Here is a 142,573-nt window from a genome sequence, read left to right on the forward strand (position 1 = left end):
GGCTTTTAGATGTGAAAAGATGCCCAACTTTCTTTCTTTCTATTTATTTATTTATTTATTTATTTATTGAGATGGAGTCTCACTCTTGTCGCCCAGGCTGGAGTGCAATGGAGACATCTCGGCTCACTGCAACCTCCGTCTCCTGGGTTCAAGCAATTCTCCTGCCTCAGCCTCCCGAGTAGCTGGGACTATAGGCAAGCGCCACAACACCAGGGTAATTTTTGTACTTTTTAGTAGAGACGGGGTTTCACCATGTTGGCAGGATGGTCTCGATCTCTTGACCTCGTGATCTGCCCGCCTCAGCCTCCCAAAGTGCTGGGATTACAGGCGTGAACCACTGTGCCCGGCCCCAACCTTTCTAATAGGAAAAATATATATACAAGTTTAAACCGGTATAAAACCATATTTTAATCTATTCAATTGTCAAAAATCCAAAAGTTTGAAAATGTTCTAGCGACTCCCCATTTCTTTCAGGGTTAAGCCAAGCTCCTTGTCCTGGCCTACAAGGCACTAAGGGTCTGGTGGTCCCCTGTCTAACTCTGCCTTCATTTGCTACTCTCTCCTTTCTCACCCTACCCTAGTCATACTTGTGATTCCTTTTGGCTACCTTTTTTTCCTTTAATTTGGAAAAATGCAAACTCAGTTTTTTATGTAGTTGTAACCCCAATGTTTAAAAAAAAGTAAAGCATTTCATCCAAATTACTAACTAAAAGATAATAGCTAAGAATACCTGAACCAGATATCAAAGAATTGGGGGAAATGGGGGCCGGGCATGGTGGCTCATGCCTGTAATCCCAGCACTTTGTGATCTGAGGTGGACAGATCACTTGAGGCCAGGAGTTCGAGGCCAGCCTGGCCAAAATGGCAAAACCCCATCTCTACTAAAAATACAAAAATTAGTTGGGCGTGATGATGCTCACCTGTAGTCCCAGCTACTTGGGAGGCTGAGGCAGGAGGAGAATCGCTTGAACCGGGGAGGCAGAGGCTGCAGTAAGCCAAGATTGCGCCACTGTACTCCAGCCTGGGCAACGGAGCAAGACTGTCTCAAAAAAAAAAAAAAAAAACACAAAAAACTTAATGCAATTAACCATTAGATATTTCCATTCTTCACCTGCCAGTTGTTCCATTTCCTTTCTTTTTTCCCATATCACCTCCAAGATGTCCCTCCATTGCCCTAGATAGCTCAGCTCTGGCTCTCTGTGTATATTCTTCAACCAAACAAGAGCCTGAGAATCAGATTGATGGTGACTATTTCTAATTAGTCCAGTATGCCTCTTGGGGGCCTCCCACAATTCCACACGCAACTTATAAAAGTGGTCACCCAACACAAACTAATCTCTTTTCCCAGAAAATTTCTGCTTATAAGAAATTTTTCTCCATTTATGCTTAAAGCAGACAGTGGGTACTCAACAAATAATAGTTCCTATCCTAGAGCCATTTGAAGATCTGACATCAGTTATAGGAGAGGGAATCATGAAAATGGAAAAAAAGGAGAAGGAGTGGAAAACTTGGATATTTTGGGATAGATTTACCATTACACAAATTCAGAAGTTTTTTTCTTGCTTGGAAGTTTTTTTTTTTTTTTTTTTTTCAGACGGAGTCTCGCACTGTTGCCCAGGCTGGAGTGCAGTGGTGTGATCTCGGGTCACTGCAACCTCTGCCTCCTGGGTTCAAGTGATTATTCTGTCTCAGCCTCCTGAGTAGGTGAGACTACAGGCACATGACACCATGCCTGGGTATTTGCATTTTTAGTAGAGACAGGGTTTCACTATATTGGTCAGGTTGGTCTCAAACTCCTGACCTCATGATCTGCCTGCCTCAGCCTCTCAAAGTGTTGGGATTATAGGCATGAGCCATGCACCTGGCTGCTTGGAGGTTTTTAAGGGAAAGGAAAAGGAAGAAGACAGGGCCATAAAGGATTTCACAAAAATACATCATTAAATATGAAACTATAAGAATGGATTTTTGGCCAGGCATGGTAGCTCACGTCTGCAATCCCAGCACTTGGGAGGCCAAAGTGGGCAGATTACTTAAACTCAGGAGTTTGAGACTATCCTCGGCAACATGGCAAAACCCCATCTCTACCAAAAATACAAAAAATTAGCCGGGCATGGTGGCGCACACCTGTAGTCCCAGCTACTTGGGAGGCTCAGTGGGGAGGATCACTTAAGCCCAGGAGGCCGAGGTTGCAGTGAGCCATCATCGTGCCACTGCACTCCAGCCTGGGTGAATGAGTGAGACCCTATCTCAAAAAAAAAAAAAGTTATTTTATTCTTAATAGTGTTGGCAATTAAGCAGACATACTAACATTGTAACATTAACATTTATTTAGAATCTCTTTTGAAGCTGTCCTTGACCTGTTTCTCAAGACTGGAATTCTGCTGGGTGTGGTGGTACATGCTTATAATCCCAGCACTTTGGGAGGCTGACACAGGAGGATGACTTGAGGCCGTGAGTTCAAGACTAGCTTGCCGCACAACATAGCAAGATTCTGTCTCTACAAAAAAAAAAAAAAAAAATTAGCTTATTCATCTCTAGCTGTCAGTCCCTGGTGTGAGTCCAGTACAAGGGGGAGGAAGGGGAATTAACAATCACTAAATATGTACTCTGTGCTCAATCTGTGTAATACCTCTTACATACACTCTTTCATTTACTCCTTCCAACAAGCCTTTAGTTAGAAAACGCTATCTCTATTTTTTACATGAACCTACAGATGAGAAATTAATTATTTTTTTAATGTTTCCAGAAAGTCAGCTATAATGCTGGCATTTGATCCCAGACGTGCACACTCCAAACTTCATAATATTTCCACTGTATTATTTTGCCTATTCCAAATATAGCTCTATTTACAGAGTGAATAATTGTGCTGTATTTGGTGAGATAACATGTGCAATATAAAATCCAGTTTATGATTTAAATGGAGGCAGAAGATGTAGATATAGGCAAATCCTAACATCACCTATGTTAGGTTTTGTTTCTGTTTTGCCTTTCCCATTTGACAAAGAACTGTTTGTAGCAGTTAAGGGCTATCTTATTTTCTGAGATGGAGAGAACAGCATGAAGGGCATACCATTAGCAGGTATGGTTGTGTGTACCTGTAGTTCCAGCTACTTAGTAGGCTGAGGCAGGAGGCCAGGACTTCGAGGTTAGTGAGTTATGATCATGCCACTGCACTCGAACCTGGGTGACAAAGGGAGACCCTATCTCTAAAAGAAATAAAACAAACAAACAAAAAAGATGTGAACCTTTTTTTTTTTTTTTTTTTTTTTGAGACAGAGTCTTACTCTGTTGCCCAGGCTGGAATGCAGTGGCGCGACCTTGGCTCATTGCAACCTCTGCCTCCCAGGTTCAAGCAATTCTCCTGCCTCAGCCTCCCAAGTACCTGGGATTACAGATGCCTGCCACCATGCCTGGCTAATTTTTGTATTTTAAGTAGAGACGGGGTTTCATCATGTTGGCCAGGCTGGTCTTGAACTCCTGACCTCAAGTGATCTGCCTGCCTCGGCGCCCCAAAATGCTGGGATTATAGGCGTGAGGCACCATGCCTGGCCAAAAACTCTGTAGATTTTTAAATTATATCTGCAATTTTAAACTAAGAACTGCCCTCCTCTATATCTTCTCTAAGGTTTTGAAAGCAAAAGACATGTTGGAGGTAATTAAATGGGTAGAGGTGGCTTCATGCTGGCATTGTTTTAAGTCTGAAAAAAGGGGGGCTGGCATCAGTGGCTTCTGTGGTTTCTGAAAGGATTGGTTTTTACCTGATGTTGCTTGCCTTGTGTTTCTAGGCAGAGGACCTGCCCATGAGCTTCTGCAACCAGTTCACTCTCTGCTTAGGTTTTGGTTTGGCCCTCGCCATCTGGACTAGTAACAGAGTCTGGGAAGCGATGATGCACAGCGAGGGCTCAGGGTCACACAGCAGGTCTCTCAGATCTAGCGGTAGGCAAACACAGGTTGGAGGTAAAAGCCCCTGAGATCTATGGAAATGAATGAAGGTCTAGATAGCAAAAAGCTTACGTGCCCCTAGCAGCTTAGATTACAGGTCCAACTGCCTAAAAGTTTATATATCAGTGAATTGATTCCAATTTTGATCTACAAAACCTACTGGTTTCTGAGTTGCCAAACATGTCACTCCTCTGCAATAATCACATTCCAAGTAGTCTTTCTAAAGTCAAATGATCTGGACCTCCCAAGCCATGTCTAATGTTAATATCTAAGTTCCTGTGTTGGTCCTAGAAGTAACTCTTACATCATTATCCTCTTTTAATTAAAAAAAAAAAACTTTCAGTTTTTCATGTTTTCTTTCTTTTCTTTTTCTTTCTTTTGTTTTTTTTTTTTGAGATGAAGTCTCCTGTCGCCCAGGCTGGAGTGCAGTGATGCGATCTCGGCTCACTGCAACCTCCGCCTCCCAGGTTCAAGTGATTCTCCTGCCTCAGCCTTCGGAGTCGCTGGGATTAAAGGTGCCCACCACCATGCTCGGCTAATTTTTGTATTTTTAATAGAAATGGAGTGTCACCATGTTGGCCAGGCTGGTCTCAAACTCCTGACCTCAAGTGATCCACCCACCTTGGCCTCCCAAAGTGCTGGGATTACAGGTGTGAGTCACTGTGCCTAGCAGTTTTTATGTTTTCTTATTGCAAAAGAAATACATGTTCAGTGTGCAGAAAATTTAGACATTACATGTAAGCACAAGAAGAAAAGTCACCCATAATCCTACCATCTAGTGATAACTACTGTTATTTTCTTTTCTTTTTTTTTCTTTTTGAGACGGAGTCTCGCTCTTTCGCCCAGGCTGGAGTGCAGTGGCGCTATCTCGGCTCACTGCAAGCTCCGCCTCCTGGGTTCACACCATTCTCCTGCCTCAGCCTCCCGAGTAGCTGAGACTACAGGCCCCCGCCACTGCGCCCGGCTAATTTTTTGTATTTTTAGTAGAGACGGGGTTTCACCGTGTTAGCCAGGATGGTCTTGATCTCCTGACCTCGTGATCCGCCTGCCTCAGCCTCCCAAAGTGCTGGGATTACAGGCGTGAGCCACCGCGCCCAGCCTGTTATTTTCAATATATATCTTTCTGGTCTTTTTTCCATACATTTATATTTACATATATATGCTTTTACTTTTTGTCCAAATGGAACCATATGACCGAGGAATTGCAAATGCTGGTTTTATTTAATGATACCACATCATCATTTATCTAAGTCATTTAAAAATTATTCTAGGCCAGGCGCAGTAGCTCATGCCTGTAGTTGCAGCACTTTGGGAAGCCTAGGGAGGTGGGTCACTTGAGCCTAGGAGTTCAAAACCAGCCTGGGCAACATGGCAAAACCCTATGCCTACAAAATATCAAAAAATAAAACATTAGCCAGGCGTGGTGGCTTATGCCTGTAGTCCCAGCTACTTGGGAGACTGAGGTGGGAGGATCTCTTCAGCCTAGAAGGTGGAGGTTGCAATGAACTGAGATCGTGCCACTGCATTCCAGCCTGGGCAACAGAGTGAGATCCTGTTTCAAAATAAATAAATAAAATAAAAATTATTCTATAATATGTTTCATGGCTATTCAGGTTGAGGATCCCGTATCCAAAATGTTTGGGAGCAGAAGTGTTTTGGAAATTAGACCGTTTTGGATTTTGGAAGACTTGCATATACATAATGAGATATTTGGGGGATGGGACTGAAGTCTAAACACAAAATTCATTTATGTTTCATATATACCTTGTACATATAGCCTGAAGGTAATTTTATACAATATTTTAAATAGTTTTGTGCATGAAACAAAGTTTTGACTGTGTGTGTGTGTGTGTGTGTGTGTGTGTGTGCGCGTGTTTTAAACATAGTCTCATTCTGTCACCCAGAGTGACAGATCTTGGCTCACTGCAACTCTGTCTCCCGGGTTCAAGCGATTCTCCTGCCTCAGGCCCCTGAGTAGCTGGGATTACAGGTGCATGCCACTACGCCTGGCTAATTTTTGTATTTTTAGTAGAGACAGGGCTTCACCATGTTGGCCAGGCTGGTCTTGAATTCCTGACCTCAGGTGATCCGCCTGCCTTGGCCTCCCAAAGTGCTAGTATTACAGGCGTGAGCCACCACAACTGTCTTGATTGTGTTTTGTCTTATGAGGTAGGTCAGGTATGGAACTTTCCCATTGTGGTGTCACGTTAACACTCAAGAAGTTTTGGGTTGGAGAACGTTTCAGATTTTGGATTTTTTGATTAGGGATGCTCAACCTGTATATAATTCTCAATATGAATATGCTATAATTTCTTTAATTATCTATTGTTTCCAATCTAGATTATTTCCCACTTTTGTTATTCTAAATAACAATAAATGGACATTCCTGTAACTATTTCTGCTTATTTTCATAGATTAAATACCTAAATAAGAATTGATAAGTCATGCTGGGCACGGTGGCTTACGCCTGTAATCCCAGGACTTTGGGAGGCCGAGGCGGGCAGATCACAAGGTCAGGAGTTCAAGACCAGCTTGACCAACACGGTGAAACCCCGCCTCTACTAAAAATACAAAAAATAGCTGGACATGGTGCCTGTAATCCCAGCTACTCAGGAGGCGGAGGCAGGAGAATTTCTTTTTTTTTTTTCTTTTTGAGACGAAGTCTCACTCTGTCACCCAGCCAGGCTGGAGTGCAGTGGCACAATCTCGGCTCACTGCAACCTCTGCCTCCTGCATTCAAGCAATTCTCCTTGAATCATACCTGGCTAATTTTTGTATTTTTAGTAGAGACGGGGTTTCACCATGTTGGCCAGGTTGGTCTCAAACTCCTGACCTCAGGTAATCCACCCACCTTGGCCTCCCAAACTGCTGGGATTACAGGCATAAGCCATTGTGCCCAGCCCAAAGTTTATTAATTGGTAATCTTTGCCATGTCGACAGAAAAACGCATACTGTCATCTCATCATGATTTATTTTGCAAAACTCTGATTACTAGTAATATCAAATATCTTTCATCTATTTATTGGCCATTTGTAATTATTCTATGAACTGCTTATTCATATTGTTTGCCACTTTTCTTTTGAGGATTTCTAATTTGATTTAAGGGTATTAACCCTTTATCATGTTGAAAATATTTCCCTTCATATTATTGTTTGCATTTCACTTTTAACTATTTCTCTCTTTTTCAAGGTTGGTTTTTAAAATTTTTATGTAGACAAATCTACCATTCTTTTATTTTATGGATATGCCTTTGGTATCGTACTTAGAAAAGGTTCTCTTTTTTATTTTATTTTATTAATTAATTTATTTTTTTGAGACAGAGTCTTGCTCTGTTGCTCAGGCTGGAGTGTAGTGTCACGTTCTTGGCTCACTGCAACCTCTGCCTCCTGGGTTCAAGCAATTCTCATGTCTCAGCCTCCTGAGTAGCTGGCATTACAGGTGCGTGCCAATATGCCCAGCTAATATTTGTATTTTTAGTAGATACAGGGTTTCGCCATGTTAGCCAGGCTGGTCTTGAACTCCTGGTCTCAGGTGATCTACCCTCTCAGCCTCCCAAAGTGCTGGGAGTACAGACATGAGCCACTGTGCCAGGCCAGGTTCTCTTTTTAATGTATAATTCTCCAAGGTCTCAAAAACACTCAAGAACTCTTCATAATTTGGAGCTTTATATTTATTAAGCAGTGTTTTGCCTTTAAATTCATCTTGTTTGCTTCCAAAATGTAACACTTCACTAGTTTGTAGTTTCTTTCACTTCTTGCATTGAGGTCTGTCTACATGTTCCACAGAATATTTATTTATTTATTTATTTATTTATTACTTTTTGAGATGAAGGCTCGCCCTGTCGCATCTCTGCTCACTGCAACCTCCGCCTCCCAGGTTCATGTGATTCTCCTGCTTCTGCCTCCCAAGTAGCTGGGACTACAGGCATGCACCATCACACCTGGCTAATTTTGTATTTTTAGTAGAGACAGAATTTCACCATGTTAGCCAGGCTGGCCTTGAACTTCTGACCTAAGGTGATCCACCTGCCTCTGCCTCCCAAAGTGCTGGGATTACAGGCGTGAGCCACCGCACCCGGCCATGTTCCACAGAACATGAAATGTCAGTCACATATGGTTCATTCTAATCTATATGCACATAATTATATATATTTTCTAGATCTTTCATATAGATAACTTTTGAATGGAAAAGGAAGTTTCGTCCCCCATTTAGATTAGAAAATAATTCCCTTTTATTTGAACAGAATCAGCCATGTAGAATCCTATCCCTTGGAATAATCTACATGGCTTCTTTCTTACTTTCTTTTCTTTTCTTCTTTCCTTCTTTCCTTCCTTCCTTTTCTTTTCTTTTTTTTTTTTTGATGGAGTCTTACTCTGTCACCCAGGCTGGAGTGCAGTGGTGCAACCTCGGCTCACTGAAGCCTTGACCTCCTGGGCTCAAACGATGTTCCCACCTTGGCCTCCTGAGTAGCTGGAACCACAGGCGCACACCACCATACCGACTAATTTTTTTTTTTTTTAATAGAGGCCAGGTGCGGTGGCTCATGCCTGTAATCCTGGCACTTTGGGAGGCTGAGGCGGGCAGATCACCTGAGGTAAGGAGTTCGAGAACAGCCTGGCCAGCATGGTGACACCCATCTCTACTAAAAATACAAAAATTAGCCAGGCGTGGTGGCGGGCACCTGTAATCCCAGCTACTTGGGAGACCGAGGCATGAGAATCGCTTGAAACCAGGAGGCGGAGGCTGCAGTGAGCTGAGATCGCACCACTGCATTCCAGCCTGGGCGACAGAGCAAGACTCCATCTCAAAAAAAAAAAATATATATATATATATATATACACACACACATATATATGGAGAGACGATGTCTCTCACTGTGTTGCCCAAGCTGGTCTTGAATTCCCAGGCTCAAGTAATCCTCCCACCTCGGCCTCCCTAAGTGCAGGAATTACAGGTGTGAGCCATTGCACCCAGCCTCCTTTCTTTTGCTTCTGATATCTGTGAGGAAGTGGGAGACCTTAGAGAAAAGTGGCATGATCTTTCTTAAATAAGCTTTAGCTCCTAGCTGTTTCACCAGTTATGTTTTTATTTTATAAGTAATGAATTACTAGGATTTTGATTAGATTCTGCAAGTAACAATTTTGGACTGTAAGACAGCATCATATGGCATTTTCTAATGGTAGGACTACTTCTTAGTGGGAATAAAGAATGCCTATTTTGGCCGGGCATGGTGGCTCATGCCTGTAATCCCAGCACTTTGGGAGGCCGAGGTGGGTGGATCACCTGAGGCCAAGAGTTCGAGACCAGCCTGACCAATATGGTGAAACCCTGTCTCTACTAAAAATACAAAAATTAGCAGGGCGTGGTGGTGCATGCCTGTAATCCCAGATACTCGGGAGGCTGAGGCAGGAGAATCACTTGAACCCGGGAGGTGGAGGTTGCAGTGACCCGATATCAGGCCACTGCACTCCAGACTGTGCGACAGAGCAAGACTCCATCTCGAAAGAAAAAAAAAAAAAAAGAATGCCTGTTTCTCAGAATAGGAGATTTGAAAGAAAAACATTAACGAAAAAAAATTAAAGAAAAATGTGACTATAAAACATCTCTATTACCAAGTCCTACCTAAGTTACAGGACAACGGCTTATAGAAAATAGTACTGCAGTCATCTCTGTGGTACTTGTGAGTAATCATCATAATTTACTAAGATAGTATTTCTAGGTAATGTCTTATTTGCTGACAGACAAGGCTCAGGAACTGTCTCCGAGACTCATCAAAGCTAGTTTCCAGACAAATAGGGTCATGTCCTTTCCTAAAGGGGAAACTGGACTGGGATGGGACTGTCATTCAGCTGAAATCACCAACAGGATTCCTGCTACAAAAACCAGGTTTTCTAGAGCTCAGGGTCTCAGCTCTGCTATAAAGCCTTCCCACAGTGGCTGCCTCAGATACCTTCCAAAATATGGGTACACCCCAAATTCAAGGACTGTTATCACTTACCATCCTCTATCCAGTCAGTACCCATCCTCCTGAGCTCATTGTGATCCACGTACTTCGATAAAAGGCCTAAAGGCAGGATAAAGTCAGTGAGTCTGTGATCTGGCTTTTGCTCTTGGAAATGAATATCTAAAAGTTTTTTATCATTAAGACATCTAAGCAGCTGGCAGAATCGGCCTTCTGATAATTAGGCAGATTCCAAAAACTGGGCTTCCAGGTGCCTGGTAGTTACCTATAGGTAACAGAGCCCCTTTTTCCAAGGTCATCTTCATAAAGAATGGGGATACTTGGCCGGGTGCAGTGACTCACAGCCGGGTACGGTGACTAATGCCTGTAATCCCAGCACTTTGGGAGGCTGAGGCAGTAAGACTGCTTGAGCCCAGGAGTTTAAGACCAGCCTGGGCAACGTAGCAAGACCTTGTCTCTTAAAAAAAAAAAAAAATTAGCTGGGCATGGTGGCACATGCCTATAGTCGCAGCTACTCAAGAGGCAGAGGGAGGTAGGAGGATCGCTTGAGCCCAGGATGTTGAGGCTGCAGCAAGCCATGATGGTGCCACTGTGCTTCAACTTGGGCAACAAAGTGAGACCTTGTCTCAAACCACCACCCCCGTCCACACACATAAAACCCCCACACCATACATACATAAAAATGGGGATACTGACTGGGCGCGGTGGCTTATGCTTGTAATCCCAGCACTTTTGGAGGCTGAGGCGGGTGGATCATCTGAGGTCAGGAGTTCAAGACTAGCCTGGCCGACATGGTGAAACCCCATCATTACTAAAAATACAAAAATTAGGCCGGGCGCGGTGGCTCATGCCTGTAATCCCAGCACTTTGGGAGGCCAAGGCGGGCGGATCACCTGAGGTCAGGAGTTCAAGACCACCCTGGCCAACATGGTGAAACCCCATCTCTACCAAAAAATACAAAAATTAGCAGGGCGTGGTGGCAGGCGACTTAATCCCAGCTACTTGGTAGGCAGAGGCAGGAGATTCTGAACCCGGGAGGCAGAGGTTGCAGTGAGCTGAGATCAAGCCATTGCATTCAAACCTGGGGGACAAGAGCGAGACTTCTCTCAATAAAAAAAAAAAAAAAAGAAAGAAAGAAAAATTAGCCAGGTGTGGTGGCAGGCGCCTGTAATCCCAGCAACTCAGGAGGCTGAGGCAGGACAATCACTTGAACCCAGAAGGTGGAGGCGGCAGTGAGCCGAGATCGTGCCACTGCACTCCAGCCTGGGCAGCAAGAGTGAAACTCGGTTTCAAAAAAAAAAAAAAAAAAAGACAGAGGGCCAGGCACCATGGCTCACGCCTGTAATCCCAGCACTTTGGGAGGCCGAGGCGGGCAGATCACGAGGTCAGGAGATCGAGACCATCCTGGCTAACACGGTGAAACCCTGTCTCTACTAAAAATACAAAAAAATTTAGCCGGGTGTGATGGCGAGCACCTGTAGTCCCAGCTACTCGGGAGGCTGAGGCAGGAAAATGGCATGAACCCGGGAGGCGGAGCTTGCAGTGAGCCGAGATGGCGCCACTGTACTCCAGCCTGGGTGACAGAGCGAGACTCCGTCTCAAAAAAGAAAAAAAGAAGGGATGCTTGACAACACAATTTGGGAAAGTACAGGACAAAAGTGACTGTAGGAATGAAAGGACTTTCTTTGTACCTACAAACAAGACTGCTGATCTTCTGATGGGAAGTTTTGGGTTCTTGGAGTACATCAGTGTTTGTTCTAGGATGTTAATTTTCCCCTTGCACTTTTTTTCCTAAGTGGGGAAAAAAGTAAGTGTAAAGCAGTGAAGCAACAGCACTCTTTTGATCAGCCTTACCATAGTTTCTGGGGTCAGAGACTCTATCAGAGAGAGTACAGCAGTGTTTGAAATAACTACAGTTGCTGAATGAGTATTATACCAGAATAACAAGCCCCTAGACCAAGTTATTCTAAATCCTGTGAATGCCCCTTGCTTGCACCCACTCATGCTATATATTGTGCCTGTAATGTTTCTAAAGCCATCTTGGCTTCTCTGTATCTTAGAGTCTTTGTTCTTTAAGCTCCACCTTGAGTTCTGCCTCCCTATGAGCTTGTCCCTGACTGCTTGCCTGCCTGACCTAACCCTGCTCTGAGCATTTCGCAGGTACTCCTCTCCTGGCACGCACTTTTTTACATCGAGGTTTTATCTCCTTTGCTAGCTTGCAGGCTCCCCTCAGGAAGTTTGTTTTTGTTTTTGTTTTTTCAGAAGGAGCCTTGCTCTGTCGCCCAGGCTGGAGAGCAGTGGTGCGGTCTTGGCTTACCACAACCCTCACCTCCTGGGTTCAAGCAATTCTCCTGCCTCAGCCTCCCAAGTAGCTGGGACTGTAGGTTCCTGCCCCCAAGCCCGGCTAATTTTTTTTTGTGTTTTTGGTAGAGACTGGGTTTCACCATATTGGCTAGGCTGGTCTCGAACTCCTGACCTTGTGATCCACCCGCCTCGGCCTCCCAAAGTGCTAGGATTACAGGTGTGAGCCACCACGCCCAGCCCCCTCAGGAAGTTTTAATCCTTGGGTTCTCTATGGTCTGTTATGGCTTTTGGGTGAAGGAAGGCACCTCTCAGTGGATCTTTTATAAGGACAGGCACCTCAAGAATAGGACGGGGAGGCTGGGCGTGGTGGCTCATGCTTGTAATCCCAACACTTTGGGAGGTTGAGCTGAGTGGATCACCTGAGGTCAGGAGTTCCAGACCAGCCTGACCAACATGGCAAAACCCCAGCTCTGCTAAAAAATACAAAACTTAGCCAGACATGGTGGTGTGAGCCTGTAATCCCAGCTACTTGGGAGGCCGAGGCCTGGGCAACTGAGACTTTGTCTCAAAAAAAAAAAAAAAAAAAAATAGGAGGGGGAAAATAGGAATTTATTTTGATAGAACTTATGGCTTAATTAACATGGACAACTTGTAGTTGACAGCACCAAATTTCCTTCTGTAAATACTGTCATCAGTGTATCAGCTATAGATTTGGGTGCAGATCAGACAGATAATCCCTAATGGAAACCCCGACACAAGGGCACTGCAAGGCTGATCACAGAAAGCTTCTGTGGGTCCTAAAGAGGTGATACATATGGAAGACTCCTGGGAACAGTCAGTCCTATGGTCTGCTAGGGGGTTCTAGGGTCAGCTTCTAGAAAACCATGGATGGGCTTCCTGAGGCAGCCCAGGCTCAAGCTTGACCCTGAGATCAACCACAGTAGCCTCTGTGGAGTCTGTGAAGAGAAATGACACCATCTGGGTCCTGGCAGAACCAGTGGCATGCTGCCATCATGCTGCATGGCCACACAGCATGGCAGCCCTTGCTTGGGACTCCCTGGAAATGCTCTGATGGACAGTAAAATAATCCGTTCTAGTCAAGGAAAGGATTCAAGATAGTTATAAAAGCAATATATAACTCCATTTCAATTCAGTCCATAAGTGACTTTTTCAGCATCAACCTGACCTTGTAGCCTCTGACCCATGTTAGAAGGGCTCCTAAGAGTCCACCAGTCTTTTCATGACTAAGAGTGGCAATCGAAACTAAATTTGTGACTCAGCTGGGAGGGAACTATAGAAACATAAATCCACAATAAAAAACAGGTCATAGATATCAACTGCTGATGTGAAAAGAAATGGGAAATGTTTCTTGTATGCCATGTTCTGTCATTAAATAGTGTGTCAGAAGAAAATAGGTCTCTCAGTATGTTAAAGAGTTAACAAAGCCATTATTGCTCACATACAAAGAATCTGCAGATTGTTCCTGCTTCAGTAGGTTTGATGTGCCAGGGATCTTTGGAGTACACTTCTTGGGGCAGCTTCCACTTCAGGAACTGGGCACATATAGTTAGGACTCGCCTGCTCTCCTGTGAAAAAGATGATTATAGATCAGCATTTTCAAACATTTTTATTTTTTTTGAGATGGAATCTCACGCTGTCGCTCAGGCTGGACTACAGCGGTGCCATCTTGGCTCACTGCGACCTCCACCTCCCGGGTTCAAGCAATTCTCTTCCCTCAGCCTCCTGAGTAGCTGGGATTACAGGCGCCCACCACCACGCCCAGTTAATTTTTGTATTTTTAGTAGAGACAGGGTTTTGCCATGTTGGCCGGGCTGGTCTTGAACTCCTGGCTTCGGGTGATCCACCCACCCTGGCCTCCCAAAGTGCTGGGATTGCAGGCGTGAACCACCGTGCCCAGCCTCATTTTTAAACAGAGGTAATCTTTCTTCAATAAAACTAGTACTAAAGTGCAATATGAAAAACTGATAGAGCAGAAGAGCGGAAAGGAACTAGAATCCTGCCCTCCTCCTCCAACTTCTCCAAGTAGTCCTTACGTGGAATCCACAAAAACCCTAGGGTTCTGGGGAGGATGTAGAAACCACTGGTGTTGGGCAAAAGTGACAGCTTGCAGATGTAATCCCTAGACCAGAGGTTTGGGCAGGAATTCCCATTACCCTGTGCCCTAGAGATGACGCTCCCACCTCCACTTACTGTTCCTATGCCATTTTTCTGTCCCTCTACAAAGGAAGTGTAGCCCCTGACTTCTGTCCTTGTGGCATCTCTGGGTTGGAAAGAAGGAACTCTAGAGGACTGATCTCTTCCTGATCCACATCCTTCAGCAAAATTTAGCAAGTGAGTCTCTTTTCTAGTTCATTGTTCTCAGAATGCCACCCATACACCATGCAACACCTCTGATGAATCTCCAAGCCAGTATTTTATCTCAGCTCCACTAGATGTTTGGGCCATAAGAATTCCTTTGGCTACTGATGGGCATATAAATTACTTCAGCCACTATGTTTAGTGATTTATAAATATCTAATAAAAAGTTAGAGATACCTAGATATTCCACTTCAGGGTTTATGCCCTCAAGAAACTCTCATATGCGTGCACAAGGAAATAGGTAAAATAATTGCAGCACTGTAATCATGAAAAATTGAAATGTCAGTCCAGGCACGGTGGCTCATGCCTGTAATCCCAGCTCTTTGGGAGGCCGAGCAGGTGGATCACTTGAGGTTAGGAGTTCGAGACCAGCCTGGCCAACATGGCGAAACCCCATCTCTACTAAAAACACAAAAATTAGCCAGACATGGTAGTGGGCAGCTGTAATCCCAGCTACTCGGGAGGCTGAGGCAGAAGAACTGCTTGAACCCAGGAGGTGGAGGTTGCAGTGAGCTGAGATCGCATCACTGCACTCCAGCCTGGGCGACAGAGACCCTGTCTCAAAAATATATATGTATATCTATCTATCTGTCTGTCTGTGTCTGTCTGTCTGTCTGTCTCTCTATCTATCTATCTATCTATCTATCTATCTATCTATCTATCTATCTATCTATATGAGTATATGAATGCTTCTTTTCTTTGCAGAGTTGGCTCTGGATTTGAAGTTTGAGGGATGAGAGATGCCGACAGTAGGCCTTACCTCAGCTACTGCATCATTTTCATCCTGAGAATACAGAAGTAGTGGGACCAAGCTGTCCAGGACTTGGTTCTCTATACTCTTCTTATCTGGGTTTTTTACAGACTTTATGGCGGCTCCAAAGAGAGTCACGGAGAAACGATGAACATCAGATCTCACCTAGGAAGGGAGTAGCCAAAGGGAAGCAATTCACTGAACGTGTGCATGCTTAGCTTGTAAGAACTTGGGACGGGTTGAAAAGCCAGTCCTGACAATGAGGCTATTTAGCTGTATGTAGCTGAGGGTAAGAAATAAAATATACGTGGACACAGGCCAGGTGCAGTGGCTCATGCCTGTAATCCCAGCACTTTGGGAGGCTGAGGCAGGCAGATCACTTGAGGTCAGGAGTTCAAGACCAGCCTGGCCAATATGGGGAAACCCCATCTCCACTAAAAATACAAAAATTAGCCGGGTGTGGTGGCGCATGCATGTAGTCCCAGCTACTCAGGAGGCTGAGGCAGGAGAATCACTTGAACCCGGGAGGTGGAGGTTGCAGTGGGCCAAGATCACTCCACTGCACTCCAGCTTGGGTGACAGAGCAAGACTCTGTCTCCCTCCCCCTCTCTCTATATATATGGACACAGTAAGACTTGCTGCTTTGGCACTACTTGTTTTCTTACTCTACAAGTGAGAGATGCACATAGTCTCACCTGTAGTCGGCAAACCTCGTGCCTGGTACAGGCAGGAACCATTCACACAGGCTGCTTTGCTGAAATTCGAAATCCCAGCCTTGGTATGTTTTACTCTTCCAAGGATGCTGGTCATTGTACTCCATGCATTTCCTCTTGAGAAATATATGGGATTTGGGACAGGGACATAAGTAGCATCCACCATCTTGACCCAGTTCTGATAGTTCTTGAAGGGAAAGACAATGTTTTCCCCTTCCCCATCACAAAACAGGGTAGTATCTTAGCAAGTTTCTATGTTCAGTTTTTTTTTTGTTTTTTTGTTTTTTTTTTTTGGTGAAACCTGAAATACAATAACATCTGCCCTATCAACATCACAGGTTACCTAGAAGGGTCTTAAGAGACGAGGTTTGAAATGCTCTGAAAGTAAAAGTCCTATACCAAGTAGAGTGTATTTATTACTATACCAACTTCTGTTTGCTGTTATGTCCATTACCCTCCTCCTAGGAAAGTCTTTCCTCTCTGATTGTCTTACATCACCAAATAAGGAGAACAGGGTCCTCATCATGGCAGCCAGGGTAGTGAAATCCATTGTTCTAACAAGTTGCAGGAGTATCTGGATGGCTGACAGAACGATCTTCTCATCGGTTTCACGCAAGCTGTCTACAATGTTTGGCAACAGGCTCTTGATGTCTTCTCTCTGCGTGGCCAAAGGGAGCACATCACCTTTTCTCCAAATTGCATGTCACCTGGTACCAAAGGGAGTGCTCCCCATCTTTACTCAGTACCTAGTGCTCACTGATTTTTGATAGGGCTGGCAGATCCAGAAGGGAGAAGAAGGGGATATGATGGCCCTCTCTCAGTACTGGCAGGTCTGATACATAGAAGAGGGGCAGAGCTGCTTTGAGTTGCCTCAAGGGCAAAAGTGGGACCAGGCAGGGAAGGTCTAGGGCTATGGGCTTGGGCTCACTGTAAGGAAGAGCTCTGCTAACAAGGGAAAGTGGAACAGGTAGCTCAGGTCATGGTGAGCTCCCAAACACACAAGATATCCAAACAGAGGCTCAAAGATCCTGATATGGTTTGGCTCTGTGTCCCCACCTAAATCTCATCTCGAACTGTAATTCCCACTTGTAGAGGGAGAGACTTGGTGGGAAGTGATTGGATCATGAGGGTGGTTTCCCCCATGTTGTTCTCATGATAGTGAGGGAGTTCTCAGGAGATCTGATGGTTTCAAAATGGCAGTTTTGGCTGGGTGTTGTGGCTCATGCCTGTAATCCCAGCACTTTGGGAGGCTGAGGCAGGTGAATCACTCGAGGTCAGGAGTTCGAGATCAGCCTGGCCAATATGGCGAAACCCCACCTCTACTAAAAATACAAAAATTAGGCTGGGCACAGTGGCTCACGCCTGTAATCCCAGCACTTTGGGAGGGCGAGGTGGGCGGATCACCTGCGGTCAGGAGTTCGAGCCCACCCTGGCCAACATGGCAAAACCCTGTCTCTACTAAAAATACAAAAATTAGCCAGGCATGGTGGCACATACCTGTAATCCCAGCTACCTGGGAGGCTGAGGCAGGAGACTCGCTTGAACCAGGGAGGCGGAGGTTGCAGTGAGCCGAGATCGCACCATTGTACTCCAGCCTGGGTAACAAGAGCAAAACTCTGTCTCGAAAAAAAAAAAAAAAAAAAGCCTGGCGTGATGGTGCCTGCCTGTAGTCCCAGCTACTCAGGAGGCTGAGGCAGGAGAATTGCTATAGCTTGAACTCAGATGGCCGAGGTTGCAGTGAGCTGAGATCACACCACTGCACCCCACCCTAGGTGACACAGCGAGACTCAATCTCAAAAAAAAAAAAAAATAAAATAAAATAAAAGTGGCAGTTTCCCCTGCTTTCTGTCTCTCTCCTGCTCTGCCATTGTGAAGATGTACCTGCTTCCCCTTTGCCTTCCACCATGATTGTAAGTTTCCTGAGGCCTCCCTAGCCATGCAGAATTGTGAGTCTAGTAAACCTCCTTTGTTTATAAATTACCCAGGCTCAGGGAGTATCTTTATAGCAGTGTGAAAATGGATCCCCTGGCAGGAATTCAAGCAGAATTTGACCGAGGACTTAAGGGTTGTTCTCATTCTGAATGGGGATTCTGCTCTTCTGAAACTGCTGAAAGGAAGCAGTCTCAGGGTTGTAAAGTTTAAACATACACATGAAAAAGTAAGTAGAATATAAACACAAGTTAGGAAGCCAGTTTTAAAAAAAAGAAAAAGTAAGTAGAATAAAGCAATAAATATTAATGTATCCAATCAACCGGAATTAACATACACTGACATTTGTCATTTTTGCTTCAGAAACACTTTTTTTTCTTTTTTTGAGACAGTATGTCACTCTGTCATTCAGGCTGGAGTGCAGTGGCGCAATCTCAGCTCACTACAACCTCTGCCTCACGGGTTTAAGCAATTCTCCTGCCTCAGCCTCCCAAGTAGCTGGGACTACAAGCACATGCCACCATGGCTAATTTTTGCATTTTTAGTAGAGATGGGGTTTCACTACGTTGGCCAGGTTGGTCTCAAACTCCTGACTTCATGTGATCTGCTCGCCTTGGCCTCCTGAAGTGCTGGGGTTACAGGCACGAGCCACTGTGCCTGGCCCCAAATATTTTTAAATAAAATATTTGGTGAAGTGGCTCACGCCTGTAATCCCAGCTACTCTGCAGGCTGAGGTAAGAGGACTGCTTAAGGCCAGGAGTTCAAGGCTGCAGTGAGCCATGATCATGCCACTGTTCTGTAGCCTGGGCAACAGAGCAAGACCCTGTCTCTAAAACAATTTAAAAAGTAAAAATAGGCTGGGTGTGGTGGCTCACACCTGTAATCCCAGCACTTTGGGAGGCCGAGGCGGGTGGATCATGAGGTCAGGAGATCGAGACCATCCTGGCTAACACATGAAACCCCGTCTCTACTAAAAATACAAAAAATTAGGCAGGGGAATGGCATGAACCCGGGAGGCGGAGCTTGCAGTGAGCTGAGATTGTGCCACTGCACTTCAGCCTGGGTGACAGAGCAAGACTCTGTCTCAGAAAAAAAAAAAAAAGTAAAAATAAATAAATAAATAAAATAGAACTCCAGGCCACCTGTGGTGGCTCACACCTGCAATCCCAGCATTTTGGAAGGGTGAGGCAGGCAGATCGCTTGAGGTCAGGAGTTTGAGACCAGCCTGGCCAATGTGGTGAAACACTGTCCCTACTAAAACATACAAAAATTAGCCAGGTGTAGTGGCAGATGCCTGTAGTCCCAGGTATTTGGAAAGCTGGGACTTGGAGACTTGGAGAATCACTTGAAGTCAGGAGGCAGAGGTTGCGGTGAGCCGAGATTGTGCCACTGCACTCTAGCCTGGGTGACAAAGAGAGTCCCTGTCTCAAAAAAAAAAAAAAAAAAAAGAATGGAACTCCAGTGACAAAACTGAAGTTTCAGAAATTCCTCATGTCTTCTGGCTTAGGCTTAGTTTTCTCACCAAGCCTATGGAAGATGAGCTTTCGTCCAACGTGAATGTCAGTGATCTTTTTTTAGATGACAAGCATCTTGGGAGCATATCAATGGTCTTTTCAATCTACTCCATGGGGCAATATGGTACAAGGCATAAAACAATACCTAAATGCTGTCCAGGTCGTGATAATGAGTATATCTCCCCTGCAAATTGCAGCTATCAACTATTATGAATATATATAATTTGGACTTTTTATTTATTTCATTTAATTCCATTAACTTTTTTTTCTTTTTTTTTGTGAGACAGAGTTTTGCTCTTGTTGCCCAGGTTGGAGTGCAATAGTGCGATCTTGGCTCACTGCAACCTCCGCTTCCCGGGTTCAGACGATTCTCCTGCCTCAGCCTCCTGAGTAGCTGGGATTACAGGCATGTGCCACCACGCCTGGCTATTTTTTTTGTATTTTTAGTAGAGACAGGGTTTCTCCATGTTGGTTAGGCTGGTCTCGAACTCTCGACCTCAGGTGATTCACCCGCCTCGGCTCCCAAAGTGCTGGGATTATAAGCGTGAGATACCGTGCCTAGCCTAACTTTTTTTTTTATTTTTTATTTTCCCGAGACGGAGTCTTGCTCTGTTGCCCAGGCTAGAGTGCAGTGGTGCCATCTTGGCTCACTGCAACCTCTGCCTCCCGGGTTCATGCAATTCTCCTGCCTCAGCCTACTGAGTAGCTGGGATTACAGGCATGTGCCATCATGCCCGGCTAATTTTTGTATTTTTAGTAGAGGCGGGGTTTCACCATGTTGGTCCAGCTGGTCTCAAACTCCTGACCTCGTGATCCACTCGCCTCGGCCTCCCAAAGTGCTGTGATTACAGGTGTGAGCCATCACGCCTGGCCAATTTCATTAATTTTTAAATAGTCAGTACTTGCCTATTTCTTAGGCATAAAACTTTAAATGATACAAAAGGATGTACAGGAAAAAAGACCCCCTCCCACCTACTCCTGTCCCCAGGCTACCCAATTGTCCTCAGCTGTTTTCAGTTTCTTAGGTATCGTTTTGGGGTGATTAATTTGTGTCTTAGGAATCAGTGGTCTGGGCCAGGCGCTGTGGCTCACACCTGTAATCCCAGTATTTTGGGAGGCCGAGGTGGACAGATCACCTGAGCCCAGGAGTTCGAGAGCAGCCCTGGCAACACAGTGAGACTCTGTCTCTACAAAAATTTTAAAAATCAGCTGGGCACAGTGGCATGCGCCTGTGGTCCCTGCTACTCAGGAGGCTGAGGTGGGATCACTCAAGCCCAGGAGGTTGAAGCTGCAGCGCACAGTGATGGTGTCACTGAACTCCAGCCTGGGTAACAAAGCAAGACCCTATCTTAAAAAGAAAAAAAAAAGAAGAAAAGAAAGAAAGAAGGAAGGAAGGAGAGAAAAGAAAGAAAAGAAAGAGAAGGAAAGGAAGAAAGGAAGGAAAGAAAGCAAAAGGAAAGAAAGAAGGGAAAGAAAGGAAGGAAGAGAAAGAAAGAAAGAAAGAGAAAGAAAAGAAAAGAAAAGAAAAGAAAAGAAAAGAATCCATGGTCTGGGGGCCCCTCCTACCATCTCCTGGTGTCCAACAAGATTGTACAGTCCCCTCAGGCCGAGAATTCTAAAGAGATGATTTCCATCTTGTAGCCAGTCTTTAAAGCGGGCAACAGAGTATATGCTGGGCAGTCTCTTGGCCACTGGACTCCGGAGAAGCTGAAAGAACCCAGAGATCAGCCAAAAAAATGACCTTTAAACCCTTTTTCATGTGGGGAACTACCTTCCCACCAATGCTAAAGTACATATTTTCCTTTTAAATCGCTGTAATACAGAACATACAGGATGATGTTTATTTACCCTGTAGGTACACAAGGAATACTGAATTATGCATGTGTGGAAAGAAGATTTTCGAGAGGCTTGAATCTGAAAATTCTTTCTTTTTTGTGTGTTTGTTTTGTTTTGTTTTGTTTTTTTGAGATGGAGTCTCACTCTGTTGCCCAGGCTGGAGTGCAGTGGTGCGATCTTGGCTCACTGCAACCTCTGCCTCCCGGGTTCAAGCGATTATCATGCCTCATCTCGAGTAGCTGAGATTACAGGCGCCCGCCACCATGCCCAGCTAATTATTTTGTATTTTTAGTAGAGACGGGGTTTCACCATGTTGGCCAGGCTAGTTTTGAACTCCTGAACTCAGGTGATCCGCCCGCTTCAACCTCCCAAAGTGCTGGGATTACAGGTGTGAGCCACTGCGCCCGGCCTTGAATCTGAAAATTATTTCTATCTCACTCTTGAAACAGATCCCAACATGCCACTAACTTGATGTAGCCTAGGAAGGCAGGGATTGCTGCTTCATAGGCTTCCTGAATCCAGCTTCTAAAGAATGAGTCTTACCTCCACAAAAAAGCCTGCAGATGTGAGTTTATGTTTATCATTCCCTCGGTTAAGAAGAGGGACTAATAAGTACATGACCTTCTGTGCAAGGAGCCGATTTCTTTCCAGCAATGCGCTGCAAAACACAACACCAACAGAATGACTCTCAGGAATGCTCCCATCCAGGGGGCATTGTCTCAGGGCTGGGGACCCTCTAGAAGTTCTTGCCCAGCTACAGGATAGTATATGGTAGGGCCAGGACCTCTGAAAAATTTGCCTAGCATTATGGATATTTGCCCACTCTCTTATAAGGAGGTTATTCAACCTTAGTTGCTGTGATAACTAGAAGGGAAATAAATACCCAAAACAATGCCGATTTAGAACAAGTGGGTGTATGCATGACAAGGAAGCCTTACTTGGCAAGGAGAAATACTCCCTGAAGATGGTGATCTTTCCCTCCCAGGAGAGCCCATCCTTTATTCTTTTCCATGATGTTGAATTCCTGCAAGCAGCATGTTCTGAGAAGGAGAGTCTTTGTAGCCTGCATGGCAAAGCTAAATCAAACGAAAACAGTGTGGGTGATTTGAACAGGTCCCTCCAACTTACCAGCACACAATCACCCTATTCTCACTGAGGAGGGTCATGCATTGACAACTGCTGGACTGTAATTCTCTCCTTTCCAGATTGCCCAAAAGACTCTTCTCTTTTTTCTTTTACTTTCTTCTTCCTTTTTTTTTTTTTTTTTTTTTGAGATGGAGGCTTGCTCTGTCGCCCAGGCCAGAGTGCAGTGGTGAGATCTTGGCTCGCTGCAACCTCCGCCTCCCTGGTTCAAGCGATTCTCCTGCCTCAGCTTCCTGAGTAGCTGGGATTACAGGGGCATGCCACCACACCTGGCTAATTTTTCTATTTTTAGTAGAGACTGGGTTTCACCATGTTGGTCAGGCTGGTCTCAAACTCCTGACCTCAGATGATATGCCTGTCTCAGCCTCCCAAAGTGTTGGAATTACAGGCGTGAACTACCATGCCCGGCCTACTTTCAAGACTAGTCAAGTGCAGTAGTGAGACCAGAAGAGTCTTAATGCTCTAATAACTTGTAAGGCCCTTTACACAAGATCTCAGCATAAAGAAATCTAACTAGGTCTCATTTCCCCAGGAGTTTAGAAGGAAATCTATGATAAAAGAAATGATCTGGGATGCTAAACAGACACACACTGCTTTTTTTAAAGCCTTACTGAGATACAGTTTACCCCACATGATTTATCTCCACTGCTTTTATTATTTATTTATTTATTGAGACAGGGTCTTGTTCTGTCACCCAAGCTGGAGGGCAAGGGTGCCATCATGGCTTACTGCAGCCTTGAGCTCCTGGGCTCAAGTGATCCTCCTGCCTCAGCATCCAGAGCAGCTGGGATTACAGGCATGTGCCATCAGGCTCTGATAATTTAAGAAAAAAAAATTTTTTTTTGAGATAGGGTCTGGCTCTGTCTCCTAGGCTGGAGCGCGGTGGCGCGATTTCTGCTCACTGCAGTCTCAATCTCCTAGGCTCAAGCAATCTTCCCACCTCAGCCTCCCGAGTAGTTGGGACCACAAGTGCGTGCCAACACACCTGGCTAATTTTTACAGAGACAGGGTTTCACCATTTTGCCCAGGCTGGTCTTGAACTCCTGAGCTCAAGTAGTCCTCCTGCCTCGGCCTCCGAAAGTGTTGGCATTACACATGTGGGCCACTGCACCCAGCCTAAAAATTTTTTGTAGAGACAGGATCTTGCCCTGTTGCCTAGGCTGTTCTTCAACTCCTAGCTTCAAATGATCCTCCTGCCTTGGCCTCCCAAAGTGCTGGAATTACAGGAATGAGCCATTGTGCCTGGCCCTCCACTGCCTTTAAAAGCTACTTACTGAACTGTTATCCTGGACCTAGCATCAGAGAATCTTAAAGCTGGAAGGAGCCTGAGCAACACAGTGAGACCCCCTCTCTACAAAAAATAAAAATAATTAGCTGGGCATGGTGGCAGGCAACTGTGGTTCAGCTACGCAGGAGGCTGAGGTGGGAGGATCACGTGAGCCCAGGATGTTGAGGCTGCAGTGAGCCATGATCATGCCACTGCACTCCAGCCTGGGTGACAGATGGAGACCCTGTCTCAAAAAACAAAACAAAATAATAAATAAAGCTGGAACGGTCCTTTGAGATCACCTTGCCTGACCTTTTCATTTATAGATAAGGAAACTGAGGCACAGAACAATAGATTTGCCCAGGGTATAGAACTAGTTGAATGGATGAATGAGAACTGCACTAGAACTCAGGTCTACTGACTTAGTCTGGTGTTCTTAAATATGTCACATTATAGTACTTTCTCTGAAAGAAATCCATGTACCATAGCAACACTAAGAAACGTCTTTATTATTATTATTACTTTTTGAGACAGAGTCTCGCTCTGTTGCCCAGGCTGGAGTGCAACCGCAGGATCTCGGCTCACTGCAATCTCTGCCTCCCGGGTTCAAGTGATTCTCGTGACTCAGCCTCCTGAGTAGCTGGAATTATAGGCAAGTGCCACTACGCCCAGCTAATTTTTGTATTTTTAGTAGAGACAGGGTTTCACCATGTTGGCTAGGCTGGTCTCAAACTCTTGACCTTAGGTGATCCACCTGCCTCGGCCTCCCAAAGTGCTGGGACTACAGGCATGAGCCACCGTGCCCGACCAACAACACTAAGAAATTTCTACTGAGACTCTAATGGGACTTAAAAATATCTCTCCATGCAATAAAACAGAAAGCAGAAATCACTGCATGGTGGATCAGTACAGTTTTGGAGGTAGGTTTAGGCTGTTTGGTTTCCGTCTCTACTTGATTTATTAGGAAAGGGCTAACACGACATCACATTTGGCTAACTCAGATATAATCCAGATAGCCAAATTTACCTTGTTACTAATAAAACCAAAGATAACCAATGAAAGCTCAGAATGATTCCTGGGCATTTCATCTTGATGGCTCATGAAGGTTGAAGGTTGTAAGCTCCCCTCCAGTTGGGACTACATCTTGGCTATCCCTGTGTTCACCACAGTGCCCAGTGCTTAGTACGTGTTACTTAATGTCAATGAAATAATGATGGGCAGTACCACAAAGGGGTGACCTCTGAAGGCACTTCCTGTTCTGTGTACAGGCCACTTGGGATGTTGACATCAGACATGGTGAGGCCGATGCTGTGATGAATCTGGATAAGCAGTGTCATGAGAAGCTGAGGAAAGAGTCGGAACGTAGCTGCTCGAAGCCTGTTTCCCAAAAACACCTCATAAAGGGCATCTGTTGCCTGTGGTGGAAAAGACACAGAGAGGAACTAAGCACCTGCCATTTTGAAATACGGAAGTCATGAAGGAAACTATTAACATATTTGACTACATACAAATATAAAGCCAGGGCAACATTTATCATAAAGTTAGATGACAACAGGCCAGGTGCAGTGGCTCATGTCTGCAATCCCAGCACTTTGGGAGGCCAAGGCGGGTGGATCACCTTAGGTCAGGAGTTTGAGACCAGCTTGGTCAACAGAGTGAAACCCCATCCCTACTAAAAATACAAAAAAATTAGCCAGGTGTGGTGGCTCACGCCTGTAATCCCAGCTACTTGGAAGGCAGAGGCAGGAGAATCGCTTGAACCTGAGAGGTGGAGGTTGCAGTGAGCCAAGATCGTGCCATCGCACTCCAGCTTGAGTGACAGAGCGAGACTCCATCTCAAAAAAAAGAGTTAGATGACAACAACCTGGAGAAGTATTTGTATCAATATATTGTTCTTACTATATAAAATGCTCTTACGTAGCAGTAAAAAAAGTACTCGAAGGGTAGGCCACACACCAGTGGCATTGTCATCACCTGGGAGCTGGTTAAACAGGGAGAATTTCAAGCCCCATCCCAGACCTTCCATATCAGAACCTGCATTTTATTATTATTTTTTATTTTTTTGTTTTTGAGACAGAGTCTCGCCCTGTCACCCAGGCTGGAGTGCAGTGGCGAAATCTCTGCTCACTGGAAGCTCCGCCTCCTGGGTTCACGCCATTCTACCGCCTCAGCCTCTGAGTAGCTGGGACTACAGGTGCCCGCCACCACGCCCAGCTAATTTTTCGTATTTTTAGTAGAGATCGGGTTTCACCGTGTTAGCCAAGATGGTCTCGATCTCCTGACCTTGTGATCCACCCGCCTTGGCCTCCCAAAGTGCTGGGATTACAGGCGTGAGCCACTGCGCCCAGCCGAGAACCTGCATTTTAATAATATCCCCAAGTGATTGTGGTTTGTGTGCATATTAAATCTGAGAAGGACTAGTGTACAGGACATGAACAAACAAGTCATAAAAGAAATATAAACGGCCAATTAAAAACATATACAAGGCTGGGTGTGGTGGCTCACGTCTGTAATCTCAGCATTTTGGGAGGCTAAGGCGGGAGGATTGTTTGAGCCCAGGAGTTCGAGACCAGACTGGGCAACATGGGGAATCCCCGTCTCTACTAAAAAATACAAAAATTAGCCAGGCATGGTGGCACTCTCCTGTATTCCCAGCTACTCAGGAGGCTGATGTGGGAGGATCGCTTCAGCCCAGGAGGAAGAGGTTGCAGTGAGCTGAGATCATGCCACTGCAGTCCAGCCTGGGCAATAGAGTGAGACTCTGTCTCAAAAAGAAAAATCACAATAATTTAGACCACAGAAAGCTGAACCATAAACTGGCAGGGGAGAAAATAAAGTAAAAAGTAAATGTTGATAGTAGGGCAGGCTGTGTGTGTGTGGAGGCAGGTTTATGGGAACGCTGTACTTTCTGTTCAATTTTTCTGTGAACTTAAAACTGCTCTAAAAAATAAAGTATTTAAAAGGAAAAAATGAAAAAAGTACACCAAATAGATACACCAAAAGTTTATATATGTATAAAGACTTCTGGAAAATTCATTTTTAGGGAGATTGTTACAGACATGAGCTAAGAATGGTTTTTACATTCTTAAATAAAAGGATTGTTTAAAAAAAATCCAAAATCCAAACATTGTTTAAAAAAAATCCAAAGAATATGTGACAGAGACTATATATTTACCATCTGGTCTTTTATAGAAAGTTGGCCAACCTCTGCTTAGGGAGATCTGCACTTTCTTTTTTTTTTTTTGAGACAGAGTCTTGCTCTGTCACCCAGGCTGGAGTGCAGTGGCGTGATCTCGGCTCACTGCAACCTCTGCCTCCCTGGTTTAAGTAATTCTCCTGCCTTAGCCTCCTGAGTAGCTGGGATTACAGGCGGCCGCCACCATGCCTGGCTAATTTTTGTATTTTAAGTAGAGACGGGGTTGCATCATGTTGGCTAGGCTGGTCTCAAACTCCTGACCTCAAGTGATTGGCCTGCCTCGGCCTCCCAAAGTGCTGGAATTACAGGCGAGAGCCACCGTGCCTGGCCTTTTTTTTTTTTTTTTTTTTTCTGAGATGGAGTCTCACTCTGTTGCCCAGGCTGGAGTGCAGTAGCATGATCTCGGCTCACTGCAACCTCTGCCTCCCGGGTTCAAGCAAGTCTCCTGCCTCAGCCTCTTGAGTAGCTGGGATTACAGGTGGGCGCCACTACACCTGGCTAATTTTTGTATTTTAGTAGAGATGGGGTTTCACCATATTGGCCAGGCTGGTCTTGAACTCCTGACCTCAAGTGATTGGCCTGCCTCGGCCTCCCAAAGTGCTGGAATTACAGGTGAGAGCTACCGTGCTTGGCCTTTTTTTTTTTTTTTTTTTGAGATGGAGTCTCACTCTGTTGCCCAGGCTGGAGTGCAGCAGCGTGATCTCGGCTCACTGCAACCCCTGCCTCCTGGGTTCAAGCAAGTCTCCTGCCTCAGCCTCTTGAGTAGCTGGGATTACAGGTGGGCGCCACTACACCTGGCTAATTTTTGTATTTTAGTAGAGACGGGGTTTCACCATATTGGCCAGGCTGGTCTTGAACTCCTGACTTCAGGTGATCTACCCGCCTTGGCCTCCCAAAGTGCTGGGATTACAGGCGTGAGCCACCGCATCTAGTCTGCACTTTGTTTTATACAGTTCTACGATATTTGAGGTTTTTTTCCCACAAGTTTGCATTTCTCTTTAACTATGATGATACATATTTTTTAGAGGATGAGGGAAGGAATGTTTTAAACATATTAAACCAGGGATGTTTCCAAGGGACAGAAGACAGTCATGGGTTCTTGGTTTCTGTTTCTGGTTGGGCCAATAAAGCCCCTTCCTCATCCCTCTTTTCCGCTTATCACTAGAGACAGAAACTAAACACCATGGCTTCAGGCTGCTAAAAGCCTAAAACAAGACAGAACAGAACAACAAAAACAAAAAAAGGCAGGTTGGATGAGTTTGTATTAAAGCATTCTGACTCCTTCACTCTCCCCAGCTCCCTCCACGTCAATCCCTTGGCAGAAACACTGTAGACTTATAAATGGATGACAGATGCAGGCTTTGAGAGGGACCAAAAGGAACACTCTCCAATGGGGTGTGGGGTCAGTCATCCTGGGAGGGGCTGACATTAGAGGGGCAGAGCTCAAGGGCTTACAGCCACAGCCACATATGCCATCTTCTCCTGTGCGGGCTCATTATGGCATTTCTGCAGCTTCCTCAGGAGCCTCCACAGAATCCAGGTTGTGCTGGGAAGCTCCACCGCCAGCATTCTCCACACCTCAGCCAGGTGCCTGGAAATCCCAAAGAGCAAGAGGGTTCAGGAGAATGGCTGATTCCAATGCAATCTACAAGAGGTTCTCCTCTCTACTCAGTTCTTCAGGGTGTCAAAAGACTGACTTTGATTTCATAACAGTAACTCCCCGGGTTTTTTTTTTCCTTCTTGTGAGATCTCGTCTCAAAAAAAAAAAAAAAAAATAAGTGGTTGTATCCATTTATTTGTCAACAAGCAGAGTAGGATTCCTATTGCGCCATATTTTCTTTTATTTACTTATTTTTTAAATTTTATTATTATTATTATTATTTTGACATGGTGTCTTGCTCTGTCACTCAGGCTGGAGTCAGTGGCACGATCTTGGCTCATTGCAACCTCTGTCTCCTGGGTTCAATCAATTCCCTTGCTTCAGTCTCCCGAGTAGCTGGGATTACAGGTGCCCGCCATCACGCCCGGCTAATTTTTGTATTTTTAGTAGAGCCGGGGTGTCACCATGTTGGCCAGGCTGGTCTCAAACTCCTGACCTCAAGTGATCTGCCCGCCCTGGCCTCACAAAGTGCTGGGATTACAGGCGTGAGCCATTGCACCCAGCCGATTTTTAAAATTTTACTTTAAGTTCCGGGATACATGTGCAGAATGTGCAGGCTTGTTACATAGGTATCCATGTGCCATGGTGGTTTGTTGCACCTCTCAACCCGTCATCTAGGTTTTAAGCCCACACACATTAGGTATTTGTCCTGTTGGTCTCCTTCCCCTTGTCCCCCACCCCCGAAGTCCCCAGGTTTTATTGAATCAACTTCCCATTGCCTCAGCATGGACTTCAAGGCTATTCATAACCTGGTCCTGACTTAACTTTTCAGCCTCATCACTTCCCCATCACACACTCTGTGCTCAAACCATCCAGACCATTCAGACCATTCACCTTTACCTAATAAAACACAGACTTTGAAAACCCTATACCTTTGCTTATGTCACTGTCCTTTTTTTTAGACAGGGTCTCACTCCGTCACCCAGGCTGGAGTGCAGTGGTGCCATACACAGCTCACTGCAGCCTTGAACTCCTGAGCTCAAGCAATCCTCCTGCCTCAGCCACCCGAATAGCTGGGACCACAAGCATGTGCCACCACATCTGGCTAATTTTTAAATTTGTTTTTGTAGAGATGTGGTCTCGCCATGTTGCCCAGGCTGGTCTTGAACTCCTGGGCTCAAGCGATCCACCCACCTCGGCCTCCCAAAGTGCTAGGATTACAGGCATGAGCCACTGTACCCGACCCTTATGTCACTTTCTTAAACTGGAAGGCCCTTTCCAAAACTCTTCTCTGCCCATCAAAATCCTTCAAGGTCCAGCTCCAGTGTCATGTCTCCTAGGAAGCCTTGGTTGCTTCTTCACCATGTCTTTCATAAGAGTTCTCATAGCACTTAAAAAATTTCTTCTTCTTAGAGGTCGCTTCAATCTTACATGTGCTATCATCAGTTCTTTATGTGTGTATCTGTTCCCTCTGAAGGAAAGGATTCTTTCTGGCTCTTCTTCTAGGAATTCCTCAGGGGCTTGCACAATGCCAAGTTCATAGAAGGCTAAATTATAGACACATGTATTCGATCTGGTCTGTGGTCCTCAAATTTTGGCTAAAGTTAATCCTTGAAATAAAGCTTTGATCCTGCCTAGAAGAGATACCTTCTAAAGAAAAATAATATGTAATAACTTCTCTGTCATTGATTCAAATGTAGGGCCTGAGAGTTACATAAACATTGTGGAAGAACATTACAGTGGGAAGAAAATTGGGAGTTACTCGTGCTTTTAATCCATTCTTTTATTTTCAGAATCTATTTAGGCATCTTGGTATGCTAGAGTAAGTTTTTAAAGTGTGATCTTCCAGGCCAGATGTGGTGGCCTATAATCCTGTAATCCCAGCACTTTGTAATCCTAACACTTTGTAATTCCAGCACCTGCAATCCCAGTAGCTTGTAATCCTAGCGCCTGTAATCCCAGCACTTTGGGAGGCTGAGATGGGAGGACTGCTTGAGCCCAGGAGTTCAAGACCAGCCTGGGAAACATGGCGAAACCCTGTCTCTACAAAAACGCAAAATTAGCCAGGTGTGGTGGTGTGTGCTTGTAGTCCCAGCTACTCAGGAGGCTGAGGTGGAAGGATCATTTGAACCGAGAAGGCAGAGACTGAGGTGAGCCAAAATCATACCACTGTACTCCAGCCTGGGTGGCAGGGTGAGACTGTCTCGGGGGGGAAAAAACGAAAAAAGAAAAGAAAAAGAAAGAAAAAAAGTGCGGTCTTTCAACTGTGAGAATCATCCTAAAACTTGAGAGGCTTAAAGACTATCCCAACATTTCACTCCTCACCTCAGTGATTCTAATTTGTGAATAAAACAAAGTAAGAAGGTCCTAAAGAACTCCTAAAGAAAAGGCCAGAAAGGCAATATAGGATGCTGAAAAAACTCACAGCTGCAGAATGATGAGACGGCAGAATACAAACATTCATCTGGGATGACATAAAGAAATTCTCATATTTACTTACCCTTGGTTATTTTCTTTGAATTCCTGAGGGAGTAAAGGAAGTACTTTGAGAAGCTGTTTATTGTGAGAGAAGTGTTGCAAAATGCTTTTGGTTTGCCGCACATTTTAAGTGTGCTGAAAATGCATGTGAATTTAGAAAGCGCACAGCCTTTAAGCCAATGGTTCACGAATTTCAGTGTGAGAAACATCTGGAGAGTTTGTTTAAAATATGGAAAAAATCTTCCCACCTCCAGTGATTCTGATTCTGTAGTTGGACATGGGTTTTGTTTGCCCATCATCCCTTTGGGAAACCACCTTTTCAAGATCCTTAATAATCCTGTTTGGTTCGTGTAGTTTGGTGGGAGCTGACTCCAAGCCAGGCTAATCAGAGTCCTGCCCAGGACTAAAAAGCTAAAAAGGAAATGACACACCCTTTCCACTGCTGTTTTGAGCTGATGGTAACCACCTTTGCCACCTTTAGTGCAAGTCCATCTGAGAGATGAACTCTGGAGCCCTGATGAAATAAACTGAGTCTCGGGATTCAATCCTGATGACAGACCCTTGGACTTTGCTGTAATATAAGCCTATACAATTTCTTAAGGTAGCGTGAGCTCAGTTTCTGCTACTTCCAACCAAGAGTCCTGACTAATATAGTAGGTGTGACGTAGGGTCTTGGAAAATGCTTTTTTTCTTTGAGACAGGGTTTTAGTCTGATGCTCAGGCTGGAGTGCAGTGGTGTGATCACAGCTCACTGCAGTCTCAATTTCCTGGGCTCAGGTAATTCTCCCACCTCAGCCTCCTGAGTATTTGGAACTATAGGCATGTGCCACCACAACTGGCAAATTTTGCACTTTCTGTAGAGACAGAGTTTCACCATATTGCTCAGGCTGGTCTTGAACTATTGGGCTCAAGCCATCCACCCATCTCAACCTCCTAAAGTGCTAGGATTACAGGTATGAGCCACCACACCTCGCCAGAAGATGCATTTTTTTTTTTTAAACAAGCTTCATAGGGGATTCTGTGTTTCAGACACTTTAACAAACACTGCGCTAGGAGACTGAAGAAGCCTACATCTTTAAGAACAAATATCTTGCTGTAGCATCCTTACAGAATAGAAAGGGAAACAGCCTCTTGTCTTTTCTGGTGGAGGACTGGGACAGAGCACCGCACCAGGGTAGTATGAGGGACACATGTCACATATGTACTCTATGACTTCTTTGTTTGGTCCTGCATTAGTGAACTGAGTTTCTTAAAGTATTTCATGTCCCATAGAGAAACAGTCAGTGGTGAGAATGTAGTGTAATTCCTGTGTCAGTAAATGATATCACCATTAACTTGGCCTCCAAAGCCAAAAACTGAGGAATGGGGAGTTAGCCTGAATGCCTTCTTCCTCCCTGCCGTTCTTTTCCAATTCAATCAAGGTCTGGCTACAGATGCTCCTATTTCTTTTTTTCTTTTTCTTTTTCTTTTTTTGAAATGGAGTTTCACTCTGTTGCCCAGGCTGGAGTGAAGTGGTGCAATCTTGGCTCACTGTTCAAGCCAATTCTCCTGCCTCCCAGGTTCGAGCAATTCTCCTGCCTCAGCCTGCAGAGTGGCTGGGATTATAGGCATATGCCACCAAGCCCGGCTAATTTTTGTATTTTTAGTAGAGATGGGGTTCGCCATGTTAGCCAGAATGGTCTTGAACTCCTGACCTCAGGTGATCCACCTGCCTTGGCCTCCCAAAGTCCTAGGATTACAGGCGTGAGCCACCGTGTCTGGCCAAGGCTCCTGTTTCTTTACTCCCTCCTCCTCTCCATCTCTGAAGCCACTGCCCTAATCAGGGCATCATCATCTTTTGCCTGAAAAGGTGCAACTGCTTAACTGCCTGTCCTTCTTCCTGTCTGGCAGAACAGCCTCTAATCCATCTCCATCAGAGTCACACTAAAAATCCGCATCTGATTATGTAAGTCCCTTAACTAAGGTTGTTCGATGGCTTCCCAACTCCCATAGTATAAAGTCCACTATCCTAGTTCTTAGTTGGTCCCAATCCATCGCCGCTAACTTCTGACCACTTTTTAAAAGCAGCTTTAGTGGCTAGGCATGGTAGCTCATGCCTGAAATCCCAGCACTTTGGGAGGCCAAAGCGGGCAGATCATGAGGTCAGGAGATTGAGACCATCCTGGCCAACATGCTTCAGCTCTAGCCATCAGATCACTTTCCAGGTGGCAGGAAGAAGAAAGATGATGAGCCTACTCTCTCCCTTTAAGATTATTTGTCATAGGTTGCATGTACTACTTCAATTTGCATCCAGAATTTAGACAAATAGTCGCACCTATATGCAAAAAGTCTGGGAAATGAGTATTTCAAATAACCAACTGAAGTTCAGGGATTCTATTACTATAGAAAATGAAAAAATAATTAGTGAATACTGTCTTAAGTATACAACTCACTGACTTTTAGTAAATTTACAAAGTTGTGCAACCATGACGACGATCCAATTTTAGAACATTTCCATTACTGCAAAAAGATCCCTGGTATCTGAGCCCTTCTTACCATCTACTTTCCTCTCCAGCCACTTTGATCTGCATCTGGCTCTTAGCATTCATCAGCTTGGAGGCAGCTCTGCTTTCAGAAATCACTTCCTGACCCTTCATTTAATTAAGCCTCGACCTAGGTAGGGGCCTTCCACGAACTCCCTACTTAGCTTTAGAATACTTATGCATCTATGGGGCTACCAGACTGTGCTGCTTAAGGGCGGGGTGCATGTCCTGTCCATTACTTATAGGGCCTAATAGCACCTTGCACATAGTTGATGCTTTAGGCAGCCTCCTAAGAACAACTACCCCAATCTATATGTAAACCCACTAACGTGTGGAGTCCTAAGTAGGGAAAGGAAGCCAGGCTGGCGAGAGCAAGGGAAAGCAGAAAGAAAAAGCAGATAAGCTGTAAGTCCGCCTTTCTTCATGGTCCAGGACACGGCCCTTCTGTGCAATTAACTCACCATCTTCCTACGCCCAACTATCACCAGACACCTGCAAATTAGCTCATTGCAACTTGGCATTATCTATACTGCACAAGGCCCTCTTCAACATGCAGCACGAACACTATGCTGTAAAATCTCCAGCAAGCCTTTGTCTCCTGGCAGTCGGCTTCTCTTTTGCAGGCTGTCTGTTGTCTCTCTGGCACCATTATTTTCCTACTTTCTCTAATAAATCTGCCTTCCTCTACCCATAACTGTCTTGGTAAATTCTTTTACCCCAGCACCACCGGCCCAGTCACTGCTCCCCTGTGACATAGTGAACTTCAGGTAAATGACAAAAATATAATCAGAATAACATTTCCTGGCCGGGCGCGGTGGCTCATGCCTGTAATCCCAGCACTTTGGGAAGCCGAGGTGGGCGGATCACGAGGTCAGGAGATCGAGACCATGGTGAAACCCTGTCTCTACTAAAAATACTGTAATCTCAGCACTCTGGGAGGCCGAAGTGGGCGGATCACGAGGTCAGGAGATCGAGACCACGGTGAAACCCCATCTCTACTAAAAATACAAAAAATTAGCCAGGCGGTGGCGGGTGCCTGTAGTCCCAGCTACTTGGGAGGCTAAGCCAGGAGAATGGCGTGAACCCGGGAGGCAGAGCTTGCAGTGAGCCGAGTTCGTGCCACTGCACTCCAGCCTGGGTGACAGAGCAAGACTCTGTCTCAAAAAAAAAAAAAAAATAATAATAATAATAATAACATTTCCTGAATAAGTCAGTTAAATTTCTAAAAGATTCCATAGTTTGCATATGATCTACAGCAGTTCTCAAAGTCCTCCCAGAGGTAGAACAAATACAAACAAGAGAATAATGCTAAAAGCATACTTAAAATAATTAAATAGGGCAGCACACGGTGGCTCATGTCTGTCATCCTAGCACTTTGGGAAGCTGAGGCAGGTAGATCACTTGAGCCCAGAAGTTCGAGACCAGCCTGGGTAACACTGAGAAACCACAAAAAATAAAAAATTTAGCTGGGCCAGGTGGTGTGGGCCTGTAGTCCCAGTTGCTCCAGTGGCTGAGGTGGGAAGATTGCTTGAGCCTGGAAGGTCCAGGCTGCAGTGAACTATGACTGTGTCACTACACTGCAGCCAGGGTGACAGAGAAAGACCCTGTCTTAAAAAACCCCACAAAAAATAAAACTAAATATATTTAATATTTTGTACTTAGATTTATTTATTTTGAGACAGAGTCTTGCTTTGTCTCCCAGGCTGGAGTGCAGTGGCGTGATCTCGGCTCACTGCAACCTCTGCCTCCCGGGTTCAAGAGATTCTCCTGCCTCAGCCTCCCAAGTAGCTGTGATTACAGGTGCGCACCACCACGCCAGGCTAATTTTCGTATTTTTTTAGTAGAGATGGGGTTTCACCATGTTGGCCAGGCTGGTCTGGAACTCCTGACCTTGGGTGATCCACCCCCTTCGGCCTCTGAAAGATTTATTTTTATATAAGAGTTGAGTACAGATAAGCTGTAGCAAGTACCAAACATTTAAGAACAATTTGTTAGAGAAATATGCAAAAGCAAGCTCAAAAAATTTTTTAAAATTTAAAAAGCTTGAGTGTGGTGGTACACACCTGTAGTCTCAGCTACTCAGGCAGCTGAGGTGGGAAGATCACTTGAGCCCAGGAGTTCAAGGCTGCAGTGAGCCATGATTGAGATACTGTCTTTAAAAAAAAAAAAAGTAAGACTGTTACTCCAGGCTGGAGTGCAGTGACTATTCACAAGTCCAATCATCATATACTATAGCCCCAAACTCCTGGGTTCGAGTGATTCTCCTGCCTCAGCCTCCTGAGTAGCTGGGACTACAGGCGTGTGCCACCATACCCAGCTTTAAAAAAAATCCGCATTCTTTTTTTTCTCTGAATGGGTAAAAGTCTTCCATTATTTGATTTAGTTCAGTTTAGAGAACATAATAAGCACTACACCAAGATATTATGTGAGAGCCATTCACTTAAAATAATATTTTCAAATAGTTTAAAGCAGGGAAATCTCTTCTTAAATAAAATAGTTGCCCAGAATCACAATAGAGAAAGCAGATAAAAAGAAGCGCTGCTCTGGTTAAAGTGGGGTGGGGGCATGGAACTTTATTCTGAAGCCTTCCTGCCCCATCCATAGGCATCTTTGTGGAACTTTCCAGGGTGCCTCCAAATGTGAAAAACACTAATCGAAAAAACCATCTTTACACCTACTATGTACCCACAAAAATAAACAAAAAACCCATCCTGTTTGATCCTCTCTCTGATTCCATTCTTCTTCATGTATGCGTATTTACTTTTTAAATGTATATATTTATTGCCTTATTTTTAGGCAAAATCATTCTCAAGTGAGTTGCAGACATTATGACACTTTACCTCTAAATAACTTTAGTATCTTATCTCTTAAGAATAAGGACATCCTTCTGCACAACCACAGTATTTCACACCTAAGAAAATTACACTAATTTTTTTTGTTTGTTTGTCTGAGACAAAGTCTCACTCTGTCGCCCAGGCTGGAGTGCAGTGGTGTGATCTTGGCTCATTGTAACCTCCTCCTCCTGGGTTCAAGAGATTCTCCTGCCTTAGCCTCCCAAGTAGCTGGGATTAGAGGTATCTGCCACCATGCCCGGGTAAATTTTGTATTTTTAGTAGAGACGAGGTTTCACCATGTTGGCCAGGCTGGTTTTGAACTCCTGGCCTTAAGTGATCTGCCCACTTCTGCCTCCCAAAGTGCTGGGATTACAGGCGTCAGGCACTGTGCCTGGCCAGAAAATTACACCAATTTAATATTCTAGTATAGAGTCCACATTTAAATTTTCTCCAAGCTTTCTTTTATAGCTTTTGTTTTTGAACCAGGATCCAATCAAGGTCACGCAGTGCATTTGGGTATGTTTTTGAATATCTTTTTATCTAGGACAGTTCCCTCACCACCAGTTTTACTTCCATGATGTTAACTTTTTTGAAGAGTCCAGTTCAATTATCTTACAGAATGTTTTTCATTTGGGGTTTGTGGGATTCTTTTCTGATGATTATGCATTATGTTCTGATTTATATCACCAGCTTTATGTATACCGTGTTTTCTCCACAAGACAATCATTAGATTTTTGAGGGCAACCATGTTTCACAATACCCAGAGCTGTGTCACATATTCCAATTTAATCCAGAGGCTGTACGGGGTTCTGTTACCTGTTATATGGCACTGGATGACACAGAAGGAAGCTGAGCACTATATCTGTGTACTTGGGTCTCGATATAAATAAACTCACGGTATTTATGATTTGTTGGCGGACTCTAGGCTGGCTGATTATGGATAACTGGGCACAGATAACTCCCATAATTTCTGGCACCTGAAGAGGAAAAAGAAATTACTAAGACTGTAATCCTATAGGACACTGATGGTTACTGAGGATATTGTGGCCATTTCTGAAAGGTCCTGGGGGGGTGACTTTTTTTTAAAGACAGGGTCTTGCTCTGTTGCCCAGGCTGGAATGCAGCGGTGCAAACACAGCTCACTGCAGCCTTGAACCCCTGGCCTCAAGTGATCCTCCCACCTCAGCCTCCCGAGTAGCTGGGACTACAGGCACACACCACCACACCCAGGTCATTGTTGTATTTTTTTGTAGAGACAAGATCTCTCTATGTTGCTCAGGCTGGTCTTGAATTCCTGGGCTCAAGCGATCCTCCTGCCTTGGCCTCCCAAACTGCTGGAATTACAGGTATGAGCCACTGCGCCTGACCCCTAGGGGTGACTTTTAAACAAACTGTTTATTATTTTTTAAAGTTTATGATTAAAACTACTTAAAATATATCTGTATGTGTGTATACACATATGAAGGATTTGGAAAGATCTATAATCAAAGCTGTCAATACTGTGTTTTTGAGGGATAGAATATTAGATTTTTTTGCTTCTATATTTTTTCTAATTTTTCCTCAATAATTGATGTATTGATTTTATAACAAGACAAACTAATAAAAGCGTTGCAAGGAAGCTGGGCTTTTTTCCACTGTGACTCCGAGAATGGCAGTGGAGTCCTTACCTATCTTCTTCCCAGAGATGTCCATCAGGCTCAGGTAAGGGAAACAGGAGCCACTGGGCTTTGGTCCATTTCTCTGCTTGGACCACTCTTCCCACCCACAGACGCATGGGCTCCTGTCTCTGTGGAAATGTCAACTTCTCAGAGAGGCACACCTCAACCACTTAATATAAAATGGTCATCATCAGCACCAGTAGGCTGGGCATGGTGGCTCATGGCAGTAATCCCAGCACTTTGGGAGGCTGCGGCAGGTGGATCACTTGAGGTCAGGAGTTCAAGACCGGCCTTGCCAACACGGTGAAACCCCATCTCTGCTAAAAATACAAAAAATTAGCTGGGCGTCATGGCAGGTGCCTCTAATCCCAGCTACTTGGGAGGCTGAGGTGGAAGAATCACAGCAACCTGGGAAGCGGAGGTTGCAGGGAGCCGAGACTGCACCACTACTGCACTCAAGCCTGAGCAACAGAGCAAAATGCTGTCTCCAAAAATAAATAAATAAATAATAATAATAATAATAATAATAATAATAATAATTCTGGCTAACAAACACAAGGGTAAATTTACTGGGGTTTTGGGGAAAGATTTTCTTCCCTGAATAAAGACATACAAAGGAAGGCAACATCTTTCTTCTTCTTGGACATAGTCTACTCTGCTCAGAAAGTCCAAAATTGTTCTGACTACCTTATGACCACATGAACAGACAAGGCAGAAGGATGAAGAAACCCCTGGGTCTTTGGTAACACCATTGAATCACTGAATCGATCTTGGAAAATACTCTATGTCCAGACTTGTTATTATGTGAGAGAATAAATCCTTTGGTTAAACTTCTACCTGCTGGGCTTTTTTTGCTGCTAAAAGCACCCAGCTGATACAAATGCCCATCTCACCATGCTCTTATCATGTTATTCTTTTTGCATCTTTGTTATTTTAATAGGTTAAAAAAAAGGGTGCTCATTTGTTGTTGTTTTTTTTAATTTGTTTTATTTGTTGCTGTTTTTTGAGACAAGATCTCCCTCTGTCGCCCAGGCTGGAATGTAAAGGCATGATCATGGCTCCCTGCAGCCTTGTCTTACTGGGCTCAAGCAATTCTCCTGCCTTAGCTTCCCAAGTAGCTGGGAACACAGATATGTGCCACTATGCCTGGCTAATTAAAAAAAATTTTTTTGTAGAGATGGGGTCTCACTATGTTGCCCAGGCTGGTCTTGAACTCCTGGGCCCAAGCAATTTGCCTGCCGCGACCTCCCAAAGTGCTGGGATTATAAGTGTGAGCCACCATACCCGGCCAGTTCTCATCATTCTTAAATTATTTTTTATTTGTACCTAAGTACAATATGCACATAATTTAAAATGTCCAGTGGTATTTCAAGCTTCTTTCCTCCCTATTCCCCAGGTCTGTTCTCCAGAGAGAACTACTTTTATCCCTTTTGTCTCCTCCAGCATGTCCTTCTCTATTTCTAAATAACATAACTATATAGTTATTTCTTGATGTATTAATTTTAGATACATTTAGATAAATTCTCTTAATTTTGATTTCTAAGTCTGCCTCCTTCTAGGGTCACTTATGGCTTTTTATTTACTTTTATTTATTTATTTATTTTGAGGCAGGGTCTCACTCTGTCGCCCAAGCTGGAGGGCAGTGGTGCGATCTCAGCTCACTGCAGCCTCCGCCTCCTGGGTTCACGCAATTCTCCTGCCTCAGCCATCCAAATAGCTGGCAATGCAGGTGTGCACCACCATGCCTGGCTAATTTTTGTATTTTAAGTAGAGACAGGGTTTTGCTATGTTGCCGAGGCTGGTCTCGAACTCTTGAGCTCAAGCCATCTACCTGCCTCGGCCTCCCAAAGTGTTGGGATTACAGGCGTGAGCCACTACGCCTGACCACTTACAGCTTTTTAAATCTTGATACCTTTAACCCATCGGGATGAGTATCTAAATTAAAGTTATTCTCATATGTGTTAGTTATATCTCCCCAAAAAAACTCTACTCTTCTAGAAAATATGGACCGCATCTTTTTTTTTTTTTTTTGAGATGGGGTCTCGCTCTGTCGCCCAGGCTGGAGTGCAGTGGTGCGATCTTGGCTCACTGCAACCTCCACCTCCCGGGTTCAAGCGATTCTCCTCCCTCAGCCTCCCGAGTAGCTAGGACTACAGGCACGTGCCACCACGCCCAGCTAATTTTTGCATTTTTAGTAGAAACGGGGTTTCATCATGTTGGCTAGGATGGTCTTGATTTCTTGACCTCATGATCCACCCACCTCAGCCTGCCAAAGTGCTGGGATTACAGGCGTGAGCCACTGCGCCCGGCCATGGACCACATCTTAGATTAAAAAAAAATCTCCCTCCCTAGTTACATACACAGTGGTTGTTTGGTGTATGTTTACAGAATGGATATTTGTGACTAAATAGACTAAGGCTTTGACCCTGTACTCATGAGTAGTCATCCTCAGCTGAACAGGACAAGCAGAGACTTCAGTACCTGCAGGGATGAAGAGGTTCTACTGGCTTTTTGAACCCAGGAAACGGCCAGTGAAAGTTTACCTTCTCAAATTTGGACTCTGCATTTTTCGCCAAAGTTAGCAGTAATTCTCCTGCTGATCGCTGGATGCAGGGATGTTTCAGGTTTTTCAGGGTATCAAATGTAGTCATTATAAACTGGCAGAGCTCATCTGAATCGAGAAAACCTTCAAAGACCTGAAATGATGTAGGAAAATGAACTTCCAAGAAATAGGGAAATATGGTATGATAGAAAGTGCCCTGAACAAGGACTTGAGTCTAAGTTAACAATCAGAGAATTGGACAAAGATGTACAAGGCTGTTTTATTTGAGTCTTGTGGTTTTGTTTCGTTTTTGGAGATAGCATCTTACTCTGTCACCCAGGCAAGGGCACAATCATGGCTTACTGTAGCCTCAACCTCTTGGGCTCAAGTGATCCTCCTGCCTCAGCCTTCTGAGTAGCTGAGGCTACAGGCACCTGCTACCACACTCTGATAATTTTTAAATTTTTTTGTAAAGACAGGGGTCTCACTATGTTGCCCAGGCTGGCCATGAACTCTTGGCTCAAGCGATCCTCCCACCTCAGCCTCCCAAAGTGTCGGGATTATAGGTGTGAGCCATGCACCCAGCCCAGTCTTGTTTACCATGGTAAAAAGGTAGAAGCAATCCAAATGTCCACTGCTAGCATCTGTGCATGGCCTTTTGCTGCTCTGACACTGAGGCTGGAGTGCAGTGGTGCAATCACAGCTCACTGCAGCCTGGACCTCCCAGGCTGAAGTCATCCTCCCACTTCAGCTTCCTGAGTAGCTAGGACTACAGGCGTGCACCACCACACCCAGCTAATCTTTTTATTTGTAGAGATGAGGTCTCATTATGTTGCCCAGGATGATCTCGAATCCTGGGCTCAAGTGATCTTTCCGCCTTGGCCTCCCAAAGTGCTGGAATGACAAGGGTGAGCCACCGCATCCAGCCTGCTGCTGACATTTAGAAAGAAGCTTTATTGACCAGGTGCAGTGGCTCATGCCTGTAATCCCAGTTGTTTGGGACCCTAAAGCGGGAGAAACACTTGAGCCCATGACTTGAGACTAGCCACTTGGCCAACATGGAAAAACCTTGTCTCTAATAAAAATACAAAAATTAGCCAGGCGTGGTGGTGCATGCCTGTAATCCCAGCTACTTGGGAGGCTGAAGGAGGAGAATCACTTGAATCTGGGAGGCGGAGGTTGCTGTGAGATGAGATCGTGCCACTGCACTCCAGCCTGGGCGACAGAGCAAGACTCCGTCTCAAAAAAAAAAAAAAAAAAAAAAAAAAAAAAAAAAAGCCTGGCATGGTGGCTCACGTCTGTAATCCCACCACTTTGGGAGGCCAAGGCAGGCAGATCACCTGAGGTCAGAGTTCAAAATCAGCCTGACCAACATGGAGAAACCCCATCTCTACTAAAGATACAAAATTAGCCGGGTGTGATGGCACATGCCTATAATCCCAGCTACTCAAGAGGCTGAGGCAGGAGAATCGCTTGAACCCAGGAGGCGGAGGTTACAGTGAGCCAAGATTGCGCCATTGCACTCCAGCCTGGGCAACAAGAGCGAAACTCTGTCTCAAAGAAACAGCCCCCCACCAACAAAACAAAACAAAACAAAAAGAAAAGAACAGAAAAAGAAAGAAACTTTATTATGAGATCTTCAGAAAGAGTCATACTTTTATAGGACAGGACTTAAAAAAAAAGGCCCTAATGTTACACAGCTAACAGGTTTCCAGGCATAATTAAAATGCCTTGTTAGGAGACAACATACTAAAAGAGTGTGTCATTCTGTTTCTCATTGCATTTGGTAGTAGATAAAGTCCTTCACATGATTATAATAGGTACAATCTACTGGGCACTTACTATGTGACAAGCATTTAGCAAAGCATTTTCCATACGATATCTCATTTAACAACGACTGAATTGTAAACAGTGTAAATTGTAAAAAAGAAATTATAAAAACTGTCCCAATTTTTACAGATCTCCATCGCACAGATGAGAAAACTGATGTGCAGAGAGATGAAATTACTTGGTACCTTTCACCCCACATGAGTAAGATCTGTGGGTTTTCTTTATTTTCCCCTATCCCCTAGCATACCTGGTACCTGGCAGATGTATAAGTATTTATTGAATAATGAATAACTACATTAATTTAAAAATGTCTGGCTTGTTGGATCAACCATACTCTCTTGCAGCTCCTTTTTGTGACCAGCATTTACGTCTGCAAGAGACTGGCAATTATTAATAGTAGGAGCAGAGCTGGTATGAAGTGAAATCCAGGGATACTGGCCTCAATGGCAGGTTGACCTTAACCCCCAAACTAAGAAGGCAAGGTGTATATGGGCCAGGAAGATGGTGCCTTGTCTCCAAACTACGGAACGTTTAGAGACCACATTCCCTGGGCAATTGTGTATGGTTTTGTTTTATAAGAAACGACCAGAACTTTTTCCAAAGTGGTTTTTACTATTTTACGTTTCCATGAATAAATGCAGGAGACTTCTGGTTGTTCCCCACCCTTGCCAACACTTCTGGCTGTGGTTATAATTTTAGCCATTCTTATTACCTGGGCAATTCTGAAGGGACAGCTGTAGAAGCATTTAGCGGCAGAGCTGTAGAGCTCCAGGAATTCTCGACATTTTGTCAATGCTCTTTTCAAGCTTTGCTGATTTTTCTTGTCATGAGTGATATCTGAAAAGAAAATATAAAATATTAATACTTTCTGGCTTCTTTTTTTTTTCTTGATTTTACAGGTCTGGTTGATATTCAGTTTAAAGTGGATCCCAAGAGCTCACTCTTCTTTTTCACTTGAACAAAAATGCCTGGGGGAGGGAGTGTGTGTTCATCTGAAGGCTGATTTATTTCTCTTTTCTTCTAGAACAATACATAAAAAGAGCCAAAACAGAAAACAAAGAGGAGGTCGAGGCAGATGGATCACTTTAAGTCAAGAGTTCGAGACAACCCTGGCCAACATGGTGAAACCTTGACTCTACCAAAAAATAAAAAAATTAGCCAAGCATGGTGGCGCTCTCCTGTAGTCCCAACTACATGGGAGGCTGAGGTGGGAGGTTCACTTGAACCCAAGAGGTGGAGCTTGCAGTGAAATGAGATCACACCACTACACTCCAGCCTGGGTGACAGAGTTAAGACCCTGTCTTTTTTTTTTTTTTTTTGAGGCAGAGTTTCACTCTTATCGCCCAGGCTGGAGTGCAATGGCGCGATCTCAGCTCACTGCAACCTCTGCCTCCTGGAGGTGATTCTCCTGCCTCAGCCTCCTGAGTAGCTGGGATTACAGGCATGCGCCACCACACCCAGCTAATTTTGTATTTTTAGTAGAGACGGGATTTCTCCATTTTGGTTCAGACTGGTCTCGAACTCCTGACCTCAGGTGATCCACCCACCTCAGCCTCCCCAAGTGCTGGGATTACAGGCATGAGCCACCATGCCCAGCCAACCCTGTCTTTAAAAAGAAGAAGAAAAAAAAAAAGCAAAAGCAAAGAGCTTTTTGTAAGACCAGAGCATTTGAGTGATTTGTGAGTACAACCAAAGCATGCTACCTTATTTCCCCACTGGTGAGGAATTGTGAGGGGTCTCCCTACGAAGCTTAGGTTCCCAGAAAAAATTGCCCAACTTTATACTGTGTATGATAATTCTGATATCAGAACTCTTCATCATGTGTCAAGTATGCCAATGCTCCTTGTGGTGTCTTGTTTTTCTCATGTTTTATTGTGACCTAATATTTGCTGGAAATTCGTAGATGGAAAATTTATCTTTGAGCCCTTGGCTGAGGATACTTTCTCTCCAACCAGAAAATAAGTTCCCTGGGGGAAGGTATCTTGTTTGTCTTGTTTACTGATGCATCACTAGAACAATAAATGCTTCATAACTATTTGCTGAATCAATAATCAACTGTATTTCTTTGGCTGTATACCTGGTAGAGATTGCTCATACTCAGAGGTGCCCAACGACAGGACAGTTGCTTTGGGAAGCATGGAGCTTCCTCATCCATGTGAAGCGCAGACCGAGGCAGAGGAACTACGGTTGTGTGTAGCTTAACAACAGGGATACGTTTTGAGAAATGCACTGTTAGGCTATTGCGTCACTGCATGAACATCACACAGACTATACTTTTTTTTTTTAAGACAGAGTCTCTCACTCTGTCACCCAGGCTGGAGTGCAGTGGTGCGATCTCGGCTCACTGCAACCTCCACCTCCCACGGTTAAGCGATTCTCCTGCCTCAGCCTCCTGAGTAGCTGGGACTATAAGCCCGCACCACCACGCCAGGCTAATTTTTGTATTTTTAGTAGAGATGGGGTTTTGCCCTGTTGGCCAGGCTGGTCTTGAATTCCTGACCTCAGGTGATGGACCCTCCTCGGCCTCCCAAAGTGCTGGGATTATAGGCATGAGCCACTGCGCCTGGCCTAATTTTTTTTTTTTTTTTTTTTTACATTCTAAAGTGTTTTTGTTAAAAACTAAGACAAAAACACATGCTAGCCTAGGCCTACACAAGATCAGGATAATCAATACCACTGTCTTCCATCTCCACATCCTGCCCCACTGGAAGGTATTCAGGGCAATAACACGCATGGAACTGTCATCTCCTATGATAACAATGCCTTCTTCAGGAATACCTCTGAAGGGCCTGCCTGGGGATGTTTCACAGCTAACTGTTTTTTTAATAAGTAGAAGGAGTCATGCTAAAATAATGATAAACTGTATAGTAAATAAATGAACCAGTAACATAGTTATTATCATTACCAAGGATATATACTGTACCTAATTGTAGGTGCTATACTTTTATATGACTGGCAGTGCAGTAGGTTTGTTTACACCAGTATCACCACAAACTTGAGTAATGCATTGTACTGTAATGTTATGATGGCTACAATGTCACTAGATGATAGAAAACTTTCAGCTCAGCTGGGTACGGTGGTGGACACCTGTAGTCCCTGCACTTTAGGAGGCTGAGGTAGGAGGACTGCTTGAGCTCAGGAGTTGGAGACCAGCCTGGGCAACATAGTGAGACTTTGTTTCTTTTTATTCTTTTTTCTTTCTTTTTTTTTTCTTTTTGAGATGGAGTCTTGTTCTGTCACCAGGCTGGAGTACAGTGGTGTGATCTTGGCTCACTGCAACCTCCACCTCCCAGGTTCAAGCGATTCTCCTGCCTCAGCCTCCCAAGTAGCTGGGACTACAGGCTTGTCGCCACGCTCAGCTAATTTTTGTATTTTTAGTAGAGACGGGGTTTCACCAGGTTGGCCAGGATGGTCTCGATCTCTTGACCTCGTGATCCACCCGCCTTGGCCTCCCAAAGTGCTGGGATTACAGGTGTGAGCCACCGTGCCAAGTCGAGACTCCCTTGTGGGGTGGGGGGAGGGGGGAGGGATAGCATTGGGAGATATACCTAATGCTAGATGACGAGTTAGTGGGTGCAGCGCACCAGCATGGCACATGTATACACATGTAACTAACCTGCACATTGCGCACATGTACCATAAAACCTAAAGTATAATAATTAAAAAAAACACACACACACACACACACAAAATAATAATAATAAGGCTGGGTGTGGTGGTTCACACCTGTAATCCTAGCATTTTGGGATGCTGAGGCGGGCAGATCACTTGAGATCAGGAGTTCGAGACCAGCCTGGCCAACATTAAGTAACATTTAGTAGAGATGGTGAAACCCCGTCTCTACTAAAAATACAAAAATTGGCTGGGTGTGGTGGCGGCTGCCTGTAATCCCAGCTACTCGGGAGACTGAGGCATGAGAACTGCTTGAACCTGGGAGGTGGAGGTTGCAGTGAGCTGACATCACACCACTTCACTCCAGCCTGGGCGACAGAGTGAGACTCCATCTCAAAATAAAATCAAATAAAATAAAAAGAAAAATGTCAGCTCCATTCTAATCTTCCGTGACCCATACATGATCAGTTGTTGACTGAAATGTCATTATATGGTGCATGACTGTACTTGGTAGGGATGGAGTAGACTGAGATTCAAACACTGGGGGAATGCTGGGTTAGATATCCTCTAAAGTCCCTTCTAACCATGGAAGTCAGTGATTCATTCCTTGACCACACTGGCCCTCTCTCTTTTTTTCAAACTCCTCAAGCTCCTGCCTACCCAGGTTCCTTTCCTTAGCCATTCCTTCTGCCTAATACACTCTTCTTACCTCTTCAGGTGGCAAACTGCTCTTTATTCTCTGGATTACTTTTCCTGAACCCAGCAACTAGATTTGATTCTTACTCATGGCCCCTGTAATTTCCCTACATAAGGACATTAATTTTCCTGCAGCCTTGACCTCCTGGGCTCAAGCGATTCTCCCACCTTCGCCTCCTGAGTAGTTGAGATTATAGGCATATTCCACCATGTCAGCTAATTTTTAAAATCTTCTATAGAGAAGGGGTTTTCCATGTTGCCCAGGCTGGTCTTGAACTCCTGGGCCCACGCAGTCCTCCCGGCTTCGCCTGGCAAAATGCTATGAATATAGGAGTGAGCCACTGCGCCCAGCCTCACTCCTACTTCTGACCAAACTAATCACTCTAGTTTGTCCACAGGGCCACATGTTAGCCACTCCCTGGCTATGCAGATGGATGACAATGATGGGTCTGATCTAGTGTTAGGATTCTAATTATTAAGTTAGTGTTGCTTCATCTCTGCCTACGGACCATGTATCTTTCTCTTTATGAACTACTGTAAAAGGCCTTTCCAGAACATGGGGACTGAATGCGTAAGGAGGGCTGGTGCTTATGTTGTGCTGGAGACTTCACTCAGGACCTCGCGGCCTTCAGCAGTGCCTTACACTTCAGCCTCAGGGTGATATGCAGCAGGGAGTGAATGCCCTCTGCAGCCTCCTCGGCCACCTTTTCCTGTGGGTCCCCACAGAGTAGTGCCATCAGAGCCACTAGGTGTCCAAGTCTTTGGAATCGCAGTGGAAGCTTGAGAAAGAAAAAGAAAAATGACATCAGAATACACGTGCATTTAGTGCCTTCGATTTGAGTTGTTGAGAAGTAATCCCAATTCTACTCTCAACTCAAGGGAAGTGTAAGGGTCACAATCAGCCTGTAGATCTCTGCAGGGTTCATATTTAACACAGGTAGACACGGTATAGCCAGTAGATGGTGTTATTAAGAAATAGGGAAATTCTAACCTAAGTAAACAATCTGAAAAATGAAAAAGCTTTGTGCATAAAGATGTTAATTCCAGCACTGTTTTTATTTTTATTTTTTAATTTTAATTTTTGGGAGTACATAGTAGGTCTATATATTTGTGGGATATACAGATGTTTTGATACAGGCATGCAACGCATAGTAATCACATCATGTAAAATGGAGTATCCACCCCCTCAAGCATTTATCCTTTGTGTTATAAACAGTCTAATTATATTCTTTTAGTTATTTTAATAAATTTTTTTTTTTTGAAACAGAGTTTTGCCCTTTTCACTCAGGCTGGAGTGCAATGGCACGATCTCAGCTCACTGCAACCTCCGCCTCCCCGGTTCAAGCGATTCTCCTGCCTCAGCCTCCCGAGTAGCTGGAATTACAGGTGTGAGCCACCGCACCCAGCTGATTTTTGTATTTTTAGTAGAGATGGGGTTTTGTTGTGTTGGCCAGGCTGGTCTCAAACTCCTGACCTCAAGTGATCCACCCACCTCAGCTTCCCAAATTACAGGCCTGAGCCACTGCAGCTGGCCAATAAACGTACATTTAATGTTACTAAATAAAAATGTATTAAATTTTTAATATTATTAAAAAATTACTAATGCACAATAGTCACCCTGTTGTGCTATAAAATATTAGGTCTTATTCATTCTAACAATGTTTTTGGTACCTATTAACTATGCCCACCTCTCCCCAATCCTGCCACGACCCTTCCCAGCCTCTGATAACTATCCTTCCATTCTCTATCTCCATGAGTTAAACTGTTTTCATTTTCAGGTCCCACAATATGTGAGAACATGTGATGTTTGTCTTTCTATGCCTGGCATATTTCACTTAGCATAATGACCTCCAGTACCATCCATGTTGTTGCAAATGACAGGATCTCATTCCTTTTATGGCTGAATAGTACTTCATTGTGTATAAGAACCACATTTTCTTTATCCATTCATCTGTTGATGGACACTTAGGCTGCTTCCAAACTTTGGCTATTGTGAAGAGTGTCGCAACAAACAAGGGAGTGCAGATATCGCTTCCATATACTGATCTCCTTTCTTTGGGGTATAGACCCAGCGGTGGTCTAAAGACCGCACTTTGGAAATAATTGCATGACAGTAGTAAAGGGAATTATCTTACAGCCAGTCTACGAGTACAACCATTAAAAATCGAGTATCTAAGGAATTTATAATGTGCTATTCTGCTAAGTAAAAAAGCTGAATGCGGCCAGGAGCAGCAGCTCATGCCAGTAATTCCAGCAATTTGGGAGGCCGAGGCGTGTGGATCACCTGAGGTCAGGGATTCGAGACCAGCCTGCCTGGCCAACATGGCGAAACCCCATCTCTGCTAAAAGTATGAAAATCAGCCAGGTGTGGTGGCGGGCACCTGTAATCCCAGCTACTCAGGAGGCTGAGGAAGGAGAATCGCTTGAACCTGGGAGGTGCAGGTTGTAGTAAGCCGAGATCGCGCCACTGCATTCCAGCCTGGGCGACAAGAGTGAGACTCCATCTCAAAATAAATAAATAAATACATAAATACATACATACATACATATATAAAATAAAAAATAAAAATAAAAAGCTGAACGCAAAGTTGAGATATAGCACTTAATTCTATTTATAAAATTCATTTTTTAATATCCCGCTTGATTATGGAAAAAAACCCATGTAATGTAGCTGGAAAAATCATACCAGAAAAAGAAATATAACTTTAAATAAATACTGGAGAAAACTGGATAAATTAAAATATTGGCTGGGCACGGTGGTTCATGCCTACAACCCCAGCACTTTGGGAGGCCAAGGCGGACATATCATTTGAGGTCAGGAGTTCAAGACCAGCCTGGCCAACATGGTGAAACCCCGTCTGTACTAAAAATACAAAAAAATTAGCTGCGTGGTGGCGCATGCCTGTAATCCCAGCTACTCGGGAGGCTGAGGCAGGAGAATTGCTTGAACCTGGTAGGCGGCGGTTGCAGTCAGCCGAGATTGCACCACTGTACTCCAGCCGGGGCAACAGAATGAGACTCCATTTCAAAATAAATAAATAAATAAAAATTAAAAATAATAAAAATAAAACATTAAAGTAGAAAAGATAAATGAAGTTAAGAATTTGGTTGGCATGCAGAATGCATAATCATCATTTGCTTGAGGCAGGCCACGGAGCAAGGCTCTGAACTCTCTCATGGCTAATGTAGAGGTGCACACAATGATCCATATAACATGATTCACGCTGTCCTTAAGATAAGAAGCAACTAGCCACACAGAGGAAGCATAGCTTTTCCTAGGGTTGAGATGGAAAGAAATTTCTTCCATGGCTCTACAGAAATAAGACACAGAAATATTGTGAACAGCGTTTACAATCTATTTACAGTAAACACAGCAACACGCAAAGCTATGTAACATCTTTAATTCACTGATATAACCTTCACTCATTCAATCAACCAATAAATACAGTGTCTGTTATGTGCCAGGAACTATGACTGGCACTGGGGATATAAGCAGTCAACAAAAGAGAATATCCCTGCTTGTGGAGGTGATGATCTAGTTGGGGAAACACAAAGTAAACAAAATAAATATGTAAAATGTATTATGTATCAAATGATGATAAATGTCATGATTAACAAAAATTCAGGGGAAAGGGATAATAATTGTTATTTTAGGATGGTCAGGGAAGGCCTCACTAATATTGAAATGAGAGATTGATACCTGGGAGAAGAGTATTCTGGGCAGAGAGAATGGCAAGCGCCAAGGACTGAGACGGTGTGTTTGGTGTTTCTGAGGAACCATAAGTAGGTTAGGTTGGCTGCAGCGATGTTAACGAGAGGGAAAGAAATAGGAAGTAGATGAAGAATGGGCCAGAAGGTGTCGCAACCTGTAGAACATTGCGAGGACTTTGGCCATCAGAGGGTCTTGAGCAGAGAAGGGACATGGGTTGACTTACATTTACTCAATCAATATTGAATTCAGCATCAACCACATGGCAGATTCTGTGCTAGGCAGACACTGGGGCTACTGTGGTGAACAAGACAAGTATAATTGCAAGGCACAGTGGCTCATGTTTGTAATCCCAGCATTTTGGGAGGCAGAGGTGGGAGGATTGTTTGAGCCCAAGAGTTTGGACCAGCTTGGGCAATATAGTGCAACCCCCATCTGTATAAAACATAAAACAATTAACCAGGCATGGTGGCACATGACTGTAGTCCCAGCTACTCGGGAGGCTAAGGCAGGAGCATTGCTTAAGGCCAGGAGGTTGAGGCTGCAGTGAGCTGTGATTGCGCTACTGTACTCCAACTTGGGTGACAGAGCAAGACCCTGTCTCACATTAAAAAAAAAAAAAAAAAAAAAAGCATAATCACTGGTAGAATTTACATTCTATTAGTGGGAAACAGATAACACAGCAGTAAAGAAAGAATCAAGCCAGATAACCTCTGATTCTAGACAGCCCTAGGAAGGAGAGAGTGATGAGACAGAGAGCAAGCGTAGGTCTGTCTGTGGTGAGCAGAGGCCCTTTTGAGGTCGAGACATCTGAACACAGTGCTGAAGAACCAGGAGGGGCTGGCTCTGTGCAGAGCTAGGGAAGGTCATTCCAAGCAGAGAAGGGAGCAAGTGCAAAGGCCATGAGGCAAGATGAGCCTTATGTGGGAAGAAGGAATGTAAAGGTGGCTGCCGTGTGGTAAGTCAGGGGAGTTAGGTGTAGAGAGGCAGACAGACCTACATCAGACACGACCCCGTATTCTAAGATCAGTTTGGAAATCACTGGATCAAAGAAGTGACATGGGGCAAAAAAAGAAAATGAAGAAAAATAAAACACAGGGGAGAAAACAAAGAAACAAATCAAAAGCAAGAATGACATGGGTCTGAAGAGGATGACTCTGGCTATATGTAGAGAACAAATTGGAAGTGGAAGCCCCCACCCCTACACACTCATGCACAAAAAAGAACTTGGAAGGTGCCAGGCGTGGTGGCTCTGCCTGTAATCCCAGCACTTTGGGAGGCCGAGGCAAGCAGATCACTTGAGGCCAGGGATTCGAGACCAGCCTGGCCAACATGGTGAAACTTCGTCTCTACTAAAACTACAAAAATTAGCCAGGCGTGGTGGCCTGCACCTGTCACTGAATGACAAACAGCTAATAACTTTTTTTTTTTTTTGAGATGGAGTCTCGCTCTGTCGCCCAGGTTGGAGTGCAGTTGCGTGATCTCGGCTCACTGCAAGCTCTGCCTCCCGGGTTCACGCCATTCTCCTGCCTCAGTGTCCCGAGTAGCTGGGACTACAGGCACCTGTCACCACGCCCGGCTAATTTTTTGTATTTTTATTAGAGACGGGGTTTCATTGTGTTAGCCAGGATGGTCTCCATCTCCTGACCTCGTGATCCACCTGCCTCGGCCTCCCAAAGTGCTGGGATTACAGGCGTGAGCCACCGCACCCAGCCCTAAGTTTTATAATCATAATATTAAGAACCCCCAAACTTTATCAAGACAAAAAAGGCCACTGAAGAATTATGCTCCTAGTTTGATTACTAAATGCTTGTTTAATTTTATTCTTTATTCTTAGATTTCTTTGAGAATATGAGAAAAGTTAGAGACCCAGATAATATATATCTGTCAAAACTCATTGAACTGTATACTTAAATTGGATAAATTCATTGTATACAAATTATACCTCAATAAAACTGATTTAAAAAAAAACTATGGACCTTCCTCAGAAAAATCGAGAAGAGGACAGGCGTGGTAGCTCATGTCTGTAATCCCAGCACTTTGGAAAGCCAAGGAAGGAGGACCACTTGAGCCCGGGAATTTGAGACCAGCCAGGGCAACATGGTGAAATCCCATCTCTACCAAAAAAACAATAAATAAATAAAAATTAGCCAGGCGTGGTGGTGTGTGCCTGTAGTCCCAGCTACTAGGGAGGCTGAGACAGGAGGATTGCTCGGGCCTGGGAGGTTAAGGCTGCAGTGAGCCATGATCATGCCACTGCACTCCAGCCTGGGTGACAGAATGAGATCCTGGCTCAAAAAAAAAAAAAAAAAGGAAAATCCAGAAGACTGCACCACACCACATACTGCACATTCTGCATATAACTTGTGGATGTTCACAGACCCCAGTGGCATCCAGGTTAACCACTCTCATATTTTGCAACTCTCTCTCTTTGTTTTTTTTGTTTGTTTGTTTTGTTTTTTTTGAGATGGAGTCTTGTTCTGTAGCCCAGGCTGGAGAGTGCAGTGGTGTGATCTTGGCTCCCCACAGCCTCCGTCTCCCAGCTTCAAGCGATTCTCCTGCCTCAGCCTCCTGGATAGCTGGGATTATAGGTGCCCGCCACCACTCCTGGCTAATTTTTGTATTTTTAATAGAGACGGGGTTTCACCATGTTGGCCAGGCTGGTCTCAAACTCCTGAGCTCAAGTGATCCACCTGCCTCGGCCTTCTTAAGTGCTGGGATTACAGGCGTGAGCCACTGCTCCCGGCCCCATATTTGCAACTCTCTGTAGGAAAATAATACGCTAAGAAAGATCTCCAGGACCTGGAGAGAGATTAACGTACAGGAGGGAATCATCTGAAACTCTCTTCTTTAATCTGTCGCCAAAATTAGAGGTCGAGGGTTGTGGAAGAAACAACAATGCATTGTTGGTATAGAATAACAGGGTAGTCAGTGATGGCCAGAAGTTACTTGCTTTTATTCACTAAAGAGAAAAAAGGAAGTAGCATAGTTGGAGGGGCTGCACTTACTTTAATAAGTTTGGATATCGTTTCAATGTGAGAAATAAAGGACTGACTGGAATGCAGTCCTTTTAAATGTGACTGTTAGAACATCTGTATCAGGAACAAAAAAATTATTTTCCCTCTTGTGCTTTGGGCAGGAAAAGAAAAGTAAAAAAGAAAGAAAAGAAAAAAAAAAACAAATTATCTGAAGAAAATTTTGGTATAAGGACCTAGCATTCCCACCCTACCAATCTCTCTTCCAATTCCCAGGCCTTATTATGCAGGTTGGAGAAATGATGGATGGGGACAGGAGACGCTCCAATGGCTAGAAAACCTGCTCAGGGAAGGGCAAAGAGATTATCAGGTGGAAAAAGGAGTAGACCCAGGAAGGAGGAACTAAGTTTTGAGGAATTCTTGTTAGAAGTTATGGAGAAGATTCTCAACCAAGAAGTGAGAGAGTGAGTGAAAAATAAAGGAGATTTTTTTCTTTTTAGATGGAGTTTCACTCTTTGTTGCCCAGGCGGGAGTGCAGTGGCATGATCTTGGCTCACTGCAACCTCTGCCTCCCGGGTTCGAGTAATTCAAGGAGAAGATTTTTTTAAAAGAGATAAGGTTGGGTGCAGTGGCTCATGCCTGTATTCCCAGTGCTTTGGGAGGCTGAGGCAGGAGGATTACTTGAAGCCAGGAGTTCAAGACCAGCCTGGGCAACAAAGTGAGACCCCTGTCTCTACAAAAAAAAAATTTTTTTTTTTGAGACGGAGTCTTATTTTTTTGAGACGGAGGCTGGAATGCAGCGGCGCGATCTCGGCTCACTGCAAGTTCCGCCTCCCGGGTTCACACCATTCTCCTGCCTCAGCCTCCCGAGTAGCTGGGACTACAGGCGCCCGCCACCATGCCCGGCTAATTGTTTCTGTATTTTTAGTAGAGACGGAGTTTCACCATGTTAGCCAGGAGGATCTCGATCTCCTGACCTCATGATCCGCCTGCCTTGGCCTCTCAAAGTGCTGGGATTACAGGCGTGAGCCACTGTGCCTGGCCTACAAAAAATTTTAAAAATTAGCCAGGCGTGGTGGCATGTGACTGTAGTCCCAGCTACTTGGAAGGCTGAGGCAGGAAGATTGTCTGAGGTCAGGAGTTCAAGGCTGCAGTGAGCTATGATGGCCCCACTACACTCCAGCCTGAGCGATGGATCAAGACCCTGCCTTGAATAATGATCAAAATAATAATGAGATGCCATAGAGGAGATGATTCAGAACTGAGAAGTGAGAGAGAGAAAGAGAAATGTGAGGATCTGAAGAGGTGCCATAGTACCACTCTCTTTGAGTTGCTGGGAGATGTTGAAGTTGATTTATTTAAATTTGCCTGCTGCACTCAAATATAATACTATACAGAGACTAGGCCACTGCGGGCCTCAGGTATTTTCAGGTTATAGTTACTATATCATTATGTTCCAGCTGTTGTGTTAAGCAATGGCGATGCAAAGATTTATCAACACAGCAACTGGCCCCAAGCTGCTCAGGAGAAGAGCAGATATGAAGACAATGCTAAGTGCTATGATAGTACATGAGCACGAAAGGGACACAGAACCAGCCTGGGGAGTTATAAAGAGGAGGGGAAATAGGCAGTGAGGGAATGGCTTTGGATCTTTCCTCCTCTGCAACTGAAGGGCTTCTCACCTTCAAGATGAGATGTCTGGATAGGCACTTCAGAACTTGGGCTATGCTGGCCGTGACCCGTTCCCGCTCATGGTCTTTGACTGACTGTAACCAGGGGTCCAAGTGCTGTGAGAAATAAAGGGAGGCTAAATGGTGTATCAGGAAGATTTGGGATACCATCCTTATTGTGTTTAGAAAGAAATGTGGAGCAACAAGTTCCATGTTGCTACCAGATCTCAAAATACTTTGCTAAATGCTATTATAGCTCGGGTTGGAAATAAAAGTGGTGGAATGACAAGCAAGGCATAAAAGATATGGGTGGTGGGTGGTTTGGTTGTTATATAGGAGCTTAGGAGCTTCTTTTCTTTTTTTTCTTTTTTTTTGAGATGGAGTCTCGATCTGTTGCCCAGGCTGGAGTGCAATGGTGTGATCTTGGCTCACTGCAACCTCCGCCTCCCGAATTCAAGTGATTCTCTTGCCTTAGCCTCTCAAGTAGCTGGGACTACAGGCACTCGCCACCATGCCTGGCTAATTTCTGTATTTTTATAGAGACAGGGTTTCACCATGTTGGCCGGGCTGATCTCAAACTCCTGACCTCGGGTGATCTGCCCGCCTTGGCCTCCCAAAGTGCTGGGATTACAGGCGTGAGCCACTGTGCCTGGTCAGAGCTTATTTTCTAGACTTATTTTCTCTTCAGCCCAATTCTTCAATTAATTATTCTGTACTTCTGAATGCTTTTAGCCCTTTCAAATCTGCTTTGGAAAGAAATAAAGTTAACAACATGCTACTAATATTAAAGTTTAACTCTGAGGACAGCCAGGTGTGGTTGCTCATGCCTATAATCCTAGCACTGCAGGAGGGATTATATAGACTGCTTGAACCCAGGAGTTGGAGACCAGCCTGGGCAACATGGTGAAACCCCATCTTTACAAAAAAATACAAAAATTAGCTGGGCATGGTGGCATGCGCCTGTAGTCCCAGCTGCTCGAGAGGCTGAGGTGGGACGACTGCTTGAGCCCGGGAGGTGGAGACTGCAGTGAGCTGAAATCGCGCCACTGTACACCAGCCTAAGTGACAGAGCGAGATCCTGTCTCAAAAAAAGAAAAAAAGAAAGGCTTGAATTAAGCTGCCAAGGCAGGAAAGTACAAAGTACAACTGGGTAAAGAGAAGAAACCCAATCTGGCTGGTATGCCAATGTACAAATAGAAGAGGAATGAGAAATAGTATTAAGGTCAGTTAGGATGAGAATAAACGCCCATCAGAGCATTTAAGAAAATAAGCTCCTGTAGCAGCCAAACCCCTTGACTGCCTAGGTTTTTGTGCCTTGCTTGTCAGTTAGGACAACAATAAATGCATCATTTGGGTGCAAACGATTAATAATAGCTTAAAGTGTTATCCCTTTCTGGGATAGTTGCATCTTAAAAAAAGGGTAAGAAAAATAAAAATAAAATAACAACAATAAAAAAAGGGTAGGAGAGCAAGATACCTGAATGCAGTGAATGAATTCCAATGAATCAATCTCTAGTGATGGAACAGCATATACAGGAACAGGTGCGGGTCAAAGCAGTTGGTTATTACAACCTTTGAGTACCATCTGGTAGGAAGGTGCTTATTTACTAACTCTTTTTTTGTTTTGTTTTGTTTTTGAGAAGAAGTCTCGCTCTATCGCCTAGGCTGGAGTACAGTGGGGCAATCTTGGCTCACTGCAACCTCCGCCCCTGGGTTCAAGCAATTCTCCCGCCTCAGCCTCCTGAGTAGGCTGAGGCTACTCATATATAGGCATGCGCCACCACGCCTGGCTAATTTTGCATTTTTAGTAGGGACAGGTTTTCACCATGTTAGCCAGGCTGGTCTCGAACTCCTGACCTCAAATGATTGATTTGCCCACCTTGGCCTCCCAAAGTGCTGGGATTACAGGCATTAGCCACCATGCCTGGCCTTACTAACTCTTGAGGCTGACCCTTCCCTCATCACTGAATAAAACCCTTCTATACTAGCGAGGAATAATAATTTTTTTTTTTTGAAACAGAGTCTCTCTCCGTCACACAGGTTGGAGTGCAGTGGTGCGATCTCTGCTCACTGCAACCTCCTCCTCCTGGGTTCAAGTGATTCTCATGCCTCAGCTTCCTGAGTAGCTGGGATTACAGGTGTGCACCACCACGCCTGGCTAATTTTTGTATTTATTTATTTATTTATTTTTTAGTAGAGTCAGGGTTTCGCCATGTTGGTGAGGCTGGTCTCGAACTCCTGGCCTCAAATAATCCACCTGCCTTGGCCTCCGAAAGTGCTGGGATTACAGGCGTGAAACACTGCGCCCTGCCCCCAGGAATAATTTAAGGAATAATTATAGCAACCATTTAAACAATTTATTGTGACAGGGTGCAGTAGCTCATGCCTATAATCCCAGGACTTTGGGAGGCTAAGGTGAGAGGATAACTTGAGGCCAAGAATTTGAGGCTGCAGGGAGCTATAATGGTGCCACTTCACTCTGGCCTGGGCCACAGAGCAAGACCCTGTCTCTGAAAATAAATAAACAAATAATTTATTGAAGGCCACTTATTCAATATTCACAGTAATTATTATCTCCATGTAAACGTGAAGAAATGCAACATTGAGAGAGCAAATTCCTTGCAGAATTTCTAGCGGGAGGACGTGTAACCAATGAATGGCAGAGTCAGCATTTGAACCCAAGTCTCTGACTCAAAGTTGATAGCTGATACTCTTTACTATGTCGCCTCTTACCACTGAATCCTTCCACATTTTCATTTTCCACTTTCACCAGTTAATAGGAATCATTTCCCACTCTCCCTTGATATCTTGTTTACCTTAATAATGGTGTCAAGATTTTCCAAATGTGGGTCTTTTACCACCAAACTCTGGAGCATCTCAGAGAACGCCTGAAACGTCTGCCTGTAAAGACACTGAAAAGGCGCAGGATCAGCGACACTCCCCGGCCCCACGTGAAGTTCCCCTAGCATGGGACACTTTGGAGGCTCTTCATGTGACCCTAAGACTTTACTCAAAGTTGCAGAATCAGTGTAAAGGTACTAGTAGATTGTTTGTGGCATGAGGTAAAAACGAATACATCTTCATTTCAAACAGATGCCTCTGCATTAGGGGGATCACAGCTGACTGAGTCTTACTACATCTGGGGAACTGCTTAAAGGTCATCAAGATTCTTTTAAGTTGGCTTGTGACTCTTTCTGATATCTTCAAACAGAGGGGAATAAAGTCCTCTTGGGTAACTGCTTTACCAACCAGTTTATTCGCCACTGAAGAAGAGATCAAGGTCTGCACGTACCCTTCCCTCTGCTTGAAAGCTTTCTCTCCAGACATACCCACACCTCTTTTCTTTCAATTATCATCCCATCATGAAGGCTTTGCCTGACCACCCATGTGCCTCCCAACCACAGGGCTCTTTATCCTGCTCTTTCCCTGCTTTACATTTTCATAACACTTATTATCAGCTGACATATTATATTTATGTATCAACAGTTTGTCTCTCTGCACTAGAATGTAAGCTCCGTGAGTGGGACTGGACTGCTGTATTCCTACTGCCTATCATCATTTTTGGCATATGATGACATATGGCATATTGTGTGCTTAAATAAACGTTAAGCATAAAAGCGAGTGCTCCCACCTTATTTTAAAGCCAAAAGGAAGGAAAGAATAAAGGGAAAAGGAAAGAAGACAAAATGAAGGGTTGAAAGAAGCTATCTTCTAATTTAACCACCTATTTTATTTACCAGACTTGGCTTATGGTTTTTGGCTAGTTTCAAAAAATCAAATGCACTCTCCAAAGGCCAAGATCAGCTGACCCTGTGGATGGAAAGTTACTAAAGCAAAGCATGAGTTACCTCTGTGTTGCAGGTCCCATTGGGCATGATTTCCTGTATCTGGGTAAGGGTCCTTACAGAGGGCAGAGTGATTATACTCTTGATGATAAGACTGAACAACTCAGCTCGATCTTCAGAGCCAAACAGCAAATGGACATCTTGGTAACTAAGAAAAGACAGTTTGGGAACAGCAAGCTGGGAATATGGTTTGATTTGATATTGATAAGCAGAGATCAACTAAAAAGGAAAGGGTAGACAGGCTAGTGTACTGTTCCGATGTGAGAGATAAATGGCATAGCTTGTCAGTCTGTTCAGATAAATCTCACAAAAGGTTAGAGGAAGAGTTTTCCCCCAAGAAGCTACGGGAGTAATATCCTTCCAGGCTTCCCTTCAGTTCAGCCACAGAGGGAAGCCTGCTACAGTCTAATGTGGTAAGCCACAATTTTCCAAAGCATATGCTGCTGAATGTTCATTTGGGGAATCATGGGTTGAATCTAGTTAAAAAACTTTTTAACCACAAGACTTCTCAGGGCCTTTGATCAGCTTAATCACTACAATATAAATCTCTGAGAGGTAAACAACAGGCAGCCGTTCCAAATTTCTTAGAAGTTGGAACTCTAATGTCATGAGACATATATGGGAGTAACTTCCTGCCAAATATACTTTGGACAAAACTGAACTCCAAAGAGATTCCAAGTCTTTCAGATTTGGATAGTAGCATACATGAAATCAAAATGCTTACTCAAAAACACGGATTTGGCTTCCTCTTTTCTGTATAAACAGTTTTCAAAAGTTAAAAATATGGATCATGGTGCAGTGGCTCACACCTGTAATCCTAGCACTTTTGGAGGCTGAGGTGGGCGGATCACTTGAGGTCAGGAATTTGAGACAAGCCTGGCCAACATGGCAAAACCCGCCTCTACTAAAAACACAAAAATTAGCCAGGCATGGTAGTGCACGCCTGTAATCCCAGCTACTCAGGAGGCTGAGTGAGGCAGGAGAATTGCTTGAACCCAGGGGGCAGAGGTTGCAGTGAGTCAAGACTGTGCCACTGCACTCCAGCCTGGGGGACAGAGCGAGACTCCATTTCAAAAAAAAAAAAAAAAAAAAAAAAATAGAGTCATGTCAGTTGGACCTGGCATTGGCCCTGAGAGGAACCAGGATGCCCGTGTAAGGGGCATGTGGGCATCACCTGAGATCAGCGATGGTGACAAAGACCTCCTGGCGCACGGGACTGGACAGAGAATGCGGGCGCTCCTCTTGTACCAGTACCTGCAATGAGAGGGAAAGAACTTGAGAGTTGAGAAAGTACCCATTCATTAGGCCAGTGATGATCAGAGACTGGGTGGCCAGCAAGAACCAAAACAGGTCCTTCAGCCAGCCCTGCTCTTAGGCCCCAGACTCCTGGCAGCAGGACAGTGACAGGGATAGGGGTTTATTCTCTTGAGCCAGACCCCAGACCCTGGCTCTGCCTCTTACCAGCTGTTTGAGCTGACACAAATTATTTAACCTCCTTGTGCCTCAGTTCCTCATCTGTAAAACCAGAAAACAGTAATACTTACCTTCATGGGGTGGCTGTGAGTACTCACTGAGCAAATTCATGACACCCAGCAGCCCTGTGTAATTGTTAGTGTCTGTTATTCATTCTTTTTATCACCAGTGATTATTTCTAGTTTAGGCATTCAAATTCCTCTCTCCACTAAACCAGCCATCTCTCTACGATCACGTCTAATATTATTCTGAGTTACTTGTCCCAGAAAAAGAATAACTTTCCAAATTACAAACTTGCAGAGGGAAAGCTGCCTTGCTGTGCTGGAAAAACCTGTGGAGTGATAAGCAGGGGCTTTGGAGTGGGACAGTCCCTGGGCTGCACACTGGCTCTGCCACTCACTCACTGTGTGAGCCTGAATGTGTCATTTAACTCCCTGTGCCTGAGTTGCCTTATCTGTACGGAGAAAATGAACTGATGTAAATGACTGTAGCTGGCCGGACGCAGTGGCTCACGCCTGTAATCCTAGCACTTTGGGTGGCTAAGGCGGGTGGATCACCTGAGGTCAGGAGTTCGAAAGCGGGTGCCTATAATCCCAGCTACTCAGGAGGCTGAGATAGGAGAATCGCTGGAACCCGGGAGGTGGAGGTTCCAGTGAGCCAAGGTTGCACCACTGCACTCCAGCCTGGGTGAAAGAGTGAAACTGTCTCAAAAAAAAAAAAAAAAAAAAAAAAAAAGACTGTAGCAGAAGCCTTGCTGGACTGTCCACCAGGCCCCTCTGGGAACTGTCCCCAACCCACAGAAATGGGTACCTCAAAGCTATGTGTCTGCTAGGTCATTCTGTCCCACTGGCTACAGCTCATCTGTCCCAGAGTAGACACCAAGGTCTCTTAGATTTTCTCTGGAATCTGGAATTGGGACACAGAGCTTCAATCTCAGTCTGGATGGTCTTCTAAAGGAAAAAATTTAAAATTTGGAAGCACTGGTCCCTATGGATAAGGCAACTGAGAGGGCCAATTTTGGGGAGAGAAGATGGGGGAGAGGGAGATGGGGTGGGGGAAAGAGACAGAGATGAGAAATGGAAATTCATACAAAGTAGCAAAAATAAGAGATGGAAAGTTCTCCTTGAGTATGTGGAAGGTTTTTATTTTCTAGATTCATTCCCTTCCTGGGTCAGGCTGCTCCTCCTGTCAAGGGGTTCTGGGAAGCACTTAGTGATCCTTAGAACAAATCTCACCTTTTGCGTTTCAGCTGCTTCTAGAGGATTTCTCTTATCTGCAACCAAAAATATCTCACTAGGAACTTAGGATGCAGGCTGGGCGCAGTGGCTCATGCCTGTAATCCCAGCACTTTGGGAGGCTAAGGCGGGCAGATCACCTGAGGTCAGGAGTTTGAGACCAACCTGGCCAACATGGTGAAACCCCATCTCTACTAAAAATACAAAAATTAGCCAGGCATGGTGGTGGGCGCCTGTAATCCCAGCTACTTGGGAGGGTGAGGCAGGAGAATCGCTTGAACTCGGGAGGCGGAGGTTGCAGTGAGCTGAGATGATGCCATTGCACTCCAGCCCAGCCAACAAGAGCGAAACTCCGTCTCAAAAACAACAAAAAAACTTAGGATGCAGTAAGTGCTCAATAAACACTACAAGGCTCCCTTTCTTGCCCCTTTCTGAGTTTTTCTCCTCTTACTTTCCAGCTCTGGTCTGACTCCTATCTTGCTGGTGGGCTGCTGCTTTCTTCCTTATTTCCTCAAGGAGCGCATTTATTCTTGTGGCTTTATAGTCCAGAAGGGACAAAGCCTAAGACTCTATCTTCAGCCCTGACAGCTCTCCCAGGGCTCTACTCGCCTGCATCCGGTTATCTCCAGGGCACAGTCACTAACATCCCCAGAATTTTGGCATTAAAGTCAGTTCACTGTGGTCCCCGTGCGAAGAACACAGCTTTCTAACCTTTAATAGCTGTCAATTGTTCCCTTTCCCAGGGCTCACTAAAAAGGTGACTTATTATTTTTTTCTTTTGTTCAAGCCCTACCTCCCATCAGTTATAGCATCAGCCACCCCCTGCTCTGCACGGTTTCTGTGACTCTCCATTCCTGGAGCCATACGCCTTCATATGGATGAAAGCAGCGTCTCTTAGCTGAAGCCCCAGGCTTGCAATCCCCTCTGACTTCAATTGACTTGATCCACTTCTGCCAGAATCATCTTTTCTTTTTTTCATCAGTTGGGTATTGAAGGTTTATTATTTGTTCACAGTTATGCTGGCCTCTACAGGAAATTCAGAAGTGAGAGGGTATTTTTTGTTAGTAGAGTATGTGTGTAGCAGGAACTTCCTGGGTGACTGTCCAGATCACAGCAATCACCCTTTCTCCCTGGGAACGCCTCCGAAATGCAGGGTGGGACACCCAGAAGTCATATCATTACTATATGATCTTGCCCCCAGGCAAACCTGATTGATGCAGGGGCGGGGAACAGACCAGTTTGGGCCATCAGATTTTCTCTTGCAGAACTGGGAATCTTACAGTGACAGGCACAAAGCGGGAGTTGCTGGAGGGCTAAGTCATGGTGATAGTAGCGAAGCCCCTGCCTCTGAGACCTCTGGAGCTGTTCTGAAACGTACTTTTCTGGAGGCTTGTTTAAACCTCATCCTTAGAGTCTAAGACAGATATCCCAGCATCCTTTTTTTTTTTTTTTTTTTTTTGGTAACTTACGTGAGCCAGAGGTGATTTTTGTTTCTTGCCTGAAGAATCCTAACTAACCCAAACAAAATTAGACGTTTTGTCTCAAAGGTCTTTTTTTTTTTTTTTTTTTTTTTGTGAGACAGAGTCTGGCTCTGTCGCCCAGGCTGGAGTGCAGTGGTGTGATCTTGGCTCACTGCAACCTCTGCCTCCCAAGTTCAAGTGATTCTCCTGCCTCAGCCTCCGGAGTAGCTGGGACTACAGGCGCCTACCACCATGCCTGGCTAATTTTTGTATTTTTAGTAGAGACGGGGTTTCATCATGTTGGCAAGGCTGGTCTCAAACTCCTGACATCAGGTGATCTGCCCACCTCAGCCTCCCAAAATGCTGGGATTACAGGCATGAGCCACTGTGCCCGGCCTGTCTCAAAGGTCATAACAAAAGCCGAGCAGATGTGAATATCTTTATTTTACTGGTAGAGCTACTGATGTTTAGATAAGCTAAGTGATTTGTCCACGGTAGGGAGAGTTTTGTGGAGGACCTCAGACATAGAATTCCGATGGAGTCCCATGGTGGCAGAGGAGAATTAAGAGGCATTAAAGACAAATCTGGTTACATTAAAATTTTATTACAGCAGGTCTTGTGCTCATGTCTGTTGTTGGGTCACTAAAAACCATCTCCTGGCTACTCTGCCATATTGCAGGATGCAGAACCCTAGCCTTGGCATAGCCAGGTAGCATTCTTCAGCTTACCATCTGAAGTCCCTACCCAGTGGTCCCTTCTCTCTTCTCTCAACCCTATCCATCGTATCTTTCAAAGATTAGGTCAGATCCACCTGGATTAATTTCACCCTAATCCTGCTGTCACTTTATTCTATATCCCAGTTGCCACAGCCTGTCTCCCTTCCCTTTCCTTCCTTCCTTCCTCTTTCTTTTTCTTTCTTTTCTTTTCTCTTCTCCTTTCTTTTTCTTTCATTTTTCTTCTTTCCTTTGTCTTTCCTTTCTTTTCCTCTCCTTCCTTTCCTTTTTCTTTCTCTCCTTCCTTCCTTTTTCTTTTTCTTTCCTTTCTTTTTCTTTCTTTCTCTCCTTCCTTCCTTTCTCCTTCCTTCCTTCTCCCCTTCCTTCCTTTCTCCCTTTCCCTTCCCTCCCCTCCCTCCCTCCTCCCTCTCTCCTTCCCTCCCTCCCTCCTCTTTCTCCCTTTCCCTTCCCTCCCCTCTCTCCCTCGTCTTTCTCCCTTTCCCTTCCCTCCCCTCCCTCCCTCCTCCTTCTCTTCCTCTCTCTGTCTCCCTCTCCCTCTCCCTCCCTCTCTCTTTCTTTAAAGATGGGGGTCTCACTATGTTCCTGAGGCTGGAGTGCAGTAGCTATTCATAAGCACATTCATAGCTCACTACAGCCTCCAACTTCTGGGCTCAAGTGTTCCTCCTGCCCCAGCCTCCAGAGTGGCTGGGACTACAGGCAGGTGCTACCACACCCAGCCTCTTTTCTTTTTCATTAAAGTTCTCAACATTATATATTGTATATTTTTTATATTATATATTGTATATATTGTATATTTTTTACAATATACAATAAACTGTACATATTTAAAGCATACAGTTTGAAATTTTTGATACATGTACATAGCCATGAAACCATCACCATCCTCAAGAGAATGAACATTTCTATCACTCCCAAAAGTTTCTTTGCGCTACTTTGTGATTCCTCGCTCCTTCTCCTCCTCACTCAACCTCTACCTCTAGGTTACCACTGCTCTGCTGTCACTATAGATTCGTTGGCATTTTCTCAAATTTCATATAAATAGAATCATGCATGATATCCTCTTTTTTATCTGGCTTCTTTCACTCAGCATAACTATTTTTGATTGTTCCAAGTTGTAGCATATTTCAATAGTTCCTTTTCATTCTCAAGTAGTATTCCATCATATGGATATACAATACCACAAGTTGTTTATCCATTCACCTGCTAATGAACACTTGGGCTTCTTCTAGGGTTTGGCTTTTACATATAGAGCTGCTGTGAACATTTGTGCATGCATCTTTGTGTGGACATATGCTTCGTTTTACCTAGGAGTGAAACTGCTGGGTCATATGGTAAGTGTATGTTTCACTTTTTAAGAAACTGCCAAATTGTTTTCCAAAGTGGTTGTGCCATTTCACATTCCTGGCAGCACTGTATGAGAGTTTTAGTTGCTCCATATCCTTGCCAATGTTTGGTATTGCCTTTCTTTTTTATTTCAGCCATTTTAGTAGGTGTATAGTTGAAGCTTACTGTTGTTTTAGTTTGCTTTTCCCTAATCACAATGATCAGCATCTTTTCATGTGCTTATTGAGAAATTTTTGGTGAACTCATGCCCGTCATCCCAGCACTTTGATAGGCTGAGGGAGGCAGATCATCTGAGGGCAGGAGTTCAAGAACAGCCTGGGCTGGTCTCTACTGTAAAATCCTGTCTCTAATAAAACCGCACAAAATTAGCTGGGTACAGTAGCAAGTGCCTGTAATCCCAGCTACTTGGGAGGCTGAGGCAGGAGAATCGCTTGAACCCGGGATGCGGAGGTTGCAGTGACCTGAGATTGCGCCACTGCACTCCAGCCTGCGTGACAGAATGAGACTCCGTCTCAGAAAAAAAAAAAAAAAAAAGAAATATTTGGTGAAGTGCCATAACATTTTTTTTTCCCCTTCTTTCCACTTTCTGTTGTTGGCTTCCTTGGCTTTTTTAATTTGGATACTTGGAGCCATGCACTGGTTTGGGTCACAAGCACTGGTAAATGCCTTAAAGTTTCCTTTCTCTATAATGACCCTGGCTTCTTCCTGCTTGTCGGTTCCTCAGCAGAACTGCTTCTCCTCTTGGGCATGTCTCCCTTTGGTTGCTGGGAGCTGTGCTTTTTCAGCCCCCATGTGTGGGCCTGCGGGGACTTTGTAGACTTACACAATGCTGTGGTGATCCATGCAATTTTCTCATGGATACTAGCTACCTTTAACTCTTCTAGGCTGAATCCCTTGCCAGCCTATACTTTGGTTGACATCTGATGTGGGCATTTTATTACTGGGTGGACAGATTCAAATGCAGATTCAGTGTGCAATTCAGTACATTGTTGCTGTTGAGACCTGCATTTGTGGATTTTATGGACTGGCTGGTTGAACCATGTGGCAACCCATTGTTGCCAAGTTTGGTGAAACTAGAGCTCTAGAAACATGCCACTCTGGCTGGGTCCTATGATCCCGCGGTTGCCTTCATCCCTTTCCCAAGGAGTACAGCCAAGTAGAAAGCTGCATTTGTTTTCTGTTTCCTTTTTTTTTTGAGATGGGGTGTCACTCTGTCACCCAGGCTGGAGTAGAGTGGCATGATCTTGGCTCACTGCAATCTCTGTCTCCTGGACTCAGCTGATCCTCCTACCTTAGCCTCCCGAGTAGCTGGGGCTACAGACATGCACCACCACATCCGGCTATTTTTTTTTTTTTTTTAAGAGATTTACCGCATTGCCCAAACTGGTCTCAAACTGTTTTTTTATTTGCTTGTTTGTTTGTTTGTTTCTTTTTTGAGACAGAGTCTCACTCTGTTGCCCAGGCTGGAGTGCAGTTGTGTCATCTCAGCTCACTGCAACCTCTACCTCCTGGGTTCAAGAGATTCTCCTGCCTCAGGAGAAGCTGAGATTACAGGCGCCTGCCACCATGCCCGGCTATTTTTTGTATTTTTAGTAGAGACGGGGTTTCACCATGTTGGCCAGGCTGGTCTCAATCTCCTGACCACAAGTGATTCGTCCACCTCGGCCTCCCAGAGTGCTGGAATTACACACGTGAGCCGACACGTTTTGTCGTTAAACCTGTATTATATCATCCTGTTCTTCTTAATGTATTATTTGGAATAGTTCTCAACCTATTTACTTTTCGAAGTATGGCTACTTACAGATGGATCCTAAACCCTTCAAGGGCAAGGATTAAGGTTTCCAGGAAATGCATAACCTTTACCAAAGCACCACAGTGTGTTTACATATAGAAGATCCTTGGTAACTGTCCATTACTTAAAACTGTTAGCTGGTTAGCCTTGAATTATAAAAGCTATCAAGTCTAATCACCCTTATAGATCTGTGATATGAGAAAGAACTACTCATATTCCTGCAGTATGTAAGAAATTTCAACATCAGAATTTTAAAGCTTTAGAGAAACTGAAGGAGACATTTCACAGATGAGAAAACTAAAGCACCAAGAAGTACTTGCATGAGCGCATCAGCTCCTTTGCTAAGCCCTGCTGGATCCTTTGACATGGAACTGACCACTCACTCTCTCCTCTCTGCCCCCCATATATGCCTATTTAAACTTGTCACCGTTCCTGTGACATTTTATTATACCTTGCTTGGCTGCATAAATAGAGATTTTGTCTTCTTTGTCTTTGTAGCCCAAATTCCCAAGACAGTTCTTGGAACTGTCAGGCACTTAATGAGGGAACGAATGGATGAGTTGGTGGCAGAGTGTGGCTGGAGTAAGTACAAATAGAACAAAATACGATAACAATAATACAGTCATGTTTCTCAAAAATGGATCATGTGTGTTAGGTACCACGGTACATGGCTTATATTTATTTTGAATTTAATGGTCACAATAGCTCTGTGAAGTAGATATAGCTATTCTTGTTTTATAGGGGAGGAAACTGAGGCATTGAGAAGTGAAGTAATTTCCTACAGTTTCACAGCTATAAAAAGGCAGGGCTGTCACCTGAACCTAGGCATTCGATTATGGGGACTGTCTGGGAACTACTGCTTGATTCATGAGACTGTAGCATTGGCCTTGCTGAGAAATTCAAATGCTGTTCCTGTCCTTTCTACTCTTCTTTTAATTGGTTTTCAAGGGTGATTACATGTGTGGGGTGGCCATGAGTATTTCTCCTCCATGTGGAGATACTGATACTAGAAGAGTTCAAGTGAATTGATAACATAGGTGAAGCCACTAAAAAATGCTTTGGCCAAGTCACTAAATTTGTGTGATCCCAATCATTTGTGATAAGGTCATAATACTTACATTTAAGGTATGCACAATGTCTGCTATGTGGCTGTGAATGAATGATTTCGCGGTTTCATCATAAGGTAAAGCTTGGCTAAGAGAAGACAGATTTCCTAGGAATTTCAGCTTTTCAAGTTCACCCTGAATTTGTGGGAAAATGACAAAAATATAATTATATGTTATAATCTTATTTGAATAACTGTGGAGAGTTTTTGAAAAGTTTCTTGGAATGCTTTAAATATCTGACATCTCTTTCAATCCAATATCAGTCTTTTATTACAAGGAATGAGTAAATTACGGAAGATTTCAGTGAAATTCCTTGTACACTGGCCCTGCCTTGCTTTGGGACCTCGGCTCTCCTCTCAGCTCCATGTTCCATCCTGGCTTTCCCCACTCTTAGTCTTTGCTTTTCTACCTGCCTGTCCTGTGTAGTGTTACCTGATTAAGCTTCCTAGGCTGGGCGTGGTGGCTTATGCCTGTAATCCCAACACTTTGGGAGGCCGAGGTGGACAGATCACCTGAGGTCAGGAGTTCCAGACCAGCATGGCCAACATGGTGAAACCCCGTCTCTACTAAAAATACAAAAAAGTAGCCAGGCGTGGTGGTGCGTGCCTGTGCCTGTAGTCCCAGCTACTTGGGAGGCTGAGGCATAAGAATCACTTGAACCCAGGAAGCGGAGGTTACAGTGAGCCGAGATGGCGCCACTGCACTCCAGCATGGGTGACAGAGTGAGACTCCATCTCAAAAAAAAAAAAAAAGCTTCTTAAAGGTGACCTCTCTGATTCTGTTACTTCTAGTTCTTTCAATGTCATTAAACATTCATTATTTTGCCTTTAAAATTTCCTATTAAAATCCAAGTTCTGATTGGAAGAATAAAATCTCTCAGTACTAACATTCTCTTTTTATTTATTTTATTATTATTATTATTACTATTATTATTTTTTTGACATGGAGTCTCGCTCTGTCACCCAGGCTGGAGTGCAGTGGTGTGATCTCAGCTCACTGCAACCTCAACCTCCTGGGCTCAAGCAATCCTCCCGCCTTACCCTCCCAACTAGCTGGGACCACAGGCATGCACCACCACGTCCAGCTAATTATTTGTATTATGTTGCCCAGGCTGGTCTCAAACTCCTGAGCTCAAGTGATCCGCCTGCCTTGGCCTCCCAAAGTGCTGGGATGACAGGTGCGAACCACCACGCCTGGCCTCTCTTTTTCTTTTTCTTTTTGAGATGGAGTCTTGCTTTGTCACCCAGGCTGGAGTGCAGTGGTATGCCTGGGTTCAAGTGATTCTCCTGCCATAGCCTCCCAAGTAGCTGGGATTACAGGCATGCGCCACCACACCAAGATAATTTTTGTATTTTTAGTAGAGATGGAGTTTTATCATCTTGGCCAGGCTGGTCTCGAACTCCTGACCTCAGATGATCTGCCTGCCTCGGCCTCCCAAAATGCTGTGATTACAGGTGTGAGCCACTGCACCCAGCCTCTTTTTCTAAATATATATATATAATATATAAAATACCTATTTATCATAGAACTTTTTTTTTTTTTTAAGACAGGGTCTCACTCTGTCATTCAGGCTGCAGTGCAGTGACGTGATCACTGCTCACTGCAGTCTACATCTCCTGGGCTCACGAGATCCTTGTACTTCAGCCTCCTGAGTAGTTGGGACTATAGGTGTGCTTGAACCTGGAAGACGGAGGTTGCAATGAGCCAAAATCGCACCACTGCACTATAGCTTGGGTGACAGAGCAAGACCCTGTCTCAAAAAAGAAAAAAAAATCTCTGTATATCTTAAGACTTGGAGAAAGCGTTTGCTCCTGAAGCAGGGTCCAGTGTCCTTTCTTTTTTTTTCTTTTGAGACATTGCCCAGGCTGGAGTGCAATGGCATGATCTTGGCTCGCTGCAATCTCCGCCTCCCAGGTTCAAGCTATTCTCCTGTCTCAGCCTCCCAAGTAGCTGGGATTACAGGCACCTGCCACCATGCCCGGCTAATTTTTTGTATCTTTAGTAAAGATGGGGGTTTCACCATGTTAGCCAGGCTGGTGTTGAACTCCTGACCTCGTGATCCGCCCACCTTGGCCTCCCAAAGTGCTGGGATTACAGGCGTGAGCCACTGTGCCTGGCTGGTCCAGTGTCCTTTCTAAGTGTATCTACAAACCACGTGAATAAATTGCTATCATGGCACTTGCGATACTCTGACATTATGACCTTCTTATTCATCTATTTCCCTGACTGACTGTGGAATCAGCCCAAGGCAGGGAATGGGCTTTTTTGTTTCAATTCACGGCAGCAATCCAAGCCCTTCATTAACTACAAAGAAATCGAAAGAAAACCATGCTGATATGAAGTATAAGGATTAGCTGAAGTCAAAAGTGAAGGCCAATATGTTGGCTTTAAATGTTTTATTTTTATTTTTCATTGGTATTCTACATAAAGAAAACGTACAGCTTGGTGGATTTTCACAAACCAAAAAACACCCTGTAGCCAGCAACAGATTATTACCAGCATTCCTGAAGTTTCCCTCATCCTCCTTCCAGTGGAGGCTCTGTGTGGTTTTGTGTGTGTGTATGTGTGTGTGTGTGTGTGTGTTTTGGTAAATTGACAAATTATGGTTGTATATATTTATGCGGTACAAAGTGATAACATGATTTTTAAAAATGTATCATACAGTAAAACTGATTTTGGCAGGGAGCATGTGGTTCCATGTGTTATAACACACACATACACATGTGTAACCATCACCACAATCAGGATATGAACAGTTCCACTGTCCCCTAAATTTCCCTCCTGCTATCCCTTCTTAGTCACACCCTCTCCCCACCCTAATTCCTAGGAATCACTAATCTGTTCTCCATCACCATGGTTTTGTCTTTTCAAGAATGTCACACAACTGGAATCATGCAGTCTGTAACCTTTTCTGATTGGTTTCTTTCACTCAACACAATGCCTCTGCGATTCATCTTTGCTGTTGTATCAAATAGTTCCCTCCTTTAATTGCTGAATAGTATATTTTTTGAGACAGGGTCTTGGTCTGTTTGCGGCCCAGTTTGTTTATCTGTGAATAGTCTTTAATCTTACTACTCCAACTTCTTCCCTGCGTCTAGCATAGTGCCTTATAAATGGTAGCTGTTCATTCACTACTTGTTGATTGGGTGAATGGGATTTAAAAGCCATAGAGGACTGGGCACAGTGGCTCATGCCTGTAATCCCAGCACTTTGGGAGGCCAAGCCATATGGATTGCTTGAGGTCAAGAGTTTAAGACCTGCTTGGTCAACATGGTAAAACCCATCTCTACTAAAAATACAAAAATTAGCTGGGCAATGGTGGCACGTGCCTATAATCCCAGCTACTCAGGAGGCTGAGGCAGGAGAATCACTTGAACCCGGGAGGCAGAGGTTGCAGTGAGCTGAGATTATGCCACTGCACTCCAGCCTGGGTGACAAAGTGAGACACTGTCTCAGAAAAAAAAAAAAAAAAAGTCTAAAAAAATATAAACCAAAATGTCAGCAGTAGTTATTTGAGATTGGAATTAGGGAAGATTAGCTTTTAATTTTTATTATGGTTTTCTTTGTTTTTACATTAATTTCCTAATTATATATGTAAGTATAATTTATAAATATATGTAAATATATGTATTATAAATATAAAACATAAACATGTTTTATAACCTATAAAATTATTTGCATAATCAAGAAATAATATGTTTAAAATATTTGCTAAAATGGAGGAATAGGTTGGATAACTCATAAAAATTGCTTGTGCATACCTTTAGCTCACCATTGAAAACCTGGATGGACTGGATCAGTTTCTCAACAATGGCCTCACTGAGCGGGTCCTGTTGGGTCAGGTGTCTGGGGCTATGTGACAGGGGCTCACAGTGGAGTCCAGGGATGTCAGGGATGTCCAAGTCTAACATCGAAAGAAAGACACTGGATGATGCCTCCGTACTGTGTAAAGTGATAAGGTTTAGTGGGGAGTACCTCTGGCTCTCACCTTTACTACTTGCTCTATGACCTTAACCAAGTCCCATCCTGTCTCCTAGACTCAGTTTTCTCAATTACAAATTCAATGTTCTCTAAGGGCCTCCTAAGCAACAAAAAACCTTTGGGACTGAACTGTAGCAGAATGGTTAAGACTATGGACTTTAAATCTCAGTTTGAGACTAGTTTCAATCTTGGCTCTACCACTTACTACTTGTATGACCTTTATCAAGTTAGTTTGCCTCCTGAAACCTAAGTTTCCTTATCTGTAAAACAGGGTTATTATAAGAATTAAATGAGGTAATACATGCAAAGAACTGATCCCAGAAGTATTTCCCCCTTAACACATCTTTCATCTGAAGATTTTTACCATTCTTTTTTTTTTTTTTTTTTTTGAGACAGCGTCTCACTCTGTCGCTCAGGCTGGAGTACAGTGGCATAATCTTGGCTCACTGCAACCTCTGCCTCCTGGCAGAGCGATTCTTGTGCCTCAGATTCCCAAGCAGCTGGGATTACAGGCACACGCCACCACCCCCGGTAATTTTCGTATTTTTAGTAGAGACGGGGTTTCGCTATGTTGGCCAGGCAAGGTCTCAAACTCCTGACCTCAGGTGATCCACCCGCCTCAGCCTCCCAAAGTGCTGGGATTACAGATGTGAGCCACCACGCCCGGCCACCACTCTACTTTTGTATTCTTTTTGATTTCTTGAATGCCTCTTCTGTAAACTCTACCCACTTCCTGCCATATTCCTATCATCCACTAATTGCAATAATTGAAGCCATGTTCTCATTCTGATCTGTGCAAAGGCTGTTCCTTCTGCCTGCATTTTTCTCCTTCTTCTCCCCTACCTTCCCTTACCCATCTTTGCCTTGCTAACTGCTACTCATCCTTCAAGTCTCAGCTCTAGGATGCCTTTCGTGTATGCCCTTTTTGCCTATTTTGGCTAAGTATCCCCTAGTCACTAATAAACCGCTCTGTATCCACTCTGGCTCTCCTACCCCCATCACACTGATTGCACTGAGTTCCATTTGCCTGTTCATCCATAGGTATACTGTGTCTGTTCTGTTCGATGCTATATCTCCAGCTGCTAAATTAAGCTTAGAGCACAGGAGGGCTTCATTAAGTATTTGCTGAATGAATGTATGAATGAATGAAGGTAGCTTCAAACACACCAGGATCTTTCCTGTGTCATGCACATGCTGTCCCCATCTATCTGTAGTACTCCCTATACTCACATGAGTTACTCTCATATCTTTCATGCCTCCTTTAGGTGTAAATAGCACTCACGGTCTCATACAGGTGTTCTCTGACAACCAGAGTTTCAAGTAGGTTCCTATCGCCCTTATTTTTGGTCTCAGCCTGTTCTTCCATACTGCTTACTACAAGTTGTAGTTACTTCAGTGACTGTCTGTTTACTCTTTTTGGTCTCTTTTCTGCACGATAATGTAAGTTCTATAAGGGCAGTGACCATGTTGGTCATGTCTACTGTTGTATTCCCAGCTCCTGGTACTCAATAAATGTTTTGTAGAATGAAAGTTATTCTGAAGCTCAATCCAGATCCTACCTTCTGCATGAAGTCCTCCCACTCCAAGGCATCCCACACTGCCCTTTCCCTCCTCAGAATCCCTCAAGCACTCAGAGTCTTCTGCAGAACTGTCTCAGGACCAACCTTAGTTTCCTGGACATCACGAACCATGTATCTCATCTTATTTTGCCAACTGTATTTCAAGGTCTCAAAGTCAGGGACCAAATTCATCATCAAAGTCTATTCAAGGGCTGGTCACCCAGCAAGTACTCAATCAATACCTTTTGGCCTGAGTTGAAAATAGATTCTCTTTTCCCCTCCCCTTCCCTTTCTAGTCCTTTCTCCTTTTTACCTGTCAGTTCAATGCTACTTGAGCCTTTTTTAATAGTCTCAAAGTTGCTCAGCTCCAAATCCACACTTTGTGAATCACTGTCATAGGCACAGGGGATCACTACTTCTTCCTGCACTTCTTCCTGACTACAGATCCTAGGAATAAAGAGGAGATGCGAAAAATTAGTTTTCCAGGACTGCTTCTGTCTCATCATTTATTTGAAAGCCTAAATGTCACTATCTGAGAGAGGCATTTATTCATCACCAATCTAGATTAAGTAGCTCCCACCATCCTGGCCCCACAGTTACCTTCTTATTTTTTTCACAGTACTTAACCACCACCTACAATTACCTTGCTCATTTGGTTTACTTGTTTGACTGTCTCCTATCAGACTATAAACTCCATTAGAGAGAAACCTTGTTTACATGGTCACAGTTGTATCCCCAGTACCTAGCATGCTGTCAGTCTCATTAGGAGTGAACGGATAGGTAAGAAATACTATGCTGCTGTTAAAAAGAATGCTGGGTGCACGTGGCTCATGCCTGTAACCCCAGCACTTTGGGAGGCCGAGGCGGGCAGATCACCTGAGATCAGGAGTTCAAGCCCAGCCTGGCCAACATGGCAAAACCTGGTTCCTACTAAAAATACAAAAAATAGCCGGGCGTGGTGGCACACGCCTGTAATCCCAGCTACTCGGAAGACTGAGGCAGGAGAATCACTTGAACTGGGAGGTGGAGGTTGTAGTGAGCCGAGATTGCGCCATTGCACTCCAGCCTGGGTGACATAGTGAGATTCCATCTCCAAAAACAAACAAACCCACCAAAAAAACCAGATTGAGGTAGAACACCTCACCAAACTCCCTCTATCTTCCTTACCCTTTCCTACTTTTTCTTTTTACCATAGCACGTAACACCTTCCAGTATATCTTTCACTTATTTATGATGTTCATTTTTTGTCATTTATTTATTTCCTCCTGCTAAAATGTAAGCTTCATGAGGGCAAGAATCTTTGGCCGCTTTGTTCATGAATATATCCCAGGAGTCTAGAACAGTGACATACAGAAGTGTTCAACAATTGTTGGTAGAGTGAATGATTGAGCAGGTCTCTATTTACTGAATGTTTAGCATAGATTCATGAATGAAAAAGCAAGCTGTCAAACAATGGATATGACACTTTTCATTAAAACAAAACAATATTTTCACAAAAGTAATAAGTATGTGTATATACACACAGAAACACACACACACACAAATGTTGGCATACATGAAAAAAAACTTATGGAGGCTGGGCATGGTGGCTCACTCTGTAATCTCAGCATTTTGGGAGGCTGAAGTGGGAGGACTGCTTGAGCTCAGGACTTTGAGACTAGCCTGGGCAACACAGTGAGACCTCATCTCTACAAAAAAGTAAAAAATTGGCCAGGCGCGGTGGCTCATGCCTGTAATGCCAGCACTTTGGGAGGCTGAGGTGGGCGGATCATGAGGTCAGGAGATTGAGACCATCCTGGCTAACAGGGTGAAACCCCATCTCTACTAAAAAAAAAATACAAAAAAATTAGCCAGGCGCGGTGGTGGGTGCCTGTAGTCCCAGCTACTCGGGAGGCTGAGGCAGGAGAACGGCGTGAACCCGAGAGGTGGAGCTTGCGGTGAGCCGAGGTTGCACCACTGTACTCCATCCCGGGCAACAGAGCGAGACTCCATCTCAAAAAAAAGAAAAAAAAAAAGTAAAAAATTAGCCAGGTGTGGTGGCATGTGTCTGTAGTCCTAGCTACTCAGGAGGCTGAGGCAAGATGATCCCTTGAGCCCAGGAGTTTAAGACTGCAGAGTTTAAGCTATGATGGCACCACTGCACTCCAGCTTGACTGACAGAGAGAACCTGTCTCTAGAAGAAAAACAAAAACAAAAACACAACTTACAGAATTCATTTTTTAAAATTATTTATTATTTTTAATTTTTTTTTTTTTTTGACACAGAGTCTCACTTTGTCGCCCGGGCTGGAGTGCAGTGGTGCAATCTCAGCTCACTGCAACCTCTCTGCCTCCTGGGTTCAAGTGATTCTCATGCCTCAGCCTTCTGAGTAGCTGGGATTACAGGTGCCTGCCACCACGCCCCGCTAATTTTTATATTTTTAGTAGAGACAGGGTTTCGTCATGTTGGCCAGGCTGGTCTCAAACTCCTGACCTCAGGTGATCTGCCCACTTCGGCCTCCCGAAGTGTGGGGATTACAGGCATGAGCCACCGCGGCCAGCCAATAAAACAATTTTGGAAGGAAACCCCAAACAAATAAAGTTTGAACTTTGTCCTGTATACATATATTTCTTTAATAAAAAATGAGTTCATTAAAAACAAAGAAACCCTCTAGGAGCAGAATGGTTGGGTTGTGTGGTAGATTGTGTAACTGACTTCTTAAGATGCTGCCTGGCCACGTGCTGTGTCTCATGCCTGTATTCCCAGTGCCTTTGGGAGGCTAAGGCGAAAGGATTGCCTGACACCAGGAGTTTGAGACAAGCCTGGGTAACATAGCAAAATCCGATCTCTACAAAAAATTAGCTGGGGGTGGTGGCATGTGCCTGTAGTCCCAGTTACTCAGATAGCGAAGGCAAGAGGGTCCTAGAGTCCAGGAGTTGAAGGTGGCAGTGAGCTATGACTCCATCACTGTATTCCAGCCTGAGCGACAGATGGAGACCTTGCCTCTTAAAAAACAACCACCACCAGTGGCTCACGCCTGTAATCCCAGCACTTTGGGAGGCTGAGGTGGGTGCATCACTTGAGGTCAGGAGTTTGAGACCAGCCTGGCCAACATGGTGAAGCCCCGTCTCTACTAAAAATACAAAAAAATTCAGCCGGGCAGTGTGGCGCGCCTGTAATCCCAGCTACTCAGGAGGCTGAGACACAAGAATCGCTTGAACCCAGGAGATGGAAGTTGTAGTGAACTGAGATTGTGCCATTGCACTCCAGCCTGGGTGACAGAGGGAGACTTTGTCTCAAAACAAAACAAACGAACAACGAAGAAGCTGTCAATCTGTTTCCAAAATGGTCGTACCACTTTACATTTCCATCAGCAGGATATGAGAGATCCTGTTGCTCCACATGCTTGCGAACATTTGCTATTGCTGGTCTTTTTCTTTTTCATTAGTCAGGTGTGGTGGCTCCCATCTGTGGTCCACAGCTAGTCACTAGGACCACAGATGCGAGCCACCACACCTGGCTGATTTAATTTTTTTTTTTTGTAGAGGCAGGTCTTGCTGTGTTGCCCAGGTGGGTCTCGAACTCCTGGACTCAAGTGATCCTCCTACCTCAGCCTCCCAAAAGCTCTGGGATCACAGACTGAGCCACCGTTCCTGGCTGCATATGCTGAGTCTGTGGTGTAAATACTCCCATCGTGGCCAAAATCAAGCTACCAATACTACCCTGGGAAGAGATGTGCAATGGTATACCGTCATATATTTCCACCACACAGTTACAACAGATATAAGCAACCACAAAAGCACACAAAACGTAAAATGTAGTGAAATAATTAGGAAATAATGAGTTTTGCTTTCAATATACTTTATTTCATCCTAAGTTGATATAATTTTCTAAATGGCTGTATTTAACCAATTTGCAAAATTACTGAAAATTTAACAATGGACTCTCTCAAGATGGTATGAGACAGCTCCAGCACACTACTGGTTGGTTGTCTTATTCTTGACTTGGGAGAATTCTTTATATATTCTACATCAGCACTGCCCAGTGGAACTTTCTGCGATAATGAAGATGTCCTATAATTTTGAGCTGTCCAATCTGATATCCACTAGCTATCTGTGGCTATTGAGCACTTGAAATGTGGCTAGTACAAATGAGAAACTGAATTTTAAATTTTACTTAATTTTAATCCATTTAAATTCAAATTTAAATATCCACATAAGGCTAGTGGCTATCATAACAGACACAGAAAGAACTGACTCTCTCCCATGCGGGATAACATTTGGGACAATAATAACGTTAATAAGAGTTATATTGTGCATACTCTATATGTTCATAAAACTGTAGTTAAAAGCACCGATTCTGGAGTCATACTGCCTAGGTTCAAATCTGTTTCCTTCTCTTTAAAATGGGATTAGCCTGTAATCTCAGCATTTTGGGAGGCTAAGGCCAGAGGATCGTTTGAGCCCGAGTTCCAGACCAGCCTGGGCAACAAAGCGAGAAGCGGTGTCTACCAAAAATAATTTTAAAGATCAGCTGGGCGTGGTGGCTGGTGGCAGCGGTCCCAGCTACTCGGGAGGCTGAGGCGGGAGGGAGGATTGCTTGAGCCCAGGATGTCGAGGCTGCAGTAAGCTGTGATCGTACCACTGCACTCCAGCCTGGGCGACAGAGCAAGATCCCGTATCAATAAAAGAGGAAAGAAAAGAAATAATGCTGTAGAGCGTTCGGCAGTGTCGGGTTATACTGAAAAGATTCAGTAATTGGCGCTAGTTATTAGAGCAGTGTTCCTGGATGAGCTACTTCCATGTTGAGACGGTAAAACTGGCCTAATATGTTCTCTATGAGTCACTGCATTGCTCTGCAAATCAGATAAAACGTCACTCGTAGGTCAGTTATTAACAACCCCAGTGATAATCTTTGGAAAAAACTGACATAATTTTCTTTGTTTTTTTTTTTTCTTTTTTTTTTTTTTGGTGAGACGGAGATTTACTCTTGTTGCCCAGGCTGGAGTGCAATGGCGCGATCTCGGCTCACCGAATCCTCCGCCTCCCAGGTTCAAGCGATTCTCCTGCCTCAGCCTCCCAAGTAGCTGGGACTACAGGCACGTGTCACCACGCCCGGCTAATTTTGTATTTTTAGTAGAGACGGGGTTTCACTGTGTTGCCCAGGCTGATTTCGAACTCCTGACCTCAAGTAATCCGCCCGCCTTGGGCTCCCAAAGTGCTAGGATTACAGGCGTGAGCCACTGCGCCCGGCCAGAAACTACAATTTTCTAAAGAGGAAAAAAAAAAAATCCCTTCTAAGCTATCCCCTCCCGACGAGACCCTTCCTGTTCCTTTAAAATGGACCGGGCAGCAGAAAGACGAGTGAGTGACAGCAGACATGCCAATCAGAAGCGGCCCCGTCTCGGGCCCACCCCGAGGCCTGGCCCAACCGCGTTCCGGTAGCTCCCGGAATAGAAGCGTTGCGAGACGGTCGGTTCCAAGTGGGCCTGGGCGCGGGGGGGAGGCGGGTCTGTCCTCGGGAACTGCAAGGCCCTGTGCGCGGGAGGACTGGGATCCCGGCCTTGGCTGCTGGAAGCGTCGAAGCTCAGCGGGGCCGCGGACACTGACCTGTGCTTAGAACTCATCCTGGCCCGCAGAGCCTGCCGTGAGTCCCTGGCGTCCCCTGTGGCGGGCTCTTGGAGCCACTTTCCCGAGCGGAAGTCAGCCTGCGGCTCGGACGCCGGCGGGACCTGCTCGGAGGAATGGCGCCGCTGGGTGAGGAGTTGCGCGTGGCTTATCGACAGGGCCCCGCGGCCGGTACTCTTTGGGGAGAGGGCTGTCGCCCTCGGGAGGCTACTAGTCGCTGCTCGAGAGCCGGCCAGGCGGGATCCCCTTCCCCTGCGGGACAGGGGCATGGGCACAAGCTCTGGCTGGGGCACTCTCGGGTCGAGGGTCCGAAGGAGGGCTGCGAGCTGGTGGGAGTGCCCGCGACCTGGCGGGATTGGTGCGTGGGGGAGGGGTGCAGCGCGGAGCTACGGGTCGCCCCGAGGCCCAGCCGTGGGGACCGCGGCCGCGCTTAGCCGTAGGCCTGGCCTCACTCATTCATTTCACTCGCGCGGGCTCCTGGGCCAGGCGGCCTAAGGTTCTGGTCCCGGCGCTGCCCCTTACTCCGTGTGAGGTTTTGGGCAGATTGTCCTTCTTTGGGCTGTAGTTTCCCCTTCAGTGAAAGGGGCAAAGAAAACCCCTCACTTCTCTCTGGGAGCCTGGAGCATAAGTTCTCAAGTGACACTCTGGGTGCAAACTTGCAGTCGGCCACGCGTTCATTGTGTAACCCAAAGCAGGTTACTTAACCCTTCTGCACCTCAGTTTCTCATCTGTAAAATAAGTTAGTCAAATTAGTCACGTTATCTGCCTCGTTGAGTTGCTCTATTAAGTGAAATAATCTTCGTGCTTAGTTTAGAACAGTGCATGGCCCTAGGTAAGAACTAAGTTAACTGCATTGGAAGTTACTGAGTAGACACTGTGCAGGGTGGAATCTGATGTAGCCTCATCGTAACTTTGGAAGCATGTACTCTTGTTACTACCATTTGACAGATGAGAAGTTGGAATCCCACGGAAGGGAACTTACTTGCCCAGGGTGACACATGAATGAGTCAGTGGCTCACCGTTTCATTATTTGAGAAGTTCAGGATAGTAAAGTGGTTAAAAGCAGACTTTGGATTCAAATTGCCTGTAGTTTGATTCTCAGTGATGTGTCCTAGAGCAGGTAACTACTCCTGAGGCTTACTTTCCTGGTCTGTGAAATGCAGAAAATAGCCACCTTACTTAGATGTTGTGAGGATTTAATGATTTGGTGTGTGCAAAGCACAGCATAGCGTGGGCATACCTAACATATTAGGTGCTCAACTTTTAGTCAGAAAAGTTACTGCTCTCATTAACATGGATGAGAAGATTAGGATTCTGACACAGGTGCTGTTTTAGGGGAATTTACGGTCTAGGTGGGAAAATGCTAGTCACAGCCATTCACTAGATCTTTATATATTGGGTACCTGCCTGTGCACAAGGCATTGGGGATTCAGCATTAGTGTCTTGACTCTGCTTTCTCTTAGGTCTTTCTGTCCATTAGCAGTTTCTGATAGGCTTTGACTTTGAATTCTAGCCAGACTAACTCTCATCACTTCTTATCATGTTCACTGCTGTTGCCCTGGTTTGGGCCACCATCATCTTCTGGCTTGGATTATGGCGGTAGTCTCCCAACTGGTGTCCCCTGCTCTGTCCTTGCACCTGCATGGTCTGTTCACCACACAGTAGTGTTTATTCTCAACCCAGTAATACCATTAGAGTGTAAGTCAAATCACTCCTCTGCTTAGAACTTTCCAGTGGCCTCCAGCCGGGTGCGGTAGCTCACGCCTGTAATCCCAGCACTTAGGGAGGCTGAGGTGGGCGGATCACGAGGTCAAGAGATCGAGACCATCCTGGCCAACATGGTGAAACCCCGTCTCTACTAAAAAGACAAAAATTAGCTGGGCATGGTGGCACGTGCCTGTAGTCCCAGCTACTTGGGAGGCTGAGGCAGGAGAATCGCTTGAACCCGGGAGGCGGAGGCTGCAGTGAGCCGAGATCGCACCACTGCACTCCAGCCTGGCAACAGAGTGAGACTCTGTCTAAAAAAAAAAAGAACTTTCCAGTGGCTTCCACTACAGTGGTATACAAGGCCCTCTGGATTTGTCCTCTGCTACCTCTGTTACCTCATCTACTTCTTACTCTTTGCTTATTTCACTCAAGCTGTACTGTCCTTGCTGATCTTAAAAAACACTGTATGTGTACACACTCCTGATTCAGAATCTTTGCCTTTGGTTTTTCTTTTCTCTTTTTTTTTTGAGACAGAGCCCCAGGCTGGAGTGCAGTGGCGTGATCTCAGCTCACTGCCCACTCTGCTTCCCGGATCAAGTTATTCTCGTGCCTCAGCCTCCCTAGTAGCTGGGATTACAGGCCAAGTCACCATGTCTGGCTCATGTTTTGTATTTTTAGTAGACATGGGGTTTCACCATTTTGGCCAGGTTGGGCTTGAACTCCTGACCTCAGGTGATCCTCCTGTCTCGGCCTCCCAAAGTGCTGGGGTTAGAGGTGTGAGCCACCGTGCCCAGCCATATTGGATTTTTCTTCTTAGCATAGTTTCCCACCAGATACCTTTATGACTTGCTTCTCCTTCAGGTCTATACTCAATATGTTTATTTCTTAGGGCTTCATAGACTACCGTATTTAAAATGCAGCCCTTCCCAAATATCTCTTCTGTACTTTATTTTTTTCCATAGCACTTTTACTTTCTAATGGGATAAATAATGTTCTTATTTCATGTGATGTCTTTTGTCACTAGAATAGAAGCTCTTTGAGGGTGGGAGTTTTGTTTCTTTTGTTTCCTGCTGTATTCTTAACACCTAAAGTAGTGTGTGGCACATAGTAGCTCAGTATACATTTGATGAATATGCCACGTGATAGATTTTTTCTTTTTTTTCTTTTCTTTTATTTATTTATTTATTTTTATTTTTTTTGACATGGAGTCTCGCTCTGTCGCCCAGGCTGGAGTGCAGTGGTGCGATCTCGGCTCACTGCAACTTCCACCTCCTGGGTTTAAGTGATTCTCCTGCCTCAGCCTCCCAAGTAGTTTGGATTACAGGCACCCACCATCACACCTGGCTAATTTTTGTCTTTTTAGTAGAGACAGGGTTTCACCATGTTGGCCAGGCTGGTCTTGAACTCCTGACCTCAAGTGATCCGCCCACCTCGGCCTCCCAAACTGCTGGGATTACAGGCGTGAGCTACTGCGCCCGGCCATCTTTTATTTTTTTGAGACAGGGTCTCTCTTTTTCACCCAGGGTGGAGTGCCACGGTGCGATCACAGCTCACTGCAGTCTCAACCTCCTGGGCTCAGGTGATCCTCCTACCTCAGCCTCCCGAGTAGCTGGGACTACAGGCACATGCCACCATGCCTGGCTAATTTTTGTATTTTCTTTTTTGTAGAGAAAGGGTTTCGCCATGTTGCCTGGTCTAGTCTTGAACTCTTGGGCTCAAGTGATCCGCCTGCCTCAGCCTCCCGAGTAGCTGGGACTACAGGCACACGCCACCATGCCTGGCTAATTTTTGTATTTTCTTTTTTGTAGAGAAAGGGTTTCGCCATGTTGCCTGGTCTAGTCTTGAACTCCTGGGCTCAAGTGATCCGCCCGCCTCAGCCTCCTGAAGTGTTAGGATTACAGAAGTGAGCCAGTGCCGCTGGCCAATAGTGCCTTTTTTCAAGGATTCTAGTTCAAGCTTAATTTAACACTAAAGGCAAAGGATTTAGGGCCACTCATGTTAGCCTAGTGATTATTTGTTACTGCTGTTACTTGGGTGCCAGACGATGCACTTTATCAAGACGCAGCCCATTCAAAAGTGTTTTTTGTTTTGTTTTTTAAATAAATGAAGTAGAAATGTACCACTCCTGCAGCTTCCTGTCCCCTGGGGCATCATAGATGGGGATTAATTTTTCTTTCCATTTATTTAGCAAATATTTATTCAGTAACTATGTGCCAGGCAGTGTGCAAGACTTGGAAATACTGGGATGAACAAAAGAAGCAGTCTTTATCCTCATGGAACTTACAGTTTAGCAGAGAAATCAGACATTACACTGTTAAAATTGTAGAAAATTCCACAGAGAAGTACAGATTGCTATGAGTGGATATAAGAACAACAATAATAATAGTAGTAGAAGTAGTAGCTAACATTGATTTAGCACTTGTTATGTGCCAGTCATTATTCTAAGATTTTTTTTTTTTTTTGAGACGGAGTTTTGCTCTTGTCGCCCAGGTTGGCGACAATGGCGCATTCTCAGCTCTCTGCAACCTCTTGTCTCCAAGGTTCAAGCGATTCTCCTGCCTCAGCCTACCGAGTAGCTGGGATTACAGGCACCCGCCACCAAGCCCAGCTAATTTTTTTGTATTTTTAGTAGAGACGGGGTTTCACCATGTTGGCCAGGCTGGCCTCAAATTCCTGACCTCAGGTGATCTACCTGCCTCGGCCTCCCAAAGTGCTGGCCTGGCCAGATCTTTCTGTATTAACTCGTGTAATCGTTCCTGAGGTAGATACTATTATCATCCCACTTTACACTTGAGGAAACTGAGGCACCAGCTGGTTGAATAACTGTCAAGGGCACATTGCTAGTAAATGGCAGAGGTGTGATTTAAGCCTGGCCCCAGAGTCTGGGTTCTTCTTTACTTTATTGTACTGGGGAACTAATCCTAGGGAGAGCTTCTTAAGGAAGAGGTGCTTGAGCTGAATTCTGAAAGTAAAAATTAAGCAAAGTTGAGGTAGGGGAAAGCATGGAAAAATGCTGGGCAGAAAAGAACCTGGCTTCTTAGAGGACGGAGAAGAAGCCAGAGAGCAACAGATAGTGGGAAGCACGAGGGAGGAGATCTGGTTGAGAGCCTGGCAAGGTGTGAGGATTCAGGATTGGGTTTGTCCTTAGAGGCAGAGGACTTAACAGACATCTTTCAGATGGGAATAGTAGGATAAGGGCTGTGCTTTAGATGCTTGGAGGCTGCTGGGAGGACTGTCCTTCCACCAGTTGAAGAGCAGGCTCCCTGCCTTCCCAAGGCTTCTCCTCAGGTTAAACCCCTGGATTCCCTCGCCCTTCCCCATGTGATTTGGTTCCCAGATCTTGGTGCTTATCATCATCGGGACTGTGTATAGCACCTTGGAAGAGTGTAGAGTGTACTGAATGGTCCTTTCCCCCCAAGGTTCAAGCACTGTCTTCCTGTTGGCCCTGACAATCATAGCCAGCACCCGGGCTCTGACGCCCACTCACTACCTCACCAAGCATGACGTGGAGAGACTAAAAGCCTCGCTGGATCGCCCTTTCACAAATTTGGAATCTGCCTTCTACTCCATCATGGGACTCAGCAGCCTTGGTGCTCAGGTGCCAGATGCAAAGGTAAGGCTGCTTTTGTCCTGGTGGTCAGAGTGGTTCAGGAGAACCTTCGTCCCCTAACTATATTCCTTTGGGGTAGTTCAAAACTAACTCTTGCTCATTTGAGGATAACCAAGGTTAATCCAATATAAGAAATATTTGGCCGGGTGTGGTGGCTCACGCCTGTAATGCCAGCACTTTGGGAGGTCTAGGCAGGTGGATCACGAGGTCAAGAGTTCCAGACCAGCCTGGCCAATGCAGTGAAACCCTGTCTCTACTAAAAATAGAAAAAATTAGCTGGGTGTGGTGGTGCACGCCTGTAATCCCAGCTACTCAGGAGGCAGAGGTTGCAGTGAGCTGAGATCGTGCCGTTGCGCTCCAGCCCAGGCAACAGTGTGAGACTCAGTCTCAAAAAAAGTTTATTTCAGTTTGACAGATCTGTTTTTGTTTTTGTTTTTTTGCCTAATATATGTTAAGGATCATACCAGATCAGTTAGTTTTAGTGGGATGTCAAGAAGAGCAAGCATAGATCATCTAGAAACTTTTACTTCAGCTCTGGGAGTGAGACTGTCCAATGCCACATGTACTTACTAAGTGCCCCCCTATGTGTGTGGCTAATAATAAGGGAATTCAAGGTGGAAGGCACTCACATGTATTAAATAATGGTAGTCACTACATCAGGCAATTTTGATACATGTTTTTGGACTTCTGGTGAGGAAAATGCATCATGATTAAAACCTTTCCTGGATTTGCGACAGTCTTTTTGTTTTGTTTTGTTTTGAGACAGAGTCTGGCTCACCCAGGCTAGAGTGCAGTGGCATGATCATGGCTCACTGCAATCTCTGTCTCCCGGGCTCAAGCCATCCACCTCAGCTTCCCTAGTAGCTGGGACTACAGGTGCACACCACCATGCCTGGCAATTTTTGTATTTTTTTGTTAGAGATGGGGTTTTGCCATGTTGCCCATGCTGGTCTTAAACTCCTGGGCTCAAGTGATCCATCTGCCTCAGCCTCCCAAAGTGTTGAGATTACAGATGTGAGCCACCACCTGACCAGGAACAGTCTTAAAGTGAATTTACATTTTATTCATTATGGTAGTATGGACAGCTAGACTAAACAATTTTCCTTTGCCAGGTTTCTCATATCTGCCTTAGTTTTCTTTGACTGAAGAACAAATTACCATAAATGTAGGGGCTTAAAATACCACCCACTTATTGGCTTATATGGCTTATAGTTCTTTATTTTATTTTATTTAAGAGAGGGTCTCACTATGTTGCCCAGGCTGGAGTGCAGTGGCTATTCACAGGCATGATTATAGCACACTATAACCTCGAACTCCTGGGCTCAAGTGATCCTCCTGTCTCAGCCTCCTGAGTACCTGGGACTATGGGTGCATCCCACCACACCCAGCTGTTAGCTGATAATCCTGCAGGTCAGAAGTCTAGACAGGCTTGCCTGGGCCCTGTGCTTAGTGTCTCCTGAGGTCAAAGTGAAGGCATTGGCCAAACTGGGCTCCTCCTGGAAGCACTGGAGAAGAATCTGCCTCCAGGCCCATTCATGTTGTCGTGTTGTCAGCAAAATCCAGTTCCTGTGGTTGTGGGCCTGAGGTCTCCATTTCCTTGCTAGCTGTCTGCTAGGAGTTGCTCTGTGTTCCTCAAGGCCATTGGTATTTCTTCTCACATGGCCCCTCCACCTTTAAACCAGTAATGGCATGGTGAGTCCTTACTCTTCAGTTCTCTCTGACTTCCTCTTCAGCCACCAGCCAGAGGAAACTGCTATTAAAGGGTTCACCTGTCTGGGTCAGCCCACCTAGATAATCTCTGAATTGTAAGGTCAACTGACTTGGGGCTTTAATTATACCTGCAAAATCACTTTATAACAGTTCCTAAATTTGTGTTTAAATGAATAATCAGTGGATGGAAATCCAGGGGGAGGAGTATGAATGTCTTTAGAATTCTGCCTACCATTTCTTGTATTAGCATGGAAATGACTCCAAATCTGTAGGGACTTTAGGCACACACTACTGCACCTGGCTTGCTGGATGGAGTGTCTTCAAGCAAATATCAGACATATTGTTGTACTTGTATCTCTTATTCTATTTATTTATTTATTTTGTAGAGATGAGGTCTCGCTGTGTTGCCTAGGCTGGTGTCACAAACTGACCTCAAGCAATCCTCCTGCCACAGCCTCTCAAAGTGTTGGGATTACAGGCATGAGCCATTGTGCCTGACCAACAGTAATTCTTTAATGTCATTTAATTCTCAGTCTATGTTCAGTTATCTTGAGTTATCTCAAAAATGTTTTTTACAGTTAGTTGGCTTAAATCAGGATCTAAAGAAGGTCTACACATTCCATTTTTTGCTGGTATCTCTTAAGACTCTTTTCACCGATAATAGTTCCCATTCGCTCTTTTCTCCCCATACCATTTATTTGTGGAATAAGTCAGGTCATTTGTCCTGGAATATTTTCCACATTCTGCCTTTGATTAATTGTATCTTCATGATGTTTTTGAACATATTTCCCTATCCTTTGTATCCCTGTAAACTGATAGTTAGCTCTTAAGGCTAAATTATATTCAGGGTTGGTTTTCTTGGTGAAAATATTTCACAGGTGGTACTGTGGACTTCCTATTAATAGATACATAATATCTGGTTATTTCACTTTTAGTGATGATGAAGTTGTAAATTAAGGTGTTGTCAGATTAATCTATCTCTTACAAACAGTATATAGTAGGGATTTGTTTTTTCATCCAGTCTGATAATTTCTACCTTTTGATTGGGGAGTTTATTCCATTTATTTATTTTATTTTAATTCTTTTTTTATGTTTAAGATCAATCATTTATATTTAATTATATTGTTGGGTTTACATCTATCATCTTGTTATTTGTTTCCTATTGGCTTATCTGTTTTTCCTTCTCTTTTCCTGTCTTCTTTTATTTTTATATTTTATTTTGTTTTATTTTATTTTTTTGAGACAGGGTCTCACTCTTGTCGCCCAGGCTGGAGTGCAGTGGTGTGATCTCCGCTCACTGCGACCTCTTCCTCCCGGGTTCAAGTGATCCTCCCATCTCAGCCTCCTAAGTAGCTGGGACTACAGGCGCACACCACCATGCCTGGCTAATTTTTTGTATTTTTTGGTAGAGATGGGGTTTCACCATGTTGGCCAGGCTGATCTTGAACTCCTGACCTCAAGTGATCTGCCCTCCTCGGCCTCCCAAAATCCTGGGATTACAGGCGTGAGCCACTGCGCCCAGCCCCTTGATTATTTTAAAATATTCTGTTTTATATCTTCTATTGACTGTTTAGATCTAATTTTTTTTAGCGTTTGTCTAGTTTTGTTTAGAGATTTTAATATGCATCCTTAATTTCTCACGGTATACCTTGAATTATTATTTTGCCATGTCACAAATAATAAAAGAACCCTGTATTTGTATAACTGTATTTGCATTTAAACTCACATAATTTCTGCTATCATTGTCATACTTTTTGTTTGTTTGTTTTTGTTTTTGAGATGAAGGCTTACTCTGTCGCCAAGCTGGAGTGCAGTGGCGCGATCTTGGCCCACTGCAACCTCCGCCTGCTGGGTTCAAGCGATTCCCCTGCCTCAGCCTCCTATAGGCGCACGCCACCACACCCAACTAATTTTTTGTGTTTTAGTAGAGACGAGGTTTCACTATGTTGGCCAGGATAGTCTCGATCTCCTGACCTTGTGATCCGCCCGTCTTGGCCTCCCAAAGTGCTGGGATTACAGGTGTAAGCCACCGCGCCCGGCCCATTGTCATAATTTTTAACCTTCTTTCAAGGATCCCAGCCTTTGCTGTGTGTTGGTCAGTGTCTCAATTTCATATATTTCATGCAGTTTTATAGTTATTTTTGGTAGGAAGGGAAATTCAATATGCTTAATTCTGTCAAGGGCAGAATTGATAGTCCCAGTTGGTGTCTTTTTTTTTTTTTTTTTTTTTCTGAGACAAGGCCTCGTTCTGTTGCCCAGGCTGGAGTGCAGTGGTGCGATCATGGTTCACTGCAGCCTCAAACTTCTGGACTCAGGTGATCCTTCACCTCTGCCCCTCGAGTAGCTGGGACTACAGTCACCTGTCACCGTGCCTAGCTAATTTTTTTTTTTTTTTTAATATTTGTAGAGTCAGGGTATTGCCATGTTGCCCAGGCTTGTCTCAAACTCCTCAGGTCAAGCCATCCACCCGCTTCTGCCTCCCAAAGTGCTGGGATTATGGACGTGAACCACTGTGCCCAGCCTCCAATTGATGTCTTTTTTTGTTGTTTGTTTGACATGGAGTCTTACTGTCATCCAGGCTGGAGTGCAGTTTTGTAGTCTTAGCTCACTGCAACCTCCGCCTCCTAGGTTCAAGTGATCCTCCAGCCTCAGCCTTCCAAGTAGCTGGGACTACAGGCATTCTCTACCACGCCTGGCTAATTTTTGTATTTTTTGGTAGTGACAGGATTTTGCCATGTTGGCCAGGCTGGTCCCGAACTCTTGACCTCAGGTGATCCACCCGCCTTGGCCTCCCAAAGTGCTGGAATTATAGGCATGAGCCACCCCTCTCAGCAATTGATATCTTTCAATCCATTTCAATTGTTATCCTTTTTGGTGCTCAAAATGTTCCATTTTGCCAATGGGCCAAACTGTCTCTGTGTGTGTGTGTGTGTGTGTGTGTGTGTGTGTGTGTGTGTGTGTGTGTGTGTGTGTGTGTGTGTGTGTGTGTGTGTGTGTGTGTGTGTGTGTGTGTGTGTGTGTGTGTGTGTGTGTGTGTGTGTGTGTGTGTGTGTGTGTGTGTGTGTGTGTGTGTGTGTACATCCATTCATTTACATGTTGGGTACAACTGGTTTTCAGTTTAACTGTAGAGTTAAATAGTTACTAGACTGGCCAGAAAGCCTAAAGTATTTACCAACTGGTCCTTTATAGAAAAAGTTTGCTAATCGCAGCTATATGAGATCCAGCTTACTCAAATTTTTTCCTGACAACCAGCTCTCCGTTTCTGCCCAATGTTTTCTTCCTGTGTGTGACTCTATTAAAAAAACAGATGTTTCCTCATGATTACATTCTTGTAAACCCTAAAGGTGAATGTACCTCTGATAAAATTAGTTCTGCTCAAAAGTAAGAGTATACCCATCAGAGTCAGTTAACCCAAGCTTTTAATTCTGGCTCCACCTCTCTGAAAAGGGAGTTATGAAGCCTACCTCACTGAATCATTGTAAGAAGAAAGTGAAATTACAGTATGCCCCTCAAAGGAAATGGTAGCTATTATCGTTCTTACATTGAAAAGGTTTGCTTCTATTTATACTTTGTTTAGGTGAGTTCAGACAATGCTTGGCACAGACACTGTATTCGCAGCGCCTTTTTTAGTGATGCTTCATACTTCTGCTCTGGTTTTTGGTGACGTCTTTAGAGGCCCTGGGGAGAGAGAAAGAGCAAATTGACTAGAGGTTTTGTATTGTGAGGTGTAGGAGATAGCACTGGAATAGTAATGTTCACCTCTGGCAGGATTTGAATGCAGGATGAAAAGTTTCTCCTGAAGGGTTTCAAACTTTTGTGGAACCACAGGATTCAATATAGGGGGTCACGGAGGAATGAGGTGCTCCCACTTCATCCAGAGCATGTCTTTTGATCTGTGTCGTGATTTGGAGTTCTATAGGAGATTTAGGTTGAGCACATACCCCCAAAGCTATTCTCTGCCATCATCACAAGTTTGCGGGATGTTGGTTGGGGCTGAAGATATAGATTGAGAGGCACCCGGACAGCTGCCATGCAGTGTGACTTGGGATAATTACATGATTGGGCTGGCTGTGGCTTTATGTTTACAATACAGACACTGAAGTCAGAGTGGCTGCCTTCAAGGTGTTAACTTCAAAACTTCACACCTGAGTCACCTGTGCAGCTTACTTAACCTTTCAAAATTGTTGTTCTGTCATTGGTAAGATGGAGATAATAATACTCAGCTCACAGGTAATGTGTGCAGGGTAGTTAGCACGTTGATGGCATGTGGTAATACATAGTATTACCCTTATGAATAGTATGACTATATATAAATAGTAGTAGCAGTTGGTACACATTGATTGACATTTTTTTTTCAGACTGTCATTCTCACTGCTTAGCATACATCCGACACATGGGTGTCTAACAAATATTTGAACTTTAAACTTTAGCTCAATCAAAATGGGAGCTCTCTAAATGTGCCTGCTAATCAGAAAATAAATAGGTTAATCACATACTCCATTCTAATTACTTATGAAATGTGCTGTGTTGATTAGGTGGTGTGTGCATTATAAGTAATGGAAGAAAGGGAGTTGTATGCATGTTTCAGAGCTGTTGAATTTCCTCATTAGATGTGCAAACTGCATAAATCCATTGAGAGATTTATGTCATTACTGTCACTTCCGTGTAGTGGTGCATGTCCTGCTCAGCTGTTGCTGCCTTCAGCTCAGTAGAGAGAACTCCCTGGGCTCCACTAGATACACTGTTGCCTATTTTCACAGATCGATATATTTGGAGAGATTTTGGTTATTATCTGGTAAGAGGTTTTAGCAGCAAAACTGGGAGAAATGGGATTTAATGAGAATAGAAACTATGGAGACAGCAGTGTGGAATGAGAGTTGATTTTAGGTGTTATAAAGTGTGAGCATCGGCTGGGTGCAATGTCTCAGGCCTGTAATCTCAGTACTTTGGGAGGCTGAGGTCAGTGGATCCCTTGAGGTCAGGAGTTCGAGACCAGCCTGGCCAACACGGCAAAACCCTGTCTTTGCTAAAAATACAAAAGTTAGCCGGGCGTGGTGGGCATGCCTGTAATCCCAGCTACTCGGGAGGCTGAGGCAGGAGAATTGCTTGAACCCAGAGACAGAGGTTTTGCAGTGAGCTGAGATTGTGCTGCTACACTCCAGCCTGGGTGACAGAGCGAGACCCTGTCTCAAAAAAAAAAAAAAAAAAAAGACCAGGCTAGGTGGCTCACACGTGTAATCCCAGTACTTTGGGGATGCCGAGGCGGGCGGATCACGAGGTCAGGCAATCAAGACCATCCTGGTTAATACAGTGAAACCCTGTCTCTACTAAAAATGCAAAAAAAATTAGCTGGGCGTGGTGGCAGGTGCCTGTAGTCCCAGCTACTTTTTTTTTTTTTTTGAGACTCTGTCTCAAAAAAAAAGACAGAGTAAGCATTTTTCATTTGAGTTATATTTATATAAAACATAAGCATGTCAGAAAGGTGATTTTACCGATATATCATTATTTAGCTTTTTACAAGATTAAGAACATGCTGGGCACAGTGGCTTATGCCTGTAATTCCAGCACTTTGGGAGGTGTGGGAGGATCACTTAAGGTCAGGAGTTGGAGACCAGCCTGGGCAACATGGTGAGACACCCACCCCCCACCCCCAATTTCTGCAAAAAATAAAATTAGCTGGGCATGGTGGCATGCACCTCTAGTCCTAGCTATTTAGCTGGCTGAGGCAGAAAGGCAGGGATATCGCTTGAGCCCAGGAGTTTAAGGCTGCAGTTAGCTGTGATGGCACCACTGCAGTCCAGCCTGGGCAACAAAGCAAGACCCTGTCTCAAAGAAACCAAATTATCTTAAAAAAATGCCTCCCTTATAAAGTGTTGTGAGCATTAAATGAGATAATAAGTGTAAAGTGCTTAGTGTAGTGTCTGGCACATGAGGAGTGCATATAGTAGTAAGTATATTTGTTTGTGGGTCAGGCACTAGTTCATTCCTGGGGATAGCAGAGAATGAGGCAATCCTTCACGCAGTAATCATTTATGGAGCATCTGCTGTGTGCCAAACATTGTGCTAAGTGCAGAGAAGACAAGAGAGCTCATTATCCATTGAGAGTACCGTAATACAGTGCTGAGTGCCAAGAGGCAGACAGGCTGTTTGTGGAAAGTACCATGGGAGTCCAGCAGAGGGAGCTGGCACTCACCCTGTCTGCCAAGAAAGCCACAATCTTGCACGGGGGTGCTGCCATCTGCGCTGGCTGCTGCAGGCTTCATTTGGTCACTCAGCAAATATATTTCTGAGTTTCTGCTATGTACTAGGTATAGTGCTAGGCACTGGGGATTTACTCTTGAGCCATAAAGAGGGAGAGGGCCCCTGCACTCTTAAGAATATGTTGTCTAATAGCTGAGACAGGCATTAATCATGTAATCAAATACATGCACGAATATTTGTAACAATGGTAAGTTTTATGAAGGGGAGATATGTGCTGTTATAAATAGGGAATTTTATAGGGGTAGAATAGGGGACTTTGATTTGCCAGGAAAGGCTTTCCTGAGGAAATCTCCGAATTTAAATCTCATTGTGGGCTGAGTGTGTTGGCTCACACCTATAATCCTAGCACTTTGGAAGGCTGAGGCGGGAGGATTGCCTGAAGCCAGGAGTCTGAAACTAGCCTGGGCAACAAAATGAGACCCTGTCACTACAAAAAGTAAAAAAAATTATCTGGTGTAGTGGTGTGTGCCTGTAGTCTCAACTACTCAGGAGGCTGAGGATGGAGGATCGCTGGAGCCCAGGAGTTGGAGGCTGCAGTGATCTATGATCATGCCACTGCACTCCAGTCTGTGTGAGAGGGCAAGACCCCGTCTCAAAACAAACAAAAACGAAACAAACCCCAAACCCAAAACTCAAACCTCTCTGCATCACCCTAATCTCACTCTACTCCTTAAGAGCAGGGACTTTGTCCATTTTATTTGTTGTGTATCCCCAGTTCCTAGAACAGCACCTGGCATGTGGTAGGCACTGAAGTGAAGGAAGATATGATTGATCTGAATTCTAAAGGGAGAGGAGGAGTTAACTGTGAGACGAAGGAGAGAAGGGACTTCAGGCAGAGGGAACAGCCTGTGCGGAGGATAGAGAGCAGGTTACATTTGAGATTGAAAGGAGGAGGTGTGTGCAACAGAGTGGGAGGGAGGGAGAGGAGCGAGGCAGGCTGGGGCCAAGCCACAGTGCCTTGGCCCACATAGGAAGAGTTCTGATCTGTTTCCAATGAGCAATAGATTTTAAATAGCTAGTATCGTGATTCAACTTGCATTTTGGAAAGACTTCTCTCTTGCTTTTTGGAAGACAGACTATAGCAGGGGGCTACAGGGCAAGATTGAATGCAGGAGGGGTACAAAAGATAATGCCTGGACTTTCTGCTTCTGCTGCATGGATGGGTAGTCGGAGCATTCCATAAGATAGCAACACAGGAAGACAATGAGGTTTGTCTGGGAAAGATCACGAATTTGGTCTTTACCATGGTGAGCTTGAAATACCTTTGAGTCATGTAAGTGGCTGTTGAGAGAAGTCTGGGCTGGAGGTACGGGTCTGAGAATTATCTGCATAGAATTTTGGGATGAAGCTATGGGCATGGATGGGATGGCCTAGGGAGGCAGGGAGTGGTGGGATGAGAGCTGGGCCTGGGAGCTGAGAAACAGCAGGAGAGCTCAAAACTGAGGGAGGAGCTGCCAGAGAAGTAGGAGACCCAGGAGGGTGCGGTGGCATCCCAGAAGGCTACGGGCGCGCATGTTTCCCAGTGAGGACGTGATCGGTCTGTCCATTGTTGAGGAGTGAGCACTGGAAAATGTCCTCTGCTTCGACAATTTGGAGGTTGCCACTGGCCTGCTGGGGGCAGAAGCCAAATCGGAATGAGTGGAGGTGAGGACATGAAGACTGGAGCAGTGTGGCTGTGTGGGAAGAGAGAAGGTGGCACTGGAGGGGAGAGAAGGGTTGAGGAAAATTGTTGTTGTTTTTTGAAAGTTTCGCTCTTGTCGCCCAGGCTGGAGTACTGTGGCTCGATCTCGGCTCACTGCAACCTCCGCCTCCCAGATTCAAGCGATTCTTCTGCCTCAGCCTCCCAAGTAGCTGGGACTACAGGTGCACGCCCCCACACCTGGCTAATTTTTGTATTTTTAGTAGAGATGGAGTTTCACCATGTTGGTCAGGCTGGTCTTGAACTCCTGACGTCAGGTGATCCACCCACCTCAGCCTCCCAAAGTGCTGGGATCACAGGCGTGAGCCATCACGTCCGGCCAGGAAGTTGTATTTTAAAATAAGTCTTGAGTTTTGTTAATACATTATAGGAGAGGTTGAATTGACGAAGTAATGGGCTTCCAGATAGAGAGACAGGGTGTACAAAGCCTGGAGGCTTCCAAGTGCTTGTTGTGCTTTGGGGCAGTGAGGTGCTTGTGCAACTGGGGCAGAGGTGGGTGGGGAAGTGCAGTAAGAAGCACCTGGGGAAAAGCGGGCTCGGTTAGAAAGGGTCTGGCATGGGGCCCCAGCCAGTGTGTGCCTGGGCAGCACATCACAGTAACAAAGTCTGAAGAGATGACAAAGCACAGTCTGAGAGGCAACCAGAGTAGCGGGGAGCTGTTTGTGGAGGAAATAGGGGAGGGGAGGGCAGATGAGAGAGATTTGCTGTCTTTTCTATAGGACTCCGTATTTGATTAGGTTCAGGGAGTTGTAGGGAAAAGCCTATGATGGAAGAAAGCACTGGTGTTCTTTGCTCAAGAGGGTGTTTGATTAATTGGGGTATTAGCACAGAAAGTTGGAAGCAAGCAGATCGGGGGTGGACATTTAGGGGGCAGTTTTCAGCCTTCAGTTGGGAAGATGAGTCTAGAACATTGGAGGGCAGCTGGTGTCAGAGTTTTCAGTCCCCCGACAGTAGCTGGCTGAAGCCTCAGCACTGGGTGGGCTCACTGAGCAGGCTGAGCATGTTCTGGGAGGTGTCCCTGCTTCTGCTGCTGTGTAAACTCTGCTGTCAACATCTTGGGCTTTGAAGCCACTGAACGCTGGACCGGTTTACCTTAATTTGTCTTTGCAAAGTGTAGGAATGATGCTTGTCTTACTCCAGAATAGATTGTTTTTAGTGGGCTCTTGAGAAGAGCCAGGGAATTCTAGTTCCCCTAGTTAAAAGCTGAGTGACTTTGGACAAGTTACTTTGCCTTTATAATGCCTCAGTTTTCTTACCTGTAAACTTAAGGTAATAAGAGTGCCTGATCCGTGAGATAGATTGGGGATAAAATGAGAAATGCGCATAAAGCACTTAGAACAGCATTTGACACATTTTAAGTGCTCAGAAAGAGGTAATGATAGAGGTAGAAGTAGAGGTAGTCATTGTTTTGGGGTCTCCAGTGTTGTCGTTCCATTGTTAAAGCACCAGATGGCGACAAAGCACACATTTTCAGCTTCCTTGCATTCCCCTGCTTGGACTCCTTGAGTAGCTTTACTTATTCTCTTCAGATCCCTAATTGATGCAAAGTGAAGTATTTTGTTTGTTTCCTTTCTCCCTCTGGCTTCTTTAAAACTTCTGGTTGAAACTCATTTGTTTTGAGACTCTTATTTAAATTTCATTCATAACATTTAAAAAAATGCTTTGGTTGGAGTAGCATGTACATACAGTAAAACACTGGACAATACAAAATAGCTGTTAGTGAAGGGCAGCGTGCTGCCCCTGCCCTCCTCCCTGTCCTACTCTCCAGGAGCACCCTGTACTTTTTTTTTTGGCGGGAGAGGAGTCTCACTCTGTTGTCCAGGCTGGAGTGCAGTGGCACGATCTCGGCTCACTGCAACCTCTGCCTCCCGGGTTCAAGGGATTCTCCTGCCTCAGCCTCCTGAGTAGCTGGAACTAAAGGTGAGCGCCACCGCGCCCAGTACCCCCCACCTTTTTTTTTTTGAGACGGAGTCTCGCTCTGTCGCCCAGGCTGGAGTGCAGTGGCGTGATCTTGCCTCACTGCAAGCTCCGCCTCCTAGGTTCACGCCAGTCTCCCACCTCAAGCCTCCCGAGTAGCTGGGACTACAGGTGCCCACCACCATGCCCAGCTAATTTTGTTTTTGTGTTTTTAGTAGAGATGGGGTTTCACCGTGTTAGCCAGGATAGTCTCGATCTCCTGACCTCGTGATCTGCTCGCCTCGGCCTCCCAAAGTGCTGGGATTACAGGCGTGAGCCACCGCGCCCAGCCTTTTTCTTTTTTTTGAGACAGGATGTTGCCCTGCCACCCATGCCAGACTGCAGTGGTGTAATCACAGCTCACTGCAGCCTCAAACGATTCTCCAGCCTCACCTTCATAAAGTGTTAGGATTACAGGCGTGAGCCACTGTGCCCAGCCAGCACCCACTTTTAATTGTTATTATTACCACATCTTTTTGAATAGCTGAATTTTATATTACTTCAGCCAAAATATTGGCAGTCTATTGATTTGATACTGTTTCTTGGAGTTGAGGAGAGTCGCAGTAGCGGGGGCTTGGGGATTTTGTGATGTGCTTCCTCTGTGCCAGTCACTGTGATGGGCATTCGGCAAAGTCCCTGATCTTGGGCCACTAGTCACTGGGGGAACTAGTAAGTGCGGTGTGGTACGTGCTTTGGGGGAGCACTTGAGAGGGTGGATACCTGGCCTCTCCTGGGAGGACTGTCAGGAAGAGGTGAACATCTGAGCAGAGTTGAAGATAGGACCTGGTTTGGCAGGCAGGAAGGACAAGGAAAAGGTGCTCCGGGCAGGGTGGGTAGCGGGGTCAAACATGTCAAATGGCGAGAGCATGGTATAGCTGCAGGAGGCTAGAGGGTAAGATTTTGGAGTTTGAGTTAGGGCTATGGTGATGAAGGCAGCATAGAGAGGGAGGGTCAGTCTTCAGGGCATTTCATGCTGTGTCAGAAGTTGGATCTTGTCTGAGAAAAATAGGGGACCACTGAAGGGTTTTAAAGGTAAAGCAACACAGTTACACTTGTATTTTGTGAAGATCAGTCTTGAAGCAGTGTGCAGAATGGATTGCATGGCTTTAGACCGCTTAGGAGATGACTGGGACAATCTAGGTGAGAAATGGCAAGGGCCTGCTGTAAGGCAGTGACAGAAACCAGAGGCGGGACTGGGCCTGAGAAATGAAAAAGAGGTAGACTTGATAGGCTTGGAGGGGTAGGGAAAAGTCAAGGATGGTTCCAACGTTTCTGGTTTGGGTTGCTGGATGCATGGTGTTACCTGTGCATGAGCTGGGAAGTCCTGGTGAAGAAATAGAAGGTTTTAAGCTCATTTTATTTTTTATTTTTATTTTTTGGGGGGACTGGGTCTCGCTCTGTCTCCCAGGCTGGAGTGTAGTGGCATGAACATGGCTCACTGCAGCCTCAACTTCAAGCAGTCCTCCTACCTCAGCCTCCCAGGTAGCTGGGACCACAGGCATGCGCCATCTGCTCTGCTAATTTTTGAATTTTTTGTGAAGATGGGGTCTTACCATGTTACCCAGGCTGGTCTCAACTCCTGAGCTCAAGCAGTCCTCCTGCCTCAGCCTCCCAAAGGCCTGGGATTACAGATGTGAGCCACTGCACCCAGCGTTAAGCTCATTTTAGATTTGTTGAGCCTGACTTGGCCTTGGTGACATCTAAGTGGAGATGCCAGTACAGTTGGAATCAGAAGAGACTGCCACTTGGTAGCTTTGCCACCTTCATCAGATTACTTGCCAATTTCAAGCCCCAGTTTCTTTTTCAGGTAAATGGGGATAGTCATAATCTCTACCAAAGAATCATGTTGTTAAAAGGAAGAGCTTCCTAAATACCCAGCACAGGCCATGGCCAGACAGGTGATCCGGGAAGTGGTTTCCTTCTTTCCTTTCTAAAGTTCGGAAGGACTCAAGTGCCTTCAGGCTTATTGCTCTTTGTACGAAGTGAGCAATTTTGGGTAATACCGTGTCCTATGGAAAGTAACTACTTAATTAAATTCATGTAGCTCATTCTTTAAGCCATCTATAATGGCTGAGAAAATGCCTTTGCTTTTCCTGGTTCACTACATGTGTCACCACTTAACATTGACTTTTCCCCCCTGTGTAGAAAGCATGTACCTACATCAGATCTAACCTTGATCCCAGCAATGTGGATTCCCTCTTTTATGCCGCCCAGGCCAGCCAGGCCCTCTCAGGATGTGAGGTAAGTCCGGGTTCCTACGCCGACAATGACTTCAACTATTTAAAGTGCATTTTTAAAGGGGAGGGGTCATGTCAAACATCCTTTTTTTAACTATGAGAGTCCATTATTGCAGGTGGGAATTCCATTCCTGTGATTTTTTTTTTTTCCTTAAGAAAGTACAGTTTATGTTTCTCCTAAGTTTTTACTTTTCAAGGGTTTTAAATAACCTTTTTGTACAGTTTTTGCTTTTCTTCTGGGAGGTCTTGATTTTTTCCTTTCCATCTCCCTTTAACATGTAAAAATGTTCAAAGTGTACCCCCACACGAGGTTTCTGGAAGTCATTTTATTGAACATAGGAGAACCGTGTAAGTAGAAAGGTAACTTGTCCGCATCTTTTCAGATGGGAGTATTGTGCCGAAGTTTTGCAAACATTTCATCCTGGTGTCTGGGGATTAGAGAAGGATGAGCATGTGCGAGGCAGAGGTGACTTTGGCAGCTGCTCTGCATCCTGTCTTTGCCATGCCTGCCACAGATTGCCAAGACCTGTTCTAAAATCTGTGTCTGCCGATTCTTTCTTAGATCTCTATTTCAAATGAGACCAAAGATCTGCTGCTGGCAGCTGTCAGTGAGGACTCATCTGTTACCCAGATCTACCATGCAGTTGCAGCTCTAAGTGGCTTTGGCCTTCCCTTGGCATCCCAAGAAGCACTCAGTGCCCTTACTGCTCGTCTCAGCAAGGAGGAGACTGTGCTGGCGTGAGTTGTCATCTCAAGCATTTCTCAGGCTTCATTTGTCTCGGGTCCTATCCTAAGAGGGCTCATTCATTGGTTCAGCAAATACTTTCTGGGCAAGTACTTCCAGTAAATACTTCCGTGTGCCAGGTGCCGTGCAAGCTACCACAGACGTGATTGCATGAAGTCAGGTAAAGTCCGTGTCCTCATGGAGCTCGCATGGACACAGTCTTCTGCAAGCCTCGCAGACAGAAAGCAAGCGCTGAGCCAGAGCATGAGCACACCACCACCTAGAGCACACACCACCATCCAGCTGCCTTGTGAGGCTGGAGGGCTAGAGCAAGGGCAGATAACTGAGAAGGGGCCATGTGCGTGTCTTGTTGAGGCTTGGCCAGGGCAGGATGACATGTTGGCAGTGGAGGCTCTGCAAAGTGGGGGCTCTCAGGATCCCTGGAAGTAGTGAAAGACAGTATCTGGTGGGTGAGGTGGTTGCTCAGAGGGTGGAGTATTCTAGGAATCAGACTCTACTACTCTGCAAAAGGCTTAGGTGAAGGAGAAGCACCTTTCCTGTTTGTTATAAATGGAAATATTGTAACTTCAGGGTGTTTTTTGCTAAGCTCTTAAGTGATAACATATGTAGTTTTAAGTATTTATTTAGAGACAGGATCTCACTCTGTCACCCAGGCTGAAGTGCAATGGTATGATCACAACTCACTGCAGCCTTGAACTCTGGGCTCAAGTGATCCTCCTACCTCAGCCTCCCGAGTAGCTGGACTACAGGTGCAAACTACTACGCCTGGCTAATTTTTTTTTTTTTGAGACATGGTCTTACTCTGTTACCCAGGCTAGAGTGCAGTGACGCGATCTCAGCTCACTGCAACCTCCGCCTCGCGGGTTCAAGCAGTTCTCCTGCCTCAGCATCTTCAGTGGGTGGGATTACAGGTGCGCCACCACGCCTGGCTAATTTTTGTATTTTTAGTAGAGACAGGGTTTCACCATGTTGGCCACGCTGCTCTTGAACTCCTGACCTCAAGCAATCCACCTGCCTCGGCCTCCCAAAGTGCTGGGATTACAGGCGTGAGCCACCGCGTCCGGCTGCCTGGCTAATTTTTTTAGTTTTTAGTGGAGATGGGGCCTGTCTGTGTTGTCCAGGCCAGTTGTAATTTTTTTTTTTTTTTAACACTTAAACTCTTCATTTAAAACAATAATTTTTTTTGTTATTTTATTTGTGTTCACCATTTAATTGCAAACCCTGAAGGAGGGTGTGGAGTACCTTTCTGGAATCCTGTTCGTTGTTTAGCCAGAGGTTGGTGATACCAATTCCCCCTTTCAAAACAGTGAGATTGTTTCCCAGATATTTTTGTTTTTTGTTTTTTTGCTAACAACCAGATTTTCTCTAAACTTAAAGCTTTGTTAAGGACAGGGTTCACAGGCAATTGACATTCCCTCTCTGTCCTCCTCACACTCTCCCTATATTCACGTGGTCAATCATCAGTGACTCTGGGGCTGACATTTTGTATGCACTTTGTCCAGTGCTTGGCCCTTTTGGGCCTTTGATTTCAGGTGACATGTTTTGATATCTGCTTATAATCCCTCATGGGGAATGCTTCTCCAGTCACCATCATCTCATGCCATGATGCCACTGTTAGTGCCTGTGCCTTACTTTGATGCTACCTTCTACAAAAAAACTTCCCATTTCCCTCCAAGCAGAAAAGCAAATCCCCTTCCTCAAAACCCCAGAGCCCCAGGAAGAAGTACAAGGGAAGTACGTCCACTTTGGAGTCAGACAGACTTAGGTTTGAACACCAGCTATTTCATTCCTTGCTGTCTGACTTTGGCCAAATTTCTAACTTCTCTGAGCCTCACCTTTAAAATGAAACCCATAATTCTTATATCAGAGCAACTGACAGGATTAAGTGAGATAATAGGTGTGAAGACCTAGCGCAGTGCCTGGTTCTTGGTGGGCATGTAGGAAACGGAGTTCCTTTTCTGGACCATTTGTTTGTTAGGTCCCTAACAAACAGGTCCCCCTTCTTAGAGAGTTTGTTACTTCTTTCATTGTTGTTATTTGTATGTTAGAGCATAAGCTTTTTTTTTGGAGACAGGGTCTCACTGTGTCATCTAGGCTGCAGTGCAATGCAATCATATTTAAAGCTCACTACAACCTCAAACTCCTGGGCTTGAGCGATCCTCCCACCTTAGCCTTCTGAGTAGCTGGGACTATAATCACACGCCACCACACCCAGCCATAAGCTTTATTTGCAGTGCTTAGAGAGCCTGGCACATGGTCTGTACCCAATGGAGTTAATAAAGGATGAAACTATACTTTTGTGTTTCTGCTGTCTTATAGAAAGCTTATGGGTAGGAAGAACATATGCTTTGGAGCAGAAAGAACTGTGTTCGAATCCACTCTTCTACTCAACCTCCGTGACCATGAGTGTGTTGTTTAGCCCCCCTAAACCCCAGTGTTTTCATATGCAAACCTGGAGAATGTCTCGTAGGGTCATTGTGAAATCCAACTGGTAGGATGCCTTATATTACTACTAATTTGCCCTATTAAAGGCAATCTGATATAAATTAGAACTCTTCTGAGTGGGCCTTCTATATTTAAATGGACTTTTTCTAGGAAGTGTATGTTTGTAAACTTGTCTTGAATGGAAAAAAAGAAAATACTTGTAGGTTTGAATGAACCACCTGAGAAGATCTCATTGCAGTCTGTCATAAATCAATTTCTCTGAATCATCTGCTATGTATTAGCAAGATAAGATCTGCTTTCTTAGTGTTTGGATACAGTACTATGCTCCAGAGAAAAAGAAATTGCTGGCTGGGGAATAAGTAATTAAAGCCAGTGACAAAACTTTCTAAAACTCAGTGGATTAATTTCATTCTAAAACTTCTGAGGTTGTTACCAGCATGGCACTCTCTCATTCCAAAGAGAAAAAAATGATATCTTAATTGAGAAGTTCTTTCTAGGCTATCTTAACTGCCTTTTCTGAGCACAGCATTTATCACGGGCAGATGTGTGATTTTTGTCTCATTTGGAAATTCAGGTTTCATTTTCTCAAGTGTATGATAACAACAAGCATCCCATAGGTGTCGTTGAATACTCTGGGGCTTGTCTCTCTGTAAATTGCGACTCTGCTGTTTTCCAACTTGTCATTGTAATGGAATTAGTTTCCCATGGAGAAAATCTAAATTGTTATGATCTTGACATAAGCAGACAGATTCTTGCTCTACATTCCCTGACACATTGACTTGATAAGTGGTGGTTTTACACAAGGGCCCAGTCATCTCTTGGGAATTAGGAAACCATTCGGGGTGGAAGCAGCAGTCTGTTTAACCACCAGGGGGCCTCTCCTCTCCCGGTTTCACCCAGAAAAGCACCATTTATATTTTCCAAATTATCTGCATTAAGATAATAGAATCTAATAAGTCTTACATGTGTACGTCTATCATGTTCCATCTTAAAAAGCTTATCTTCCAGAATTATAGATAAAAATATATGAATAAGCCATAAAAAAGAATGAAGTGCAGATACATGCTACAACATGGATGAGCCTTGAAAACATTCTGTTGAGCGAAAGAACCCAGACATAAAAGGACACAGATTGTATGATTCCATTTCTATGAAATAGCAGAATAGGCAAATCCGTAGAGATAGAACATAGATTGCTGGTTGCTGGGGGCTAAGGGGGAGACACAATGGGGAGAATGCTCAGTGGGTTTTATCTATTTTTTTTGGAGACAGGGTCTCACTCTGTCACCTAGGCTGAGTGCAGTGGTGCAGTCACAGCTCACTGAAGCCTCAACCTCCCTAGCTCAAGTGATCCTCCTCCCTCAGCCTCCTGAGTACCTGGGACTATAGGCATGTGCCACCATTCCCAGCTAATATTTAAATTTTTTGTAAAGATGCGGTCTCACTATATTGCCCAGGCTGGTTTCGAACCCCCAGGCTTAAGTGATCCTCCTGCCTCGGCCTCCCAAAGTATTGGGAGTACAGGTGTGAGCCACCGTGCTCAACCAATGGGTTTTATTTTAGACTGATGGAAATATTTGGGAACTAGACAAGTGGTAGTTGCACAACATTGTGAATGTAGTAAGCACCCCTGAATTGTTTGCTTTTTAAAATGGTTAATTTTATGTGAATTTTGCTTCAATCTTTTTTTTTTTTTTTTTTCTGAGACAGGGTCTCACTCTATTGCTCAGGCTGGAGTGCAGTGGCTCACTGCAACCTCTGCATCCTGGGCCTCAGCCTCCCAAGTAGTTGGGACTACAAGCACATGCCACCATACCTGGCTCATTTTTAGTATTTTTATTAGAGATGGGGTTTCACCATGTTACCCAGGCTGGTCTTGAACTCCTGGGGTCAAGGAATTTGCCTGCTTCAGACTCCCAAAATGCTGGGATTACAGGCGTGAGCCACTGCGTCCAGCCCAGTGCCCACGGTTCTTCTTGCCAGTTCTGTTGCCTGGGTTGCCTTCTCAGCTGTGATGATCTTTTCCAGGTTTTGTCACACCTGTCCTAACTGGATTATAAGTAAACTCCTTAAAGGCTGAGACCAACTTGTACTTCTAAAGAACAAGAGTGGGATATTTGTGAAAGTGTCCAAGTACGGGAAGGGGTGAGTGGATGAAAGAAGACTTGCCATTCATTGGGGTTCTACTCTTTCCCTTCCAGAACGGTCCAGGCTCTGCAGACAGCATCCCACCTGTCCCAGCAGGCTGACCTGAGGAGCATCGTGGAGGAGATTGAGGTGTGAATCTTTTGCCAAATGCACCTCCCAGCTCCTATCTTTGACACTCTGCAGAAGAATCTTGCAGATAGCCATGTGTGATCTGTTACGACCAGTTACATTGCTTCTTATATCCATGGCACACTTGTGTTCTTTGTATTAAGGTATTGTGTCCTGAGGAATATTTGTGCCTATTACATAATAGGTCCTCAGGATGTGGTGACTGTGGTTTTTTTTTTATTGCTCTATCCTTGCCTTTGCCCGGAATATCATGCTCCTCTGGGACCTCTTTCATGGACTGCCTGGCAGGGGTGACAAGCAGTCCTGATGGTGTTCTCACTGGATGCTTCACAGGCACGTTGGTTGCCTAGTCATGTTGCCTAGGATAGCAGTATGTCTCTCTTTGTCTTTTGGAGCATTAAGAAATTCTGGGAAATGCTGTGCTTTGTAGGTTGTATTCAAATGGATGGCCACGGACTCCATCTGTGTCATGATGCTTCCTGGGTGCACAGCAGCCTGGCCCACCGGCTTTCCACCCAAAGCAGCTGGTGCGTTCTGTGCCGTGATTCCTGGGCTTGGGCCTGCATACAAGGGGCCAAGGAAGGAGCCCTCCCAGAACTGCAGAAGATAGTGCTCTCCTCAAATGTCTGTTTGATATACTTTACTCTGCCTAAGCACCATTTTTGAGAAAGTATTAAGTGACTGAGATGGTCTTCAGATTTAGAGTGAGAGATGTCACGAAGCTGTCTGCAGTGGGGTTGACAGTGGTTTGCGCATCTCATTTCTGCTGTTACTTGACATCCAGCGTGTTTCTGTTTTGTTATGGCAGGACCTTGTTGCTCGCCTGGATGAACTCGGGGGCGTGTATCTCCAGTTTGAAGAAGGACTGGAAACAACAGCGTTATTTGTGGCTGCCACCTACAAGCTCATGGATCATGTGGGGACTGAGCCATCCATTAAGGAGGTACCCATCTAACAATTTTCAGGCATGAAACCCAAAGGGATCATCAGCTGTATCTGCTAAGGATGGCTTTTATCAGAGAGGAATGTTCAGACAGTACCTTGAGATGCTGTCACTCAGTGTCCTGGGTTAGGGATTCAGAACGAGAAATAGAAAGATGTAATGCCTATCTTCAAGAAGTGGGTTGCTAGTGAGGTAGACGTGTAAACCACACTTGCTTTAAATGGGGTATGTACATGTCACGAGATAGTTTCAAGGAAGCCAAGTGTATTACTCCTGTTTCATCTCCCTTTCTTCCCAGTACCCCTTTCTGCTTGTTGCCTGAATGCTTTCCACTCTGGTGGCCCATTCAAATCCTTCTCTGGGCTCACAATTGCTTCTCCTCCCTTCCCCCTTATCCTCAGCAACGGCTAAATCTTAGCTAATCTTTGCTGATGGACATAGTTCACTGAGAGGCGTGTGTGTCTATCACACATCCTCCAAGAGTTCATTCTTTTTCTCAAGAGGAGGTTGTTAACCTGAAAGAACCTTTAGTTGGAATGCATGTGGGAAGCCTTTTTGAGTAGGACCGTCTTTGTACCCCTTGTTTGTGAGAAGTTACCAGCCCTTAATCTAAAGTACTTAAAATACAAGCTGCTTTTATTTAAATTTTAGGAGGAGAGATTTGGGTTTTAAGTGAGAATTTTCATTTCTTTATGCATTACGAGTTTTGTGCCAAGTTTCTTTAAGTAAATAGTTATCTGTCTTGGATAATTGGAATTAATTTCATATTTTCTCCATATGGTCAAATAAGTTATTCATGTGTTTGCATTCTTTTTGTGTCTCTTCCTTTGTCCTAAGTGTAGGAGGTCTAGAAATATACTCCCTTTTAATTTCTGTTATGGGTGAAAGTGCAAGAGTGTGGGGTCTTAGGGTACAGATTGTTTGCTGATTGTCCTATACACAGTAAAGTAGATGAATTAATGATATTGTACTTATACAACTTAAACATTTTCTTCCTTTATTTCCAAGCTGCTGCTAACCAGGTACTTGGCTGGAGTAATTTCGCTGTCACTGCTTTTGACACAACAATTCTGGTGAACAGTCACCCATTTTAACGTGTCAACAGAGTAGTGAAGGAAAATTGTAATTGGTCCAATTAAAGAAAATTCTTTCATGTTGACTGTGAATAACACTGTCAGGAACAAGAGAGCCCTTTTGTTGGGTGGTAGATTTTAAAAAACAAAACTGATTGAAGGGGAAAATGTTTCCTCCTAAGCAAATAACCTCCAGAATTTTAATAATGCCTTTTAGGTTCCACTTTTTTAAAAAATTGCTTTTAGTTTTCTCCTCTAAGCAGCCCATTAGTTCTTAATGGAGAGTTATTTTAGTTTCTTTTTAATGTACATTTTAGCTATAAAGTTTGGTCTTATAAATAAAAACTTTGCCTCAATGTACTACTTACAAGTAGGTTGGGAGGAAAGGTAGCTTAGCTGAGAGGATAATGAGAATCAGGAAAGAACAGATTTTCTTGTAGAAGGACTTTGGAGACAAACAGTCCTACATTTGAATGTTGGTCTTGCTAATGTTGTTGTGGTAACTTGCAGAAGTTATTTAGCCTCCTTTAGCCTCAGTTTCATTTTTTGGGAAACATTGATAATAGCAATCTTTTATAGTTTTTGTCAAAATTTGAGTTAATGCATGTAAAGCACCTATCATGATGCCTGGCATATATAGACATTTAACAAATAATTACTATTATATATATTTCATAATATAGTTTCATATCTCAGTAGTTATCTGGAAGTACCCTGCATTTGTGTAGTAAGCATTATTATGATTTTTTTTTCAGACAGAGTCTTTCTCTGTGGCCCAGGTTGGAGTACAGTGGCGCGATCTTGGCTCACTACAACCCCCACCTCCTGAGTTCAAGCAATTCTCGTGCCTCAGCCTCCTGAGTAGATGGGATTACAGGCGCATGCCACCATGCCTGGCTAATTTTTGTATTTTTAGTAGAGTTGGGGTTTTTCACTGTGTTGGTCAGGCTGGTCTCAAACTCCTGACCTCAAGGGATCCACCCGCCTTGGTCTCCAAAAGTGCTGGGATTACAGGCGTGAGCCACCGCCCCTGGCCTGTATAGTAAGCACTTATTAAATAACTGACAAATCATGAATTTCAGTTTATAAAGGAAGATGGAAAAAAAACAACCACATCCAAGTTCTAAGTTTAAATGCAGAATATTTGCGTTTTCTCCATCTACGAATTTGGATCAATGACCAAAAGACCTCCCATGTGAACACCTGAAACAGATAAGGGTGACTTTCCTCCACAGCAGTGGCCCTCCCGCCTTCCCAGCAGAGGAAGAGAAACAGCTGCATTTCGCATTTCTTTCAGGATCAGGTCATCCAGCTGATGAACGCAATCTTCAGCAAGAAGAACTTCGAGTCCCTCTCCGAAGCCTTCAGCGTGGCCTCTGTGGCTGCTGTGCTCTCCCATAATCGCTACCACGTGCCAGTTGTGGTTGTGCCTGAGGGCTCTGCTTCTGACACTCATGAACAGGCTATCTTGCGGGTAAGACATCCATGCCCAAAGTGTGCCCCTCTGATTGTCATTCCTAGTGGAGGGCTTTCAGAAATCTGGACTATGGTCATAGCCAATTATAGCCCCTACAAGGACATACCCATTAAATGGAGGGCAAGGCTCATTTCCCTGAGCCTTGAAATGAAGACATGACCACTGGGTGAACTAGCCACAGAACCCTTCAAATCTATTAAAAAAGTTTTTTTCCCCTCGAGGATTTTTAATTTTAATTTTTGTTTCTTTTTTTGAGACAGAGTCTTGCTCTGTCGCCCAGGCTGGAGAGCAGTGGCATGATTTTGGTTCACTGCTGCATCCACCTCCTGGGTTCAAGTGATTCTTGTGCCTCAGTCTCCCAAGTAGCTGGGATCATAGGCACACACCACCGTGCCCAGCTAATTTTTGTATTTTTAGTAGAGATGGGGTTTTGCCATGTTGGCCAGGCTGGCCTTGAACTCCTAGCCTCCCAAAGTGCTGAGATTACAGATATTAGCCACTGTGCCTGGCCTCTCCCTAGAGGATTTTAAATAGTACAGGCTTGGTCGGGTACTGTGGCTCATGCCTGTAATCCCAGCACTTTGGGAGACTGAGGCAGGCAGATCATGAAGTCAAGAGATTGAGACTATCCTGGCCAACATGGTGAAACCCAATCTCTACTAAGAATACAAAAGTTAGCAGGGTGTGGTGGCGCGCACCTGTAGTCCCAGCTACTCAGGAGGCTGAGGCAGGAGAATCGCTTGAACCTGGGAGGTCGAGGCTGCAGTGAGCCATGAGTGCACCACTGCACTCCAGCCTGGTGACAGAGTAAGACCCTGTCTCAAAAAAAAAAAAAAATACAGGCCTTCAGTAAGTGCAGGAATATTGCATTTCTGAGTCTATAACTCCAGATGTATAGAGAAGTCTTGCATCTAAAATGCGCTTCCCAATACCAAACTTTCTTTTTCATATTTTTCTGGCTTTGTTTTGTTTTTTTTTTGAGATGGGGTCTCGCTATGTCGCGCAGGCTGGAGTGCCGTGGCGCGATCATGGCCCACTGCAGCGTAGACTTCCTCCAGTATCCAAATTTTCTAAATATGTTATTTTACGACAGCTGTTTTAGTTCTCAGTTAATTCTGGTGTTTATGGTTGATCAGTTCTCTTTTTCCCTGGTCCTGATGGGGTATCTTTTTGCCTCTTTATAGCACAGTCCTCCCTTTCACTCAGCAGTGGGCATAGACTTCTCCTTTGTGTTAACTCTTTGAACAGAGCACATGCACAGATCTTGAATATGCTTAGAACTTTTATCTCAAATGAGGCATTTTGTTGCTGTTGTTTGGGAACCAGTGATAAGCTAAGATCTTCATGAGAAATTAGCGTTTTATTTATGTCTAAGTGTTGGGTTTCCACTTAGGACAGTGCTGTCTGTCTCGTTAGTTCTACTTTGGTGGCCACTGCAGATATCCTCCTGAGCGAGTACCCTGTTCTTCAAAATTGCCCATTTTCTCCCTACATACAACTCATACACCCTCAACAAAGACTTGGGTAGAAAGTAACCTGAGTAGCCTAGTTTCCTGTGAGTCAAGAGGGGCTAAGAGAACAAAGTGGAAAAAGAATTGACTCTGAAGCTAAATAGATGGTTTGAGTCCTGGCTCAACTGCTTAACTGACCATGTGACCTTTGGCAGTCCCTTAACCTCTTGTGGCTTGTTTCTTCACCTGTGCAATAAGGATTATTCTATCTGTGTCGTACAATTGATAGGAGAATATATGTAAAGGGCCTAGCCTGGTATATGCATATAGTTGACTTTCAACAAATGATAGTTATTTTGTCCATATTTCTTTAATTTTCCCATTGCTGATACCATCCTAAAGTATTTTTCTGCTGATTTATTTATTAATTTTTTAGTAGAGACGGGGTTTCACTGTATTGCCCAGGCTGGTCCCAAACTCCTGGCCTTAAGTGATCCTCCCATCCCGGCCTCCCAAAGTACTGCAATTACAGGCATGAGCCACTGCACCCAGTCTAGCTGAGACATTTTTTTTTTTTCTTTTTCAGAGACAGGGTTTCCCTCTGTTTTCCAGGCTGGAGTATAGTGGCGCAGTCATAGCTCATGCTAACTCTTGGGCTCAAGCAATCCTCCTGCCTCAACTTCCTGAGTATCTGGGACTACAAGCACATGCCACCATGCCCAGCTAATTTTTTAATTTAAAAAACTTTTTTTTTTTTTTTGGTAGAAATGGGGTCTTGCCATGTTGCCCACGCTGTTCTTGAACTCTTTGGCATCAAGTGATCCTCCTGACTTAGCCTCCCAAAGCACTGCAATTATAGGCATGAGCCATCATACCCAGTCTGATAAATTCTTTTAAAGATTCTATAGTAGAGTGGATAGAATAAGGAATCAGAAAGAAGGAAATATATTGGCCAGGTGTGGTGACTCACACCTGTAATAATCCATTTTAGGATTAGGCAGCAGACCCAAGGTCAGCGAAGATTTCCCGAAGCAGGGGATTTGCTCTCCTGCAGAGCTTACAACCTATAGATAAAGCACCCCAGAAACAAAATTCTCTGCTCCTGTAGCCTTTTGTTGTAACAAATAATTTTTTATTTATTTCCAGTTGCAAGTCACCAATGTTCTGTCTCAGCCTCTGACTCAGGCCACTGTTAAACTAGAACATGCTAAATCCGTTGCTTCCAGAGCCACTGTCCTCCAGAAGACATCCTTCACCCCTGTAGGGTAAGTCCTGATCATATTTTGGCGGGGCGCTGACCTCTTTGTTTTGGAAAGTTAGCCTGCAGCCAGTGTAACAGATTAATACGTTCCAGTTAGGTAAATTTGATCTACTGGTATCAAAAGCCTGTAGTCAAATATAAGAAAATGATTTTTAAAATGAAGATTATTTGGTTTTACTGTTTCATTCTCTATTTCTAGTTGGCTCTGTCTTATCATTGTGACCTAAGTAGCTATTTTAAAATTTAATATTTATTGATTTTTTTTCTGATAAATAATAATGTTTATTATAGGAAAAATACAGAAAAGCACAAAAAAAGAAAATATAACTCACCCATAATGCTACCATTCAGAGATAACTTATGCTAACTTTTTTTTTTTTTTGAGGCGGAGTTTTGTTCTTGTTGCCCAGGCTGGAGTGCAATGGTGCAATCTCAGCTCACCGCAACCTCTGCCTCCTGGATTCTAGTGATTCTCCTGCCTCAACCTCCCAAGTAGCTGGGATTACAGGTGCCTGCCACCACGCCCGGCTAATTTTTTGTATTTTTAGTAGAGACAGGGTTTCCCCATGTTGGCCAGGCTGGTTTCGAACTCCTGACCTCAGGTGATCCACCTGCCTCGGCTTCCCTAAAGTGCTGAGATTACAGGCATGAGCCACTGTGCCTGGCCTTGCTAACATTTTATAATTTTTTTTTGACAGCCTTTTTTCTATGTATGTAAATAAATTTTAAAAATTCAATTAAGGGCCAGGCATGGGGCTCACGCCTGTAACCCCAGCACTTTAGGAGACTGAGGCAGGTGGATTGCTTGAGCCCAGGAGTTTGAGACCAGCCTGGGCAACATAGCAATTTTTATTTATTTATAATCTGTAATTTTTATTTATTTATCTATTTATTTTTTGAGATGGAGTCTTCCTCTGTCACCCAGGCTGGAGTGCAGTGGTGTGATCTCGGTTCACTGCAACCTCCACCTCCCGGCTTCAAGCGATTCTCCTGCCTCAGCTTCCCAAGTAGCTGGGTTTACAGATGCGTGCCACTACGCCTGGCTAATTTTTGTATTTTTGGTAGAGGCAGGGTTTCACCATGTTGGCCAGGCTGGTCTTGAACTCCTGACCTCAAGTGATCCACCCACCTCGGCCTCCCAAAGTGCTGGGATTACAGGCGTGAGCCACTGTGCCCAGCCTTTTTTTAAATTAGAGATGGGGGCCAGGTGTGGTGGCTCATGCCTGTAATCCCAGCACTTTGGGAGGCCGAGGTGGACGGATCACTTGAGGTCAGGAGTTCGAGAACAGCCTGGCCAACATGGCGAAACCCCATCTCTACTAAAAATACAAAAAAATTAGCCAGACGTGGTGGCGCACGCCTGTATTCCCAGCTACTCTGGAGGCTGAGGCAAGAGAATCACTTGAACCCGGGCGGCGGAGGTTGGCAGTGAGCTGAGAACGCGCCATTGCACTCCAGCCTGGGTGACAGAGTGGGGCTCCATCTCTATTAAAAGAAAAAAATCAGGATATGCTTTATATGTAACAATGTGCCACAAACTTTTTTTTATAGAATTAAATATTCTTTTACAATTTTTTTTTTTTTTTTTGGAGACAGAGTTTTACTCTTGTTGCCCAGGCTGGAGTGCAGTGCAGTGGCGTGATCTCGGCTCATTGCAGTCTCCACCTCCCAGCTTCAAATGATTCTCCTGCCTCAGCCTCCTAAGTAGCTGGGATTACAGGCCCCTGCCACCATGCCCGGCTAATTTTTGTATTTTCGGTAGAGATGGGGTTTTACCATGTTGGCCAGGCTGGTCTCGAACTGCCTCAACCTCCCGAGTGGCTGGGATTACAGGCATGTGACGTCAGGTGATCCTCCCACCTCAGCCTCCAAAGTGCTGGGATTACAGGCGTGAGTCGCCATGCCGGCCTTTACAATGATTTTTAACGGCTGCATATTATTGCTATGTAATTTTTTAAAAACTAAGGCCCAATTTACTGGGTATGGTGGCTTGCCTATAGTTCCAGCTACTTGGGAGGCTGAGGTGGAGGATCGCTTGAGGCTGGGAGGTCTAGGCTGTAGTGAGCCGTGATCACACCATATCACTCCAGCCTGGGTGACAGAGGGAGACTCTGTCTCAAAAACAAAAACAAAAACAAAAAATTAAGGGTCAAGCTGGGCACAATAGCAGGTACCTGTAGTCCAGCTACTTGGAGGTTGAGGCAGGAAGATCATTTGAACCGAGGAGCTTAAGACCAGTCTGGGCAACATAGTAAGACCTGTTTCTAAAAGAAAAAAATTAAGGGTCAATTTTTATATGAATTAGTGTTTTTCCCAGCTAATTGTATAGAACTTTTTTTTTTTTTTGACAGTTTCGCTCTGTTGCCTGGGCTGGAGTGCAGTGGCGTGATCTTGGTTCACTGCAACTTCTGCTTCCCGGGTACAAGGAATTCTGCGTCAGCCTCCTAAGTAGCTGGGATTACAGGCACCCGCCACCACGCCCAGCTAATTTTTTTTGTATTTTTAGTAGGGATGGGGTTTCACCATGTTGGCCAGGCTGGTTTCAAACTCCTGACCTAAAGTGACCCGCCTGCCTCGGCCTCCAAAAGTGCCAGGATTACAGGTGTGAGCCACTGGCCTTAAATGGAACTTTTTGAAGTGTTAAATTAGGTAGTAAGTTATTGAGATCAGGAGTTTTCAATTTTAGAGAGAAAATGCATTTCTTAATCATAAGGATACATAGGCAATACGTGAAATTAAAAAGCAAAATCATTTTTAGGAGTGTCAGTGGAGTGGTAAAAGACATTGAGATTTTACTATCTAGTTAGAGTTAGGAATTCTCTACCTTTTTTTCCCTTTAAAATAAAAATAAATATTTTTTAATAAAAGTAAGATATGTCCTTTTTGAGAAATTCACAAAACACGGAAAGGTAGAAATCATACCAAAAAATTAGCCACAATTATACTATCGTACACCAACCTCTTTGTACATTTTGGAGTATTTTCGTCTACATTTATGTTGTTGTCATTGTGAAACATAACTGGGATCATATTGTAAACTTCTCAGTTTTACATTACACTGTGGGCTACCAGGAGTTTGAATTTTAGGAGTGGTGGGAGTAACAGAGGAAAAGAAAACGCTGGAAACCTAGGGGTGTTCATTTTAGATACTTTTCTCCACATGTCAATCTGTGATTAAGCATGAGGGTCGGGCATGGTGACTCACGCCCCAGACTGCACTTTGGGAGGCTGAGGCGGGTGGATCACTTGATCTCAGGACCCTGTCTCTACAAAAAACTGCAAAATTATCTGGACATGATGGTGCATGCCTGCTGTCCCAACTACCAGGGAGGCTGAGGTGGGAGGATCAGTTGAGCCTACGAGTTTGAGACTGTGGTGAGCTGTGATCGCGCCACTGTACTCCAGCCTGGGTGACAGTGAGAACCTGTCTCAAAATAAAAAAAAAATAAAAAGCACGAGATTGCCCAAGTGGGGTGGGAAGTCAAAAAGGTAAGGAGTTGGCTAGCCTTGTACAGTCTCCAGGAGACATTTTGTAGCTCCTGTTTGTTATATCCATGACTTTCCTACCTGAGTTCTTGCTAAGCCCGTTGTCATTCTTAACAGGGATGTTTTTGAACTAAATTTCATGAACGTCAAATTTTCCAGTGGTTATTATGACTTCCTTGTCAAAGTTGAAGGTGACAACCGGTATATTGCAAATACCGTGGAGGTAGGTGTTTTTCTTTCCTTCCCATTGCCATGTTAGTATATCCAAGGATATGGCCAAATGGACACAGTATTAATCGTCTGGTGCACTGACTTTGCTCTACAACCAAGCTAAAGCGTTTATGTGGAGCGAGGGCTGCATTCAGTCTTTGTTGTTTGACAGACTTAGTAGCTAAGGCAGTAAATCAAGAACTTGGTCATAGTGAATTTTCTTTTATTTGTAAGTTTTTCATTTTCCATTATAATTTAGCATTACTGTCTTACATGAAATTTAATTAGTAGAAAAAATAAAAATCACCCATAATTCCACTGAGGCTTAAACTCTTAAAGTGTTTTGTGTGATAGGCTTTGGTGGGTTTAGAAAAGTGCTTGATGCCAAATAGGTGACAAAAAGCACCAAGTGACACATACGTAACACTATAATGAAGCTATTTGGGTCAAGGATAAAAGAAAATCAGTAATCTTTCATAATGAACTGTGTTGATGTTTAGCTAACTCTAGCTGGGTTGAAGATCGAAGTAGCTTTAAGGATAGAAAGCCTTATTTACCTGATGCTTTGTGGGAATGAGGTAGTTCACATTAGTATTTTTCCCAGCTAATTGAAATTTACCCCGTCTGGCACGGTGGCTTTCATTGTAATCTTTTTAGATAGAAGTTTATTTAAGATGAGTGACACATTTTCCTACTTTCTTACTTCCAATTTAAGATGGTTTCTTTGTCTTTCACGACCTTGACACTTGAAGAGGACGGGCTCTCAATTTGTAGAATGTCTCTCAGTTTGTGTTTGTCTGATGTTTCTTCATGATCAGATTCAGGTCATGCATTTTCCGCAGTTCTGTCCCAAAAGTAATGCTCTGCCCTACTCAGAACAAGAAGTATATGATGTTGATATGTCTCATTACAGGTCATGTTACCTTGATCACTTGAGTAAGGTGATTGTATGCTAGGTTTCTCTGCCCTAAAGTTGCTGTTTTTCTGCTTATATTTAAGTGTCTTGTGGGGTGATACTTTGAGACTTTGTAAGTATCCTAATGATCTTGTCTGTAATAGTTATTACTGTGGTGTTTGCCAAAGGGTGATTTTCTCTTTCATTCCTTCTACATTTTTAAAATTGGAATTCTACTGTAAGAAAATAACTGTCTTTTATCCCATTTATTTAATTATTTATAACTATCATAATTCTTTATCATAACATGTTTATAATGTAATCTATTTTCTATAATTCATATGTTTACAATAATTGCATCATGGACATTTATTTTACTATATACATTGTGATCCATGACTCATTTATCTTGTTGCTCATTTTATCCTAGGTTTGGCCTTTGGAGAGCTCCTCAAATTGGCTCCTGTGACACTTGCTTTCTTTTAATGACAGAATTAACAGCTAGAAAGTTTGACCTTTTCAAAAATGGGGCATTACTTCCCATAGGTAGATTCAACACTTGCATTTAAAATTTGGCAGAAAGGAAGATGTTTTCTGGCACTCGAATCTCTCCACCTCATGTGTTGACCTTTTTAGCATGAGACATCCGATCTTAGTCCGTTCACTATGGATAGAAGCTATTGTAGCGTGTGCCTTGATCCTTTCAAATCCACATTCTTTTAATGTTAGTTTCCTACGTTAAGAGGACTTATTTGCAACTGAACATATTAAAAGGAAAGTTCTTTTTTTCTTTTTTTTTCTTCTTGAAACCTCTTCTTCCCTGTACTTCCAGTCCATCTTAAATGCCAGGCTTATACCTCACAGTTCTTAACCCCTTCCTTTCTTTTCACTTCTACCTTCTAGTCAGTTACCAAGTCCTATTGATTCCACCTCTGATTGTCTTTTCCATGAGTCTTTTGCTGTTACAGTCACCAAATTGCTCTATTCTCCATATTTGTACCAATATTTGGTATTTTTAGGTTTTAGTAATCTGATGCATATGAAAAGGTATCTTGTTTTAATGTCTTGGTTACTGGTAAAGTTAAACATCTTTTTTTGTATTTATTAGCCAATTAGGTTTCCTTTCTAGTGAATTGTTTTATATCTTTGCCTGGTTTTCTTTTGGTTTGTTAGTCTTATTACTGATTTTTAGGAGTGATATATGTTTAGTTGTGAGCATCAGATATCTTCCCCTAGGATTGCTTTATGGCGTCTCTTGAAGCACAAAATTTAATTTTAATGAAGCCTAATTTAAATGTCTTTTCCTAGGGCCAGGTGAGGTGGCTCACACCTGTAATCCCAGCACTTTGGGAGGCCGAGGCAGGCGGATCACTTGAGGCCAGGAGTTCAAGAGCAGCCTGGCCAATATGGCAAAATCCTGTCTCTACTAAAAATACAAAAATTAGCCAGGCGTGGTGGCACACGCCTGTAATCCCAGCTACTTGGGAGGCTGAAGCAGGAGAATCACTTGAACCTGGGAGGTGGAGGTTGCAGTGAGCCGAGATTGCACCTCTGCACTCCAGCCTGGGCAATGCAGCGAGACTCTGTCTCAAAAAAAAAAATAAATAAATATAAGTTTTTTTGCTAGACTGTATTTTTTGTATCTTCTTTAAAACAATCCTGTGCTACCCCAAAGTCAAAAAGATATTCTCCAATGTTTTCTTTTTTTATTTTTATTTGTTTTTGAGACAGAATCTCGCTCTGTCACTCAGGCTGGAGTATAGTGGTGCCATCTTGGCTCACTGCAACCTCTGCCTCCAGGGTTCAAGCAATTCTCCTTCCTCAGCCTCCCGAGTAGCTGGGACTACAGGTGCGTGCCACCATACCTGGCTAATTTTTGCATTTTTAGTAGATACAGGGTTTTACCGTATTAGCCAGGCTGGTCTCCAACTCTTGGCCTCAAATGATCCGCCTGCCTTGGCCCACCGAAGTGTTGGGATTACAGGCGTGAGCCACTGCACCTGGCCCTCCAGTGTCTTTTGAACATTTTTAAAGTTGTTTTCCCCCCTTATATTTAAGGCTTTGGTCTATCTGAAGTTCATTTTTGTTGCTGTAGTATTTTACACCCTGTCTATAATTGTACTTATTGCATTATATTACCATTGTTTGTTTATATGCATTGCTTTTTCTTTTTCTTTCTTTTTTTTTTTTTTTTTGAGACAAGGTCTCATTCTACCACCCAGGCTGGAGTGCAGTGGCGTGATCATGGCTCACTACAGCCTTGACCTTCCAGGCTCAGGTGATCCTCCCACCTCAACCTCCCAGGTAGCTGGGACTATAGGCATGTACCACCATGCCCAGCTAATTTTTGTATTTTTTTCTAGAGACTGGGTTTTGCCATGTTGCCCAGGCTGCTCTCGAACTCCTGGGCTCAAGCAATCTGCCTACCTTTGCCTCCCAAAGTAGTGGGATTATAGGCGTGAACCACCACCTGCATTGCTTTTTCACTGGGCTGTGAAGTCCTATGGGTGAAAACTAAATATTATTATTATTATTATTATTATTATATATATATATATATTTTTTTTTTTGAGACAGAGTCTCGCTCTGTCACCAGGCTGGAATGCAGTGGTGCAATCCCGGCTCACTGGAACCTCCGCCTCCCGGGTTCAAGCGATTTTCCTGCCTTAGCCTCCCGAGTAGCTGGGGCTACAGGCACGTGCCACCATGCCTGGCTAATTTTTGTATGTTTAGTAGAGACGGGGTTTCATTATGTTGGCCAGGATGGTCTTGATCTCTTGACCTTGTGATCCGCCTGCCTCGGCCTCCCAAAATGCTGGGATTACAGGCGTGAGCCACCATGCCCGGCCTAAATCTTATTTTTTCGGTGCTTGGTTTCCATTTAACATCACTTAGAGGAAGAAAAGGATGGAGTGGTCTAAAGATGTTTTTCCACATTGCAGGCCCTTCAGAACTCTGGCAATTCATCTTCCAGACTTAGCTTTTTTTTTTTCTTTTTTCTTTTTTTGAGACGGAATCTCGCTGTCGCCCAGGCTGGAGTGCAGTGGCACGATCTTGGCTCACTGCAACCTCCGCCTCCGCCTCCCGGGTTCAAGTGATTCTCCTGTCTCAGCCTTCCGAGTAGCTGGGATTACAGTTACACACCACCATGCCCGGCTAATTTTTTTGTATTTTTAGTAGAGACGGGGTTTTGCCATGTTGGCCAGGCTGGTCTCAAACTCCTGACCCTCAGGTGATCTGCCTCGCCTTAGCCTCCCAAAGTGCTGGGATTACAGATGTGAACCACTAGGCCCGGCCAAGACTTAGCTTTTATTTATTGATTTAATAACAGCTTTATTGAGGTATAATTCTCATACCATAAAATTTACCAATTAAAAGTATGTAATTCAGGCTGGGCATGAGCCACCACGCTTGTAATCCCAGCACTTTGGGAGGCTGAGGTGGGAGGATCGCTTGAGCCCAGGAGTTGGAGACAAGCTTGGGCAACACAGGGAGATCCCATCTCTACCAAAAATTTAAAAATAAATTAGCCAGGTATGGTGGCATGTACCTGTCCCAGCTACTTGAGAGGCTGAGGCAAGCGGATCCCTTGAGCCTGGGAGTTTGAGGCTGCAGTGAACTATGATCACACTACTGCACTCTAGCCTGGGCAACAGAGTGAGACCTTGTCTCAAAAAAATGAAAAGGCTGGGCACAGTGGCTCACACCTATAATCCCAGCACTTTGGGAGGCCGAGGTAGGTGGATCGCCTGAGATGAGGAGTTTGAGACCAGCCTGGTTAGCATGGTGAAACCCCGTCTCTGCTAAAAAAAAAACAAAAAACAAAAAAAAAACTATGCAATCCAGTGTTTTTAGTATTTTCACATACTTGTACAACCCTTGCCGCAATACCATTCCAGAATATTTTTTATCACCCTGGAGAGCAACGCTATATCTTTTAGCGGTCACTCCTCATTCTCTCTTCCTCCTTTCTGCTTTCTGTCTCTGTGGTTGCCTATTTGGGACATTTTGTGTAAATGAAATCATACAATGTGTTACCTTTTGTGTCTGGCTTTTTTGTTTTTTCACTTAACATAATACTTTTAAGGTTCATCCATGTTGTAGCATGTGTTAGTACTTTATTTCTTTTTATGGCAAAATAATATTCCATTGTATGGATATATCACATTTTGTTTACCTACTTATCAGTTAATGACATTTGAGGTATTTCTCTTTTTTGGCTCTTATGAGTAATGCTGCTGTGAACATTTGTATGTAACTTTTTGTTTGAACACTTGTTTTTGGTTCTTTCAGGTGTATGCTTAGGAATAGAATTCCTGTGTCATGGTAACTCGGTGTTTCACTTTTCAAGAAACTCACAAGGTTTCAAAGCAGATGCACCATTTTACATTTCTACCAGCAATGTATGAGGGTTCCAATTTTACTACATCCTCCCCAACACTTGTTATTATCTGACTTTTTGATTTTTGCCTTCGTAGTGGGTATAAAGTGGTGTCTCATTATGGTTTTGATTTCCATTTCTCCGATGGGTAATAATGTTGAGTATCTCTTTATGTGCTTATTGGTCCCTTGTATATCTTCTTTAGAAGAATGTCTATTCAAATCCGTTGTCCATTGAAAAAAATGTTTTTGGTCTTTTTTTTCTTCCTTCTACAATCTATATATCTCTTATTTCCTTTTATTTATCTTTTTATATTATTGAGTTGTAAGGGTTTCTCTGGTTAGAGGTTCCTTATTAAATACGTGATTTGCAAATATTTTCTCACAGTCTGAAGGTTGTATTTTCACTTTCATGATGTTATTTTTTGAGGCATAAAAAATCTTAATCTTGATGAAGTCCAGTTTTAAAATGTTTTGTTGTTGTTTGTGCTTTAGGTGTCATGTCTAAGATACCATTATCTAATCCAAAGTTAAGAAGATTTACTACTATATTTTCTTAAAAGAATTTTATACTTTTGGCTCTTACCCTTAGGTTTCTGATTCATTGTGAGTTAATTTTTGTGTATGGTGTGATGTAAGGGGTCCAGTCTTCTTTTGCAGTTGTCTTAGAACCATTTGTTGAAAAGGCTGTTCTTTCCCTAACGAATTGCCTTGGCACATACATCCTTGTAGGAATCACTTGACCGTAAATGTAAGGGTTGATTTCTGGACTCATAATTCTATTTCATTAATCTGTATTGTCCTTATGCCAGTGCCACGCTGTCTTGATTACTGTAACAGCTTGGCATTTTGTAACATCAAATCTGGTGTTTGTCCAAGTGTTTCTGTGATTGTTGGAAAAATTATCTAAGTACAAAATAGCAGAAATGGCTAATAGCTCTTGTTCATGCAATGATAATAAGCACCCATTGAGGCCATTTGCTGTCCTTTTCCTCCCTAGTGATGGAGTAAGCATTACAAAATCTTCTCTCTTCCTCCTTATTACATTAGAGGTGTGCGTGTGTGTGTGTGTGTGTGTGAGAGAGTGTGAGAGAGAGAGAGAGAGTGTCGGGCTTTGACCTTTGCTGTATATGCAACTTTTCTTTGTAATTTCAGTAATAGTCACACTTAGAGCCTCAGAGCAGGTCATTGGGTCCTGTTTGTCCTCCCAAGAGATGCTTGACATTGGTCAGAGTGCATTAACGGTGGTTTGGTGTGGAAGTCCTGTAATAGCCGTCATTGACATTGGACTGGCTCTCAGGGGAAGCATCGGTTTTGGAAGCTTTCATTAGCATTAATTGCCCCTAATACACCATCATTTTTGACAGTAATAAGCTAAACAGGGGTGTTATTACTCCCAGCAGAAAGACTGCATTTCCTGGCGTTAAAACATTTTTTGAGATGTATATGGCATGTGGTGCAGGCAAAGAAAGGAATAGCATGATCCAGTGTAAAGCAGGCTTAGCTGCATTTAAAGTGGAGAAATAAGTCCCTTTCCTATTATAAAAACGAATCCTGCGGTGTTAGTTGGAAGGAAGAAGCAGCTAATCAACAGCGATCCTACAATGAACTCTTTAAAAGAGGGCTTTGGAAAAAGTTACGATTTTTATTTCTAAATTTGCTTTAAAAGAGTAGCATAAAAATGCTTTTCTTTTGAGTGTTTCCAGAGACCTATTTATAGTGAGATTTTAGGAGCAGAAGGATTTGTTTTAAACTGTTCCCTATTTAAGAACAGCCCTACGGGTGTTTATGTGCAACAGTGAAAGCTGTAACTTAGGAAACCTTTTAAAATTAGGGCTGAGAGCAAACCAAGAATGATGCAAGTTCACTGCAGTTTGCCCTTTGCTCACTCCATGTATCTGCATTGTCTGGGGATGCTCAGGATGTCTTTAGAACACACACGAAGCTGGATCCTGATTAGCAGGCCTTGGTGGCCAGTTAGTGCTGAGAGTTTACAGCCAGGATTCTAAGTGAAAACCTAAAAGCTGATAGCTTCCTTATCACTATCATTAGGAGACACTGAAGACTTTACACAATTCTTTTTTTTCTTTTTTTTTTTTAAGGGGGAGCCTTGCCCTCTCGCCCAGGCTGGAGTGCAGTGGCATGATCTTGGCTCACTGCAACCTCTGTCTCCCGGGTTCAAGCCATTTTCCTGTCTCAGCCTCCTGAGTAGCTGGGACTACAGGCGTGCATCACCACGTCTGGCTAATTTTTTTGTATTTTTAGTAGAGACACGGTTTTGCCATGTTGGTCATGCTGGTCTCAAACTCCTGACCTCAAATGATCCTCCTGCCTCGGCCTCCCAAAGTGTTGGGATTACAGGCGTGAGCCACCACGCCCGGCCTAGTCTGTTCTTTTTAATTATTCCATAGTAATTAATAATATGCATGTATCATTCTTTATTTAGCTAGTTTCCTGTTTATGGACATTTCAGTAGGATGATGATTTCAAGATCACATTTACAAATCAAATGAATGAGTTCTTAAGAGAATGAGTTAGAGAAATAATGAGGGAATTATCTAGTTAATGTTGATGAAGATTGCAGAGTAGTTAACTGTGAAGACAGATCATTTTTATAGCATGGAGTATTATTGCTGATCCTTCTACCTCTCCCAAAATTGGAGGGCTGCTAAGCCCATCAAGCCTCCTCCTTAGTCTTCTTGCTATGGAATGTTTCCTACTCACCAGTCAGGGCCACCCATGGGCAGACTTGGGTCACAGTTCCTTCTGTGCTTTCATAACACTTTGTACATCCATTAAAGCAGCAACGTGGTTTATTATAATTATGGTTTGTGTGTGGGACAGGAAGGATTTCTTGCCATCTCTGTATATTCCCTGAATGGGGAAAGTGCTCTCAGCAGGTGTCAAATCAAAGCTCTCTGGCTACTTCTTTGCCTGAGCCTTCCATTCCAGTTTGTTTTCCAATGGAAATGATGTCAGTACTTGTCAGGTTGTGCTTTATGCAAGAAAGCTTGCTCTGGTTCTGAGCCTTGTGTGAGTTGTAACGCTGTTAACTCAGCAGAGAGCCCAAAGAGCCAAAGTAGAGGCTCCTAGCTCCCTTCTTGGGGGTGTCTATGCAACCTGATGGGCCATTGTCCCTCCTCCTCCACTGCCATAATTTCACCCAGTTGCCTAGATTCAATGACAGGCAATGATCCTAAATATAGTTCAGCTATGAATTCATAGGTGGCTGTGAATTCAAAAGTAGATGGTAATATCCTTACAGCTTCTGGTAATAAACCTTTACAGTTTTTTTTTTTTTTAAAGCAAAACAGAACACCCCTATTCAACATGATAATTGAGGCTGTTGTCATAAAATAGTTATTATAGAGGCAGGAAAGAAGGCTGTTAGAAGGAATTACTTGATAGGTATCTTTATCTCTTTTTAATTTTTCTTCTTTGCCCTTGATTCGAGGTTGTCACACCTCGATATGGTATTTCAGAAAACCGCCAAAGCTATCCTTCAATTATTTGCCCAGCCCTTTATCTCTATTCCTTGATCCTGACTTAGACTGTAAACCAGTGGATTTGGCAAAGATTTCCTTAAGTGTTACATTCAAACCTATCAAATATTTGGAAGGCTTACAGATCTGTTTGCACATAAAAGCGCCTTGGGTTTGCATAATGTGCACATTCAAACTTGGGGTTTAATTCAGAAATTTAACATGTTTTCTGTCTCTTTTGGATATTTACATTGATTTTAATCTAATTTTAAAATTTCTCATTTATTGGCATTAGCCTGTCTTTGTGAAGATGTTTATAAGGGACATACAGAATTCAGACACTTTAAGAGTCAACATGGATTGGTTTGTGCTTATAACAAACTCCCAATTTCAGTGGCTTAAAACAATGAGGGTTTATTTTTTGCCCATGCTAGATTCTTTAGGTGGTCAACTGGAGGCTCTGCTTCATGATATCTTTGCTCCAGGATCCTGGCTGAAGGAGCAAGCATCTGTTCATTGTGTCCATGTCAGAGGAAAAGAGAGAATCACACATTGATTCTTAAAGCTTTCACTTCTGCCCACATTTCATTGGCCAAAGCAAATCATGTGGCCACACTTGACTCCATGGGGGCAGGGAAGTAGAATTCTACCACATGCTCAGAAGGAGAATGAGAAGTACTTGGGGAACAGTACAGATAACTACCAGGACTGTCTAACAAGGAGCTGAAGTGCATGGATTCTGAGTCAGAGTGCCTGAGCTTGACACTGGCCTGATCACTTCCTCACGGTCTGATTTTGAGCAAAGCAGCTTCATCTCTCTCATCTTCTAATTCCTTACCTGAAAAGCAGTACCTTACAGAATTGTGAGGATTAAGCGAGATAGTCTTTACAAAGCCAGTGCCTTTCACGTGGTAAGCACTCAATAAATCCTAGCTATCATTAGAACCGAATTCTTACTGATTCGAATGAAAGGTACTGCTTAAGGATTTTTCCCCTTATTTATTTTAAAGGACACATGAAAGATTTACTTTTTTTCCTTTCCTTTTTCTTCTTCTTCTTTTTTTTTTTTTGATATATACCATCCATGCAAAGCCAGAAAAAGACATTTTAGGCCTCGGAATGGGAGGCACTGGGCTGGGTCAGTGTTACTGTCATCCTTGAAGACTCTTGTTCTAGGATTTTTTTCATGCCTTTACTCACCTTAAAGAATAGAAAACTTTATATCTGCATGTGAATTCCTGAACACCCACCAATTGACCTGGCAACTGTCTTCTCTATTTTCCTCTAGCTCAGAGTCAAGATCTCCACTGAAGTTGGCATCACAAATGTTGATCTTTCCACCGTGGATAAGGATCAGAGCATTGCACCCAAAACTACTCGGTAGGTGGGATGCCACCTGATCCCTCAGGGAGCTGAGGCTCAATAGCTGAGAGGAGTATGCCTAGGCACTGAGCCCTTCAGGCATCAGTTCTGTATCAGCAGCCATCCAGCTTGCACCCTAAATTAAAGAGTCTGTAGTTCCACTGGTCCTGCACCAGGGATTCTGTGAATTATCTAAGTGGATTTGGAGATTGTATATACCAGTGTTTAGTCCATGCACAAACTGTTTATTACCAGTCCTCAACGAGGTAAAGCGCTTACTGCAGGATGTTAGTCTGAGTCAGTCAGCTATGTCACTAAGCATATTATTTAGTTCAGATGATAATTTTTAAAATAATAAGACCTTCTCAATGAAGGAAGCAAGGTACTAATTTACATTCTGGTGCGATCTCCTTATCATCACAGTCCTGAATTTGCTTTTAGTGACCTAATGGCAAGTCTGTCTGGCCTATGATGGGTCTGAAATTAGTTGGAAGCCTCATAGGTGCTTAAAATTGAGATGGCAGATACCCAGCACTAGGGCTGCCATTTCCCCCTCCCAAGTCCATGGAGGCAGTACTAAGAAGTCATAGAGCATTTGCTCCCACTGAACTCAGACACAGCCTCAGAATCTTTTTTTTAAACATAATCTTCTAAGTAGACACTAACAATTGATCAGAGTTGGGCCAGAATGCTGTAAGAAGCCTGCTCGTCAGCCCTCCCCCAGATCCTTATTGGTGCAGCGGGGATCTAGATCTCTGGGGTATAGTCCAGACCCCAACTTTACTCAACTAGGGTAGCTACAGAGGCCAGAAGACAGTAGGGTGAACCCTCAAGGCTCTTTGAAGATGGGATGTTAGCCAGAGGCTGGAAGCCAAGCAGCTGCTCCTTTTAAATCACATAGAGTTGGCCTTTGTGTCTCTGGCTTGGCTATTTTTGTAGTGATATTGGACATAAGAGCACTGTTTGAGAATCCACTGAAGTAATGTCTGTGCGAGTGCTTTGCTGTTTAATTCTCTGCCTAGATGAAGAGTTGGTCTTACTTACGAGTAAATATAAAATGTGAGTATAAAATAAAGCCAGGTCTGAGCTCTGTAACCATTTGGCTGGTTTATCCCCTGGCCATCTTACCCTAAATCCCAGGAGATAGCTGTGAACAGAAGTTTTCCTCATCAAGTCTGCCTTTTGGGAAAATGACTTTTTAAAACCCAGTTTCAGGGCAGAAAACTAAATTGAAACAGTGTCCAGGAAAAAAATATAGCATTAAAAAAAGACAAAGCTGAAAGTACCCTTCTTTCCTTTGTGTCTCCTACCTGCCTTGTCTCGATCTTGCTCACGTGTGCTGCTGGCATCAATCCTGTAATTATTTCTCCTTGCGGTTCTGCCAGTCCGGCTCTCCTGTGTGCCTGCAGAGGCCACACGTGAGCTCCTCTGGTGCCTGACTTTGTTGGAGTTGAGAGCCTTAGGTCCTTGAAGTGAAAGCCCAGAGGTACAAGCATCTGTACACAGCATTTCCCCAGATCCTGCTGGAAGTTTATTCTGCACTTTTCTCAGTCCAGGCTTTATCAGTCCAATTTGCCCCCAGGCTGCAGACAGTTCTCCACATCTGTCTGTCCACAACAGAAGTGTTAATATGGGAGAGGGTGGATGAGGCAATGAAGTGAAGTGTATATTTTCTGCCTGTTCTCAGAGATATACTGATCCTTTCTGAAGACTGACTCTGTATGCCTCTTTCAGGGTGACATACCCAGCCAAAGCCAAGGGCACATTCATCGCAGACAGCCACCAGAACTTCGCCTTGTTCTTCCAGCTGGTAGATGTGAACACTGGTGCTGAACTCACTCCTCACCAGGTCAGGAAGACACCTAGACAGTTCTCTTAAGCTGAAATGTGAATGGATACTAGAGTTTACAATCTGGTCTATAACATGGACTAGAGAGAATTCCACGTTCCTGCTTTCAGGTTTTGACCGAACCCTAACAGTCCGTCAGGTTCTCCCACATGACACGGTCACCCTTCTACTGGTTGTAATCCTTTACCTGGGATACACGCTTCTTTCTAAAAAATTAGCTGGTATTGAGGAGAGGTACTTAAGGCAGATTTGCACTTAATTAAGGTCATTCCTTCCTCCCTCCCTCCCTCAGATGAACTCTTGCTCTGTCACCCAGGATGGAGTGCAGTGGTGTGATCTCAGCTCACTGCAACTTCTGCCTCCTAGGTTCAAGCGATTCTACCTCAACCTCCCAAGTAGCTGGGATACAGGCGTGCATTACCATGCCCAGCTAATTTTTATATTTTTAGCAGAGACAGGGTTTCACCATGTTGGCCAGGCTGTTCTCCATCTCCTGACCTCAGGTGATCTGCCTGCCTCAGCCTCCCAAAGTGGTGGGATTATAAGCATGAGCACTCGACTCGAGGCTTTTTCTTTCTGATTTAAAAAAGGGAATGTGCTGGCCAGGCATGGTGGCTCACACCTGTAATCCCAACACTTTGGAGGCTGAGGTGGGAGGATCACTTGAGCCCAGGAGTTGGAGACCAGCTTGGGCAATATGGTGAGACCTCATTTGTGTGTATGTATGTATGTATAAATAAATAAAGGAATATACTGAAATAATTTCGAAAGAAGACCCAAAGCATTTTTTTATTCTAGCCAAAGCAGATTTTGTATTTGTGGGACTCTGAAGAATAGCCCTTTTAACTTGTGCTTACTTTGTATTATGAAAGCAATAGGCTTTTTTTTTTATTGAGTAATGAAAATTATTATTTAGAAGATTTTCAAACCATATACTCTTTCCCCTGAGAACCTAATATGGCCCCATGTCCACTCAGATACCCCCACTCCCACACTGCCTGTCATCCCCCTTGATGGAGAATAACCTGCCTTTAGTGTTACGTGAAGGAAGATTCAGATAAATACTTTGAATGCTGAAAGACAAGAATGCGGGACCTAGTTTGGTATGGGGTACCCTGTACCGATGCTTTAGCAAGGACCAGCAGACTTGTTGCCTTGAGGCAGCTTCAGGGCAGACTCAGAGGCAACTGGATTTGCTTGAGAACCTTCTTGCTTTCTGTTTCTTGCAGCTGCAGCTGTTGCACTTGTGCCCCAGGAGCACGTTCCTCTATGGCCACAGTCCTGGGAGTCCTCTGCTCCTCTCTCCTCCCTACTCCCAAACTCCAGACAGCTTGGTTAGGGCCCTTAGCCAAGCCTAACTGACCTTTGAGTACTTCAGCCTCTTAGCATTTCCCAGCTTCTTCCGAGAATGACATTTGCCAACCAAAGAGCACAAGGGAAGGAAGAGTACAAAGAGAAGAAATTAGAAGACTAAACTAGTAGGATTAGGATTAGAGCAAGGAGAGTTAGTGAGGAAGTGTAACTTTCACTGAATACTTGTCTCATCCAGAATTCTGTTGTAGAATCATGGCTTAGAGACCTTCCAGGTGGAGGTGGCATTTTGCGGATGAACTTGGCAGCTGCCTGCACTTGACTGTGATAGGAAGGAGATCTGGCATCCGGTCTCCCCATTCCATTCCTGGCCAAGACTAATTGCTGTAGTTGGGATGCTTCATATCTCTGGGCCTCTTTCCCTGAGTGCTTTGGTGGTGGTTCTTTGTTGTTCAGGTATAGATTAACAAATGAGATGTAGATGTTCTGTAGATGCGGTGCTGGCTCTGTCACCGTGCCAACTCATTTAATGCTTGTGCCTTGTGATCTGTAAATTGGATCTGTAAACCTGCCTGCCTTGTTGAATTCTTTACTTTGAAACACCTGAAAGAAAAGCTCTGGGTAGTTATCAAGTTTTGGTCCAGTTCTAATGTGCAGACACCTTGGTTTCTTATGCCATTAGGGGGGATAAAGTGATTAGACTCAATACCATCGTATTGCTATTAACTACTATTTGTTGACTAGCTAGCATATACCATTCCCTGCACTCATGCTTAGCATATGGTATTACAAATCTTCACACAGATATGCCACATCTGGAAGTTAATTTTTCTGCCTCAAAGTTGAAGAAATCAAAGCACAAGGAAGTTAAGTAACTTGCTCAGCTAATAAGTAGTAGAAGCAAATCTGTCTGTCTTCCAAGCCGAGGCTCTCTCCATGACACTGGGCTGCTGTGCTTGATTAGAACTCTGCCTTACTATCAATACCCAAGCCTCCTCTACTAAATCTTTAGCTGGAGGCACAAGGAAATTGAAAATGGGCCTCTTACAGTTCCACCTCATTTCCTTTCTTTTCACCCTCTGGTGAAGCAGTTAATTGGGCAGCAAAGTGACCAAAAGGCTGGTGGGAAAAAGAAATTGCAGCAATAGCAAAGGGCTTAAATCATCTGCAAACTGGGCAGTCAGCCTCCAACTAGTTGAGAATTGGCTGGACCAGTAAGTTAAATTTCCTTCCTTGTACCAGCAAAAAGTTATCTCTGAGCTGCGAATTAGTGTGGCATGGCCACTCCTTCTACTCTCTGGGGCAGGTCTGGCAGATCCCAGAGCTCTCACTGTGACAAAAAGCTAATAACCGTCTGCTGCCCGGTGGATTCAATATTAGGCCCAGGGAGAATTTTGAAATTATCAGATGAAAGGTTGTATTATTCTTCCATCTAGACATTCGTCCGACTCCATAACCAGAAGACTGGCCAGGAGGTGGTGTTTGTTGCCGAGCCAGACAGCAAGAACGTGTACAAGTTTGAACTGGATACCTCTGAAAGAAAGATTGAATTTGACTCTGCCTCTGGCACCTACACTCTCTACTTAATCATTGGAGATGCCACTTTGAAGAACCCAATCCTCTGGAATGTGGTATGTGCCTGAATGTACCCCGACCCAGGTGAAGAGTGGCTGTGCCCCAGGCAGTGGTGGCTCCTTTTCAGGGGCATGGGGCTCCTCACCTTCGCCTTGCCTGTGCCTCCTATAAATAAGCTTGGGAGGTGAGGCACTGTGTGCAGTCTCCATAAATAGTCCTGGGGTCATGCACAGGGCTTGGCAACATGGTACGTGCTTAATAAATATTAAGTGAGTGAAGGAAGTATAAACTTACCCTTGTGAGTGCTAGTAGCTGTGAATTTCTATAAACGTTATACAGGAAGGCCGTTTTCATATTATAGCAAGGCACTATCAGGGTTACATAGATGTGAAAGTTAAGGCCCTGGCCTTTGAGATATGGCATAGCTCATGGAAGGGATGAGATCTGAATTCTGATAACAGTTCAGGATGATGTAGAAAAGTGAATTGTACAATGTGCAAAATGCTAATTAACTAATAACCAACATTTGTGTAGCATGTTGTCGTTTACATAGTGCCTCCCTTCATGCCTCACTTTGGATTGGTGTGATGAGAGTAAACGTCTTGCAAAACAGGGCATTTGAGCAAGGGGTTGAAGAATGTCAGGGATTTATCAGATCTGGGGCTGTGGGGTGATTGTTGGGGAAGGGCCTGCAGAAAAGCTCAAGGTGCTTTCAGCACAATGGGAGCGGTTCTGTTTTGCCAGAGCACCTGAATCCTGTCAAAAGCAGGAGGTGATGAGCTTGGAAAGGTAGCAGAGGCCAAATTGCAGGCTTTGAATGGTGGTTGACTCACTTTGCAAGACAAAGGGGCAGCTGCGTTTTCTCGTGTGGTATTCAAGACTTCTTTACTTCTCCTGGACTTCAGGCTGTTTTTGTACAAGAGCGCATACGCATTTCTTTCTCTCTTTTTCAAATGTGACTGAATCACACTTCCCAGGGACACCAAGCAGTTTCTGATTGCAACTGTAACAGCCTGTGTACCAGCTGGGATTTTTGTATTAAGCAGCTCTATGGGGCTACTATACCAGCAGAAAATTAGAAGTCTTGCTCTAAAAAGCATTTTCAACAAATACTTGTTTTGTTCTTGAAGTTTTTACTGCCTCAATTTGTCAGCTAATGGATCAGAAGTGATTGGGACTGCCTGGAGCTTTTTTCAGTTATGGTCTTAGACGTGAGTCAGACAATATTATCTATTGAGTTTCACCCACTTCTCTGCTCCTGTGCTTTTAAAGACTGTCCTTATTTTTCTAGGCTGATGTGGTCATCAAGTTCCCTGAGGAAGAAGCTCCCTCGACTGTCTTGTCCCAGAACCTTTTCACTCCAAAACAGGAAATTCAGGTATATCCCAAAGGGCCTATCCACTAAACATGGGGGAGAAGAGAGGGCAGCAAAGCCCTGGACTGTGGCTCTGCTCCCTTTAACTTGTTTTGTGATATTTTATAGTTTGATCCTCACACCCTATGGATTAGGCAGGGTAAATGGCAGCCCCATCCTTGAACTGAGAAAACAGGTTTAAAGAGTCCGGTGACTAACCCCTAGAAAGCAGATAGTTGAAGATGAAATCAGAACCTGAGTCTGGTTTTCCTGACATCCAGCAGGTTCAACCCTCAGACCACAGCTTGTTAGCTATGAGCGCAGATGGTTCTAGCGTTTATCCTCCCTGCTCCTGCGTAAATCAGGGCTGATGGGGTGACAGGTGGGAAAACTCACCTGGGAGAACAGAGCTCTACCTCCTTAGGCAAGTCCTTGGATAAGCAAGCCTGGTCCTGTCTTGCACACAGGACTGTTGGGAGAATCAAAGTTGATAACAGATGAGTAAAGAAAGGCTTTGAAATGTTTCTAAAGCCCTTTACAAAATAAACACAATAATTGTTAAACGCTTTGGGTACTGGTTAAGGAAACTGAGGTGGATCCACTCAGTGGACTATTTTGCAATCTTGAGAAATGATCGTACTTGGAAACTTGCATACGAATTAATGTTGAAGTGTCAAAAAGAGACTACCTGCTGTCATTCCACTTTAAAAAAAAACAAGTGCCCGAAGAGTAGAGTAGTAGAATTGTTTTTAAAACTCCTCTTCATATTGATACAGCATTATTTAAGAATGTAAAATGCAGCTAACTGGTAGGTGTAATTGTGATGATGAAGGGTGCTGGCTGAAGTAGGTGGCAGCAGCTGCTATAGTGTTAGAAATCCTTTAATGGCAGCGGCAGCAAAGAAGAGCAGAGGTGAAAATTTAGGAACAGGAGGCTCAAGTGGGGCTGTCTCATGGAGCTGGTTTGGCTGGGCATTGGCAAGCAGAAAAGGCAGGCACAAGTTGATACATGGGAGGAAAAATCTTTTTTAAAAAAGTTCTATGTGCATAATGAGTTACAGCTTACAAAGCATAATCAAATACACTATTTCATTTGGTCTTTAGAGTATCTTTACAAGCCTAGCAGGGTGGTCATGGCCCTCCCCACCCCCAATTTTCCAGCTGGAAACTGAGGTGAAGAGTGGGAAAGCGACTTCCCTTCTGGTCACACAGCCATACGTTTCAGTTTGGGCCTAAACGGAGGTCTCCAGAGTCCCCACACCATTGCTGCTTCTGCTAGGTCACACTATCTAGGTGAGCTTCGTAAAGAGAATTCATGTAGAATTGCTCAGGAAAAAAAAAAACAAAACAAACAAAAAAAAATCAGAATGCTTGTCCAGCCTTCTGGTTTAACTCTGGAAATCAAAGTTGGGCCAGGCATGGTGGCTCACGCCAATTCCACTTTGTAGGGCCAAGGAGGGAGGATCACTTGAGGTCAGGAGCTCGAGATCTAGTGAGACTCTGTCTCTACAAAGAATTTAAAAATTAAGCTGGGTGTGGTGGCGCATACCTGTAGTCCCAACTACTCAGGAGGCTAAGGCGGGAGGATCTTTTGAGCCCAGGTGTATGAGGTTACAGCAAGCTATGATGGTGCTACTGCACTTCAGCCTGGGTGACACAGGTCCTGTCTCTTTAAAAAAAAAAAAAAAAAATGAGAGCGGGAAGTTCGTTTAGGGCTTCCTTAGAGCCATGGCTCAGGGAGAGAGGGATGAACTATGGTTGGAAAGATCTGTAGTGAGGCTCTGTTACCTTTTAAAAAGGGATGGTGTTACCACCATTAGCCAATTAAGTGGGGCAGTGCATATGCCAGGGCCACCCTAGGAACCCAGAAACATTGCGAGTCCAGCGTCCTGCCTCAGTCCTGTCACTGAAGCCATCCATATACCTGGGCACCCTCTCGGGCACTAGCCAAATGCCACTTGATGGATTGCATTCTCTGGCCTCTAAATGGCAGTGAGTCTTTGAGGGGAATAAAGGGTTGGCCAAGCAGTGAGCTGGGGTTGGTATAGTCTCTGTGGAAGGGAGACCTCTGGGATCAAAAGCCAGCATTGAGAAGGGGCAAAAGGCCCCACGGCCACTTGTTGCCAAGAGGTTTTAGCCTCTGGGCGGCATATCCTCTTCATGACTGACATTGATGCTTTGGTCCCTGGTATACATGGCTGCCCCAGCTGGGAAGGGCACGTTCTTAAGTCTTCTCGGTGTGTCTTTCGGCAGCACCTGTTCCGCGAGCCTGAGAAGAGGCCCCCCACCGTGGTGTCCAATACATTCACTGCCCTGATCCTCTCGCCGTTGCTTCTGCTCTTCGCTCTGGTGAGTGGCCGTAATTAGCGTGGGCAGCATGCGTCTGGCGCCAGACCCGGCAGATGCATTCCTTCCAAAGGAGGCTGTGTTGTCTGGCCTCAGCAAAGCTCCAGAGGGGTCCAGCAGCTGTGACCTGAATTGATGCTCAAGACATTTTAGAATGACCAAAAGTTCCCACTGTGGAGGAGTGGCCAAATGAACTGCTCCATTAACAAGTGGGCATGAGAAAGTACCTAACAGCCACTAAGAATGACAAAAGTGGATGGACTGTGATGCCGTAGGAGGGTTCAGATGAGATCTAGTGTGAACAGAGCGAGATCTGATGCTGGTAGCTATAAAAAACAGCACAAAGGCTGTGGATTTCAGCACTGCTTGGGGCAGAAAACCAGAAACAACCTAAAGTCCATTCAATGGAATAATATGCAGCTTTTCGAAGAATGGATAGATTTATATGCTGATAGGACAAGATTGCCAAGATGTGTTACTGAGTGAAAAAGGCAAGGGGTAGGGTAGTGTGTTTAGTATGATCCTCTGTAAAGTTTTAAAAGGTGGCTGGGTGTGGTGGCTCATGCCTGTAATCCCAGCACTTTGGGAGGCCGAGGTGGGAGAATTGCTTGAGCTCAGGTGTTTGAGATCAGCCTGGGCAACATAGCAAGACCCCATCTCTACTAAAAATAGAAAATTAGAAAAAAAAAAATTAATGGTGATGTATGCCTGTAGTCCTGGCTACTTGAGGGGCTGAGGTGGGAAGATCACAAGAGCCCGGGAAGTCAAGGCTGCAGTGAGCCCTGCATTCTAACCTGGGTGACAGAAAAAATAATAAAAAAAATAAAAATAAGTTTTAAAAGGCGATATGTGTTAGTGTTGGTCATCTGTGAAGAGAGGACATTCTGGAGAATGTAGAGGAAGTAACTTTTACCTTTTCTCCTTTTCAGTACCATTTGATTTTTTTTTTTTTTTTTTAGCCAATTGTGTTTTTCTCTTTTTTCAAATTATAAACAAACATGAATGCATATCCACAAAGCTCAGAGAATTTTGAGAAAACACTCATTAGCTCTTACTTTTGGAAAGTTGCCTGTGTTCCTAATTGTTGCTTTTAATAAAAGAATTACTGTTTAAATCTAGATAAATCTAGAAGCCTTGCTACAGGTTTTCAGAAACCAGACCTAGAGTATGGGCACCTGTTCTTACATTTGAGTGATGAGAATTTCAAAAGACATGGAACCCACGGCAAGAGCGTGAATGCCACCAGCTGCCAGTGGGTTTATCTTACCAATTCTTAGAGAACTTAGTGGGGGTGTCAGTTACCTTGTAAATACAGTTTCTGACCTTTCAGCTTCATGGTCTCACCTGTTTTAAAATAGTAGGGTTTGCCATCATTAAAAATGATGTTCAGGTTTGAGTTACACAAGCCCATTTGAGAGCAGGTGCTGAATGCGTTTCTAAAGAAAAAAGGGAACAAGTTTTCCTGAGGGCTTATAATAGGGTGGTTGTCACTTGGAAGAATTCCCTGTCCTTCTAGGATGCATGAACTTTGAAGCCTTAGGGCTGTTGATGGGATTAGCATTGGCATGGCTTGTGTTGCCTCCCTTTTAAGTTCTAATGCCTTTTTAATTTATTTCTCCCCATCATTCAGTGGATCCGGATTGGTGCCAATGTCTCCAACTTCACTTTCACTCCTAGCACGATTATATTTCACCTGGGACATGCTGGTAAGTGCCCCAGGCTGCTAATTCCATTTAACCTCCTCTGACATTTAGCCTGCCCACGCAAAAGCCCTGTTAAGTAGACCCACAACCTATTAACTATAATGACTTAATAGCATAACATTTCCCTCTTCCTCCTGGCCTTTTAGGACAGTTAATATGATGATAAACCTGTTTGGTCCATCACTTAGAACAGCTGTCATTATATTGGGCTTCGTTGTACTGTGACACTGTTGGCAGACCATTTACCCTCAGTTAATAACCCTGTTTATTTCCAGAGATTACTCACTTATCGTATCTTTACATTGAGCAATCTTCCTGGATGAAGAGCATTAATGCAGTTTCCAAAGGTTATCTTTCCCCACCCTATCGATCTTCACATTTGCTGGCAGCTCTGTCTGTGTAGTAATAGAAAACAGTCCTTTCCACAGTCAGACATGCTATTCTGCATCGTTTTCTGGAGACCTTAGGACTTCAACAGCCTAAACATAATGAGACTGTAAATTCACAAATCACTTAAGCATTTCTGAGACTTTTGACGCTATTGGATCAGGGGTGCCTTGCATTTCACTGTGACTTTAGTATTTTTTATTCTTTTTTTTTTTGAGACAGGGTCTTACACTGTCACCCAGGCTGGAGTGCAGTGGTGCACTCATGGCTCACTGCAGCCTCGACCTCCCAGACTCAGGTGATCCTCCCACCTCAGCCTCCAGAGTAGCTGGGACTCCAGGCTTGTGTCACCACATTTGGCTAATATTTGTATTTTTTGTAGAGACGGGGTCTTGCTGTGTTCAGAGCTGTTCTTGAACTCCTAGGCTCAAGCAGTCTTCCTGCCTTTGGCCTCTCAGAGTGCTAGGATTATAGGCGTGAGCCACCACGCCTGGCCTGACCTTAATATTTTTAAAATTCTTTGCCTCTTTCAGGAGTCACTATCTATGCGCCCATAGTAAACAGATTCTGTAGGGGTGCATAGTTAAGTCCCTTGAAATTCTAGGCAAATGTCTGTATTTTTCTGGGGAAAGAGAGAGTTGTGACTTTGATCAGATTATTATGGTGCAGTGGTCCATGAGCTCAAAAGTGGTTAAGAGCCCCGCTGTAGTTCATCCGTCATCTGTCTGGGCAAAACTGACAGGATGACCTTTGTCTCTGGCTCAGTTCCTGGATATGAATGATAGCCCTCTGGGGTCAGACCGAGAAGAAAACCTGAATATAAATCTGTTGAGAGCCGTGGCTTTTCCTGCCAGTGTGCTTTTTGTGCATGTTTTCTCATTTGATTCTCATCATAGCCCTGATGAGGGTGACTGGGGCAGGAATTATGATCCCTTTTGACAAGGTGGGAGAATCTGGGCTCAGAGAAGTTAAGTGGCTCGTAAGGGCAGGGCCTGGACCAGACCTCAGGGCTCTCCGTTCCCAGCTCTGAGCCCTTTTCACTCAGCCTTCTTCCTGAGTCCTCCTGGCTCCCTTCCTGGTCACAGTGGCAAATTATGCCACTGCTTTCTCCCCCATAAAAAAGGGAATTATTCATTTATTTATATCCTGTTTATTTTTTATTTTTATTTTTTATTTTTTTGAGATGGAGTCTTGCTCTGTCTCACCCAGGCTGGAGTGCAACGGTGCGATCTTAGCTCACTGCAGCCTCCGCCTCCGCCTCCCGGGTTCAGGCGATTCTCCCACCTCAGCCTCCCAAGTAGCTGGGATTATAGGCCTGCGCCACCACACCCGGCTAATTTTGTATTTTTAGTAGAGACAGGGTTTCACCATGTTGGCCAGGGTGGTCTCGAACTCCTGACCTCAGGAGAGCCTCCCGCCTCGGCCTCCCAAAGTGCTGGGATTACAGGTATGAGCTCCCGCACCCGGCCTATTTATATCCTGTGTATTTTTGTTAAAAATTTGAAAAATGAAATGAATCCTAAATATAACATGACAGAGGAGTTTTGAACAAAAGCAGAGAAATAGGTGTAAGCAGGAACATGGCACAGGTCGCTGAAGTCCAATTGTTACCCCTGTTTGTGGGTGTGTGTGGGTGTGTGTTTTGAGACGAGGTATCACTGTCACCCAGGCTGAAGTACAGTGGTGTGATCAAGCTCACTGCATCCTTGACCTCCCAGGCTCAAGCGATCTTCCTACCTCAGCCTCCTAAGTAGCTAGGACTACAGACATGGACCATTACGCCTGACTAATTTTTTGAATTTTAATAGATACGAGGTCTCACTGTGTTGCCCAGGGTGGTCTCGAACTCCTGAGCAGTCTCCTGCCTCAGCCTCCCAAAACGTTGGGATTACAGATGTGAGCCACTGTGCCTGGCCACACACTTGGCCACAGCTGAGAGGCGAATATATTGAGTTAGCTACTTTTGGCATCAGAGTAAAGGAATGAAACAAGCTGGTATAGGACTACAGACCTTTTCATGATCCAGCAGTTGCTGCCCCTAACTTTCCTCAACCCCAGGGCATCATTATGTTTCATTTAATTGGATGTCATGACACCTCTTCTTGCAGCTATGCTGGGGCTCATGTATGTCTACTGGACTCAGCTCAACATGTTCCAGACCTTGAAGTACCTGGCCATCTTGGGCAGTGTGACGTTTCTGGCTGGCAATCGGATGCTGGCCCAGCAGGCAGTCAAGAGGTAAGGCCGGACATGGGCCAGGGATCTAGAGTAGGGTTAGAAATACTCAACTCTGCCAGCCTAGCTCTTTGAAGGGTAGGTGGCAAAATGATTTGTGTTCTTAGGGGCAAGTCTGACACCTTAACCTAGCCCAATACAGAAGCCATAAGCACTTTGAAGTCAGAAAAGAGCCTTAGTGGTCAGCTTTGAATGTATTACAACCATAGTAATTTATGCCCCAATACAGTAGAATGAGAAAGGAAAATTATTGCTTTATGAAGATGAAAATGCATTCATAGATGTGGCAGAAGATTAATTTGTTAGCTGTGTAAAAATTCTCTGCTGCTACAGAGAATCCTGCCTGGCCCTCCCCACCCTCAACATGTCCCCGAGAGTTGCTCCTCTGTAACCCTCACAGCTCCAGGAGCTTGTCCCAGAAGCACGAGGTCTGTGTTATTTCCCACAGAAGCTGCGGCCGGTTTTGCAGAGGCTCCCAGCAAGGAGTATCTCCTCAGTAGCCTACACCATCTCCCCGGGACAACCTTAGAGTCACACGGATGGTCAGACAGACCTTGACATGAGGGCAGCTTGCTGGCAGCTTGACTTTCCAAACAGAATTGGAGGCAAATTTAAATGTCACAAAGGTGTTTCTCATTGATTTGACTTTATTAGAACCTGAGTGATTTCAGCCACGCAAAGGCCAGTAAGAAAAGATCAGAATTGCTTTCACCTCTGGAAATCGTTTTCAGATGTGCCGCTTTCTTCTCTCCAGGTCGTTTGCTGGAAGAATGTAACTCAATAGTGTACCCTCAACGTGGCTGCCAGTTAGGGTGCTGGGATCAGAGAGAGGCTTTTTCAGGGAGACCATCAGTGGGTGGGAGAAGATGTCTCATCTCCGCCTGAGTCTCCATTGTGAGCTTTCTGAGCATTTCACTGTGGAGACTCGGCACAGACGTGTTCCTTGGCTTTCCTGTAGGAATCCAGGGCCCACCAGAGCTTCCCTTAGCACCAGCAGTGGCAGCTGGTTCATTTTGCCACCCTCCAGTAGCCTTTTCCTGGTGGCTCTGCATTGTACCTGAGAAAGAGCCAGGACTCAGTTGCTTTTTTGCAAAGCAGAACCGTGTTCCCTTGCAGCACCTGCCTGGGCCCCCAGGGAGCCAAAAGACTGTGCTCTGCTAAGTTCTCTCTTTTCTGGAAGTCGCTCACTCAAGAAGAATGAAATCTGCCAGCCATGGTGGCTTATGCCTGTAATCCCAGCACTTTGGGAGGCTAAGGCAGGAGGATCGCTTGAGCTCAGGAGTTCGAGACCAGCCTGGGCAACATAGTGAGACCTCGTCTCTAAAAAAATTAATAAAGATTAAGAACAAAATCAAGACAAGAATTGAGTAGAAACCATTTGGTTTATGTTCTGCTTAGCAGGAGTTCCTAATCTGGAATCCTAAAGTTGTATGCATTTTATGGGGAGAGATAAAACTATGGTTTTTATCAGAATCCCAGAAGGATCAGTAACTCCTCCCTCTCGCCTACTCATGTATTCCGTTCGAAAGCTTCAAGCCCAGTCTCCTGTGGCCCTCCTTCTGAGTCCTAGAATGAACTGTACCCTGGAAAAATCCGTGACCCTAATGGAAGCTCTGGTTGGGTGTTTGTCATTTCTTTCCTCAGCTGATTTCTCCCCTCACTGTCCTTTCTTGATTCTCAAACCCTCTTTCCTTTGGCAGGATCGCTGCAGAGCAGAGCAGTAGATTGGCAAAATATAGGACACTACGGTAAAGATGAAGGGCGGACTCATCCCAGAAGCAGGGTCCCTTCCCCGTCTTGCCCACCTCATGCATGTCAGTTATCTCTCTAGTTTTCAGCCCACTTGCTCCTCCCACCCCTCCCTAAGCCACAGCTGAATTCTGAGGCTGCTTTTCAACTTGCTAGATGAAGTTGTGACTGGACCAGGGCAAAAGCTTCCTGAGTTAGCCCAGCTGATGGGATAACTGCAGTGAGCAGCTTTGGCCTGGCTTTGACTGTGTAAGACTTCATTCTCCCTTATATCCCGTGGGGTACTTACTTATTTATGGACAAGCCTCTCTGTTTCCGGGACAGCTGAGATGAGGATAAGACAAATCCAAAATTCATTAAATGATGGTCCCATGGCAAATCCTGGCACACCTTGTCACTGTTTCTAGACTTTCTGTAACACCAATCTCTAGTTGGGCTAAACAGTGTGGTTTGGGGAGACTGTAATTTATGAAGGACTGATGGCCACAGATCAAAGCCAGCATCAGAATCCAGGTTCCTAGCACTCAGGGTATGTTAAAAGGGCTTCTCCCCATGTGACTAAAATGTGAAGTGAGATTCCACTCATTCTCCTTCTGCATATCCGTCCTAGGATGGGAGGGAAGTGGAGGGAAGGAGAGGGAGAGTCTGATGCTTCATTGATCTGCTCTGCTAGACCAGGGGCTGGCAAAAGTTTTCTGTAAAGAGCCAGATAGTATTTTAGGCTTAACTGGCCATATGGTCTCTTGGCACCAACTACTCAACTCTATCACTGTCATGTGAAAGGAGCCATAGACTGTATAAACAAATGGGTGTGGCTGTGTTCCAACAAAACTTTATTCACCAAGACAGGTGGTGGGCTGGATTTGGCCTGAGTGGCACAGTTTGTTGACCCCTGCCCTAGACCAACAAAGGGAGGGAGTTATTTGAATTTTCAAGTCATGTTCTCTTTTATCCTTTGCCTTGGAAATGGCTTTCCCTGCCAAAGCCACAAAACCATCTAATTTCTAATCCTCTGAAAATAGGAGAGATCAACAAAAGCATAGTATTTGGAGCCTTTCCATGGATGTGTGAGCATAAGCTGGGTCACCTAGTCCTCAACACAGAAGGGAACTGCATTTTCTTGTTTGTTTGTTTGTTTTTTCCAGGTTTAATGGAGTTGTAATTTATCTGCAGAAAAATGTACCCTTTTTAGTGTACAATTCTGTGAATCCTGAAAAACCTATGTAGTCATGTAACCACCACCTCAGTCAAGATATAGATATTGCCACTCTCCAAAGAGTTCCCCGGTGCCCCTTTTAGAGTCAGACCCTTCTCCCACCCCCATTCCCTGGCTATGCCCATTTGGTTTTATCGTACATTATAATCACTCTGTCTGAGATTTGCTTTCAGAAATTGTCCTTTCTGCTACATGTTGAGTTCTTTAATTCTTTAAATAAGTCGATTTCTTTTCTTGATTAAAAAGAACTTTTTTTATAGAGATGGGGTCTCATTATATTGCCCAAGCTGGTCTCAGGCTCCTGGGCTCAAGCAATCCTCCTGCTTTGGCCCCTAAAAGTGCTGAGATTATAAGCATGAGCCACCTTACTCAGTCTCTTGATTTTTAAAGTCCGTTCCCACCCTGCTATCTCCAAATCATTGCTTGAGGAAGAGGAAAGTCACTTGATCATTTGGACATTTGGCATTTCCTAGCATTTGAAAGGAAACCCCCTGGTAGCAAAGTGTTCTTGATTTGAGGGCAGACATTGATTTGAGCAGACAATGTGGGACGTAAGTTCTAGCTGCAGTCGAGGGTTGTGGGCCACTACCCTTCAGCTGTTCTTATTTCATACTCATGCCATCCTTTCTGCATGAAGATTTCTGAATGCACACATTTTAGTGTACCTAGGAACCTCTGAATACTGGCAAGGAATTAGGGGTGCACACCCCAGCCCTCAAGATTAATTCCATGCCTGTGCATGTCTTTTGGAACTGCTTTATTAATGGGTTTGGAGCCTGCCATTCTGCAAGACTGGATCATTATCACCTGAGTCCTCACCCCTGGGAAGAGCTGCCACTGAAGGATGGTGTGTGTGTGTGTCAGCAACCCTGCCTCTGCTTGCTGGAGCCTGCTGGGATCAGTTACTCACTGCGGTCACCTCCTCAGCTTCACAGTCTGTCTAGATTGTCATTTTCATTCATTGTGCTTCCCTATCCCTCCTTAGAGTCTAGGGAAAGGCAGCGGAGGGGAAACAGAGTACAGGAGATAGGTTTTTATCCCCTTTAACACTTTCTGTGAGCTGAGTACCATTTTTGAGAATCTTTCTGTGTTAGGTTAGATGCTGAGTGTGACTTGGCAAGAACACAGCCACGTGGCAGGAATGTGCAGGTTTCTGTAATGAATGGTCAGGATGTCATCTTCTAAGCTACAGAAGGGCCAAGTGTTGGTTGGCAGAGCTGGAGTCTGGGAGATTGATGATGAGCATTATTTAAACTTTCCTCTTTGTTCATCTAATTGAAATTTACACTGTGTTTTTGGCCTTGCACTGTGAGAGGTGTGCCTGGAATTACCTCATCTCCTTATGTTGTCACATACCACTTTCTTAGTTATTATTGAGTTTGTTTTGTTGTTTGTATTTAAGTTGTCATCAGCTTAATTATGAACTAGCTGTCTCACATTCTTTTGTAAAATGAGATAGGGCATACATAAATAGACTTGGTAGATAAATGATTATTCCCTTATAAATGGGATCTTAGAGCGGGAGAGTACCTTGGTCTCTCTGTTGTCACCAGTTAGGAACTGTAACCGTGAACTGAAACCTTCAGTAATTCTGTGTTTGTCTCCATTTTCTTTCAGAACAGCACATTAGTTCCAGAGGATGGAAATTCTGAAAACTGAATGTCAAGAAAAGGAGTTAAGAACAATTCACAGTGTGAAAAGAAAAATGGAAAAAAAAAACTTTATTTAAAAAAGAAAAAAGTCCAGATTGTAGTTATACTTTTGCTTGTTGTTTTTCAGTTTCCCCAACACACAGCAGATACCTGGTGAACTCAGATAGTCTCTTTCTCTGGCACTGTGCAAGATGCTGTGAATATTCCTAACTTATCCAGATGTTGCATTTGAAAAGTTGAAATGTGTAATTGTTTTGGAATAAAGAGGGTAATAGGAACAAAGTCCTGATTGAGAGCTTATTCTCGTACTTTTGGGTGGTGGGGTCCTTGGGTATATGACATGAGGACTTAATTGGAAATGCTGTTGATGCCAGCATATTTCTCCAGGCCTTTATACATTGGTCCTTCTTGCCCCTTGCTCCTAACAGAACTGAGAACTGTCTGGAAAGGCCAGCTTCCTTTCTTCTTCTCCAGCAGTGAGCACCAGCTGTCTGCATAGGAGCCTTGTTGGTATCTGAAGGCCCCATTTGGACCTCTAGGGGTCCAAGGGGATAGGTTTTTATCCCTTTTAACATTTTCTGTGAGCTGAGTTCCATTTTTGAGAGTCTTTCTGTGTTAGGTTAGATACTGAGTGTGACTTGGCAAGAACACAGCTACACAACAGGAATGTGCAGGTGGACCGCAGCTAGGACCTCTGCTCAAGGCTCTTGTCTTGGGGCCAGGCACGGTGGCTCACGTCTGTAATCCCAGCACTTTGGGAGGCCGAGGCGGGCAGATCACTTGAGGTCAGGAGTTTTGAGACCAGCCTGGCCAACATGGTGAAACCCTGTCTCTACTAAAAAACCAAAATTAGCCAGGCCATGGTGGTGCGTGCCTGTAATCCCAGCTACTTGGGAGGCTGAGGCAGGAGACTAGCTTGAACCTGGGAAGCGGAGGTTGCAATGAGCCATTGCAATCCAGCCTGGGCCACAGAGCCAGACTCCATCTCAAAAAAAAAAGACTGTTGCATGGGGATTTGTTGCAACGTGAATTTTCAAGGGACACAAATTCAAACCATAGCACTGACCACTTGAGTGACTTTAGTCTAGAAGGCCACATCTCAAGAATGCCCCCTCTGAAGTTGTGCCCTAGGGCCACCATTACATGAGGTTATATAATAGCACAGAGAAAAGTAATACTGCATAGCATGGTTGACTGCATAGACTTTGGTGCCAGGCAAACCTAGTGTTGCCACTTACTAGGGTGAGGGACCTTGGGCAAGTAGTTTAACCTCCGTAAAGCTCCTTTTGTGTTTCTGTAAAAGAGAGATGATAACTACCTACCTCATAGGATT

The 142,573-nt window shown here is 44.3% G+C and overlaps 2 protein-coding genes across 5 annotated transcripts; one reads left to right on the forward strand and one right to left on the reverse strand.

Moving 5' to 3' along the window:
• Positions 1-2,324: 2,324 nt before the first annotated feature.
• MROH8 (maestro heat like repeat family member 8) lies at positions 2,325-76,974 on the reverse strand. Its single transcript, XM_054467146.2, has 23 exons — positions 76,934-76,974; positions 73,905-74,038; positions 71,813-71,955; positions 68,064-68,186; positions 60,082-60,161; positions 58,911-59,055; positions 57,879-57,974; positions 55,075-55,179; positions 47,352-47,487; positions 43,113-43,237; positions 40,572-40,724; positions 37,187-37,347; positions 28,392-28,527; positions 24,965-25,155; positions 22,269-22,406; positions 21,874-21,988; positions 21,061-21,201; positions 16,545-16,709; positions 15,348-15,503; positions 13,672-13,794; positions 11,596-11,695; positions 9,941-10,006; positions 2,325-2,497 (listed from the first exon to the last, which is right to left on the reverse strand). Exons 1-23 carry the CDS (start codon positions 76,972-76,974, stop codon positions 2,325-2,327), a joined length of 2,946 nt encoding a protein of 981 aa, XP_054323121.2.
• A 2,008-nt stretch (positions 76,975-78,982) lies between these two features.
• RPN2 (ribophorin II) lies at positions 78,983-141,522 on the forward strand. Of its 4 annotated transcripts, none has more exons than XM_054467763.2 (18): positions 79,004-79,326; positions 84,324-84,517; positions 98,286-98,381; positions 98,940-99,115; positions 103,769-103,844; positions 104,653-104,787; positions 107,158-107,334; positions 109,935-110,053; positions 113,653-113,758; positions 123,791-123,882; positions 125,599-125,713; positions 128,461-128,655; positions 129,891-129,977; positions 132,206-132,301; positions 133,929-134,004; positions 136,497-136,626; positions 138,324-138,371; positions 141,206-141,522. In XM_054467763.2, the coding sequence occupies exons 1-18, from the start codon at positions 79,314-79,316 to the stop codon at positions 141,216-141,218; spliced, it is 1,944 nt and encodes a 647-aa protein (XP_054323738.1). In that variant the 5' UTR covers positions 79,004-79,313; the 3' UTR covers positions 141,219-141,522. The 4 variants fall into 4 exon arrangements, with proteins under 4 accessions (XP_054323740.1, XP_054323738.1, XP_054323737.1 ...); XM_054467762.2 differs by having other exon boundaries at positions 79,067-79,368; XM_054467765.2 differs by lacking the exon at positions 138,324-138,371 and having other exon boundaries at positions 78,983-79,326.
• Positions 141,523-142,573: the final 1,051 nt, after the last annotated feature.

Source organism: Pongo pygmaeus, chromosome 21 (genome assembly GCF_028885625.2).
Source record: "Pongo pygmaeus isolate AG05252 chromosome 21, NHGRI_mPonPyg2-v2.0_pri, whole genome shotgun sequence".
Lineage (NCBI taxonomy): Eukaryota > Metazoa > Chordata > Mammalia > Primates > Hominidae > Pongo > Pongo pygmaeus.

What these genes read in the sequence shown, in the direction of transcription:
- MROH8 (XM_054467146.2), bottom strand. Translation starts at nt 76,974, where the DNA reads ATGTGGAGCAACAGGATCTCTCATATCCTGCTGATGGAAAT. An exon ending in ATCTTGACACCATTATTAAG is followed by an intron (nt 55,180 to 57,878) that starts GTAAACAAGATA and finishes TATTTCTCACAG; the next exon opens with CACTTGGACCCCTGGTTACA. An exon ending in ATCAGCAGTCTTGTTTGTAG is followed by an intron (nt 10,007 to 11,595) that starts GTACAAAGAAAG and finishes TCCTGCCTTTAG; the next exon opens with GCCTTTTATCGAAGTACGTG.
- RPN2 (XM_054467762.2), top strand. Translation starts at nt 79,314, where the DNA reads ATGGCGCCGCTGGGTGAGGAGTTGCGCGTGGCTTATCGACAGGGCCCC. An exon ending in ATATTGCAAATACCGTGGAG is followed by an intron (nt 113,759 to 123,790) that starts GTAGGTGTTTTT and finishes ATTTTCCTCTAG; the next exon opens with CTCAGAGTCAAGATCTCCAC. An exon ending in CTCCAAAACAGGAAATTCAG is followed by an intron (nt 129,978 to 132,205) that starts GTATATCCCAAA and finishes GTCTTTCGGCAG; the next exon opens with CACCTGTTCCGCGAGCCTGA.